The 141,948-nt window shown below is 50.4% G+C and overlaps 3 protein-coding genes and 1 non-coding gene across 15 annotated transcripts in view; 1 reads left to right on the top strand and 3 right to left on the bottom strand.

Moving 5' to 3' along the window:
- The window catches only part of GAS2L1 (growth arrest specific 2 like 1), a 35,823-nt gene extending 5,203 nt beyond the window's left edge, over positions 1-30,620 (top strand). For 3 of the 4 annotated variants that reach the window (XM_073312850.2, XM_073312849.2, XM_073312848.2), the window contains 4 exons: positions 14,625-14,732; positions 20,625-20,721; positions 21,386-21,818; positions 27,483-30,620. In XM_073312850.2, coding sequence (XP_073168951.1) covers positions 14,625-14,732; positions 20,625-20,721; positions 21,386-21,818; positions 27,483-29,130 — 2,286 coding nt within the window. In that variant the 3' untranslated portion in view covers positions 29,131-30,620. The remainder of the gene's footprint in view (positions 1-14,624; positions 14,733-20,624; positions 20,722-21,385; positions 21,819-27,482) is intronic. The other variant, XM_073312851.2, reaches the window with a different exon arrangement.
- Positions 30,621-34,918: 4,298 nt separating this feature from the next.
- On the bottom strand, positions 34,919-42,007 carry RASL10A (RAS like family 10 member A). Its single transcript, XM_078848983.1, has 4 exons — positions 42,002-42,007; positions 41,443-41,588; positions 39,351-39,667; positions 34,919-34,983 (listed from the first exon to the last, which is right to left on the bottom strand). The coding sequence occupies exons 1-4, from the start codon at positions 42,005-42,007 to the stop codon at positions 34,919-34,921; spliced, it is 534 nt and encodes a 177-aa protein (XP_078705109.1).
- Positions 42,008-61,203: 19,196 nt separating this feature from the next.
- AP1B1 (adaptor related protein complex 1 subunit beta 1) lies at positions 61,204-141,101 on the bottom strand. 9 transcript variants are annotated; one of them, XM_078848964.1, is made up of 24 exons: positions 140,994-141,101; positions 139,223-139,286; positions 118,575-118,637; positions 113,845-113,950; positions 103,477-103,612; positions 102,039-102,284; positions 101,622-101,812; positions 97,836-98,057; positions 94,319-94,439; positions 93,109-93,204; positions 88,970-89,085; positions 85,615-85,780; positions 84,099-84,197; positions 81,244-81,503; positions 80,425-80,626; positions 79,291-79,311; positions 78,587-78,616; positions 78,336-78,476; positions 77,296-77,441; positions 75,224-75,353; positions 74,292-74,376; positions 73,100-73,186; positions 66,363-66,517; positions 61,204-63,465 (listed from the first exon to the last, which is right to left on the bottom strand). In XM_078848964.1, exons 3-24 carry the CDS (start codon positions 118,609-118,611, stop codon positions 63,391-63,393), a joined length of 2,868 nt encoding a protein of 955 aa, XP_078705090.1. In that variant the 5' UTR covers positions 118,612-118,637; positions 139,223-139,286; positions 140,994-141,101; the 3' UTR covers positions 61,204-63,390. The 9 variants fall into 9 exon arrangements, with proteins under 9 accessions (XP_078705090.1, XP_073169135.1, XP_073169127.1 ...); XM_073313034.2 differs by lacking the exon at positions 139,223-139,286 and having other exon boundaries at positions 140,994-141,075; XM_073313026.2 differs by lacking the exons at positions 139,223-139,286; positions 140,994-141,101 and adding an exon at positions 139,406-139,586.
- On the bottom strand, positions 76,123-76,222 carry LOC140899028 (small nucleolar RNA SNORD125). The gene has a single exon (XR_012155195.1). It is a non-coding gene; the product is annotated as a small nucleolar RNA SNORD125 (small nucleolar RNA).
- Positions 141,102-141,948: the final 847 nt, after the last annotated feature.

Here is a 141,948-nt window from a genome sequence, read left to right as displayed (position 1 = left end):
GAGAGAGCCCAGAACTGAGCGGCACTGCGACCCGTACGCCAGCTCATAACGCCACTGACTCAGAGTGGCCTAGCCCCTCGTCTGTTGTGGATCAAACCCGAGCAGCACTGGGCCATGTGAGTGCAGGGAGCGATGGGGGTACACACAGTTGCTGGGCGGCTGCATGGGGACCAGCCACTCTAGCCTGGGACAGCAGCTAAGCACTGAGATGGGGGCGGGCGCTTTGCTGGTGAAGGTCCAGGCAGGTCCTGGGGGTTGGGGCTGAGTTGTTGGTGGGCTGTGGGGTGAGTGGACCCTTTGGGGGCATGAGTTAGGGAGGATCAGGGGGCTGGGGAATGTTGAAGGGTGGTGGGGATGGTGGGAGCAGTGGGGTGAGTAATGGGAGATGTTGGGGACTGCGGTGAGTGGGGTGTATGTCAGGGCTGCAGGGATATGTGGGAGTTAGGGGAGGGTTGTAGGGGGATACATGTGGAGTGGGAGGGGCATTTGGGGGCCTGTGTGTGGGGTGGGGAGGGGGGCATTCTGGGGTCTGTGGGCAGGGATATATGTGGTGAGTGCTTTGCTGTCTAGTTTATGAAAGGTGAGGGGCCCCCCAATTTCCGTATTATTCGGCCCCAAAATTCCTTAATCTGGGGCTCCCAAGGCATCTATCCCATAGTGCTTAGCAGTGCTGCTGGGAACAGGGGGCTTTGGGGCTGTTTCTAACCAGAGCGCACTGCATTGTGGGATGGGGCGGGAGGGCCAGCTGATGAGGGTAGCTATGGCAGTTGCAGTTTCCCGGGACTGCTGGCAGTTCTGGGACAGTCGAATCCCAGCCCAAGGTTTCGTCCGCAGCAGTGCAGCCACCTGGCCCGACTGGTGCTTGGAAGGAGCTGGGGCATGGACAGGAAGAGCGGCGAGGTCGGGGCAGGCAGTGGGGTTTTGTGATGCTCTCACCTGGCATGGCCCGGGATGGCGAGTCTCACTCACTGGGGAGTGAATGCTTGCGGCACAACCAGAGCTTGTTAATGCTGCTCTCCAAGTGCCACCCCTGCGCCCTGCTCCGCTAGCCCACTCCTGGGCCTGCGCGGGGCTCGGCCTCGGCACTTGACATCTGCAGAGACAGCAATCAACCCTCCCGACTCAGTGGGGAAACTGAGGCACGGGGCAAGGCCTGAGCATGGTGAAAGGTTGAGTTGGTGTTAGAGCCAGGAGTGGAACACTGATGTCCTCAGCCATCTGGCGGCTCCTGGGCTGGGGGCTAAGAGGAGCTGTCCTTGAATCCAAGCAGTCTCCACTCGAGAATCTAACAGCTGCCAAATGCCACTGCTCCCACGCGAGGCTGGGTACTTCCTGATTCTGGTCAGAAGCAGAAATGCAACAGGGAAGCAGTTTGCCAGGGTTTTCCCAGCCAGGCTGCAAGCAGGAGGGCGTGGTGGGTGCAAGCCTGCTCTCTTGTGAGCTTTCCGCCCTGGATTCTCTGCTGAGAGATTTGCAGAAGCAAGTGAGGGCAGGGGTGGGACCTTAGAGCTCCATCCCTGGGGTTGCGCCATGCACTCCCCTAGAGATGAAGCAGGGATGGAACTGTTCATCTGACCCTAGAGGGGTCAGCCCTTGCTGCTGGGCCTGTACCCAGGGTGTTGGGCATGGAGTCCTGTCCTTATAGTAGCAACTCTGCTGGGCCCCCTTGACTTATCCTACATGACAGCCCCTGCTCGGCAGAGCTTGCAGTCAAAGCCCAGACACAGTGGGTGGATGAGACACCCGTCCTCGCGGCAGGGCCAGCAGCAGCTGTGATAGGATGTGCATACCTCCTAGCCCGTTAGTTGTAGTGATCACCGCTCTCTGCCTGCCCAGCCATAACCCGGGAACCTCCAGCTCCTCTCTTTGTTGGCAGTGACTTTGCTTAGTGTATTCTTGGGCGCTGATAAGGCTTCGGTGGGATGCGGTGCATTCTGGGTGCTAGGGGCTTAAATGGATGCCAGCTGCTGCAGGGCATGTTTGCCGGGTGTGGGGTGTATCTATGGTTCTTCTCTGGCCCCCATCACCACTGTATCAAGCACTTCACAATCTATAATGGATTTATCCCTACACCCCCCTGTAGGACAGGGCTGTTCTCTCCAGAGTACAGAGGGGAAACGTAGGCCCAGAGAGAGAGATGCCCTCCAAGTCACACAGGGAATCTGTGCCAGGTCAGGGAATTGAGCCCTGGTCTCCCAAATCTCAGGATAGCAGCCTAACCACTGGACCATCCTTCCTCTGAGGCCTGGGCTGGGCCATGTAATACTGGGTTTAAGGAAACCATGTCCCAGCTGCTGTTTCCTCCCTCAGCTCTGCTCTCTGCTGGTGTAATGAAGCTGCCTGGAGTTAGGAGAGACACACTGATCCTGTCCGGCCTGTTGCCTGGGAGTGGGGAATCACTGCAGAATTGGGCCTTGCAGCATAGGCCGGCGGGGTTCCTTCCAGTGAGGGTGGGTGCTGGTCATGTGGCTAGTATGAAAGGACGGAGGGATACAGAGCAACATGCTTTCAACCTGAGGACTGGGAGAAAATCTGTCTGGCTGCAGATCGAGCTGCTGGGTCCTGCCTCCTGTTCCCAGCCGAAAGCACCATGGATCCTGTTGATTCCCCACCCGATTTCATTCGCTGCAGGGTTGGGGAGCAGCCAGCCAAGCGACCGGAGTTGCTCCTTGTCAAGTGTTTTATAGTTGTAATGGTGGGTTGTGCGTTTGTGCTGATGTCCCTCTAGCAACTTCCGGCCTTGCGGGGGGATGGCTGGCAGGGCTAATCGCAGCTGGGCTGCGGCAGAGGCTGGTGGCTAGCGGTGTTGGGGGTGTAATGGCATTGTGCGTGCTGCGGCCTCGTGCTGGCCGCCCACAGACGCTGTTGCCACTGGTGTGTGTGTGCCGCTTTTGCCAGGCGTGCAGCGAGTGCAGGAGGGCTGCGCCTCTCTGCCGTGGGGAGCAGAAGTGCAGTGTTTAGGGAACGGGACACTGGCTTCCCATTGCCCAGGCTAGATCTGCTGCCTCTTGGAATCCACCTGGGGGCTGGGTAACGGGACCATGAGGCTCTGCCCCGATGACGAGACAGTCATCAGCCTCCTGGCTCTATGGTGATGCGACGGCCACCCACAGGTGGTGGCAGGCTTTTCTTCTGGCCCTGCAAGCGACCCTGTGGAGCTCAATGCTGGCTGGCAGTCTTCCTCCCCTACTCCCCATGAAGGGCCATCCTGCAGCAGGCAGTAGGCATAGGAACCTGCTGCCAAGGGGGAGCGCCTGGCGTTGCTAAGTGGGGGTGCCCTGAGGCCTGGTGGGAAAGAAGCTTTCTCTAGCAGGAGAGGGCGCTGTGTCTAGTCTGGGCACCATATTTGCAGCTTCCCTGCCAATAGGCATGGAGAGGAACCTCGTGAGGCAGATGAGGCGATCTTGGCCTTCAGGAGCAGGAAAGGGCAGCAAACTCTGGTCGTCTAGTGAGGGCCTCAATTTATTTACTCCACGCCTGGCGGTAGGGCTCTGCTTTCCCATCTATTTCGGTGTTCGCTTCAAGACTTCCCCACTTCTTGTCTCCGCACCAATTTAAGATGTTTTCCTTCTCTAAAGGGCAGGGTGAGATTATAGCCTTTCTACCAGCCAGTGGCTGCTGGCTCAGGACCCGGCAGCTGTGTGCGGTAGGAGCTTGCAGCTGCTCCAACAGCAAGTTCGTACGAGAGTCTTGGTGATGGGGCAACTGGAGATCCAGGAGCATGGTCGGCACAGCCGTGCTAGGCCTGCATGGGGTTCTGAGGCCCTACACAGACTGTCCCGCTGTGCCCACCAGCCAGCCACAGTGGGCCACTGGCGATGCAAGGTCCCTGGGCTGGAGTGTGCTGTTTGGGTCATGCCCATGGGGCCCCGTGTTCCACTGCTCCAAGGGGGCTTCCACTGAGCTAAGGAGGCATCTGGGCTGCTCTTGGCCTGGCTTCTGGAGGACTGACGCACAAGATCCGTTCCGGACTTGGTGGGGTTGGGTCAGCTCCAAGGAGGGCACGGCTAGCGGGGGTACAGGAAAATGGTGAGGGGGCAGCAGCAACACAGGGTATTGCCCCAGGGACACCCAGCAGCCTTGGCTGTCCCCAGGCCCCATGATCGTGGAGTGCACTGCAGCTGGGGAAGTCCAGCTCTGCGCTGCTGCCCCACAAGAGAGATGGGGCAGTTTCCCAAGTGTCAGTGCAAGAGAGCAGACTGGCAGTGCACAGAGAGGGGCGAGGGCACTGAGGTGGCCATGGTGAGAGATCGCTGAGGCCTCTGCTCTCTCCCTTGAGCCCTTTGCGGTGGGCGCTAGGCCGTGAGCACTCCGGAGGCTGGACTGAGCCCCAGCAGCTCGAGCAGGCATCCCAGCTCTGCTTATGAAGGGGATGGCTGTGCTGGGGAGCTCCCCTCGGGCTGGGAGCCCAGAGCCTGGCAGCTGCATTCCAGCACTGGCTTTGGGTCTGATACAGCCTGGAGGGAGGTGAGGGGCAGGGGGCTAGGGAGGGAGAAGTAGAGGAGGGGCTCGGAATGAGGGAAAGGGACGTTGGAGGAGACGGGAGACCCAGGGCTGGCAGCGTGATTGGAGCAGCGGTGCCCCCAGCAGACAGCACGAGCTGAGAGTCTGCTCGTGTGTCCATTTCCATTTGCTGTTGGTGAGCCCTGAAGCCCCGAGGAGGAGGGTGTGTGTGTGTCCGGATTACTGAGACATCATTTAATCAGAGCCTTGGTGAGCAGGAGGGGGAACCTGACCTCCCCTGACTCCCTAATCTCAAAGACCTTTTTAATGTAAACCCTTTCCCTGCCCCCATTCCGCGTTAAGTCTCCAGCTTGCTGGGGTGGGGGGTGACCTTGGAGCACACTGGGGACTTCTGCTGCGGTGGCCACTCATTGGCTGACTTCTTTCACAGGGGCGGGGGGCGGGAGGTCTAAAGGGGTGTTTGCTGTGCGATGATGTGACTGCACCCCCAGCCCAGGGTAGGGGTCTGGGAGGGAGTGATCCACCCCCAGGCTAGCAGGAGCGATCAGAGTACGGCTGGCTGCAGGGTTGTGCCTACGGTGACCGAATGGGGTTTCAATGCATCCCTGCCCGTCTGTGTTCCCAGAGGAGATGTGACCACGCTGTTGTGCTGAGATTTAAAGAAGCCTCCTCCAAGCAGAGCCGGCTAAATACATTTTTCTCTGCTTTGTAATGACCAGCCGTGTGACATGCCCGGGGCTTTTATGGGCATCATGAGAAGTGGGGCGGAGCGTGGAGCAGAGAGCAAGCTTCCTGCAGGAGGCTGCTTCCAGTCCCAGATCTGTGTGTACAGACCTCGCGACAGCCACTGACCCTGTGCGTCTGCTCATGCTCGCTCCTGTTCCAGTCCTGAGAGTCTCAGCAAGCAGCAGCTGGAGACGGTGGCGTTCTCTGGTGGTTACCACAGGCAGTGGGAGTCAGAACTCACTGCACGGACAGGTTGCAGCCCCACAGTGCCTCAGTTTCCCCTGTCAGTAAAATGGGGATAGTACCTACATTGCAGTGGGGGTTACAGAGCCCACGCGATGAAAGGGGAGTATTACTGTGGAAAGGGGCAGTGTGACTGATGGGGCAGAATGCTGCCCCTGGCAGGCTGACCCCGCGTCCTTGTTACTATGGACAGAAAAGCCCCGGGCGCCAGCAGCACCTGGCATCGCTGTTCTGCTCCAGGAAAACCCGATGTCTGACAAGAATGCTCTCTTGCTGCCCAGCCTGCACTGGAGTAGGTGGAGTGCCTCAGGTTCGCAGGAAAGGGTTTGCTTAGTCTCCTGTCCCAGACCCGCTTGGTAATCCAGCGCAATGCTACTGGACTGGAGAGCTGTAGGCTTGCGAGGGATCGGTTGGGGGCTCCAGAGGGGAGTTGGAGAGCATGTGCTGGGCCCCGGGAAATGACACATGATGGAGTGGCAGCCAGTGTCTGCTTGGTGAAACTGTAAATGCAGCATAGGCCATAGGGAGCTCTGCCCTGCAGGGCCACTGGCCACGCACTGTGCCAGGCTCTCTTCAGTGGCCTTCATCGCTCTGACCAGGCAGGGACTCCAGCTCAGGCAAAGCTACAAGGGGAACCAGCTCCGCCACCCGGCCTCAGCTGACTTGCTGGTGATGGTGGGGGGGACTAGAGGACTGAATGGAGAGGTTTGGGGTTGGAGGGACAGAGACAGGTAGAGGGAAAGGAAGAAAGGAAGGGTTGGGGGACTGCAGTGAGGTGCTGTCCGAGTCTGGAGAAGCCTGGATCTGAGTTCGGTGGGTCGGACCCATCTGTCAAATCTTGCCGTGAGAGGCGCACTCCTGGGCGTGTCGGTGGTCCCCGAGTATTGTCCATGCGGTGGGCCAGAGCACCTCAGTGCTGGGCTATAATTGATCTGTATGTGCTTGATTGTCAAACCCTGTGGGCTCAAAGGTGAGCGCCTCACTCTCTCTCTGGGCACCTCACCGAAGTGGCGGGGCTGTGAAAGGTGCTGAGCATTCAGCAGCTCCCACTGGCTTTGGTGGGACGCAGCGGGGATCCGGTTTTGTGAAAATCAGGCTGCATTTGGTTAGGTGCCTGGCTGGAGCTGGGAGAGACGCACTGATCCTGTCCAGCCTGTTGTCTGGGGGGAGGAATCGCTGCAGAATTGGGCCTTGCTGCATAGGCGGGCGGGGTCCTTCCAGCGAGGGTGGGTGCTGCTCATGTGGTTAGTACGGAAGGATGGAGGGTTTAATGTAGAGCAACTTGGTTCCCTGAGGACTGGGAGAAAATCCGCCTGGCTCCAGCTCAAGCTGCCTGTGAGCTGTGTGGTAGCACTCACTGAGTGTCCTGGGTCTGACATCTTCACCTGAGTGTCTGTCTGAAGTGCGGGCGGGGGAGAGTTGGTCCAGACCTTTTGTGGGGCACGTTCTCCAGATGAGCTAAAGCTGCTGCGGTTTGCTCAGCCCCTGTGCGCGCCCACTTTTCAGACCTACATTAGATGTTACGTTCTTCACCGCCTCCAGGTGAGGAATTTGATTCTGATTCGTGCCTCAAGCTCTGGTAATCTGTTACCAAACTCTGCCTACTAAATGCACTGCTCCCAGATCGTCACTTCCATTTACAGCTGGCGATCACGTTCCTCTGTGCTTCCTATTTTCATCTGTCAGCTAGTGTTGCTGTGTGCTGTTAAAAGGCTGCCATGACCTACCCCAGAGGTGGCTGCATTATGGGGATGGGTAAATTCTTCGCTGCATGGTAAAGTGTTTTTTGAGCTGAAAGGCTTTGATTTATAGAGGTGTCCTAGAAAGCCCACCAGGTTGTGGGCAGAGCGAGGCAGGCTGCTACGTAATCTGTGCCATAAACTTTGCTCGCTCTCTCTCTCCATTGAGATTCAGACATGTTTCAAACTGCCTTCCCAAATATAGCCATCAGCTGGCAGCTGCGTGGCTGGGGAAAGCAGAATGGAGAGTCCGTGGGTGGTAGGTGGGGGCAAAGGAAGTGGTGTTAGCGGGATAGCTGGTAGCGTGGCACTGGAAGAAGAATGGTGAGAGAACAGCAGAGCCGTTAACACCCTGCGGATAAACACAGCCCGCTTTAGCAAGCGGCTGTGGAGTGAGGGATCAGGACTGTGACCCAGGGCCTGCAGCTCTACCTGCCTGTGTGCTGACAGGTTGCTGCAGAGCTGGGCGCGCTGTTTGGGGCTGGGGGAAGCCGTGCCCAGCCGTCACAGGAGACTTGTGCCCATTTACTGATGAGGTTAACCGGCTGTCCGCTGACCGTCTGCCCTGGATTCTGTTGGAGGAGGCTACGGTCGTGCTCTCCGCTCCTAGAGCGTCGCTGTGGCTCCAGTGTGTTAATGCATGGCTTGAAATGACGGCATTGCCTGCGTGAGCAGGGGACTGGACGCTCCCCTCTTGGAGGTGCTTTCCAGGCCTGTGTTAGCCCAGCTGGGGGTTCTAGTCCCACCCCTGGACGCTGGCTCCAGTACCGGATGCTGCTGCTGGAGATGTTGAACCCACCTGCTGTTTGCAGGATTGTCCCACCTCTCTCAGGGTGACCATCAAGCAGCACTCACATGTCAGGACATAAGAACAGCCAGACTGGGTCAGACCAAAGGTCCGTCTACCCAGGATCCTGTCTTCGGACAGTGGCCGGTGCCAGGGACCCCAGAGGGAATGAACAGAACAGGTCCTCATCAAGTGATCCGTCCCCTGTCGCCCATTCCCATTCTCAGATGTCTCTGAGCCCGGTGAGGTGAGCCGTCCTGCTTTCCCCTTGCCCCGAAGGACGGCTTTGCGTCAGTTCCTCCGCCTTAACCAGGTGCTTCCTGGGGTAGGGAAGGTGGCAGGAGTTTCCTGTCCCCAGCTGAGCCACAGTCTCTCTTCCTGGGGACTCTCTTCCTCTGGCTGAGTCCTGCAGGTGACTCGGGCTCCTGCTGCTCCTCTCCTACCTGCTTGGCTCCACAGTGCTCCGACGCTGGGCTGATTGGTGCCCTCTAAATACATTAGATGCTTTAGGAAACTGGATCCTCCATAGCTGGGATCTTTGTACTGGGGGTGGGGGAGGGACAGTTCAGAGCCTCCCCCTCAATAACTCCCTTGTTTGACAAGTGCCCTGTCACAACTGCTGTCGTCCCCGTCCCCCCCGCCTTCCCCACTCTGTGCTTCTGGGCTGAGACGTCCAGGACCGGCTCCCCTCTTCCACTGCACTCTTAGTGCCCTTTGCTTTGGCATGGAATTCACAGCACCGTCGGGGGACGTGTGTGTGAGTGCGTGCAAGGCCCCCTTTCCAGTGTGGGGTCTGATCACCCTTGCCTTGGTATATCCAGGTTGCCAGAGCAATCAGTCTGGTGACCTGCATGACCCTTTCCCTTCCCCCTGCTCCAGCAAAGTGGACAATGGAGGCCAGGAGAGCTGTGCTTGTGAAATCAACCCATCCTGACCCTTTAAAATCCTTTGCACCCTGCTGGCTGACTCCCATTGAATAGCGCTGAGTTCCTGTAGAGCGAGCCTCCTTCTCCCTGCAGGGCACATGGCGTTTTACAGGGCCAAGACGATGGTGCCAGACCCTGCCCTCTGGTGCTGGAAACCATCCTTCTTATTGGGTGCATCTTGCTGCTTCCCCACACTAGCAGCTCCTCTCTCCCCTTCTGCTCTGCTGGCCCCAGGGGTCCATTCAGTCTGTGCCACCCTGAGAGTGGCTGGGAGGGAGCTGGGTACCCAGGGCAAAGTGACAGTTCCTGGGCTTCTCTCTTTCCTTCTGTGCTCTCCCTTTGCAGTGAGTCTCAGGCCCTTGTGGGGGAGGAGGCGGGTTTAGTGTCTCTGCCACGTGGAAGTAGCTAAATCACTGCTTCCCGGCAGCCAATTGTACTCTGAGTTTGTCACCATGAAACCTTCATTAAGCTGGAAAAGGTACTCTGGATTTACAGCATGGAAAGTGTGACAGGTCTGGCTCCTTCCCCACCTGGCGAGACACATGCTGCACTACTGAGAAAGCAGCCAGCTCTGGGGTGGAGTGCAGCACACTAGTATGCGTGAGGGTGACCACTCACCAAGGTCACTGGGGCCTGTGTGGGAAGAGCCACGAGCTATTTAACATCCTCCAGAGCAGCTGGTTCCTCTGGCATCAAAGGCTGAGGGTCTCGGCTGAAAGAGTCCCAGACAGGAAACTGCCTATGACTTCATGTGGGAGCCTTGGCTGAAGGGAAGGAGTCCATGCTCCCAGGGGTCTCCAGCCTGGGGGTGGCGGTACTAAGCCAAGCCCTCAGGGGACGAGTATCTCTTAGGCATTCAGGCTCTTGCGCCTGTTTGTCTGGGCACCCAAGTGGTCCTCGCCTTGGCTCATGGCTTGCTCCTCAGACTGTCAACAACCTAATTTAGAAGCATTATGGGCTCCGAAGGGAGCCCCGTCTGGCTATTAGACCTGAGCAAACACGGTAACTGGCTCAGGGCGGAGGGCGGCCCCTAGAATTGGCGTTGAACCGGAAGTTGCAGGTAGAATTCTGCCAGCACGGCTGAGTCTTGCCAGGGTGGGGGCAGTAGGGCCAGACCCCAGTGATGTTCCCATGTACTTCGCACCCCAGATGCTGCCAGGGGGTGGGGGGGGCTGTGAACCTTCTGGCTAAGCAGATCTGCATTTGGGGGTTGTGACACACCCCGCCCCCGCCCCCCCCCCCGAACGTGCTGGGAAATCCAAGTCCAGTTGTCACTGCCGCAGGTCAGTGGGCAAGTGGCTGGGAATGGGAAGCGGGTGGTAGTGGGGAAGAACCCTCTTCTTGGGACTGAAGTGAATGATCCCGAAGAGCTGCAATCTAGAGGGAGGAGGGCCCTGGTCTGAGTGGAGCTCCCCAGAGGAGAGGAGGACCGATCCCACTGTGTTGCATCAGCCCTGCTGCTGAGGTGGTACAGAGGCGCCCCCCACCCGCCATGGGCCCTTCCTCGCTGCTGAACTTCCTGGCTTTGTGGGACACAAGCTGCCCCCTGCGTTAATTCATACATGGTGCTGGGGCTAAGTTGTAGCTGCCTGCGGCCAGGAGGATTTTGGTCCCATTTGATCTGAGTGGTAAGAAATCTGTTTTGTGTTACATGTCACAGGGCTCCATCCCCCCGTGTGGAAGATGACAGCAGACTTCACCCTGGGTTCTGGGATCTGTCTCGAAGGGTCTATAAATACCAGCCTCTCCCTGACGCTCTGGCTCTGGCCCGGAGCCGACAGCTGTTGAGGGCCAGTCCCCATGGCAGTGCTGGGACGCTTGCCTTCCCGGAGGACGCCCAGCCAGCCAGCAGTGCCACATGTGTGGGCTGAGCCGGCTGCAGTGTAATTCCGTTGTGGAGAGGGAGGGCTGGGCTGGGGGTGGCCTGGAGCCCCACAGCTCACCGCCTCCAGCTGTGGCCCTCTGCAGCACGGGGGATTAGATGGCGCTTGACAGGGGATTTTCTCTTAATTTCCTGTGTTCAGCAGTGAAGCTTTGTCTATCTAGGTACTCACACAGCCGCCCAGTGGCCTCCCTGCACCTGCCAAGCCTTTAAAAATAGGACAACAACAGTTTCTCCCTCCCTTCCACCTTGCTTAGTGCACCATGCTGAAACTGACAGGAAAGCTACAGCCTGACCTCTGCTGGGGTTGCCCTGACTTCAGCAAACCGACGGCAACCCGTAGTACAAACCGGCAAGGGTGCTAAGAGCCAGTTTGTAGCAGCACATCCTGCCCTGGTTTCAAGCAGCGGTAACCTTCCCTGGCGCACAGGGTAGCGTTAGCAGGACTCTGCCCTTCTGCCTTGGTGCAACTAGATCCGCTACAGGTCGCTGGCTGGAGGCTCCGGTGTAGACACGGCTGTGGTCCGAGAGCTGAGTTGGTTTCTGAATTCAGCAAAGCTCTCTCCTGTTGCGGGGAGCCCTTTCAGTGGGGGAAGTGCCAGACAAAACTCCCCCTGTTGTTCTAGTGGAATGCAGCTGTCACGGTGGTGATCAATCAGCCCCATGGTGCGCACTTCCATCTGGAGGACAGATGCTCCCCCCCTCCCCATATAGGCCAATCTGGGAATGGTTCCACCAGTGCTCGCAGTAATTCTACACTGGGCTGCAGGAGCGGGGCAGCAGTGCTGGCTGTTCCTCCCCCGCGGGAACTGTCCCTCCCCGGTGCTGAGCTCTGCGAGCTGGGATTCCAGATGGAGGAGAGGTTTGCAAGTCCTGAGGCGAGAGGGACTCCATAGGTCCTGTCATGTCTCACTGGAATGCCACGGGCCCTAGCATGACAGTATGGAGTCAGGCTCAGTGCTTTGCATTGCTAATTAGCAACAAAATCCCTCTGCTCCGTGTGCCACGATCTGCTCCCAAAGGGTCGTCAGTTTCTGGGCAATGATGGTTGCTGTCCCTTACATTTTCCCAGGGGAAGCTGCACCAGGAAGTAGTGGTAGCCAGGGTAAATCAGAGAACCTGCTGCAGACGCTTGATGGCAGGCTGTGTTGATTGAGACAGAGGCCCTTCCTGTGGTGGGATTGCTCAAGTTGCAGTGGGGGAGGTTTAGTTTGGATATTAGGAAAAACTTTTTCACTAAGAGGGTGGTGAAACACTGGAATGCGTTACCTAGGGAGGTGGTGGAATCTCCTTCCTTAAAGGTTTTTAAGGTCAGGCTTGACAAAGCCCTGGCTGGGATGATTTAGTTGGTGTTGGTCCTGCTTTGAGCAGGGGGTTGGACTAGATGACCTCCTGAGGTCCCTTCCAACCCTGATATTCTATGATTCTTATCTGTGTTTTTGTTCGAACTCAGCCCATTTCCTAGCTGAGTGATTTAGGTAAACTGCATCTTCCAGCTCAAAATCCCCAGGTACCGGTGGTTGGGGCACTTTAAAGGTGACTGGGCTCATCTGCCTGAGAACACTGCACTTAAACCAGCGCACTTAAACTGCTGCCAGCCCCTGTGTGGACACACTTACTTTGGTGTGAGTGCCTTATTTCAAGGTAGCGGGAGTCAGTTATGGATATGTTTAAAGCTAACTGAAAGCAGAGTGGCACCAGTTTGCACTAGTCTAGCTAAATTGATTTTACAGGATTGCTGTCCCCATGTGTTCCAAAATCCTGAGCTGGGGTCTCCAAAGCCCCTGAGGTTGTCTTGAAAGTCATACAATTATTTAAATATTGTGGCCTGTGTCTTTGCCTCCTGGTTTGTGGAGCCTTTGGGTCACATCCAGATCACATTTTCAAGCTTTTTCTCCAACATGCTGACATCTGGAAACTTACATTTTTGTTTTATTAACTGGAACCTGAGATTCTCATGTAATCATGGGATTCCAGGAGCTTGAGTGTTAAGTAAATATCAAATACGGTGAGACCTTTGATAACATGGCAAGAGTGGCCAATACTGGATTGAAGCCTGCGTGTAGACAAGGCCTTTGTTAGCAATACAGCACCTGTTGCCCTTTCGGACAGCATCTAAGTGCTCAGACTGTGTATCTTCTGAAATTCTCCCAAAAAGCAAAAGCAGGAGAAACGAGCAATCCTGTCCTGAGATCTCTAACAGCAAATATGAGCTGAACGACCCTATCATTATCCAGCATGAAGAAGCTGGAAAAATCCAACCCAATTAAAAGAATCATTTGCAAGCCACCGTTGAGCGACGGAGCAGTGACCAATGTGGCTGTGGTGAGTAGTAGCATGGAGAGACCAGATTGGTTGGAAATAGATCGATTTGTGGCTGGGGATGATTCCTCAAGACCGTTAAAGCCTGGGGGGAGGGCGGAAAGGGAATGAAATGGAGAGCTGGATCTCCAGGAACCTTGTCCCCACACAAGCCTTCCTGGAACTCACTCCTTTCAGCTTGGCGTAACCAAGGCGTCCAAGGGTCACCAGAGCTAATGCATCATGGGCAGTTTTCATAAAGGAGGCGCTAGACTTTGCACAATGTGTCCATTTCCCATTCCTGGCTGTCCCTGGCTTGCTTGGCTGCCTTCCACCTGTTGTGAGGTTAATATTTTTTGTAACTCTTTGTTCAGGAGCAAAAGAGCTGAAGCTGCAGGATCTCTGCCTTTTTATCTGTTCTAAACTTGTATTTGTGTGCTGGGTTTGGCTGCTGAGCACTTTAACCTTGGCTTCCTCCCTCCCTGCTGGTGCTCGTGAATGGGCCCTGTGTGTGTATGTGAGAGAAAGTGTAAGTGGTGGGAATTAGGGGCACAATGTCTGTGCTGCTGTCCAAAGCAATTTGTATGAGAAGGCATGGAAAGTGCTGAGCATGCTTGCCAGGCTCCCAAACAACAGATGCAGTGTCGTCAACTCTACCATGATTTTTTTTTTTAAGTGCCAGTCTCCCAATATTTGATGCTTTACTTAAAGCCCCAGCTCCTGGAGTCCTGTGATTACTTGAGACTCTCAACTTCCACTTAAAAGAAAATTAATATTAAATAGCCCCTCCCAGCCCAGTTGTGTAGATGTTCTCTGAGTCTCTGCTTGTGTCCTGTCTGTGTAAGGGGGTGATAGCCCTGTCTATGCCACTGGGCTGCTGGGAGGGTGAATCCATTCAAGGTGTTGAGGTAATGGGGGCTCCGATGTGCCCCTTGGGTCACTAGAAGGTAGTAGATTTGTAACCCTCTCACGCACCATGGCTAACATGGGCTCCCTGGTACAGTGACAGCGCTGGGGTGGTTCAGCACGGGATCACCGTGCCCACGCCAGGGTGGTGCAGCACTGCTTTGTTTGCTTAGAAGAACTCTCTGTCCAAAAGAAGGTGGCCTGCCAGCCTGGGTCCTCCTCGCCCGCAGACTGAACCCAGAGTCCTATCCAGGCAAGCTGAGAAACCCGACCTGGCTCCCTTTCCTCCCTGGCACCACATCCGCAATCTGCTCCAGGTCTCCGAAATCAGCCTGGGTTACTCCCGCCCAGGGCCTGTAGCCAGAGTCACTTGCAGGTGGGTGCGGGGCTGTGGCCCTCCTGGGGGTGCTCGTGGCTTGCTCTTGATGGTGGCTCCGGGTGTCACTCAAGAAGACAGACTCTTGCTGTGTATGGCTGGGAGTCCGGTCACCTCCCAACTCCCTTCGGGGGTGGGACTAGATGACCTCCTGAGGTCCCTTCCAACCCTGATAGTCTATGATTCTATGACCTCCTGGTTCTGCTGTGGGCTGGGGGTTCATCTCCTGTATGTGGCACTGACCCTTAATATTTTAATTTCCTCCTTCTCTTAGGTGCGAGAGATTCTGGGCTGCTGTACCTGCCCCTCTCAGTTTCCCATGATCAAAGTCTCAGAGGGTAAATATAAAGTGGGAGACTGCAACGCGCTGATCTTTGTTCGAGTAAGATCCTCCACAGCCCCATTTCCTTTCTAACCCGCCCCATCTTCTCCCCACACCCCTGCCTCTTCTCTGTCGAGGACTAGCTGGTCCCCAGCAATAATAGAATGCCAGTCTCCCTCCTCTCTTCCCTAGACATCGCTATGAGAGGTTGTGGGCATGGGGGGCTCTGTTGTCTAGTGGCCGGAGCAGAGGACGGGAGCCAGGAATTCCTAAATTCTAATTTCGGCTTTGCCATGGGCTCGCTGGGTGACCTTATGGCAAATTGCCAGTCCTATGAGCCCAACAATAGGGATCCTAATACCCAACCCACTTCCTGGGGAGAGGCTGTGAGGGTTGGTTAGTATCTGCACCGCACGTAGCAGCTGTCAAGTGCTCCGTATTACTGTTCTGCTCTGGTAGCTGCTGGACTAAGGGGGATGCCAGATAACGCTTGAAGTTTTGTCTTTGTCATGGGATCTCTTAGCCTGTCATAATTCATGTGGTGGTTCTTTGCTGGCCACGATCCCCTGTCCTGCTAAACACTTGATTTGCAGTAGTTGGAAAGGTGCCATTGGTTCTACATGGCTAACCACATCCAGGTTTATTTCCTCCCCAGTGCTGCCCAGTATTGCCTTTTTGACTGGCATTAGAGCTTGCAGTGATGCTGAGGGTGATGTGGCTTGGGGGCAGCAGGAGAAATGTTAGCACGCTGGGCTTGAGTGGCCTGTTTCAGCAGCTTGGAATAGAGGAGATCACAGGGTATAGGCCTCTAAGGGTTCTGGTGCCATGCTGCCTTCTTGGCATGAGCAGAGCTCTTCACAGCTGATGGCCATCAGAGCTGGCTGGGTTAGGGCTGTACAGACCCAAGCCTCACGATGCCAACCCAGAAGGGGCCTGCACTCTGGCAGTCCATGCCTAACGTGCCAGGAGAAGGCTGGCCGCTTCTCCCATGAGGCCAGTCCCCTTCCTGCCTCCATCTCCGCACTTCATGGGCTGGAGTGGGTAGGTGCGTTGCCCAGCAGGAACATTATCACAGCTCAAGGTCACACACACAGTCTGTAGCAGAGCTGGGAATGGGCCCTAGATGTTCTGAGTCCCAGCTCAGGGCCGGAACCACAAGAACCCAAAAGCTATGCCCGGCCCCTGCACATGGATACAGAGTATCAAAGGCAGGAAGGGCCTCTGGAGGAGTTGGGATTCTGGACGTAGAAATCAGCAAACCCCGTGCCCCCTCCCTGTGCCTCAGTTTACCACCTATAAAATCAGGATAGTGACATTTCCTTTTTCCTGCCCCTTGTTTTGTCTGTTGAGAGAGTATAATCTCTGAGCAAATACCCACCCTGTACTACGTGTGCTAGAGATCCTAACACAATGCACCTGCCATCTCCAAGACAGCCAAGAGCTAATGCAATACAAATAATAAGTACTAATTTAGGGTTCATTAAATAACTTCTCAAACTGGTAATTTTTTAAATAAAACCCTCTTTGCATTATTCACAACACCTGAAATTATTAAACCTGTGAGACTATCCCAAATCTTAAATACTTCTCTCTCCTCCCCTACCCCCACCCCTGGTTTTTTTTGCCCTTCAGTTTGGATGAGAAGAAGAGAGTGGTTAGTGTCTTGTTCGGTCAGTTTCCTCCCATGCATTCGCCTAGGCCAGTGGTTCTCAACCAGGGGTACTTCGAGGTCTTTCAGGGGGTACATCAACTCATCGAGATACTTGCCTCAACAGGCTACATAAAAAGCACTAGCAAAGTCAGTACAAACTAAAATTTCCTACAGTGACTTGTTTATATTGCTCTATAGATTATACACTGAACTGTAAATACATTTTATATTCCAATTAATTTATTTTATAATCCTATAATCAGTAATAGTGGCCATGACACTTTTGTATTTTTATGTCTGATTTTGTAAGCAAGTAGATTTTAAGGGAGGTGAAACTTGGGGCTACACAAGACAAATCTGACTCCTGCAAGAGATACGGTACTCTGGAAAGGTTGAGACCCCCTGGCCTAGGCTGCCACACAGGGCAGGTATATATTTATGTCAAGAGTCTTCATGGAAACTTTTGAACCGCCATGAAAAACTTTTCTGTTAATATGGCAGAAACCCTGATTTTTGAGGCCTAAAGTCCCTAGCTTGGGGTGTTGAGTCACACGGTAGCTTGATCTTCAGATGGCTGCTACCTGTCAGAGTAACTCTTGTCTAGGATTTTAGCCACTGATGTATCTGCTCTGGTCCAAGCCCGCATCTAGCGTAGACCTGATTTGCTTTGATGGCTAAAATCCCACTGTCGACAAGACCGTAGTTATCTCTTTCAAAAAACCCAAAGCACTTGACAGAGAAAAGCTCTTACAGAAGGGGAAACAAAGTTACAGAGGGATTAAATGACTTGTCCAAGGTCACACAGCAGATCAGTGGCAGAGCCAGGGATAAAACACAGGCCTCCTGACTCCCAAGTCCAGTTGTCTGAAGCACACTGCTTCCTATCTTTCTCTTTCTATCTCTCTCTTTATCATAGAGGTCTATAAAATCTTGAGTGGTGTGGAGAAAGTAAATAAGGAAAAGTTATTTACTTGTTCCCATAATATAAGAACTGGGGGCCACCAAATGAAATTAATGGGTAGCAGGTTTAAAACAAATAAAAGGAAGTTCTTCTTCACTCAGCGCACAGTCAACCTGTGGAACTCCTTGCCTGAGGAGGTTGTGAAGGCTAGGACTATAACAGGGTTTAAAAGAGAACTGGATAAATTCAGGGAGGTTAAGTCCATTAATGGCTATTAGCCAGGATGGGTAAGGAATGGTGTCCCTAGCCTCTGTCTGTCAGAGTGTGAAGATGGATGGCAGGAGAGAGATCACTAGATCATTACCTGTTAAGTTCACTCCCTCTGGGGCACCTGGCATTGGCCACTGTCGGTAGACAGGATACTGAACTGGATGGACCTTTGGCCTGACCCAGTATGGCTGTTCTTATGTTCCCCCATCCCTCCTGTCTCAGTGTTTCCTTTCCAGTCTCTTCTGTCTCTTGATACTGGTTCTGACTGTGTATAGGTTTAGATCATCACTACATTATCTTCTCACTCCGTAATACATGGGCTGAGAATGACTAGCCTTTCTTGTAGTTAAGGTACCATGCGGGCTCTCATTTCAAACGGGATTTCCATTTCCTAATCCCTGGGACTAGTTATTCGCAAATCCACCATTGTATCTCTGAGATCACGGCATGCCCCATCCCAGAGGGGGTGCTGAGCTGTTTGGGGAGGAGTTGAAATATCTGGGCACCTGCAGGATACGGGGTTGCAAATTTCCCCTGGCAGTGAAATGCCTCCCACCCCACTGACGCATTTAACGGGGTCTCCTAAGAGTGGACTCTTGGTGTTGCAGCACGTAGTACAGCCAGGGACATCTGGAGTGAGTTTAAGGGAGAGAACTAGGCTTTGAGTGACCCCTGTCTTTTGGGGTTTGGAGAGCAGCTGGCCCTCCCATACTTGTAATGCATCCTGTGTGCTGCAGAAACAAGTCCACTTACGCAGTGCTGGTTCATTGGGGACCCCGTTCTTCAGGGAAACAGGGTTTTTGGCCCTTGAAGCTGAACTGCAAAAGTAACATGGGTAGTTTAAAAACTTCAGCTCTAGCAATTCTGCAGATTTGAGAGCTGCAGCTGCCCTTGCACTCGCACTAAGTATTTGCATCTCAAGTCCAGCAAGTCCCTATATCGGGGTTCATGTTGGCCTCCCTGAGCACCGTGGGGTTTGAAGACTGGAAGGAAGCGAATGGTGTACCAATCTGTAAAACGGAAAATGGGACAACTCTGGTAATTATAGGCCTGTCAGCCTGATGTTGCACCCAGCCAGGTAATGGAGTGGCTGATACAAGACCTGATTAATATAGAATTGAGTTTACAGATGACACAAAAATTTGGGTTAGTCGTAAATAATGATGAGGACAGGTCACTGGTTCAGGGAGATAGGGGCCAGAGAAGAGCCACGAGAGTGATTAAAAATTGGAAAACCTGCCTTACAGTGATAGACTCAAAGAGCTCAATCTATTTAATTTAACAAGGAGAAGGTTAAGGGGTGACTTGATGACAGACTATAAGTACCTACAAGGGGAACAAATATTTAATAATGGGTTCTTCAATCTTGCAGAGAAAGATCTAACACAATCTAATAGCTGGAAGTTGAAGCTAGAAAAATTCAGTTTGAATATAAGGTATAAATTTTTAAGTGAGAGTAACTAGCCATTGGAACAATTTACCAAGAGTTGTGGTGGATTCTCCATCACTGACCAGTTTTTTAAATCAAGACTGGATGTTTTTCTAAAAGCTCTGCTCCAGAAATTATTTTGGGGCAGGTCTCTGACCTGTGTGATACAGGAGGTCAGACTCAATGGTCCCTTCTGGCCTTGGAATCTATGTATATTAGCAAATTTGCAACCTTCCTGAGACGTAGGGAAGTATTATTCCCCTTTTGCAGATTGGACCTGAGACACAGAGAGGGAAGTGACTTGCCTAAGGTCATACAAGAACTCAGCGGTGGAGAGCTGGGAATTGAAGACCGATCTGCCGAGTCCCAGTTCTGTGCCTTAACTACACGACCTCCTTGCTGTAGGTGGCCCTAGGTCCTGTTGCTGCAAAGTACATGTAAACGCAGGTCTCCGTAGCTATGTATGGGGAGGATTAAGAAGTGCAGTCTAGTGGTGAAAGCTCAGGACTGGGAGTGAGAGCCTATGGAGTTTTGTGCCAGAGCTGGGATTTGAAAACCTCTGTGGCTTTGAGCAAGTCACTCGCTCAACTACTCACCTTGTACCTCAGTTTCCCCATCTGTAGAACAAGCCTAATGTTTGGTATAGTGAATGGATGGTGGGGAGTGCCAAGCAGGGTGACCCTGTATAACAGTCAGTCGCAAAGCTGCTGCTGACAGCTCAGCGGGAGTTACGACCAGCCCTCCCCACAGTAACCGACTGTAATAGCCCAAACAGGATGGGGATTTCCAGTGAGGAATGCATGGCAGGAAGCGAAATCTTGAACCAAGCTGTTTCCTCCACACCCTGAAAAAGACCAGGGGAGGATAGGTGTAGTAACACCACCGTGATCAGGGATCTTTTCCTTGAGACTTTAGGCGTTATTTAAACGAGAGCGTTACCATCCAGCGAGGCTAGGTGTTGGTGGGTCTAACAACCTGTGCTGTGATCTCATCCGATTTCACAAGCTAAACAGAGTTGGGCCTGGTCAGCATGTGGATGGGTGACCTGGAAGGGACCCCCAAGTGGTGCTGAGGTGTCAGCATTGAACCAAGGCCCTGTTACGGTGTTAGTGGGTGCTGTGCTGTTCGAGGTGCCAAGAGGCAGTACAGTCTGCAGGACTCAGGAGGTCCTAGGTTCTAGTCCCAACTCTGCTACTCTTTCGCTGCGTGGCCTTTGGCAAGTGAGGGAAACTGAGGCCTCTCTGTAAAGAGGGGACGGTAATAGTGCTGTGACATAGGCAAGTATAATTCAGGGTTAATTAGTTCAATGATTATAAAGTGCTTTGAACATAAAACACTATAGAAATAATCCCTGTAGTGCCCCAGCTAAATTCTAGCTTGAGTCATCACATTCTACCTCCCTAAATTCCTGCTGCAGCTTTAATTGGATACAGCATTCTTTTGCACTTCCTGTTGTGCCGTGTTATGTTTGGTTGCTGTGCGCTGCCAGGTTACACCCCAGAAGTGGCTGCATATTTGCAGTGGATGTAATGGTTCCTCTAAAGTCTGACTGGTAAAACCTGACGTAGTAATCCTGTAAGCAGTGAGTTAGTGCTTGCTTGGAGAGAGAGGGAGCAGTGTGGCTCCGAGGCAGGCATGGGTGTGCCAGCTGGCTGAGCCACAGTGACCCTGACGGGCGTTGTTTCTTTGGTGCCCTGCCAGGTGCTGAGAAGCCACGTGATGGTGCGAGTAGGTGGTGGATGGGATACCCTGGAGCACTATCTGGACAAGCACGATCCCTGCCGATGCGCTTCCCTCTGTGAGTGTGTGGGAAGAGGACTCGTCCCTTCCAGCAAGTTACCAGAGGGGCAGGGGCCAGAGAGACTCCCCCACCCCATGCTCACAGTGCATGCCAGTCACTTTCACTCCTTTCCAAGGGAGCCTCATCTGTGGATGAGTTTTCTTGGGACACTGCAGCAGACCCTTCTACCACCCCGAGTCCCTTTAGTTGGTTACTGCTCCTTGCACCTTGCTCCTCCGAGCCTACAGAGGCGAGCCTGGTTGGCCCATGCTGGCCTGAGAGGAGAGGACCTTGCAGCGCTGCAATAGCGACCCCTCGTGACTGACCATTGGCCTCCATGGCAGAGGCTCTGGTCCCATCAGTAGCACCAGCTCCTTCCCAAGGCTAGTTCCCTTTCATGCTCCCTCTGTTCTCTGGGACCAGGGCTTCGTCTCTGGCCCAATCCTGCTACATGTACAGCTCTCCTCATCCGCTGGGGCAGCGCTGGAGGATCGAGCAGGACGAGGTGATGGGGAGGCAGCAGGAAGGCCCAGCGGGGAAGGGAATGGCTGCCTGTTAGCAGCCGTCCTGAGGGAGGGTCATGGGGAGTGTGAGGAGCCCATTGATCCCGGCCAGGCCCCCGTGAGCTCCGCTGCAGTGTCTTCCCTGAGCCGACATGCTGATGACTGTGTTCCCTCCACAGCGCATCGTCTAATGCAGACACGTGCCCTGGGCGTTTCCCCTCAGAAGATGGCATCTCCTAGCAGCTTCTCTCCCAGCCCCCGAGCTGCCAGCCCCAGCTCCCAGCGCCACTCGGAAGGCATGAACCCCAACCGGCCCATGGAGACCCTCCGCACAGTGGATAAGCGGCTCTCAGCTGGTGGGGACTTGACCCAGGCCAAGATGGACCGGTCTGGCCGTCTGGCCAGGGGAGCAGGAGATCTGTCTGTCCAATCAGACTGCTCGCGGCAGATCCCCAATGTGGCATCGCATGCCAGGCAGGAGAAGCTGGAAGGGCTCCCCCCAAGGGCTGGCACAGTCCCCTCATCTGGCCAGAGCTCCTCCAGTCCCTTGAGGACCTCCACACCACTGGCCCACCGCGACGTATCTGAGCCGAGAGCTTCAACCACTCTCAGGTAGCATGTGCCAGGCGATGCCAAGCAGGCCCTGCGCCCTCCACCCGTCTCTGCATCCTTAGGCCACCTGACTTGGCAAAACTTAGGGGATCTGGGAGAGATGGCTCTTGGTGTGTTCATACCCAGGGAATGGAACAGGGAAATGCTTGGTAGGGAGGTGTCCTTCGATGTCCCCGAGTTGGCAGAGGCTGTGGGTGTGGGCAAGGTGCAGGTTATGTCCCCAGAGTACAGACGTGGCTGGGGATCTTCTCTCCCCCTGTGCAATACAGCCAGAATTCACCCCCTGCCTTGCAGGGCAGTGAGACCCACACATGGCGTGTCTTGGGACAGGGTGCCCCCCAGCTCCTGAAGGTAATAGACTGCCACCCTATTATGCCACGGGCAGACTCGCACTCCCCATCTCTGTGCACTGAGAATCCCCTGCACTGTCCTGGGGCAACTGGCTCTGTCCCTCCCTAACCCTGGGGCATCAGGGGGCCTTGCTCCCAGGGGTGTGTCTGGGCCCCAGCCTGGCACTCTCAGGGGAGGAGCGATGCAGCATCTCCAGTCTTCTGGGCACGTTTTGCTGCCAGCCCTGGAGGAGGGGCTGGGGCAAGGTGGGTGGGGGTGACATGGTGGCTGCCCAGCCACCCCAATATTCTGGGGAAGATAGGGTAGGTAGGGGTGGGGTGGTTACTTGAGGGAGGGGGGACTCCAGGCTCCTTGTAGGCAGGAGGGTCTCTGTGTCAGAGGGGAAAACCAGCCCCGCTCCCGCCCCGGTCCTGGGGGTGGGTGTCACATCCTGCCCCTCCCAGAGGAAGAGTTCCTCCTTCCCCAACCAGCCTGCTCAGCCAGCCGGCCACTGACTCACTCCCTGGGAACCGCTGCAGGATGCGGGAGGCGAGCAGCTGCCAGCCACCGTGGCAACCACTTCCCAAACTATAACAACTTCTTGAGGCCAAGCGCTCCCCCTGGGCACCTTCCAGCCCCGCGCGGGCTGCTGGGGAAGGGAGGGGCTGTTGGTCTCTTGAAAGCAACATGCTCTGACCCTGTGGGTCTGGCTCCTGGGCTCTTGGTGAGGCTCCGCTCGATCCCGAGGCAAGGCAGAGACGTCTAGACCCAGATTCAAACCTTCCCTGGATGTTTGGAACTGGGCGTTGAAGCTCCCCGGGTGCGTTCTCTCTTCTAGCCCCCCACATGGCCAGCAGGAGCTGCCTGCCCCCCTTTGCTGCCCCGACCATCATTCTCTGCTCCCCTTTTGAGCAATGAGACACCCCCTTAACTCAGCTGTGTGCTGAACCAGGATCACCCTCCTGCCCCCTCCATGTCTGGAGCTGGCAACTGCAGGCCAGTTTGCCCCAAAGAGAATCCCATGGGACACTCCCAAGGTGCCTTGCTCTCTAGGCCAGTGGCTTTCAAACTGCGGGTCGCGACCCAGTCCTGGGTCATGGCATGTCTGGCACTGGGTTGTGGCGGCTCCGGTCAGCACCGCCATCTGGGCTGTTAAAAGTCCCGTTGTCAGTGCTGCCCGGCTAAGGCAGGCTAGTCCCTACCTGTGCAGTGCCTGCGGGTGAGAGCCGGGCAGAGCCGCTTGCATGCCTCCGTCTAGGAGCTGGACCTGCTGCTGGCCGCTTCCAGGGTGCAGCGCGGTTCTCACTGCCAGGACAGGCAGGAAGCCCCACCCCTGCTCTCCAACCTCCTGCCCCAGCCCTGAACCCCCTCCAAACCTGGAGCCCCCTCCTATACCCCAAACGCCTCATTCCCCAGCCCCACCCCAGAGCCCTGACCCCCTCCCACACCCTGAACCCTTCATTCCCGGCCCCGCCCTCCCACACCCCAAACCCCTCATCCCTGGCTCCACTGGGTTACGGGCATCAACAGTTTTCTTCAACTGGGTCACCAGAAAAAAAGTTTGAAAAGCACTGTACTAGAGGACCTGCCATCCCGTCAGAGTGGGCACAAAGCCATGGCAGTGTATCTTGGATTCCCAGGGCACAGGGATAGTGGGACCAGGGGCCGGGTCCACCACCTCTGCCCCCTCTCTTATGAGATTTGGGGTTTCTCTCCAAGGCCTAGTTCCGGGAGTCAGCATGTGAGGGGAGAATCTTGGCTTTCGCTTGATCGTAAAACCAAGTTTCTAGTCCCCGTGGTGGCAGAGAAGCTAGAAAACGTGACCCCTAACGGCTTAACACCAGAAGACAAAGGAAGAGCCCAGACATGTTCTCTCTTAGCATTGTGTGACTTCAGAACCAGTTCCTGGTGGTCTGGGGCCTGGCTCATCATTCTGGAGTGCTGGGGTTGGGAGTGCTGTGCTCTGACTGCCCACTGGTGAATCCAGCCCCTGGGGCCAAGGGACACCCATGGCAGGGCTTCCACAATACTGGGCCCACAGGAAGTTTATAGTGTCATGAAACCAAGTGCTCCTCCTCCCCACCAGCCAGGAGCTCACTTGCATTGTAGATCTATTCTTAGTTCTTGTTATCAGCTTTGCTCAGGATCAGCCTGCTGGCTTCCTGTTTTTGTGTGTGTGTGTGTGTGTGTGTGTCTAAGACAGACTCACCCATGCAATCTGGGATGTTAGAGATCACTACTGCCAAGGTATTTGTATTAAATAGCACCTAGCCGAGAGGGGACTCTATCGAAGTAGGCATTCTTGAAATGAGTTTTCCTTTTCCTGTTGCTAGAAACTTTCTCTAACTCAGAATTCCTCTTGGGCTGAATTCCACCCCCTCACCCCCACCCCCCAGCTCAAAGGTGAACGTTTCTGGAAAGCTTGAGCTCACCTATTTTTGAAGGAGTTATTTGAGCGTGGGATAAAAATACTCCATGTGCCATTCAGAACAGTTGCAGAGGTGGGACTCGAAAATAGCTGGAGTGAATGACTTAAAACTTGGCTTGTTTGATAGCCTCCTTCAGGTTTACAAAGCAAGCCAGGTTTGGAGGAGGTGGATTAAGTCGTAGGTGCCAACTCCATGGGTGCTTCGGGGCTCAAGCACCCACAGGCAAAAATAGTGGGTGCTCAACACCCAGGAGCCAGAGCTGGAGCGTGGAATGTGATGAGTTCTGTGCTGCTCACAAGGTCTACCCTTGGGGCAGGGAGTTTGTTTATAAACAGAGGCAGGGTGATTAAGATAACAAAAGGCTTGTCATTAAATTAAATTTAAGCATGCGTAGATGATCCTGAAAGCATTGCCAGGCACTCCAGTTAAAAGAGAGGACACAAAGGGTAGGAATAAATGGTCCATTTTCAGATTGGAGAGAGGTAAATAGCAGTGTTCCCAGTGGCTTTTACAGGGACCAGTCCTATTCAACATATTCATAACTGATCTGCAAAAAGGGGTACACAGCGAGGTGGCAAAGTTTGCAGATGAAACAAAATTACTCGAGGTAGTTAAGTCCGAAACAGACTGCGCAGAGTTACTAAGGGATCTCACAAAGCTGGGTGACTGGGCACTAAAATGGCAGACGAAATTCAGTGTTAAAGTAATGCACATTGGAAGACGTAATCCCAACTATCCATACAACATGATGGTGCCTAAATTAACTGTTACCACTCAGGAAAGAGCTCTTGCTGTCATTTGCACTACTCTGGAAGCACCATGTCTCCAGAGAACTGCAAATTCATAAGAATCCTTCTCACTGTTCCTGTATGATCCTGAACTGCGGAATGCTCATTCAGCAGCTTCAGAAGACTTAAAAATTATCCCCAGTCATCAATGGGACAGACCCAACTGAATATGTAGCTGCCCTGAACATGCATCAGGACAATACCAGGGAACTAGATGTGAATAACATTGCTGACCGTTGCATCCAGAAAGCTAGTGAGATGTAATGTCTTTAAACTGGGACATTAGTGAAGACCGCTTGGGATTGCAATGATTTTAATATGCTGTAATTCATGATAATGTAGTTCATAACAACTGAATCATTATTAAAATAGTAAAGAGACCAATGACAGACCCATTCAATAACTAGAATATGAAAGAAGTGTATAAATATGCTGAAAATAGCCCCCCCCCAATTGGCAGAGTGCCCCCACCCACACCCCCCAACACACACACCTCTTCAAGAGCGCCCGCCGGCAAAACCAAAAATCAGAGCCTGCAGGTTAAGTGTCTGTCTGTAGCTGTGCACATGCTGGTTTTGCACCTTCCTCTGCAGCGTGGGGCCCGGGTCACGTGCAGGTTTAAAGTCACGTAAATGGTGAATTCTCTGTAACTTGAAGTCTTTAAATCAGGATTTGAGGTGTCTGTTACAGCAGAGGGTGGGTGGGGTTCTGTGGCCCTGCAATGTGCAGGGGGTCAGACTACATGATCACAGTGGCCTTAAAGGCTATGAGTCTGTCTGGGGAGCAGTGTGGTCCCATGGACAGGATGCTGGGCTGGGACTGGGTTCTACTCCTGGCTCTACCACTGAGCTGTGGGATGACCTTGGCTGAGTCGCATCCGCTCTCTATGCCTCAGTTTCCCTTCTCACCATTGTCTATTTAGATTGTAAGCTCTTTGGGGCAGGATCTGCCTCACGTAGGTGTTTGTACAGCACCTAGCGCAATGATCCAGATCTTGGTTGGGTGCTGATGTAATAGTAAAATTTTAAAGGCTGCTTAGTTAGAGGCATTTGTTAGTGACAAAAGCCCTAACCTCCCCAAGCTGGGGGCTCTGCAGATGGAGGCTGTACGTGTTGCTAGTTGGATAAATCAGAAAGGTGGGTGGGGGATTCAGTGTAAGATGGAGGAATTGGAAGTCAGGAAAGCACAGTGGCTAAGGCTTTGCCCCAGGAAGATTAGCTGTGTTATGTTGCATCATTTGTATTCCTGTGTTAAATCTGGGTAGGAAAGGAAATGTGCCCCATTTAACATAGCAGGGGAAAACCTCCCCAGGCTGGAATGTGGAGCACTTGATTTCTGCATCCAGGTGAGCTGGGCTGTGTTGGAATGGACAGAGGGCTCTGTGAGATGCGGCTGGCTCCACTTGGGAGGGATCAGCAGAGAAGGGGCTGCTGTTATTCTGGGGCCTGTCTCTCTCTCTCTCTCTCTCTCTCTCTCTCTCTATCCCTTCTGAGAACGAAGCGCTCCGCAGGGCAGGTTGGTAGCCCAGGACGGAGAGGCTGGGCTCTGTGCTGCCGGCTGGGGAACTGGGGAGGGGAAAAGCTCCGGCAGATGTATCTGAGAACCGGATTTTGCTGTGGAGCCTCCTGAGGGCTGGGTGGGGGATGGTGCCGCTATTCGCCCTGGCAACTCTGTGCTAAAGCACTTACGCCTCTTGTTCAGCTTGTGCGAGCTGGGGCTTGACGCAGCACCAGCCTCCAGCCAGCTCTGCGGCCAGGCCCGATTCTGGTCTCAGGCCAACTCTAGCCCGGCTTGCTGCATTGCCCTCGGCAGGGTGAGCCCTAGGAGCCGAGAGTCCAAGGCAGAGCTGGGGCCTGGGTCAGAATGACAGGTCCCAGCACCCCCAGCTTTGGGGAGGGAGCTTTGTATCTCGGCTGAGGTGCCACCAGCCAGGGGGCTGGGGCCTGGACAGCTGCCCCGGCCCTGGCAGCCCACACTGTGCAGCAGGGGCCCCTGACGGGCAGTGAAATGTATTGTCTCCAGCAGGCTCTCTCCCTCCCCTCATGCAGTTCCTTTCCCCAGCCCTGGCCACAGATGGCGCTGACCTCCCTTCCTTCTTGTCCTCCCCTCTGTTTCAGACTTCGTGACCAGCTGCCCCCCAGAGCCAGACGCCTCTCCGGAGACAGTGACTCCTCCACGTCATCCACGCAGAGTGGCACCCTGGGCAGGAGGTGTGGCGAGGACCGTGCCTTGCGAACAGCCCGCAGGAAGGAGGTGGGGAGGCACATGCCAGAGGGGGCCCCCAAGAGTCAGCCTTCGAGCCGCAGCCAGTCACGGGAGCGCGGGGCCTTCTTGGAGCTGAGACCGTTGGTGGGGGCCAGGAGGGCAGAGCCAGAGGAGCGGAGCCGGCCTCGCCTGGTGAACCGGCCTGTCAGGCCCAGCCCCAGACCGCGGAGCCAGGGGAGAGGTGGCGGGGAGCCAGTACTGCTCATCAGCCGAGGGAAGGACGGGCAGCACTCCTGGGCACGGGCCAACAAGGTGAAGGAGAATGGCCAAGACTCTGGCCGAGCCACGAGCCCGACTCGCAGGCACCTCCCTCGGGGGAGCTCCAGGAGCCCTGCGCCCACCAGTCCCAGAGCGTCCCTTCCAGCCAACAAACTGGCAGAGCCCTCAATCCGGGCACCTCAGCAGACGCTGGGGTCTGTGAGGCAGTGGCAGGCGGGTGAGACTGAGCCAAGGGTCCCTGTGGGGGAGCGGCTCTCTGGGGAGACCCTCCAGGCCAGACAGCTGTCTGAGAGCTTCCGCCAGGAGCTGGAGGAACTGGCAGAGAGCTTCCGGACCCCTCTGTGCCTAGACCCCAGCCAGGAGCAGCAGCTGTACCGGTGCCTGGAGGAGGAGTTCCTGGCCAACTCCCGGATGATCGAGCTGGTCGGGGATGATGGGGAGCCCCTGGGCTGCGCCCACGATGCGGGGCAACTCCAGCAGACCACACCAGACCCAGGGGCCGTTGACTCTGCCTACTGCTCCTCCAGCTCCTCCTCCTCATCGCTGAACTTCTTCAGCAAGCACGGCTTCCAGGCAGACTTCGGTGAGCGGCCCAAAGACGACCCCAAGAGGAACCCCGCATCCCAGCGCCCATGGCCCTCCAACTGTAGCCCAGCCCACACTGAGTTCCAGAATGGCTCTGGCTGGAACTCCCACGTCGCCCTGGAGCCGGCCACATGCTGGAGGAAGCCAGCTCTCTCAAGTTCCTCTGATGAAAGTAACTACTACACAGCCTTGAATGACCTCCAGGAGGTGGCCGAGGGAGCAGAGGTCTCCAGTCCAGGCATGGATGCGGCCTGGACCATCTTGGAGCTTGCAGGCTCGGACACAGACTTGGGGCCCTCGGCCCCAGATGAGCTGACGGAGACCGAGGGGGACTCTGCGGTGGGGCCTGTTGGTGAGACAGCCCCAGATGGATTGCCGGATGTACTCCAGACACAGGAGGTGGTGCTGAGACAAAAGAAGTCCCCGAAGAAACCAGGCCGAGTGCCTTCCATCTACAAACTGAAGCTGCGGCCCAAGGCCAAGCCACGTGTAGACACTCAGCCAGATAAGAAGCCCTCCAAAATACCGACGCCGCTCAGCTACAAGACGTCCGGCACCTCACCCAAGGGGAGCCCTCCCAAGCGCCCATCTGAGCACAAGCCCTGGAGAGCTTTTCACAGCGTCTTCTCCTCCTTCATGGAGCCGCCGCAGGGCCAGATGGAGCCAAGAGGGCCAGACGAGGATGCCTGGGCATGATGGGCTGGTAGCACTCGTACAAGATGGAGGGACCAGCCTGTAGCATTCCCCACTGTTGCTCCCAGATCCCCATGTCCCACACCTGCTGCCTTGGATGTGCTGCTGTAGTGGCCCTGGCTTGCTGCTGCTGCTGGGAAGGGGTGGGTGGCCAGATGCCCCAGAGTTTTTTATTTTTGAAGATAGCTCTGGATGGAGCTTCCATTTGCAGGGCCAGACCCAGGGTCAGAGGAGGGCTGGGCAGCTGGGTGGTTTTGATTTTACTTGAGATCTCTTAAGTGAATTGACTTTTAGGGGGACGTTCCGGAGCCCTGGAGAAAGGCTAATGTAGTGCCCATCTTTAAAAAAGGGAAGAAGAAGGATCCTGGGAACTACAGGCCGGTCAGCCTCACCTCAGTCCCTGGAAAAATCATGGAGCAGGTCCTCAAGGAATCAATTCTGAAGCATTTCGAGGAGAGGAAAGTGATCAGGAACAGTCAGCATGGATTCACCAAGGTCAAGTCATGCCTGACTAACCTAATTGCCTTCTATGACAAGATAACTGGCTCTGTGGATGAGGGGAAAGTAGTGGACGTGTTGTTCCTTGACTTTAGCAAAACTTTTCACATGGTCTCCCGCAGTATTCTTGCCAGCAAGTTAAAGTAGTACGGGCTGGCTGAAATGGACTATAAGGTGGATAGAAAGTTGGCTAGATTGTCAGGCTCAACGGGTAGTGATCAATGGCTCCATGTCTAGTTGGCAGCCGGTATCAAGTGGAGTGCCCCAAGGGTCGGTCCTGGGGCCGGTTTTGTTCAATATCTTCATAAATGATCTGGAGGATGGTGTGGATTGCACCCTCAGCAAGTTTGCAGATGACACTAAACTGGGAGGAGTGGTAGATACGCTGGAGGGTACTGTTAGGATACAGAGGGACCTAGACAAATTAGAGGATTGGGCCAAAAGAAATCTGATGAGGTTCAACAAGGACAAGTGCAGAGTCCTGCACTTAGGACGGAAGACTTCCATGCACTGCTACAGACTAGGGACTGAGTGGCTAGGCAGCCGTTATGCAGAAAAGGACCTGGGGTGACAGTGGACGAGAAGCTGGATATGAGTCAACAGTGTGCCCTTGTTGCCAAGAAGGCCAATGGCATTTTGGGATGTATAAGTAGGAGCGTTGCCAGTAGATCGAGGGACGTGATCATTCCCCTCTATCGGGCATTGGTGAGACCTCATCTGGAGTACCGTGTCCAGTTTTGGGCCCCACACTACAAGAAGGATGTGAAAGAGTCCAGCAGAGGGCAACAAAAATTTATTAGGGTGCTGGAGACACATGACACATGACTGATGAGGTGAGGCTGAGGGAACTGGGATTATTTAGTCTGCAGAAGAGAAGAATGAGGGGGGATTTGATAGCTGCTTTCAACTTCCTGAAAGGGGGTTCCAAAGAGAATCTTAGAATATCAGGGTTGGAAGGGACCTCAGGAGGTCATCTAGTCTAACCCCCTGGTCAAAGCAGGACCAATCCCCAACTAAATCATCCCAGCCAGGGCTTTGTCAAGCCTGACCTTAAAAACCTCTAGGGAAGGAGATTCCACCACCTCCCTAGGTAACCCATTCCAGTGCTTCACCACTCTCCTCGTGAAAAAGTTTTTCCTAATATCTAACCTAAAGCTCCCCCACTGCAACTTTAGACCATTACTCCTTGGCCTGTCATCTGCTACTACCGAGAACAGTCTAGAGCCATCCTCTTGGAACCCCCCTAGGTCTAGAGGATGGATCTTTTTCACTAGGAGGGTGGTGAAGCACTGGAATGGGTTACCTAGGGAGGTGGTGGAATCTCCTTCCTTAGAGGTTTTTATGGTCAGGCTTGACAAAGCCCTGGCTGGGATCATTTAGTTGGGGATTGGCCCTGCTTTGAGCAGGGAGTTGGACTAGATGACCTCCTGAAGTCCCTTCCAACCCTGATATTCTATGATGCCTGCGGGTCTTAGACCTTCCTTGGTTTCAGACCAGAATTGTTGTGGGGGTCTGGGATTGAACACCCTCAGATGCCCTCTGGGTCTTCTGACCCCCAAAGTGCTTTGATCTCCAGCTCAGGGCACCCCATCATTCTGCGCTGAAACCCAAGAGGCTCTGTGGCCATTCTTCAGGGTTGTGATCGCTGTGGGGGAGGGCGTAGTGGATGGGGCACACCTCCTCTGAGCAGTAGCAGAGAGGGACTGAGCTGCACAGCAGAGTCTCCGAGGGGAAGGCAGTGCAGTTGGACTTTATTTGAGTTAGGGTTGTTTTCTATTGCCTCTGGGTTTGGGGCGGGCGGGGTGGAGGGAGGGTTAGCGAACTGTATTGCACATCTTTTCGGAAGCACCTACGGGGCCCCCAGCATTAAGTGACCCTGACGTACTGTATGTTTGTTAATAACATCTGTATTTATAGATAATATATTGAGTGTCTGTGTACATATAACTACTCTGCGTAGGCTGCTGCTTCCCTCGGTGTCATCAGCCCTAGGAACGTAGAGCTGGAACTGACCATAGAAGGACTAAGGCCAATAAAAATAATGACCCAACCCCCCCCGTGTCCTGTCTGTCCTGGTTTGTATATTGCCAGGGTGGGGGTGGGGTACTGGAAGAACTGGCCCTAGGACAACCCTAAAGGTGTAATCTAGGCAGGCTTCGGCCATGTCCCAAATCTACCGCCCCTCCCACCCATCAAATTGTTCTACCATCCGTGTTGTGGGGGGAGGGGGCATACTCCAGCCCAAGGGAGCTGGAAGCTTTGGGGATAATCCCCCATGTCATTTCTCCATCCCCTCCAGGTGCTGTTCCAACTTCTCCTCCTTAGCAGGGCTCTTTCCCTGCCAGGGGGAATCAGCACTAGGGCTGGCTGCTTCCAGGGCTCAGAACAGTGGTCTCTGCTGGCCAGAGGCGAGAACTACAGCAAAAAATAAAGTGATGGGGGGGTGGGGGGGGAATTTATTTGCTGGGATAGAGGCCAGCATCTCAGGAGGGTCCTGCCTGATGCAGGCCAATTGCCCAACGTGTCCCATGCTGATCCTCCTCACCCACCCCAGCTTTCTGCCTCCCTGAGTCCTGCCTTGGCAGTCCTAGGTCGAGAGGAGATTTTTAAAACGTAAACTGGCAAGGGGCTGGGGGCAATGGGCGCTGGTCAGGGGGTAGAGGTCCTTCCACCACGCTCCTGGGCTCGGAAAGGCGAGTTGTGGATGCTACTATTAAGCCCGTGATCCAACTGCTGCTCCGAGAGCTGGAGTGTGGAACGAGTCCCCTGGGCGTGGGAGGGAGATGGGGGCCAGCTAAGGTGACCCTTCTTACGTGGCCATGGGAACACAAGTTCCATGGGTCAGGTCCCCTGCTGTGCCCTCCCAGAGAGGGAAGAACAGCTGGGCCTGACTATCAGACTAGCAGCCCTCATCTTCAACAAGGTGAGGGGGAGACCCCAAGAGCCCAGCTGCCTGGCCCCTTTTGTAGCTGACACCCCAGGCTGGAGGGCCGGGTTTGGAACCCCCAGTTCTCCCTCCACACACTGTAAAACAAGCGTTGTTGTGTCCCAGCAGGTATCTCACGGGGGGGGGGCAGTTTGCGCTATTAGGAAAGTTTTCTTGGCGCTGTCCCTTGGGGGCGTGCACACCTAGAGCAGCAAGGGGCAGGGTGAGCAGTGCTTGCTGCCCTGGCTGTTTTGACCATGAGAAGCTCGTTCTGCCCATGCTAATGTTTGAAAGGGCAAGAGGCGCGAGGGAATCCTTGTACCTAACATCCTGACTTTTGTAATGACTCCCAAACACCATGCCTCTTGCCCCTGCCTTTTCTCCCAAGGATGGGGCTTCAGCCTGTGCCCTCCCCTCCCCTGAACCAAGCCATCCCATTTTAGGGGCATTTTCCCTGATAAGCCAACTAAATTTTCCACCAGCTGGTTATGCTATCTCCTCACCCCCTATTTTGAACCAGAGTAATCCTTAAACAGGAGCGATTAACAAACAAAAACTACAGCCACCCCCACTTCCCCCCGCAATCTAATAGGGCTTCCACCTTACTCAAGTCCCAGTCTTGTCTCCTTTGTTAACCAGGGTGCACATGGCCTGTGTCCGGCACACAGCTAGTGGCTGAAGAGTATATTGCAAGCAACATCTCATTACATCCCCCAAAGCAAGGTGGGATGCCCCGGCCCTCATTTCTGGTTTTGGAAGCCAGGCCCTAGAAATTGTGGGGAGTCAATGCCCAAGCCCCAATTGGCTCAGTGCCAGGTATGCTACAGCAGTGAGGGAACCAGCAAGCCCCAGAACAACAGACCTCCCCCCAAAGTATACCACAAGTCAAGGCGGCCAAACACACCCGGCTCCTGTAGCAGTTTTCCTGGGTTTGATGCTCCCCCTCTTCCCCTGAAAGTGCAGCAGTTTGGCTCCCGGGCGAGGAGCAGAGCATGAGAATAGCCCTTAGGAGGAGTGAGGGCCTGACCACAGGGGCTGGATGTCCAGCCTGGTGGAGGGAGGGGCCTGCAATGGGAATATTGGGGAGAGGGGCTGAACTTGCGAGAGTGGAGGATCTGGACCAGTTGCCCAGAATCGGGCTGGGGAGCATGATCAGGCCAAGGCTGGGAGCAGCTACTCCTAGTGAGAATGAGAGATGCTTTCCCCCGCCCCGGTCTCACTATCTCCTGCCTATCTATGACATGCTGCCTAGCCCCAAGGCCCCATGACCCTGTACCCCGCCGGCTCCCCCGGCCAGGGTCCCCCTGGGGACCGTGTTCAGTGCCGTGTGCAGTACATTTGGTTTCACACCCCTCCCCTCCCCAACCCCTTCGGCCCTCAGCACCACCCCAAACTGAGCTGCAGGCAGCTGGAAGGCGAGTCCAGCCCCCGGCCGAAGGGAGGGTCAGTCTGCCCCGCTGTGGAAACCAATCTAGAGGCCTGTCCCCATACCCGCATCTGTCATCGGGGTTGTTGTCAGCCCCTTAAAAACTACCCAGCTAGGCTGTGGGGGTGTAAACAACCAGGGTATTTATTAAAACCACCAACCGTTGGCAGCACGGGGAAGCCGAGGTGAACCAAAGGACTCGGAACCGGTGCTATACGGTGAGTAAAGGCCCGGCAGGGTGCGGTGACAGCGGGTACGTTCCCTCCCCTAGGATGGGGCCCAGGGACGAGGATGGAGGCTCCATGGACCACACCCCCCGCCCTGCAGCTGCGAGGCCCCTCGCAACGCCAGGACAGCTCCGGCCTCGGCCAGGAAGGTGGAACCCCCAGGTGCGGAGGGACCTCGGGGTCAGGCGCTGACGGCTCTGCCCCAGCAATGACTTGGGGGGGGGCGAACGAGTGCAGTGCTCAGCGTACTCCTCTGAGGTGCCCGCTGTGCTCGCCCATGGCTGCAGCAGCCGGCCCGCACCGCCAGACTCTGCCACTCCAAAGGGCAGCCCCTTCCCTCCGCTGTGCTGGCCGTTACTGCGCAGATCACAGCACCATTAGGAACCATGCAGCACCCGCTCCTGTCCCATGGTGCCTCCTGGGCTCCAGCTGCTGTGACCCCACACAAGGGCTCCCCCTGCTGGCTGTGGCAAGCATGACTGCAGCCCGGGGCTGGGGGGGTGCCTGAGGGTTCTGCAGGTGGGTGGGGGCAAGGCAGCCGCAGTGGCCGCAGCGTGCATTCAGTGAGCTAGGCCGTGACATCCACCACGGCCTTGGCCCATCGCATTAACAGCACCGCGGAACCTGCCGCCCAGCCCCACAACTGGCAGCTGCCGTGGCAATGTCCCATGTACAGTCTGCGCCAGCCCCTCCACCGCCCAGCTCCCACCTGCATCACGGCGGAGATTCCTGCCGCCTTCCCTTCAGCACACCCTGCTGCTTGGCCACAAGGACGCTGGCTGCGGGGCACGCCAAAACATTAAAAACAACCCAAATCCCCCAAAGCACTTACCAGGCTGGGCTCCTGTGCGGGGCACATGGCAGGCTTAGTGTGCCACCCCGTGCCATGGCTTCAGCAGCACCCGATTAGCTGTACCTTAGATTGCAGGGGGGGGCACACGGTGGGGTAGTCCTAGCCCCCGGGGGCTCTTTTCACTGAGGGTGGCATGTGAGTTCTGCAGCAGAGTGGTGCTGCTCCCAGCTTGTGCCCCGGGGGCAGGGAGTCAGGGTTTTGTTTACAAACAGCTAAGAAAGGGCTGGTAAGTAAATTAAGGTTTCAGAGGAACAGCCGTGTTAGTCTGTATTCGCAAAAAGAAAAAGAGGACTTGTGGCACCTTAGAGACTAACCAATTTAAGCAAAAGAATGAGTCAGAGGAGAGGAGAGCACGTAACCCCCAAGGGTGGCAGGTGCTACCCCAGGCTGGGTCGTACAGCAATGGCTGCTGTCAGCACATTTAACTGAAAACCATTTTGTTTTGTCATGTTTTTGTTCGGCGTTCTAGAAAAGGAAGGAATTAGAAAGCGCCATGTGAGTATCAGATGTGATTATACATCAAATTCTTCGGGTTTCAGCTGTAATTCAGGCCAATTCCAGAACAAAGCACAGAAATTGCATCCAGAAAGTCCATAGCGTGGACGATTATTGTCATGATTTGTATTATTCACTGGACCCCATCTGTGTGCTCAGCACAGATGCCAGAAAATGTAGTCACTGAGCCAATGTGCATAAAGCGTGGGGGAGCCCTGGCTCAGATATTTACGTATGAAGTGTCCGGTTATTAAGCACATTCATATAAATGAGTAGAGGTGCTGATGGCAACAGTTTTACCTGATTAAGGACTAGAAGAATTAACCCTCCAACTCTTTTTCAAGAGGCAGAGCTGCCCAGAGCTCCCGTGCCTCTTCAGAGCAGCGGCCGGGTTCGTCTGTATCTGCAAAAAGAAAAGGAGGACTTGTGGCACCTTAGAGACCAACAAATTTATTTGAGCATAAGCTTTCGTGGGCTACAGCTCACTGCATCAGATGCAACTTCATCTCTAGGGTGCCACAAATCCTCCTTTTCTTTTTGCGTGCCTGTTTAGTTTCCTTTCCTGCCTGCAGTAGCCCTGATATACCTCAGAAAACGAAATTTTTTCCTTAACTTTAAAATGTGAAATTTTCTTGCTGCTTGGTTTGAAATATTCTCCTGTGAGACCTGCTGGCGGGAGGGGGCCGGTGAAAGTAAAGGCTGGTTTGTGCACCCCCTCAACTCCTCAGGCAGCAGAGACCGTTTACACTACCAACACGTCCAGCGCGGATGAGCAGCGCTGTAGGGCAGCTCTCGCGGGACGGGGGTGAGCAGAAGGCATCCTGGGTCCCTGCTCAGTGCCCCCTGCTGCCCTGCGTCATATCTCAGGAGCCCCATTACTTCCTGGTTCCTTCCTTGACATTATTTTTAAAACCCTCCTGCTGTCCAGCTGCTTTCCCCGGAAAGGGAGCGTCAAACTTCCCAGGGCTTACAGGGGGAGGGGCGGACGTCCACACGTCCAAGCAGCGGAGAGGCTGGCCAGAGTGGTCACTTTTGGAACTGTGTGATATCCTTCGGAGGCCAAAGGGCGTTTACGGTGGTGGACCGTGTCTTCACTTTCACAGCAGTGCAAAAAGAACAACGGTAAGAGCAGAACCCCTCTCGTAAAGGTGGTTTTCTTGTTGCCGTCAAAGTTCTGAGTTTCACCGCAAAAAATCATTAACAAGTGTAGGTTTCAGAGTAACAGCCGTGTTAGTCTGTACTCCTTTTCTATTAACAAGTGTAGACGCTTCCGGGGTTTTAGCACAGAAAAGAGACTTTTTGCGCTTTAAATGGTAAATGTAGACATACCCTAAGGGTCTTCTGGAGAGTCACTAGGCTTTAAACAGAAGTGACAGCAGGTTTGCCAACTCTCATGAGTCTCAGGATAATTATTGTTTTCCTTAAAGCCCCAGCTCCTGGAGTCAAGTGACGTGATGATTTCAGCCTTCATTCTTAAAGGAAAAGGAAGTTTCTAGCCCTTGTGGCTGTGGAGACAGCATCCAAACATGACCCCTGGGCACCCTAAGGGCTCACAAAGTGGAAGGCCAATAACAAGAACCCAAATCTAGTGTAGTTACATGATCTCATGGTTTCAAGCCAATCTCCTGATTTTGGTGACCCTGACTCGTGATTTTTGAACATGTGGGGTTGGCAATACTGTGAAAGTGACTTGAAAGGGTCAAGTTTCACTCCTGTCTAAAGCCAGTTTCTCGTCTGTTATTTGTAGTGGGGTGACACCCCTAGAGCCCCAGGCAGGCGCCGTATACAATCAGGGGCCTTGCCCTAGTAGGATGTTTCCAAAAGTTCAATGATCTGTTCCAAGCTTGCTGAACTGCAAAAAGCGAGTAGCCGAAGGGACAGAAAGTAACCCAGACATCTCTACACCTGTTTCCAGTGCTGCAGTGCGGAGTAAGCTCCTACACTGCAATTTCAAACCTAACCCGGGTCCCTTCAATGACTTGACACAAGACGTCAGTACATGTTAGTATTAGAGCTGAATGGGTCTAATATTTATTGACTGTTTCCTTTATATAGGAACTGGAATCAGTGCTCCTGTCAGCCAATTGCTAAGTTATTATCTGCTAACAATTAGAGTTTTCAGGTGTCTAAGTAGCCTCTGGAATCATGGTTAAAATTGTGCCCTTCCTCCAATCTGAAGTGGTGCCTTTAGATAAGTGCACGTGGGCCTGAACTATTCAGCTTCGGCCAGCAAGTCATGGACTAGGAAGTCATTGCCATGTGTTTTCATAGAATCAGAATATAAGGGTTGGAAGGGACCTCAGGCGGTCATTGAGTCCAATCCCCAATTTTTGCCCCAGATCCCTAAATGGCCCCCTCAAGGATTGAACTCACAACCCTGGGTTTTGCAGGCCAATGCTCAAACCACTGAGCTATTCCTCCCCCACCCCTGCTACAGGGGGCCAGGCCGAGGCTTCATACAGCAGTTACAGTCCACACAGCAGCCCTTAAAACAGCTGCATGAAAGTTCATTTTGTCAGGGGAAGCGAGGAGCTGGAGGAGTTCATACCTTACCATCCACCCAGCACAGCACCAGCAATCCACGCTCCATGCCCTGGCTCCCCATTGATCACCCCATTGTCCCTCCAAAAGAATATTGGCAGACAGTTCCGCAGGAAGAAAGGAAGCTCAGGGTTGGTGCTGTCACTGGGGTGGGGCGAGGTGGAGCGGGAGGGAGCTACGTGGTTCTGTCTGGCTACCACTGACACGGCCAGGCCCGCTGGCCAAAGAGCCGCCCTGAGCGTGCTGCGGCTGCTGGGAACCAGATCTCACCAACGCAGCAGCCAGAGCTGCTCCCCACCAGGCATGTCAATTTCATAAACCTGCTAACAGGAAATGAACCCATTGTTTGGTTCAACTGAAGGTTTTCACGAAATATTTTATTTTGTTGAGAAATTTTCAAACATAATTTTTGAAAATTTCCCCCCAAACTGGTTGGGGTGAAGGGAGAGAAAAGCCATGTCCACGGGCTTCCTGCTCTACCCCTCATTGGTTCCATCAGCAAACAAGAGGGGAAGGTTGGGGGGAGGGGCAGTGGCAGCAACGGGGATTTTTTTTCCCCACCCCCATGAACTAAAACATTAAAAAAAATGTTTAATAAAATAATGAAACATTTTGACCAAAATTCTCACGTTTGGTTTGGTTGAAAAGGCTGCAACATTTTGTAAAAGAAAGTTTTGTTGAAAACATTTTGCCCCTCGCCCCAACATGGGCCTAAAACCAGCTGGCCAAACGGTCACAGCTAAGGAATGTGTTTGGGGGGCTATAGAGCCCTGTTTGCATCTGCTCTGGAGCCAGCAGCATGTGCTCAGTCCCTGCAGACTTTCCCCAGTAGGGATTGCCTCCACACAAACCCTTGTGCACCTGACCTGAGCTCCTTTGGGTGCTACAGCACTCAGCAGTGGACGCTTTAGGGTAGGGGGGTGAGCAGATCACATCTCCCCCCACTCTCTGTCCCCATCACATCTGCAACCGCAGCACCCCCCTGCACTGCCCCGCATCAGCACCATAAGCCAGCTCTGGGATTCACATTTAAATAAGGACCACAACCACGCTCAGGTCATCCCCATTCTCATCTGCTCTGGAGCCAGCAGCATGTGCTCAGTCCCTGAGAAGTTGGGGCACAGGTGCCCAGAACGACGACACAGTGGAACCCCTGGCGCCAGGAGAGGCGAGGTGGTGGTGGGAGGGTCCCCGCTGCACACAGAGCCCATTTCAGGTGGCGCTGGGTAACCAGTTCCCAACCCGCCCCCACTCTACGCCCAGAGCAGAGGGAGCACCCCCTGGAGGTGGCGGGCAGCATGTCTCCCATGAGGCTGCACCTGGTTGTGCACAGCGCCCCCTGGAGGCGCATAGTGGAGTGGTGGTGTTTGCAGCCCCGGGCCAGCACACTGCTCAGCATCTCCTTGAAGAGCAGGACAATGTGCCCATTGTACTTGGCAGAGCACTCCATGGAGCCGCACTTCCAGCTCTTCTTCACCAGCACCGAGAGCGTCCGAGGCGGCATGAAGCGCTGCTTCTGCTGGTCCCGCTTGTTCCCCACCACGATGATGGGGGCCTCCCGGGTGCCACCTACCCTGTGGGAGAAAGGACCCATAGATCAGGGAGTGCTGCAAGGGGCAGGAGCCGTCTGAGAGACGCCTCGTGGGGAGTGACCGACTGCCCCAAGCAAAAGCTGTGGCCAGCCCTGGCGAGGGGGAGGAGAGGACTTCCAGTAGCCAGTGTAAACTGTGCTAGGTGCCTGCCCACTCTCATCCCCAGCTGGCCTCAACACCAGCCGTGATGTGCTGTTATTTACAGGTCTTTACACAACCGCCCTCATCTGACTCTAGCTTGTTGTCCACACAGAGCCACCTCCCCTCCTGGAGCCAGAGTTTCTCTCCTCTTCCCTCCAGCCAGGATGGTGAACTAGGAGTATCTGCACCCCCCATAAATTGCGGGACCCACCTGTGATCCCCCAGCACCCAAAGTGAATGAGTTAATTCTGATGTCTGAGTCTCGGCCCACGGCCAGCCTGACCAAGGAGATGGATCTGCCCTGGAGCTAGATGCAGACAAGGGAGGTTTGGCCAGGTCTCCGGCTGCAGAGATCAGAAGCCTCTGAGTTTAGGGCTGGTGGCATCACCCCAGGAAGAGGATCCCCGGCACTTATTTTGTGCCAGGGCTTCCCAGCACTTTCAAGCTTAGCAGTTCATAGCCATGGCACTGCTGGGCTCCCAGCCAGCAACCGCCGCTCTCCAGCCACCCAGGTCTGAAGGCAGCAGAGCCAGGAGCACTGGGCAGTGGCAAGCGAGTGCCTTGAGGAACTTCTCCTGGCAGCCAGGCTCTACAGGCAGGGACCGGCTCCAGAGGGCATTGCTGGCCAGTACCAGGCTCCTTTGGGAGCACGTTGGGGCAGAGCTCAGAGCTGTGTTGCCACCTGGCCTGGGGTGCACCCACCTGTGCAGCAGCAGCTGGCTTGGGGAGCAGGTGTCGGCTTCCTCTGGGCTGCGGGGGTGCTCAGTACCCTGCTCTGCCCCCGTCCTTCCGGAAGCTCCCCACCCCCCCTCCCCCGCCTCTTCTTGCCCCTTCCCACCCAGTTCCACCCACTCCCCCAGGTGCGCCCCAGCCCTGCTCCTCTCCTCTCCAGCATGCCACAAAACAGCTGATCACAGCAGGTGCTGGGGGGGTGGGGGCTGCCGGTGGGGGAGTTGGGCAGGCAGGGCAGCCAGGCAGCACCCCAGCTCCCGCGGTGCAGAGAACCAGGGGCCAGAGCAGCTCCCACCAGCTTCCCACTGGTTTCTGACAGGAGACGACAGTTTGAAGGGGAGGGGAGGCTTGTGGGGGGGCATGCAGAGTGACATGCCTCCCCCGATTGCTTGGGCGCATGGGGTGGCTGGGCCCCTTCCCTGAGGGGCAGCTGAGCCAGCGAGCTGCGCCAGGCAGGGAGAGGCAGAGGCCGGAGGAACAGCTGGAAGCTGTAGGGAGGGGCCGCTGCTTTCTGGGAGGGAGGGGCTGCCCGCGGGAGGCATGACTTGACCAGTTCCAGGGTTGTGCCCCCCCAGGCAGCATGCACAGGTCATCTCTGGTTTGAAACCTCTGTGCTAAATGGAAGGCAGAAATCTGGGGGGGCGGGTGAGGGGGGGCGACAGATGACACGTGACTCTTCACGTCCCCCCCATTACCTCTAGGGATGCAAATATGCTTGCTCGCCCCGGGCGTTAAAATGAGCCCCGGTATATTTTTCATTTCAAATTAAGCACTGAGGAACTCCTGGGATCTGTGGCCCTTCCCTTTCCCCCACTCCCTTTGGGAGCTCAAATGGAGCCATGGGGGGCACCCAGCTTCCCCCCCCCTTCCCACCCCACACTCACCTGTTCTCCATGATCTGCTGCTGGATCATCTTCATGTATTCGAAGCTCTCGGGGTTGCAGATATCATACACCTGCACGTAGGCATTGGTGTTCCTCAGCCCATGGCACTTCACATCCAACCACTCCTGGGGGAGGGAGAGTGCAGGCTGCTTGGGGGAGGGGGGGCAGGAGAGCCATCCCATCAGCCTCCACCCCACCACTGGAGGTCCTGCCTGCAAGGCAACTGTGGGGCAGGGAGGCTTCAACAAGCAAAGGGGAGGAGACCAAGATCTCCTCAGCTCTCAGAAAGGACGGCTGAGGGTTGTGGGCAGTGTGGGAGCCCAGGATTGCTTAGACCCTCTCACCCATCAGTGTCGGGGGCCGTTGGGAAGGGGGTGGGTGTTGCTTGGAGACTGAATGGCCCAGGGCAGGGGGATGGTCCCAGGCTGCGATTCATGGGGGTGGGGCGGGGGAACCATTAGCCACTCCCTTATTGACTCATGAGAGCATCCCAGCCCCTGCCCTGGGCTCCCCTCCCTACTCTGTCACAGCAGCACGTGCATGCAAACCCCACACCTACCTGCATGTTTGGGACACCTGCCCAACCACTGAGCTGCTCTCAGGAGTTGCTATCAGAGCTGGCTGGAAAGGGGAAGTCCCGTTTTCTGGGAAATTCTGGGGTGTCGATGTTTCATTTCCTATTGGAACAACATGTCAACATCCCAGAAATTCCAGTGGCCACAATGCTCGGGAACTGGGCAGCAGGGCTGGCAACCAGGCCACCCATGGAGCTGGTCAGGCCCCATCAGCCAGCCACCCAGGACACCTGATCAACGGACCTGCCTGCCTGGCTTCCCAACGTTTGGATGGAATCAGCACATTCCCATGGAATGTTTGTCACATGAGCTGTTTCCAGCAAACACTGTTCGGTCTGAAAAACGTCACCCTGCTTTATTGTTAGATAAGAGTTTTCTGCCCTCAGGGATGTGTTCAGCCAATGAAAGTTTGTTCTGATGATGTAATGATTTTGGCTCCAGGCCTCAACTGGTATAAATCAGCATTGAATCACACCAGCTGGGGGCCTGTCCCCACTGACTCCGATGGAGCAGCACTGATTTACAGCCGCTGAGTTTGCCAGAGAGGGTGTGTCAGGGGCGCGTGGCAGGAGTTAGGATGTTCCTTTTCAGTTTGCTCATGTTGTTGGCTTTAGCTGTTAATAAAAACCTCACTTTGTGAATCTAACTCTGCACCCTTGAACAGGGCGGCTCCAAATGCAATCCTGGCCGACATGCCACAGCAGCTGAGTTCAATTGGTTTTTTTCTTGCCCAGAAACACGCCCATGTGCTAAGAGGTGGCCATGTGCAGCCACGCAAACCCCAACCCCAGGAGCAGCAGATGGTCTTAGCTGCTCCAGTAAGAGGCACTACCAACTGTGACGTATCGGGTTCTTCAGAGAGAATATTCTCCCTGATGGTGGCTTAGAAGGTAGGAAATCAACTCAAACTCAATTAGAGGCTCCTTGAAGATCAGGGGAAGAGATGAGAAATGCACATCTACTTTCAAACCAGTGCTTTTAATCAGAAATTTCATTGGATGGATGAAGACTCAGCATGATGTTGCCTTTAATTCTTTCAACGATCATGACCAGGGCTGTCCGTGCTGCCCAGGAAAGTGTGTTATGGGGCAGACTGCTTGGAACTCACTTGGCCTAGCTTGCCTGTCCTTCTTGACTTTGGGAAACAATTCAAAGGGCATTGCAACCATAGAAATGGATTCAGCTGGGCCCTGGAGAACATCTCCCTAAGCATGGCCCAGCCTATCACCACGGAGAAAGGATGGGAAACCAGAATGCAGAACAAAACTCAGCTTCCCAAAAGAGCAGTGGGATGAGCCATGGAAGTAGAAGCTGGGAAGTGTCATATGGGTTATCAAGTCTAACCTTCTGCAATCAGTGATGCTTCTCCTCTCTGCAGGCATTCTCAGCCTGAGGGGCATGACCCACAGAGGGTTGCAAAAGGTTGAGAGCCATTGCCCTGGGGGCATTAACTTGTCTCTTCAAGAGCATTTCTCATGATGGGGTAAGGAGGCGGCTACTAAATGGGTGACCTCATGAGGAAGAGATTGACCCTTTAAATAAACCTAGAGCGAGGAAGGGAGCAAAGGACCAGCATCGAGCCGAGCAGGGTTTAGTCACTGCTGCCAAATGAGCCACATAGGCCTGAAGCCTGTCCCCTCGTGGTGGAAGCCCTTTCCACTCACCTCCAAGGTGAAGGGCCCTGGGACTAGCAGAGAGCAGAAGGCCCAAGTGGGGATCTCAGGCATCACTCCTGTGTAAGGGGCCTTTCACCTCTGGGTCGGTGTGGTGAGGGGTTTTGGGGGCAGCAGAATCATGGGGGGGCTCCTGCCCCTCTCCAATCTCCCTTCATCACAAGGGGCAGCTAGCCACTGCTTATCGACATTGCTGCCCCCATGGCCCCTTGCCAAGCCAAATTAAGCTCGGATGCCTGGACACCCAGTTTCCATCCATTCTTGATGGTTAGGCCAGTCTCTGCCTTCTAAGGAAATACGCAAGAGTGGGGGCATACAGGCCCTATTCTCCTAGCTGCCAAATGGCCCCCAAAGCCTGAAAACAGTGACAATGACTGTGACAATGAAAGGAAATGTGAGTCGTCATTTGAGTTCGGCGTGTGCAATGAAGCCTGCAGGGAGAGGCCCGAGCCCCTTCCGAGTCCGACCCTCCTCTTCCCAGACAGCTCCCCGCAGAAGGCACAGAGCAGATGGCTGATACATACACATCTCTGGTTTGCAGCTAATTCAGGCTTTTGCTTCCCACAGGTGCCTAATGCCAGGGTAACCATCTGTTCCTTGAAACCCAGTAATAACTTTCTCTGGACATAGCTGGAATTGTGAGGCTGCATCTAGAAGTGACCTGAAGTGAAGTGACCCGCCCCAGCTCCCATTTCATCAGCCAGCTCTCTTCTTGCTGCCCCGGCAAGCAGCCCAACCCTGGTCCCTTCAACACCTCCCCTGGCTTCTGTGGAACGACAATGCTGCCTGTTGCATTTTCTTAACCCAAGAGTCTCTGAATACTTTACAGACTAGGCCCAGGAATCACAACAGCCACTACTGAAATGCAGCCGCCTGGTGGGTGGATCATGACAGCTGGTTAATTAACACAGCACTATCACAACCAGTTTAGGACAGGAAGTGTAGAAGAATCCTGTATCCAATGAAACTGCAGGTGGCTTTCAGAGAAGCAGAGTGTAGACAGCCCAGGACGTCAGGATTAACAGGCCAGCTCCTAGAGAAAGAACTAGGGGATCTGTAGTGACCACAAGCAGCCAGGGGCTCAGTTCTACATCTCATCCACCTGTTGCTTCCACAGCAGCCCCTGTGCCCAGCTGGTTCCAGACCAGCTGAGAGGTGAGAGCGCCATCTACTGACATACCAGCACCACTGCGAGGTCTCCGATTCAGGTACTGAAGAGACACAGCTTGGCTTTGGAGTTCAGACAGGTATATGCTGGTCCTTGCACCCAGCGGGGCATAACCCACCTCCCATCCTGCACCCTCAGAAGAAGCTATGCAAGGCAAACTCCAGCTTGCTTTTGTGCATTGACATTCACTGCAGCAAATACCTGGAGAAAACAAGTATATATTTTAATAAACTTTGTGGTAAAGCAAATCCCTCTGCCATATGCCATGGTGTTTCTAGTTGTGGAGAAGCCTTTTTAGTGAAGGATCAGACAAGGACTCAAATTTTGCTGAAAGGAGTTATAATAATAAAGCAGCTACTCAGGGAATGGGGAAAGCCTCCCATTAATCAGAGCCATGAAACATGCTCCAGCCCCGGTGGGAGCAGGAAAATACCCTCCTATGCCCCAGATGCAAAGAAGAGAGTTATTTTCCCTGCATGTCCATAATGAAGCAATAATCCTGCTGAGGGGGGCTAGCAATGAGAATGGAGCTGGAATGGTTTGTTCATCTCACAGGCACCTGGAAGACAGAATGATAGCCCCATGCAGACCATTTTAGTGCATTGTTTTTCCCCACCAGGGCCTGGTAATAAGTAAGGCCTTTATGTCTATTAACGTGGTGGCTCCCCTTCCCCCATTCCTGCTGACCAGCCCTTCATTCCCCCCCAACTCTGCTCTGGTTCTGCAGCTGGTGCCCAGCAGTGGGTTTTTCTAGCCTGCTTACTCACTAGGCATGATGGATTCTCACACTGATTTCCAATTTTAAAAACAAACACCACCACCACTAAAATTAACAGCCAAAGGGGAGGTCCCCTCCCCACACCATTGGTTTGGGAGGGGTCAAAGCAGCTGCAGAGCCAGGGAAGCCTGACTGAGATGTACAGTCAGTCGAGACTCTGAGTCAGTTAAGGGGTTTCTTATGATCATAGAATATCAGGGTTGGAAGGGACCTCAGGAGATCATCTAGTCCAACCCCCTGCTCAAAGCAGGACCAATCCTCAACTAAATCATCCCAGCCAGGGCTTTGTCAAGCTTAATCTTAAAAACCTCTAAGGAAGGAGATTCCACCACCTCCCTAGGTAACATATTACAGTGCTTCACCATCCTCCTAGTGAAAAAGTTTTTCCTAATATGCAACCTAAACCTCCCCTACTACAACTTGAGACCATTACTCCTTGCTCTGTCATCTGCTACCACAGAAAAGTCCAGATCCATCCTCTTTGGAACCCCCCTTTCAGGTTGTCAAATATAAAGGGAAGGGTAAACTCCTTTGAAATCCCTCCTGGCCAGGGGAAAGCTTCTCTCACCTGTAAAGGGTTAAGAAGCTAAAGGTAACCTCGCTGGCACCTGACCAAAATGACCAATGAGGAGACAAGATACTTTCAAAAGCTGGGAAGAGGGAGAGAAACACAGGGTCTGTGTGTCTGTCTATAGTCTGTCTTTGTCGGGGATAGACCAGGAATGGAGTCTTAGAACTTTTAGTAAGTAATCTAGCTAGGTATGTGTTAGATTATGATTTCTTTAAATGGCTGAGAAAAGAATTGTGCTGAATAGAATAATTATTTCTGTCTGTGTATCTTTTTTGTAACTTAAGGTTTTGCCTAGAGGGGTTCTCTATGTTTTTTGAATCTAATTACCCTGTAAGATATTTACCATCCTGATTTTACAAGGGGGATTTCTTTATTTCTATTTACTTCTATTTTTATTAAAAGTCTTCCTGTAAGAAACTGAATGCTTTTTCATTGTTCTCAGATCCAAGGGTTTGGGTCTGTGGTCACCTATGCACATTGGTGAGGCTTTTTATCCAACATTTCCCAGGAAAGGGGGGGTGCAAGTGTTGGGAGGATTGTTCATTGTTCTTAAGATCCAAGGGTCTGGAGTCACCTAGGCAAATTGGTGAGGCTTTTTACCAAACCTTGTCCAGGAAGTGGGGTGCAAGGTTTTGGGAAGTATTTTTTGGGGGGGGAGGATGCGTCCAAACAGCTCTTCCCCAGTAACCAGTATTAGTTTGGTGGTGGTAGTGGCCAGTCCAAGGACAACGGGTGGAATATTTTGTACCTTGGGGAAGTTTTGACCTAAGCTGGTAAAGATAAGCTTAGGAGGTTTTTCATGCAGGTCCCCACATCTGTACCCTAGAGTTCAGAGTGGGGGAGGAACCTTGACATGGTGGCATAGTGGTGGGATTAACCTGAAATCATTTTGAGATCCAGTTGAGATTTTCTGAACTAGAAATACAGATTTTAAAAAGGAAATTTTTTTTTCCTTTGGAAAGGAAGTCCAGAAAGCAGCTGAAACTGAAAGCAGCTTGTTTTTTCTCTGCTTTGTGGCCAAGCAGAGACAAAAGGGGATTATCTTTGTGAATTGCAGGTTTTCTTTGCCTGGAGGCAGGGTACTTAACTCCTGCAGGGAAATTCACAGTCTTCCAACCCAGAGGTTTTTTTTTTCTTCCTAAAAGTAAATAGGGGGGGTGTGTTCTACCCATTTGCTTTTTCTTTGGGCTGGGTAAGCAGGTTTCCAAGTAGTTGGAGGTTTTTTGCTTTAATTTGGGCCCAGAGCAGAGACAAGGGAATTGTCTTTTTCTGTAGGCTGACCATCACTATCAGAGAATAGGTATTCTATTCCAGCACAGCAAAATTTTACAGCCAAGTTTTGTTTGTTTATTTCTAAACCTCAGGTGTAAAGTTAGTTAAAAACAGAGAGGTTAGAATGACAAAATCCGCGGCTCGACTACAGCTCGAATTAGCCAAATTTCAGGCTGAGGAAAGACAAAGGGAACATGAAAGACAGATAGAACTCATGCGGCTGAAGAAGGAAGAAAAAAGGGAGGCAGCGAGAGAAGCAGAACACCACCAAGCGGCTGCTCACAGGAGAGCTATGGAAGCAAGGGACAAAGAACTGGAGGAGAAGGAAAAAGAGAGGAAGTATGTGGAGGAGATAGAGAAGATAAAGGCTCAGCAGAATATCCCAACAAACCCTAGTAATCCTTCTCCAAGTACCACTTCCCATCCCAGAAAGTTCCCCACCTACAAGGCAGGCGATGATACTGAGGTCTTCCTAGAAAACTTCGAAAGGGCCTGCCACTCCTTACCACCATCAAACAAATGGCATGGTGGAGAAGTTTAATGGAACTTTGGGGGCCATGATACGTAAATTCGTAAATGAGCACTCCAATGATTGGGACCTAGTGTTGCAGCAGTTGCTCTTTGCCTACAGAGCTGTACCACATCCCAGTTTAGGGTTTTCCCCATTTGAACTTGTATATGGCCGTGAGGTTAAGGGGCCATTGCAGTTGGTGAAGCAGCAATGGGAGGGATTTACACCTTCTCCAGAAACTAACATTCTGGACTTTGTAACCAACCTACAAAACACCCTCCGAACCTCTTTAGCCCTTGCTAGAGAAAACTTACAGGATGCTCAAAAAGAGCAAAAAGCCTGGTATGATAAACATGCCAGAGAGCGTTCCTTCAAAGTAGGAGACCAGGTCATGGTCTTAAGGGTGCTCCAGGCCCATAAAATGGAAGCATCGTGGGAAGGGCCATTCACGGTCCAGGAGCGCCTGGGAGCTGTTAGTTATCTCATAGCATTCCCCACCTCCAACCGAAAGCCTAAGGTGTACCATATTAATTTTCTAAAGCCCTTTTATTCCAGAGAATTAAAGGTTTGTCAGTTTACAGCCCACGGAGGAGATGACGCTGAGTGGCCCGAAGGTGTCTACTACGAAGGGAAATGTGGTGGTGGTGTGGAAGAGGTGAACCTCTCCATGACCCTTGGGCGTATGCAGCGACAGCAGATCCAGGAGCTGTGCACTAGCTACGCGCCAACGTTCTCAGCCACCCCAGGACTGACTGAATGGGCATACCACTCCATTGACACAGGTAATGCTCACCCAATTAGGGTCCAACCTTACCGGGTGTCTCCTCAAGCTAAAACTGCTATAGAACGGGAGATCCAGGATATGTTACAGATGGGTGTAATCCGCCCCTCTGAAAGTGCATGGGCATCTCCAGTGGTTCTAGTTCCCAAACCAGATGGGGAAATACGTTTTTGCGTGGACTACCGTAAGCTAAATGCTGTAACTCGCCCAGACAACTATCCAATGCCACGCACAGATGAACTATTAGAGAAACTGGGACGGGCCCAGTTCATCTCTACCTTGGACTTAACCAAGGGGTACTGGCAGGTACCGCTAGATGAATCTGCCAAGAAAGGTCAGCCTTCATCACACATCTCGGGCTGTATGAATTTAATGTACTCCCTTTCGGGCTGCGAAATGCACCCGCCACTTTCCAAAGACTTGTAGATGGTCTCCTAGCGGGATTAGGAGAATATGCAGTCGCCTACCTTGACGATGTGGCCATATTTTCGGATTCCTGGGCAGACCACCTGGAACATCTACAAAAAGTCCTTGAGCGCATAAGGGAGGCAGGACTAACTGTTAAGGCTAAGAAGTGTCAAATAGGCCTAAACAGAGTGACTTACCTTGGACACCAGGTGGGTCAAGGAACTATCAGCCCCCTACAGGCCAAAGTGGATGCTATCCAAAAGTGGCCTGTCCCAAAGTCAAAGAAACAGGTTCAATCCTTCTTAGGCTTGGCCGGTTATTACAGACGATTTGTACCGCACTACAGCCAAATCGCCGCCCCACTGACAGACCTAACCAAAAAGAAACAGCCAAATGCTGTTCAGTGGACCGAAAAGTGTCAGAAGGCCTTTAACAAGCTTAAAGCGACACTCATGTCTGACCCTGTACTAAGGGCCCCACACTTTGACAAACCGTTCCTAGTAACCACAGATGCGTCTGAGCGTGGTGTGGGAGCAGTTTTAATGTAGAAAGGACCTGATCAAGAATTCCACCCTGTAGTGTTTCTCAGCAAAAAAAACTGTCTGAGAGGGAAAGCAACTGGTCAGTCACTGAAAAAGAATGTTACGCCATTGTCTACGCTCTGGAAAAGCTACGCCCATATGTTTGGGGACGGCGTTTCCACCTGCAAACCGACGATGCTGCACTGAAGTGGCTTCACACCGTCAAGGAAACTAACAAAAAACTTCTTCGGTGGAGTTTAGCTCTCCAAGATTTTGATTTTGACATCCAACACATCTCAGGAGCTTCTAACAAAGTGGCTGATGCACTCTCCCATGAAAGTTTCCCAGAATCAACTGGTTAAAATCGTCCTTGAGATGTGGAAAATATTGTTAGTCTTTATGTACTTGGTAGTATATTTAGAGATGCATGTGTCTTATTAACTCTGTTTTTCCTAGAGCTCCAGGAAGAAATCCCAGCCAGCGTTTCACCCTAGCTGAGATTTGGGGGGCGTGTCATAAATATAAAGGGAAGGGTAAACCCCTTTGAAATCCCTCCTGGCCAGGGGAAAGCTTCTCTCACCTGTAAAGGGTTAAGAAGCTAAAGGTAACCTCGCTGGCACCTGACCAAAATGACCAATGAGGAGACAAGATACTTTCAAAAGCTGGGAAGAGGGAGAGAAACAAAGGGTCTGTGTGTCTGTCTATAGTCTGTCTTTGTCGGGGATAGACCAGGAATGGAGTCTTAGAACTTTTAGTAAGTAATCTAGCTAGGTATGTGTTAGATTATGATTTCTTTAAATGGCTGAGAAAAGAATTGTGCTGAATAGAATAACTATTTCTGTCTGTATCTTTTTTGTAACTTAAGGTTTTGCCTAGAGGGGTTCTCTATGTTTTTTGAATCTAATTACCCTGTAAGATATCTACCATCCTGATTTTACAGGGGGGATTTCTTCATTTCTATTTACTTCTATTTTTATTAAAAGTCTTCCTGTAAGAAACTGAATGCTTTTTCATTGTTCTCAGATCCAAGGGTTTGGGTCTATGGTCACCTATGCAAATTGGTGAGGCTTTTTATCCAACATTTCCCAGGAAAGGGGGGGTGCAAGTGTTGGGAGGATTGTTCATTGTTCTTAAGATCCAAGGGTCTGGGTCTGTAGTCACCTAGGCAAATTGGTGAGGCTTTTTACCAAACCTTGTCCAGGAAGTGGGGTGCAAGGTTTTGGGAAGTATTTTGGGGGGAAGGACGCGTCCAAACAGCTCTTCCCCAGTAACCAGTATTAGTTTGGTGGTGGTAGCGGCCAGTCCAAGGACAACGGGTGGAATATTTTGTACCTTGGGGAAGTTTTGACCTAAGCTGGTAAAGATAAGCTTAGGAGGTTTTTCATGCAGGTCCCCACATCTGTACCCTAGAGTTCAGAGTGGGGGAGGAACCTTGACACAGGTAGTTGAAAGCAGCTATCAAATCCCCCCTCATTCTTCTCTTCTGCAGACTAAACAATCCCACTTCCCTCAGCCTGTCCTCATAAGTCACGTGTTCCAGTCCCCTAATCATTTTTGTTGCCCTCCGCTGGATGCTTTCCAATTTTTCCACATCCTTCTTGTAGTGTGGGGCCCAAAACTGGACACAGTACTCCAGATGAGGCCTCACCAATGTCGAATAGAGGGGAACGATCATGTCCCTCGATCTGCTGGCAATGCCCCTACTTATACATCCCAAAATGCCATTGGCCTTCTTGGCAACAAGGGCACACTGTTGACTATATTTAATTAATATTTCATTATTCTCCCCCCCTCCCCCCAATCTGTTATCACCCGGGAATGCAGGTGGCAATTATCACACGGGAATGCAAGTGGCTTTATTCCTGAATAGCAAGTGCTTTCTTACAGCCTGCTCTTGGAGTTAGGACAGGACTCTGAAAGCGAAGAGCTTCCATCAAGAACAGAGAGGGATGTAAATGAAACCCCTTCATTAAAATGCACTTCTCAGGAATAATCAACTGTGCTTGTTTCATGCACAGAGGCTCTCCAAGCAGCACTGCACGAGACTGTTCCATACAAAGGAAGCCCCTGCCCTGGTTGTCTGTCAGACATCAGGTCTGTGTTGTTGCAAAGCTGTATGGCTGGGAACAGCAGCCCGAAGAGAAACGCCTCACCTGCAGAAAGTAAGGAGGCTGGAGAACTAGCTTGTGGTTATTTGGGGGCCTGAGTGAAATGAGTGTACAGGGGGTGCCAGGTTAGCTCCTGCTGGACAGGTGTCCACAGAATGATCGACACTAAAGGCCCAGTTCTGCAAATCCTTCACATGAGGGTCTTGAAGGATCACAGGGCTAGGGGAAAGCAGGCTCCAGCCAACTCCCTTGCTCTTGGGATCAAATGAGGACATTGTCTGCATGTCCCCAATTCCAGACACGGATGCAGCTGCCCCAATGCAAACCCATAGTGCAGTGAGGGGAAGACATGAATGGCAGCAGTGCATCTTAATTGGGTTTCAAGCAGGAAACACACCCACTACTTTCTGCATTGGCTTTGCCTATTTCCATGAGGCGTTTGTACTGATGCAGCTATGAGCAGTAACATGATTAGATCCTCAGTGTAGCCAATGTCTAACTGGGACCTGAGAGCTTTACATTAATCTACTGTGTCTGAGTAAGGCCAATATGATGCTGCATTCTCCTGTCTGCCACCTTGAGAAATCCAAGAAGCAGGATCATCACTGAGCTGGAGAACTTGCCTGAGGAATGCATCCGTCATGCCACGTGCCACTTCCCTCCTCTTGCCACAGGTCTGAGCGGCTCGATCCCAGCCTAAACTGTATGTTTCAGTTCTGCATACAAGGAAGGCGCCATGGCTGGGAGGCCATAAGCTCAATAACAAAAGCCATTCATGTTTGACAACTAGAGGCCTGTGAGTATTCTCAAGAGCAGGAGGGGGGAAGGGATAAATAGGAGGAGAGCCATAGGGTGACAGTAGAGGGAGCTGGATGAAGCTCAGATATCATGAGGATAAGCTTGATATGAAAACCTGGACAGAGATAGATCAGGCCAGATCTTGAGATGGAGTGTAAATTGGTATCACTCCACTGAAGTCAATGGAGCTCTACTGCTTTTAGCAACGAGAGATCTGGCACAGTGTTTGCAATAACTGAGGAAGAGGGTAGGTTTTACTGCTTATAACCAAGGCCTGTGGACTCCACCATTTCATAACCCGGGAACCTGCCATGAAATCCACCCTTTCCTGCAGAGCTGCGCTCCAGAATCTAAATGTTTATTTCAAAATAACTTTCTAGCCCTTATGATTGCAGAGGAAACATTCTGAAACTGAACAGAGTGGTTTGATGCAGCGACAGCTGTCAGAGGCTGCAGAGAGCCTGAAACAACAGCTCTGCAAGGGATGTGAATGGCTCCATTCAAGTCAATGAGTCATTGACTCAAACAAAATGATGCAAGTTCCAGCATCAAATTTTTAAAAGTATTTTACTACTGATCATGAGCTTATGAGCTTAGTCCAGTTCCAAACCGTCTCCCACATCTTCCTGGATTTTAAGGGCTCCAGTTGTCCTCCAGCCAATGGCCAAAACCTCCTGGCTTTTCCCTGGCAACATCTCCAATACAGCTCTACCTTTTCAATGCCCAACGGATTTAGGGGCAAATTAATTGTATTTAATATCAACCTGAATGAGAAGAGCCGCTGTCAGGACCATGTCATTCATTTTTATACTTAATTTAACAGGAACTATTCAAAAAATGACCAGAAGCTGCTGCAAATATTTCTTGTCTGTCACACCAGAGTCACAAAATGTAGGTCAGGTTGGCTTCAGAATACATGGTGGGCCCTTGGCTAGAACAGATGTAGCAGAATTCTTCCAGCGCAATACCACCTACCCTCTTATCTAGCACTTTCACCAGGAGATCTCAAAACTCTTTACAATGGAAGTCAGTGTCATTATCTCCCCTTTACAGATGGAGAAACTGAGGCACAGAGACGTGAAGGGACTTGCCCAAGGTGAGTGGCCAAACTGGGACTAGATCCTGGAGCGCGAGGCCCAGTCCAGTTGTTTATTTACTAGATCACACTATTGCCATTAACAAAAACGGACACTGTCCTATGGAATTGTATAGGCTAGTTCAAAACCCAGTAGTGGAAGGCTAGTGGTAAGGTGATCGAGCCAAAGGGAAGTCTTTTTATGGACTTCACGGAGTTTTGGGAATCATGTCCAAATGCTGTGCGTGGTTTTGGTTTTTACAGTCATTTCTATCTATAGGTAGTTTTTTCCATGTTAAATTCTACAGCATTTCTCCATAAGGAGATGCAGACACGTTCAAGAAGGATTGGTAGATTTGCAGAGTACTGGAACAGATGGTGGAAATCTATAGCATATGACAGCAGAAAGTGGAGGAGGAAGCATGCTATAAACGAGTTGGTCAGTGGAGTGTATTTCTGGAATAAAGCATCAGAAAATAAACTGAAGGGGGAAAAAAAAGCTGGGGGGGAGGAATTAAAAGTTTGAATCATAGAATATCGGGGTGGGAAGGAACCTCAGGAGGTCATCTAGTCCAACCCCCTGCTCAAAGCAGGACCAACCACAACTAAATCATCCCAGACAGGACTTTGTCAAGCCTGACCTTGAAAACCTTTAAGGAAGGAGATTCCACCACTTCCCTAGATAACGCATTCCAGTGTTTCACCACCCTCCTAGTGAAAAAGTTTTTCCTAATATCCAACTTAAATCTCCCCCACTGCAACTTGAGACCATTATTCCTTGTCCTGTCATCTGCTACCACTGAGAATAGTCTAGATCCATCCTCTTTGGATCCACCTTTCAGGTAATTAAAAGCAGCTATCAAATCCCCCCTCATTCTTCTCTTCCGTAGACTAAACAATCCCAATTCCCTCAGCCTCTGCTCATAACTCATGTGTTCCAGTCCCCTAATCATTTTTGTTGCCCTTCGCTGGACTCCCTCCAATTTCTCCACATCCTTCTTGTAGTGTGGGGCCCAAAACTGGACACAGTACTCCAGATGAGGCCTCACCAATGTCTAATAGAAGGGAACGATCACGTCCCTCGATCTGCTGGCAATGCCCCTACTTATACACCCTCCAAAATGCCATTGGCCTTCTTGGCAACAAGGGCACACTGTTGACTCATATCCAGCTTCTCGTCCACTGTCATCCCTAGGTCCTTCTCTGCAGAACTGCTGCCAAGCCATTCGGTCCCTTGTCTGTAGCGGTGCATTGGATTCTTCTGTCCTAAGTGCAGGACTCTGCACTTGTCCTTTTTGAACCTCATCAGATTTCTTTTGGCCCAATCCCTAATTTGTCTAGGTCCCTCTGTATCCTATCCCTACCCTCCAGCATATCTACCACTCCTCCCAGTTTAGTGTCATCTGCGAACTTGCTGAGGGTGCAATCCACACCATCCTCCAGATCATTTGTGAAGATATTGAACAAAACCGGCCCCAGGACCGACCCTTGGGGCACTCCGCTAGATATCGGCTGCCAACTAGACATGGAGCCATTGATCACTACCCGTTGAGCCCGACAATCTAGCCAACTTTCTACCCACCTTGTAGTGCATCCATCCAGCCCATACTACTTTAACTTGCTGACAAGAATACTGTGGGAGACCGTGTCAAAAGCTTTGGACATATACACTGGGTAGAACAGCCCGAGATAGAGTAAAATGTAAGAGGTTTTAGAATATTAACCTTGTTGCTTAGTGGCTTAACCTGATTTCTAACTGCACTGGCAGGCAGATTTCCCCACACCTTTCTCCATAGCGTCTAGTGCCAGCCATTGTCAGAGACAGGATATTGGACCAGATGGGCCATGAATCTGATCCAGTACAGCACTTCCTGCATTCCTAAGGGAAGTTACAGTCAGGTGAACCGTCCTCTGGGTGCGAAAGGAGAGCAGTGCTGCCATCCAGCCCCACAGTGCACCCGGAGATGCAATCACAGCCAGTGGAATTTAATTAGAGTTTTTCATAAGCAGGATGGAAAGCAGCCAGCTGGTGTTTGACAAACAAAATTAGAGATTTCCATCTCACAGTCCAGTTAGCATCCCACACCACCACCACCGGTGAGTCACGCCTTGAAGTAGAGCATGACCGGGGCAGCCTCACCCCCTTCAGGGCACATCGTGAAGCAATCAGCTAACCTGGGGATGCTGACTCTCGAGAATATCTGCAGCAGCCCTGGCTTCTGAGCATCCCCCAAGGGAAGGGGAATTCTCAGAATACGCTTCCTGTGCTCTAGCCACTGCTCCCCCCACAGCATTTTAAAAGGGCACAAATACCATTTTCAATGTAGCCAACTTCAAATCTGGTTTGATCTATTTCTAGTCGCATGCTAAAAAATAAAATCAATTGGGCAGTAACAGAAAGGAGTCTTTTTAACCCCCAAATCCCAAGAGATCTGGGTTCTATTCCTAGCTCTGCCACTGACTCATTGGCTGACCTCCTTTGTGCCTCAGTTTCCCCATCTATGATCTATAAAATTAGAGGGCAATGCAAGCCCTGCTTAGTGAGGAGAGGGGTTTCCAACATATGACTGACATAACTCTGCATCAAGAGGGTGTCTCTCCGCCATGAGCTAAGAAGCCAGCATCACCAAGACGAACACCTCTTATAAGTTTCAGAGTAACAGCCGTGTTAGTCTGTATTCGTAAAAAGAAAAGGAGTACTTGTGGCCACAAGTACTCCTTTTCTTTTCACCACTTATAAGTTACTTCAATTACTCAGCAGAAGGGATCAACAGACAAGAGCCATAGCACACTGAAACAGAGGACAGTGGTAGGTAGCACTTTGCTTTAGTACTAAAAGCCTTTGATGGGCTTAATGGGGAGGATACTGCTCCTCTTCTGCAACAGATGGAGGGTTAGGATGGCTGTGAATAGAAAGAGAAGGTGTCATCTGGGACTGCTGGGACCTTCATGCCTTTGGATGAAGGGGACAGGGCTTCCAGCACAGAAAAAGTTGCCTGCAGGATAAAAGGCTCAGCAAGAGTGATTTACAAGTCAGCCTAGGGACAAGTCACGCCTCATGCTCCAGGCCAGGATCAATTATTTGTATTCTAGGAGCATCTGGAGGTCCCAGCTGAGATAAGGTGCTGCGTAGACAATCCCTGCCCTGAGGGCTTTATATTCTAAACAGACATGACAAAGGGAAAACCACCACCCCCCTTTTACAGATGAGGAACTGAGGGACAGAGATTCAGGCCCCAGGCCAGCGCCTTACACACCAGACCAATCTTTCCTCTCCAAGCAGCCAACAGCAGCAGGTCACGCTGAAATGTGTGCAGTGCTCCACAGACAGCTGCCACAGCAAGTCCTAAATCACAGAACTCGAAGCACAGAACTGGCTAGTCCCCTCCGCCTCCCTTCCCTCTACAGAGTTGCCTCTTACAGCCTGCCCCCATCCCCCCTGCTTTGATTCAGACATATTTAGGCTCTAATCCGATGGAACACAAGTTAGCTCATGCAGAGACTTGGAACTCTATACGGCCTTTCAGAGTAACAGCCGTGTTAGTCTGTATTTGCAAAAAGAAAAGGAGTACTTGTGGCACCTTAGAGACTAACCAATTTATTTGAGCATAAGCTTTCGTGAGCTACAGCTCACTTCATCGGATGCATACTGTGGAAAATACAGAAGATGTTTTTATACACACAAAGCATGAAAAAATGGGTGTTTATCACTACAAAAGGTTTTCTCTCCCCCCACCCCACTCTCCTGCTGGTACTAGTTTATCTAAAAGTGATCACTCTCCTTACAATGTGTATGATAATCAAGGTGGGCCATTTCCAGCACAAATCCAGGGTTTAACAAGAACGTCCTGGGGGGGGGGGGGGTAGGAAAAAACAAGGGGAAATAGGTTACCTTGCATAATAACTTAGCCACTCCCAGCCTCTATTCAAGCCTAAGTTAATTGTATCCAATTTGCAAATGAATTCCAATTCAACAGTCTCTCGCTGGAGTCTGGATTTGAAGTTTTTTTGTTGTAATATCGCAACTTTCATGTCTGTAATCACGTGACCAGAGAGATTGAAGTGTTCTCCGACTGGTTTATGAATGTTATAATTCTTGACATCTGATTTGTGTCCATTTATTCTTTTACGTAGAGACTGTCCAGTTTGACCAATGTACATGGCAGAGGGGCATTGCTGGCACATGATGGCATATATCACATTGGTGGATGTGCAGGTGAACGAGCCTCTGAAAAGCAAAACAGCTCCTGGTTCTCATCCTGCCCATGACACTGGGCCTGCTACAGCGATGGCAGGGAGCACTTGCAGCCACCTTCCTAGTCCCCTCTTCCTCCCCAGCAGCCAGTTACAAGGGCAGGGGCATTTTGAATCCCTCTGGGCACAAACTACCTCACAGCTGATCGGAGCCGGGGGAAGGACGCTCCTGAGCAGTTTTTTTACATACCTGTTGCCTGGATTGAATTATACAGCGATCCAATACCAAGGAGTTATTAGGCTAAGATACAGCTGTCACCGGGATAAATGATCACCGAGTGCTCAGCCACAAGCAGCTGTGCTGGCTTAAATTCAATCTGTTTAGTTAAACCAGTGCAACTTTTTGTGCAGGCCCTTTCTCACAGCCGTCTAGAACGGCTTCTCTCCGCTTCACTAGTACCTGTGCATTTACTGATACTAGCTAAGCTGATATAAACTAGGTATAAGCCATACAAAAACCCCATTACCCTGTTAGTTTAACCGGGCCAACCATGTGTTCAGACTGGGTCTGAGTAAACTAAGCTTGTGCCGATTGGATAGGAGATAGAAGGTCAGCAGGCAAACACCCACAACAAACACCGTGGCATACTTTCTGCCCCCTGACCCCCCCCCCCCCAGTTCTTCCGTCTCCCTGGCAAAAGGGCTAATGCCTCCTTTTAATTTAATTGGTGTTATCAATGGATTACATGGGGTGAAGGCAGCTCGGTCAGACTGGGCATGGGAGGAGCTGTGAAAGCAGCAGGCCAGGGAGAAGGGATTTGTCCAACTCCATTATGGTTAAGAAGAAATAGGCAGTCATTGCACAGATTGGAGAGCAGTGACCTGTGTGACAGACAGTGCCAGGTCCAGCCCAAGTGCAGAGACCAGCAGAATGCATTCATCTTTGCCGCTGGCAAAGGAAGGGACTGATGAGCCATTAAGCCTCAGCGAGTGCAGCAAACAGGTGTTTTGATAGTTTTACCCTGATAGGAGGCAGTAGCAGGTCTAACAGAGCAGAGGACTAGGAAGGGACTTGGTGTGATCACTGCACGTCACTTCACCTCGGTGTCTCTATTCCAGGGTTGGATGTGCTATGTTCGAGAAGGCAGAGAAAGGGAAAGCAGCACTAACCACCTTTGGGAAGCTCTTGTGTTATTAGGATGAAGGGTGCCGTAAGAGCCAGCTATTACAGAAGGCCTGTCCTTCGGCTCTCCACACAGGCTAGGTGATCAGAGGGCCAGGAGCAGGTTGAACTTTCACACTGGGATCTGAGCAGCACACTTTTGAACTCCGCGTACTTCAAATGATTGCTCCAACGCCCACAAAACTAGTGTACTAAATCAAATCCCCTCTTGCCCTGCTTGTGTGGACAAAGGGGAAGCCAAAGTGCTACGACACAGCGGAAGAGACGTGTCCCACGGCCAGCGACAAACTCCTCTGCTTGGCAGATTCCGTACAGAATGAAATCTTCAGCAACAATCTTGTTGTAACATCTGAGACAGAGGCCACTGGCCCATTAACACACAGTCCTGACCTAAGAGTCTACGCCACTCAACCGTTTTACAGCTTCTTGTTCCTTCCAGGGATGTAAACAGAGCTGGCTTCCATAGGAGCAAGGAAGTTCAAGAGACCTCAGCAATACCCAGCTAATAGCTCAGCGAAGCAGCACATTCCTGCTGCACTGCAGGGCTCTCTTACAAGGCATTACAGCCTTGGCTCTTTCTATTCCACAGGGTTCATCGGCAGCTGATGCTCAGTCTACCAATGCCGAGAGTAAATGACTGTTGCAGACCTTTCCTTACCCACTCTTAAAATACACTGGGACAGGAGACTGCTTATCTGTTGGTAGTCCCATATTAAAATATTGAAGGTAAAATCCTGGCCCCACTGAGGTGAATGGGAAAACTCCCAATTGATTTCAATGAGGCATGGATTTTACCCTTAGCATTTACATATTCTACACGCAGCAGTGAGGGATAGGGAGAGAAAGTGGGCAGGACTATGGGAGTCCAGACCTTCTCCCCATTACCTCCAACCCAACCACTTTGGACCACCTGGAGCGATAAAGTCCGTATCTGTATACAAGCTTTTACTCCCCTGAAGACACAGCAGAGACTGGGAAAGGGATTCCACTTCAACTTGAGTTGAGAACAGGAGTAAATGCAGTACATACCTGAGACTAGGACAGGAGGAATGGAACAGCTTTCCCCAGCTTACTCTCTCCTCTACTCCCACTTCTGAGCTCCCTCTTGTGTTCAGAAGGGTGTGTTGCGTCAGCTCCTGCTCTATTCCGTGAAGGGGAGATTATTGCTGTCTATACTCCTCCACAGGCTTTCAAGCAGAAGGAAGCTCAAAGACAGACTGAAAAGCAATAGTAGCAGGTGTCCAAGGCTGCAGTAATGGAAAGGGGGTTGGATTTTCAGGTCAGTGGCTGACACAGAGAGAGAGGGAGGATGGCATGGATACCAATGACCACCTGAGCTGACGGCCATATGGGCGACACCAGTTGTGGCTAGCCCGTGCGGAGCGATGTGATCAGCTAGTCTTCACACGATTCAGATACATAAAACACCCTGTGGTCTCCGCTCTGAGCGGAAAGTGCTGATCAAGTTTTAATAGCTCCTGCTGGCCAACATCTTAGGCTGGCCCAGACGCCACACTGAGGCTACGTCTACACTACTGCAGTAAGTCAACCTAAGTTTCGCTATTCCAGATACATGAACAACATAGCTGGAGTTGATGTAACTTAGGTCGACTTACTGCGGTGTCTACACCACGCTGGGTCAATGGGAGACACTCTCCAGTCGACTTACCTTGCTCTTCTCGTTCGGGGTGGAGTACCGGAGTTGACCGGAGAGTGATCTGGGGTCGATTTGGCGGGTCTTTAGTAGACCCGCTAAATCGACCCCCGGTGCATCGATCCAGCGGTAGTGTAGACATAGCCTGAGGACGCTCAAGCTGCTGGAATCCTTGGCTGCTACTTCGTAACAAACAACCCTTTTGGGGTCCTGCTGGGGGGAAATGCACCTGTATAAAGCTCTTCTGGAAGGGACAGAACCCTGCTCTGATTTCTCAATAGGACAGTTCCTCCCCTGCAGGCTACATGGCTGATCAGCAGCAATAAACTCAGGGGAAAGGGCTGAACTGATGCCAGAGGTGGAAGAAGTGTGTGTGAGTAGCAAGGCAATTTAGCAACCAAGCAATCAGAGACAGCAGAGACCAGCATAGAAGGAGCATCTCTCACTCGGAGCCGTCTATTTCCCTGACCCTGTCCTCTACACAGAGCAGATTGATGGGAAGGTGTCACCTTTATTCAATGTTACTTCTTTTAAAACACAAGTAAAACATACTATACACACACACACACACACACTATATTTACTGTAGGGATCTGAAAACTCGCACCAAACACTTCTATTTAAGGGCGGTCAATTGCTTTTATTATTTCTGGAGGGGGAAAAACATTAGTGTCACTGATTTCCAAAGGCAGTATCCCCTTCCCCTCCCTCCCCACTACAGCAGCAACAAATAGGAAAAGCCTTAAATGCTCAGCAGAGAAACAGCCGGGCCCCAGGTCTGCTGGGATTGCTGTAGCTGATGAGCACAGGAGAGTTACACGAGCCCTAAGGGCACAAAAATGCAGATGCCACCCACTCCCAACCCACCAAAACCTATACTGAGAACAGTGATGGGGAGTGACTTTGTTCGGATGGCTGATCGCATCTGCTGTTGTGTTTAAGGAATCGGAACGGCACACAGACAGGAGGGGAGCCTCACAGAGACAGCAACAGAAGCCTGATGTGTCCCAGGGCGGTTAGCGAACCAGTCATAAAAATGACGAAACTCCTTCCTGGAAAGCTCAATTCAAGAACCAGCATTCCATGGTGATGGGAGGATTATAATGAATATTAGCATATGGTTTGGTACATCCCTTATTAGTCTTCAGAGCCATCTCCTATGGACTCACTGTGGCCCTAATACTAACAGTGTGTATTTTGTCCTTCCTTGTGTTAATTCTGAGCGTGCATTATGTCCCCCAGAAATGGTAACAGCCCTCTTCACAGCAGTTGTGGGTACAGATTGTGACTTCCAGTGGTACCTAGCCCCCTAGGTTTTTTGACTACCCCAACCAGACTGAGGAAATACATGCTGAATGGGGGGTTGCAGTGCAAGAAAAGGGGCTATTCTGTTCCAAGACAGATTACTCCTGTTAAACCCCTACAGCCTAGGAAGCGATCAAGCCCTCTGCTTAAGGGAACCTCAGTGTTTGGGGGTAAACTCAAACTAGCCTTTTAAAGGAGCAGATGAAATCTACCAAGCTCTCACTGTTTCAGGGTATAAGAGCACCAGGTCTGGAACAGCACCATCCCTTATGGAACCTGAGGGCTTGCAGAGGGAAAGGAATGAAGCTTGTATCCGCAGAACAAAGAAAAGCAAGTTCCTTGGTCAGTTAAATTTCAAAGGGGGAAGGAGAGGTCTAAATGAAGATTTGCTGCCTTGAAAAAATACTCAAGGCAACGATTCATCATTAGCAAGCTGCCTTTGAAGCGGTCCACTCTGCAGACACAAAGCTTTTGGCAAGTTACAAAAAACTCGATCTGCGGAGGCAGAGCCCCAAATCATTTCCTACTCCTGTTACACCACCCCCTGCCCCCAAATTCCCACAATCCCCCCCAGGCTGAGAACTTGTGCCAAGCTTCAGCAAAGAGTCTCTTTTTATTGTCCACTCCTAGAAATAAGGGAGGCTCAGAGGCACATTAAGCACAGATCAGCACAAGTGATGCTTCTGGATTTTTCCCAAGCAGGACTGGAAGCAAATCCACCCCAAACAACAAGTCACCATGGAAGGAGGAGGAAGAAGCAGTGCTTCAGCATAGCTATCCCATCAGAAGAGGGGTTATTAGCAATGAATTCTTCACCAGACAATACATGCGTTCAAATGCAAGAGACTCATCACCACTGACTTCCCAGGGCTGGGCTTGGCGATGTAGCACAAGCCATATTTAAGCACCAAAGTGTCAATTCATTTATTTGTCTGGGAAGGTCAGGGGAGATGGATTTGAAGATAGTAATGAGACTCAGTGGGCACTGCCTTCCCACCCAGAGTCTCACGCACGCTCTTAATTTCAGTAAGAGTACAAGGGCAAAAAACAGGGCTCTTAAAGGGGAAACGTCAGCAAAGAGGACACTGCATTACTTCACATGAAAAAATTCTCCACTGATGCATTGAATTGCAACAAGATCCCTCCCCCTGCCCCCCCTCTTCCCACCCCATCCCCAGAGAGCTGAAGATGGAATGCTAGGCACTGCCGCTCACACCATTTTCAGCGTCGGGGGACGCCAGTTTGAAGTTTCCAGAGTATCTTGATCTTGCATTTGTTCCTTCCAAGGTCAAGAAGAAACATGCCCACAGGTTCTGGTCCCCATTTCCTCATCTGGGATGCGGGGGGAGAGAGAGGAGGAGGAGGTGGGTGCCTCAGTTCTTCAGAATGGTTTCATATGCTTGGTAAACATACTGGGATACCTCGGGCGCTCGGCACTTCAGAGACAGCTGCACGGAAAGAGGGAAACACAACTCAATGGCAGCTTACTCAGCACTGCAAGGGAGCCACTCACCTTCGACTCGCCAGCAGTTAGTAACTGGGGCACTGGATCGGAACCTCTAGCAAAAGGTTTTGGGGTGGGTGAAGAGAAGCATGACCTAGTGGAATGGTCATCCAAAGCCTTTGAAGAAAGCCTCGAAAGCTTTCGGTGCTATGGATGTGCAGCAAAGCCAAGCCTCCGATGCCCTGCCACTCAACCGGGCCTTGGGTTCCATGGGCCAAAATTCACCTCCATCCCACACAGACCAGCCATCTCCCCTCGTTGTTGTAAAACTGACTTCAGAGATACCGAGTCATGAGACTAAGGTTAGAGACAAAGTTATTTAGGCTAAAGAAGTTGATTCCCACATTTTTTATCACCACCCGCTTGCTTCCCTTTCCGATCTGGGTCCCGTCCATCCATTCCCTCACCCAGCATCATTCCCCAGGGCAGGTTGAGAGGCAGAGTCCCTTGCAAGCCATATGCATGTGATCTATAGGCACAAAAGCTGTAGGGAGCACAAATGAGCTAGAGACAGTCACTCGTGCATGCACGCACTCTCCCTACCTCTGCCTGTTCGGGGCTTTGAATTGTTGTCTGTTAATACATTATTCACCTGGGCAGGAACCTGAAGTGTTATGTCTCATCTTTAATTGAAACTAATGCCTTGAAGTTACTTACCAGATAAGATTTAAATGTACACAGTTCTCTTTGGTTTGAGCTCAATTAGTCCCTAACACCAGAAATGAACTGGAAAGGAGAAATCCAGAACACGACTGGCAAGGTCCACTTGGGGGCTGGACACACGGTGCAGTCATCAGGGCAAAGTTTTTCAGAAGTCACTAGTGATTTTGGGTACATCCATTTTGGGGTATTTGTCTGGAGACACTGTAAAATGGGCCTGATATTCAGAGGGTGGGTGCTTGGCACTTAAGATGCAGGCCCCTTTAAGGCTACTCAAGTTAAGCATCCAAAATGGCTAGTCACTTTTGAAAGTCTGGGCCAAGCCATGCTTTGCTAGCATTTTCCAGAAGGGTGTGAGGGTGTGTGTGGGGGGCATTTCACGTTCTCAGAGCTGTGGTTCTCGCTTCCCCCAGCCCCCTTCCCAAACTCTCCTTCTGTGGTTGGATCTACCATGCCTCAGCGGCCCCAGGCCATCCCATGCTACTCAGCATGTGCCAGAGGCAGCAACAAGGGAAAGAAACGAAATGAGGCGGACGGGGGAGGGAACAGCAGGGGTGAAATGATGAGGGCAGCGGTATACAGCGAAAAAAGGGGGGGAAAAAATACTCTGCTAACCTCCAAATCCTGCAACATCGGGGCAGGCCAGCGGTGGGCATGCAGCAACAAAACATACAGAGAAATGTGAGCCCAGATGCAAACTGAGAGCTCATCAGAATACAACAGAACAAAAAAACTGCCAGGGGAACCTCTGCAGCCAGTTTCAGCTGGGGCTGGCTGAAAGAACTCAGGAAATCACATTCTGATGACTGAGCACTCATGTCTCAGACAAGGTACATGCAGGGCTAATTGCAATCATCAGCGTTCGGGTTTATTCTTTGCAGCTGCTGTTGTCTGGCTCTCTCTATTGTCCAGGATGCATGCTCAAGGGAATATTTTTTTTTTTTTAAAGGAATCAGTCTGAATTTAAAGGAACACTATGAAAATAAGCATTTTCTTTACTTGTGTTAGGTTTCAGAGTAACAGCCGTGTTAGTCTGTATTCGCAAAAAGAAAAGGAGTACTTGTGGCACCTTAGAGACTAACCAATTTATTTGAGCATAAGCTTTCGTGACCTACATCCGATGAAGTGAGCTGTAGCTCACGAAAGCTTATGCTCAAATAAATAAGTCCTCCTTTTCTTTTTACTTGTGTTACTAACACAGTAAAAATGATTTAGTCTAATCTAATACGTTTCCCCAGCGTTTATCCTGTGTCCCTATAAACTGTCAAACAACTCAGCTGGTGCAGTCAGTGAAGGGTTCCGCTGTATATACTTATAGCCGGAAATCAAAGAGTTAACACAATAAAAAGGGGAACAGAAAACTTCCAAGCCTGCAGCTCACTCCAGTCCTATGGGCCCAAGTAGGAGTCCTGTCTTCCTGAAGACTTTCTCCCACCAGCCAGCTCACAGCCCATTCCAAAGAGGCACCTGTACAAGGGCCAGGGAAAGCTGAGCTCAAGTTAACTCCTTGCTTATCAGGAGGTGGCTCATGAGGAGCTATAGCTCAGTGGTTTGAGCATTGGCCTGCTAAACCCAGGGTTGTGAGTTCAATCCTTGAGGGGGCCATTCAGGGATCTGGGGCAAAAACTGGGGATTGGCCCTGCTTTGAGCAGGGGGTTGGACGAGATGACCTCCTGAGGTCCTTTCCAGCCCTGAGATTCTATGATTCAATGAAGTGCCACTTCAGATCACCCATCTGAACAACGAGACAGACTGGCCAAGGACACCACCCACACTAACACCAGGCTGCTGTGTCTGGGGCTCCCACCACCACAGAGGAACGTTTACTGAAAGAGAAAGTTTGCCCTGATTCAGATTTCCAAGCAGAGGAGGTGGGGGGACAAGCCTGGTGTCTTGAGGGGTACTAGTAGGGCTGCCAACAGTCCCTAATTACAAGGCACATCCCTTATTTCTTCACCTCTGACCAACAAGATGGGGAGTTGCTGAGTGATGCATAAAGTAGTATGAAATAACACAGGCCAGCGGAGGTGAGTCCTGCTTAGTGTTGTTATTAATACTAATAATACTGGGAGGTGGGGCGGGGCAGGAGTGCTAAGAGAACAGTCCCTTATTTTTGAAATACAATGTTGGCAACCCCACTTGCTAGCCTATTTTGGAACAGGAGGGAGGAGCTGGTCTTACAGCGAAACTGGGACTGCCGGGTTGGATTCGTAGCTCTGCCAGGACCCAGATCCCATTGGTCAGTTTGAGAGATTGGTACAGCATGTCTTGGCCCTCTACGTTCCTCTTGGCAACGGTGAAGATGTTGCTGCCTTGAAGCTTGCTGCTAACAGCATCTGTGTGGACAGACAGACAGACACAGCTGAGTGGATATGGACAGGAGCACTGGAAATACTATGTCAACTGGATATCACCATGCAGTGTGCTGCAGGAATCAGCTGTTTCTGGTTAGGAGGCCTGGAACATACACACCTTGCTTAAAAGAGGTTTGAGATCCCAGATCAGTAAGAGTCTGTGTGAAGTTTTTGAATTTAAAGCCAAGTATGTGACAAGCTGTTCCTCTCGTTTACTCGCCAAAACCCAAATTCAGGGTTCTGTTTCTCTTAGCACATGGCACTAAGCTGCAAAAACAGCTGCTCCGCTCCCCCCGGCTTGTAAGCCAGCCTTCTCCCCCCCACATGTTTGTGGCTCATAGGCAAATATACTGTCCAAGCAAATCCACAGCACTACTACATACATAAAAATATCCTCTGTATCATTCACTGCAGACTTATGGTGGAAGAAGCAGAGACTTTAGCAGGGGTCTGTTAAGGAACTGCTGGTGAAGATGAGCTCCCCTTGAAGCCAGCATCCTTATGCCATATACTGACTCTTAAAGGGAGGAGCTGGGCCTAGCTTAGCTGGGCCTCCCACAGACAGGGTCAATTCACTATTTCCTAGCACCCTGACAAGGGCTCCATTTAAACGCCACCTGGGGTTCGTGGCTTTTGTGACAGAGGCATGAGCCCCTAGGCAAATGCAAGGGCAGCTCATTTCAGGTAACTATTACTGAGCAGCAGTAGCATTTGCTCACTTCTGTCCCAAGCTGGATTGCAATAAACAGCTCAGAGGTGAAATAAAACGGTTACTCACTTCCTCCTAACTGCTGTTCTTGGAGATGTGCTGTTCACGTCCAGCCCACATTAGGTGTGCGCACGCTGTGTGCACGAGTGTCGGAAACTTTTCCCTTAGGGGCTCCCGTTGGGCCGGCGGGGCCCCCCGAGTGGCACCACTGCACCGTGCATACATACCCCCGCCGGCCCGACCCCCTTCAGTTCCTTCTTGCCGGCGACTCCGACAGAAGGGAAGGAGGGTGGGTGGTGGAACGGACGTGAACCCCACATCTCGAAGAACAGTTACGAGAAAGTAAGTAACCGTTTTTAATTCTTCCAGTGCTTGTTCACGGCCCCATTCCACATTAGGTGGAACACAAGCTTACCTCTAGAGGAGGGGAGGAGTCACAGAACAACTGCTCGGAGGACCGCTCTGCCAACTGCTGCGTCCTCTCTGGCCTGCTGGTTGACCGTGTAGTGGGTCGTGAAGGTGTGTACCGAGGACCAGGTGGCTGCTCTGCAGATCTCCTGGATCAGGACCTGTGCCAGGAATGCCGTGGAAGTTGCCTGCGCCCTGGTCGGGTGGGCTGTGACTGCCGGGGCCGGAACACCTGCGAGCTCATAGCACGCCCGGATGCAGCTTGTAATCCAAGACGAAGACTGCTGTGCCAACACTGGGAGGCCTTTTAATGTCTCGGCCACAGCCACAAACAGCTGCGCGGATTTGCGAAAAGGCTCGGTGCGCTCACATCCAGGGTGTACAAGCTGCAGTGACTCGTGTCCTTATGGGGTTTTGGGAAGAACACCGGCAGACAAATGTCCTGGCCCAAATGGAATTGGAAGACCACCTTAGGGAGGAACTTGGGGTGCGGCCGGAGCTGCACCTTGTCCTTGTGAATACCATATACGGTGGCTCAGAGGTGAGGGCCCTCAGTTCGGACACCCTTCTGGCCGAGGTAACAGCAACCAGAAATGCCGCTTTCCAGGAAAGATCCAGGAGGGAACAGGAAGCGAGGGGCTTGAAAGGGGGTCCCATGAGTTTAGAGAGGACCAGGTTAAGATTCCATGGAGGGACTGGTGGGTGGGAGTACGGGAACACCCTCTCCAACCCTTTAAGGAACCGTCCCACCATTGGGTGGCAAAACACCAAGTCCCCCGAGAACCCCGGATGGAAGGCGGAGATGGCCGCCAGGTGCACTCTGAGTGAGGACGGGGCTAGCCCTTGCTGCTTGAGGTGCAGGAGGTACTCCCGGATGGCCTGCACCGGGACCTGGCACGGCCGCACCTGTCGGGGTTCACACCAAGACGAGAACGTTCTTCACTTGGCCACATAGGCCGTCCTGGTAGAGGGCTTTCTACTGCCAAGCAGAATCTGCTGCACGGGAAGGGAGCGCTGGCTCTCCAGGGTGTTCAGCCACAGAGCCTCCACGTAGCCAGGTGCAGTGACTGTAGGTTGGGATGGAGAAGCCGCCCGCCGTCCTGTGTAACGAGGTCCCGGTATAGGAGTAGGACTACTGGGGCCTCCGCCGACAGCTCTAAGAACGACGTGTACCAGTGCTGGCGGGCCCAGGCTGGGGTGATGAGGATCACCGCCGCCCTATCCCTGTGCACCTCAAGTAGGACCTTGTGCACTTAGGGGAGTAGGGGGAAGGCATACATCAAGCCCCCTCTCCACGAGATCGCAAATGCGTCTGGGAGCGAGCCTGGGCTGTGACCCTGGAATGAGCAGAACCACGGGCACTGGGTGTTGGCCCTGATGGCAAACAGGTCTACCCGGGTTTCAGAGTAACAGCCGTGTTAGTCTGTATTCGCAAAAAGAAAAGGAGTACTTGTGGCACCTTAGAGACTAACCAGAGAGTGAATTTGTGTGGGGGGGTGGAGGGTGAGAAAACCTGGATTTGTGCTGGAAATGGCCCACCTGATGATCACTTTAGATAAGCTATTACCAGCAGGACAGTGGGGTGGGAGGAGGTATTGGTTCATATTCTCTCTGTATATATAAAGTCTGCTGCAGTTTCCACGATATGCATCTGATGAAGTGAGCTGTAGCTCACGAAAGCTTATGCTCTAATAAATTGGTTAGTCTCTAAGGTGCCACAAGTACTCCTTTTCTAGGTCTACCCGGGGAAACCCCCACCTGCAGAAGAGCAAAAGCATAACGTCCACCCTGAGCATCCACTCATGCATGCGGTACGACCTGCTGAGGGAGTCCGCCAGCTCGTTTCGTACCCCTGGGCGATAGGACGCCTCTAGGTGAATTGCATGGGCTATGCAAAGCTCCCAGAGGAGGAGAGCCTCGTGACAGAGTGGCGAGGAATGAGCCCCGCCCTGTTTGTTTATATAAAACATGGCAGGAGTGTTGTCTGTCAGAACTGTCACGCTGTGACCACTCAGAGTGGTGTGAAAGGTCTGGCAGGCGAGACGAACCGCCCTGAGCTCCTTCACATTGATATGGAGCAACCGCTCTGCTCCAGACCACAACCCCTGTGTCATGAGGTCCCCCAGGTGAGCCCCCAATCCGTGGTCTGACGTGTCCATCACCAGCATCAGGTCTGGTTGTGGGGTGGCAAAGGGGATGCCTTCACAAACCACAGGCTTGGACTGCCACCACAGCAGGGAGTCCAGCACGTCCCTTGGGGCTGTCACTACCAAGTCCAGGGGGGCCCTGCCTGGGCGGTACACCCGAGCGAGCCACACCTGCAGAGTCCTGAGTCTCAGTCTGGCCTGCCTGACCACGTGCGTGCATGCTGCCATGTGGCCCAGCAGCCACAGGCAGCACCTGGCCATTGTCTTTGGAAACTGGCGCAGGGAGGTGACCGCTTGCTGGATAGCCCAGAATCGGGACACCGGAAGGCTTGCCCTGGCCTGCACCGCATCCAGGACCGCCCCTCTGAATTCCACTCTCTGCGTGGGGACGAGCATGGACTTAGGGACATTGACCAGGAGCCCCAGCTCGTGGAACAACCTCAGGGCCATCTTCACATGGCCCCGCACTTCCGCCTCAGATCGGCCCACCAGGAGCCAGTCGTCAAGGTACAGGTACACCTGGATTCTTTGCCTCCGTAAGAAGGCTGAAACCACCGCCATGCACTTCGTGAACACCCTTGGGGCCACAGCTAGACCGAACGGGAGAACTGCAAAGTGGTAATGTTCTCGGCCCATGGTGAAGCGTAGGAACCGCCAACGTGCTGCGTGGACGGCGATATGAAAGTATGAGTCCTTCATGTCGAGGGCAGCATACCAGTCTCCCGGATCCAGGGAAGGGATGATGGTGCCCAGAGAGACCATGCAGAACTGGGCCTTGACAAGGAAATTGTTGAGCCCGCGCAGGTCTAGGATGGGGCGAAGGCCCCCTTTGGCCTTGGGGATGAGAAAGTACCGGGAGTAGAACCCCTTCCCCCTTAGGCTGTGTGGCACCGCCTCTACCGGCGAGTGGACTTCCTTCTCTAGAGAGAGGGGGTCCCTGAAGAGGGACAGGGAAGGGGGGTGGGAGGGAGGCGAGTACCCGTTCCGCACCATACATAAGACCCAACGGTCTGATGTAATGGTGGACCACACACGGGAGACGGACAGGCGGTTCAGGAAACAAAGGGATGGATCCAGTGACTGGTCTGGTACGCTGTCCTCAAGCGCACCTTTGAAAGCCTGGCTTAGTGCCCGGCTGGGGTTTGTGCTGGCCTTGGTTCTGGCCTGGCACATTGTTGCGCCGTCGCCTCTTATCCCTGCCTCGCCTACAGTAAGGCTCATGCCTACGGCAAGGCTGGTACTGGCATTGAGTGGGATGCTGCAGCTTAAAGGGCTTCCTCTGGGTCGCCGGGGTGTGCATACCCAGCAACTTAAGCGTAGCTCACGAGTCCTTTAGGCTGTGCAGCCTCGCGTCTATCTGGTCCGAGAAGAGTCCGGACCCTTTGAAGGGGAGGTCCTGGAGTGTATTCTGGACCTTGGGCGGCAGGCCTGACTCCTGGAGCCATGCCGAGCGCCTCATGACCATCCCGATTGTCCTAGCCGCTGCGTCTGCCGAATCCAGGGAGGCCTGGAGAGAGGTCTTGGCTACTGCCTTGCCCTTGTCCACCAGGGCCGTGAACTCCTGTTGGGAACCTTGTGGGAGGCTGTCCTTAAACTTCCCCACCGCCACCCTGGATTTGAAATTGTGCCTGTTGAGGATGGCCGGTTCGCAATCCTCAACTGAAGGCCCCCCAAAGAGTACACCTTTCTACCAAAAAGGTCCAGGCGTTTCGCCTCCTTCGCCTCAGGGGCCGGGGCCTGCTGTCCATGGCGCTCCCTTTCGTTCACCGCCGAGACCAGCAGGGAGCATGGACTAGGGTGACAGAACAGGAACTCATAGCCCTTAGATGGGGCAAAGTATTTACGCTCCACATCTTTGGCTGTTGGAGGCCGGGGTCTGCCATATAATCTTATAGTTAGACTGAATGGTCTTAATGAGCAGGAGCGCTATTCTGGATGGACCTTTGGGGCTCAAAATGTCCACCATGGGGTTCTCCTGCTCAACCGTCTCCTCGGCCTGCAACCCCAAGTTTTGGGCGACCCTGCGCAGCAATTCCTGGTGGGCTCGATGGTCTGTCGGCGGAGGAACAGACACCTCTGTACCCACCACCGCCTCATCGGGGGAAGATGAGGAGGTTAGCTGCTGCTCGACCCGCTCTGGTTGGTCCTCCTGCTCCCCTTCTTCTACGGGAGGGGCCTCTGGCTCAGGCCAGGGAGGGAGTCCCTTTCCCTGGGCTCGGTGCCTCTCTCTGGTTTATGCTGGGGGGATGCTGGAGGCCTGGATACTACCGTCTCTGGCACTGTCTGGCATCGATGCGGGGACCGGGAACGCTGCACCGAGTGACTTGCCCTGGATGGGGCCCCTTGGCACTCCTGATAGGCCCAGGGGGTCCAGAAGGGCCAATGGCCTAGTGGCCCCCATTGGGGTTGCCAGCTCCCCTGAGGGTCCCTGCTGTCCGGGGCCCGGTGCAGGGAGCTACAGTGGCGCACGCCCACCTATGGACGTGAACAAGCAATCGAAGCAGGAGCTCTGTATCTTGTTACCGAGTCTCTCGGCCACTCAGTCTCCTCTACCTTGTTTCTTAAAGGTCAGAACATTGTGCTGCACTGGGACAAGCAGCTGGGACAAACGGATTTGGTCTGCATTGGTTTTCCACCCTCTTGATTCCTACGGTCTCAAACCTGACATCTGACCCCAGGCAGAAAACAAGGACTAACAATCCCAGCCAGTCAAGGCAGCCACAGTTGCTTGGAAACAAGGGGAGAAGGAGGTGTGGGAGGAACTGAAATGAGAGGAGACTTGCTCTCTGATTACACAGCAGGAGTTTATCTGATCCAGAACTCTTCGACAGCACTACGGAGCAATTAATGGGCTCTGCTTTGGCAAGGGAAGGCCATTCAGGCACTAATGGGTCGCTAAGAAAGAGAACCTCTGCGGGCAGCAGGGAGGAACTAAGACGGCAGGGACGTGTTTGCCCACAACCTCTCTGCAGGAAGGGGCGGCACTGAAGCATTCAATGAGCACCCTGGTTGGACAGGGCTCCATAGGCGCATTACAAAGCAGCGATCTACTCCACTGACTCTTAATCAAGTCAAGCCACCTCTGCTTGGCAGGACCTGCTGTCACTCCAGAGGAAATCAGAGCCAGAGGGTCGGGGTATTGGTGCTGCCTTTGAAAAGTGTTGCTTTTGGCGCTGCAGAGGTGGATTATTCCAGCCGAGAGGTTTCTACAGCCTGCAGACACTAGGCACAGCCCAAACCAACTCAACACTAAAATGAGTTCGGGCCCCGTTTTGAAAGAGCTGAACTACAGGAACTCACCTGCACTGAGAGGACAATCTTTGATGTGGAACTGGGCTTCATTCTCATTTGGAATGTCCTTCCAGGTGGCCAGGAACATCTGCCGCTCTGGAGGAGGAGACACAAGTAGGTAACCGGCGTGAACCCTGGGGGATTAGCCACCTCACTTGCACATCAACTCTGGACAAACAACTCTGCCCAAGCCCGTTAAAGACGGGCTCCCCTCCTTCCCACAGACACCCACAGGGAGCAGCCTCCAGCAATCTGTGGAAGGAGGTCAGCATCAGTACTTTATTCCCTTAGGACTTGTCTACATGGGGACACTTGGAAAATTAATCCAGATTAACTAACGGTTGGAATTGAAAGTGGTTTAGCTAAACTGCGTTAAACCCCCGTGTGGGCACCCATTCAGAATAAAGTGGCTTTAATTAAACTAAACCAAATGAACTACCAAAGCATAGTCCAGCCCTGTTTAAAGTATTTAATGAGAAGAAAAATAGCAATGGATACAAGAAAAGCATGACTGTATGATCAAGGCTTTGAACAATGGGGGCAGAACTGTACTGGAAAACAGCTAAATTTTGCACTGTTCTACTACAGACTTGCTGCAACATTAAGCCTGGTGATAGTGTCCTGTGTAGACAGGTGTTCGTGTGCACACGTGTATATTTTTCATATGTACGCACGCTAGCAAAAGTCGCATTCTAGAGGACTCCTAGAAGGGTCAGAATCAGATGAAAGTGGGGCTTGGCTCTAGTTATGCTCAGTAACGGTCTCCAGTCCTTTCCCAAGCCCTGCTGTGGAAAGCGGTGGAAGAGAAAAGCCGTGAGGACTAACAGCTTGATAAGGAGCAATTCAGCCCCCACTCCAGGCTTACTAAGGCAGAGGTTAACCCGGCTTTGATGTCTCCCATCCTGTTCATCAGAGCTCAGCCCTGCGGTGCGACATTCCCAGATTCATTCTCATTTCTCTTAAAAGGAGGTCCAAGAGTCATGAACTACAGGGCTAGAAATACCACACTGTAAGGATTCCATCTGAATAGGACACAGCATCATCCAAGGACCAACGGTGGAATTGCATCTATACATGCAACATTTCTGAACTGCCTATGGGAGTTCTTATACTACCTCCCCTCTTCCATTTACTCACTCACCCACACCCTGTCTGGCTATCTCTGCCACCAACTCCAGGATAGAGAATCCCATCAACTCACCCATCTTCCCATCTTCCACAAAGAGGATGTGCAGTGGGTACAAGGTGCTGAAGTAGAACACATCAATGTTGTTCTTCACTGCAACCTGGTACCAAGGGGACAGAGGGTGTTAGCTTTTCTTCCTGATCTAGCCCAGGAAGGCAGTTCACAGGTGAAATCCGACATGACATGTACTGATGTATCTGATGCAAGGCACAGCGTCTAGTGGTGGAATCAGCACAGGGCTGGGAACCAAGAACTCCTGAGTTCCAATCCCAGCCTTTAATCTCCTAGGCAAAGAGTTAAACTGGTCGCAATGTGCTCACAGTGGCTAAGTACTGCCAGCATTATTTAACTGAAGAGCAGAACAGTGATAAAACGAGAACAGCAGCCAGTCCCGAACCTACAATCTTACGCTCCACTGTAATTATCCTCCTCTTAGACCCCATTCCCACTCACTAGCTGGAGCAGAAAGATCAGTTGCATCTCCTTCCACAAGCCAAGCATGGGTACTGAGCTAGCACGCTGTGAAGCTGGGAGAGTGTATTCAGTGGCATCTCTTGGCCTAGCCATATGCTGAAAAGGGCTCCCTGTTCTGTAAGCAGAGAAACCAGGCCTGCGTCAGAGCTCGACACTGGACCAGAACGAGGTTTCCCTTTTCCCGGAGAAAGAGAGAAGGCATCAAGGAAATATTGCATCTCTCCATGTCCCATCTCAATATTCTGGCATTATCCATTTCACCTCAGCTTCCCTTCCTGCTCCCCCAACTAAACTCCATCTGTAGAGTCCAGCTCCCTCAGAGGACTGGCCAGTCCCTACATGCACAGCTGCTGGTACGAGTTTCAGATTCTCCACTGTGGCTCTCCTTGCCCTTCCCATCCTCACTGTGCCATTTAGACTGGTCCATTAATGACACTTGTGTGCTTTCAGCTGCCTCCTCCATACAGCCTCACCTGGAGGTTGTTGAGAGGATCCATCTTCATGACAGAGCCAACTGTGTTCAGAGGGAGGGAGATCTCCACAGTCTGGTTGGGAGCAAGAGGGGCGTGGATCTGAAGAGGAGCAGCTGGCGCCAGGCCGAAGCTGTGGGGACACCCAAAGAGAGTAGGTGGGTTAGTGGAAAGAGAGAGGGAGCTGCTAGGATTTCTGTTGCTTGTTGTAAGTTTCCTGCCAGGTGGTGGGAGGATGCTAATGGCAGCACGTGTCAAATCTCCTTCCCTGGATGGTGGATACACCAACTTGTAAGTATTTCCACCTTGCTGATCTGGCAGTGTGGCAGATTGGCCTGCGCAATTCCAGCCTGTGATGTGCTCAGGGACACTAAACCACACCGATAGTCTGTCTGCTCCCACTCCGCAACTCCTTCCTTCCTCTCTCTGCCTATGCTGGGCACTCACGTGGCATCACTACCTCTCACACACGCTTCATTCAAATCCTCCTCCCAAACTATGGAGCAGCACGTTCAACAGCCACACACCAGATCATCCACAGTCAAAGCAGAGCATGGCATGTCTGACCATCACAGGTTGTTGATTCAAACCTGTTACATCTCAACCATGGTGGGTATGGGGCATTGGCAAGTATCCAAGCCTGGAGACCCTGCATCTTTATTTCTAAGCAACCTCATGCTGGGTCTCAAATGGCCTGAGAATCTTACGTTTTAGGCCTTTATGATGCTAGTAGGGACAACTCCACAGCCCTCAGCCACCCCTGTGAGCTGGGGCTGGAGTGCCTTTCGCTCCTTTGAACACACAGGGAGCGCTATTCAGCTTAGCAGGAAGACACACGGTTAACAAGGAGGACCCGTTACCAGCAACGGGGGTGGAGGCCTCATTCAATCTCTGTTCTTAACTGAGGATCAGCCTCTTCAGTCAACTTCTTAGAGGCTCAGGTTTACTCATCACCATGGGCACTCAGGGAGAGAAGGATCATCACGGGAGGCTGTTCCTACCTTGATAGGACTACAGGACGCCCTATCTGCCCTGGCTTTATGTGGCCACCCCTGCCCTCTGGCTCCACAGCCACGTCCTTCTACTGCTTGTCCAGCCTGACCTTCTGCTGAGCACCAAGATGCCTCTGAGGGTTAGCTTCCCTCGAGGGTTGGACTCCCCCAGGCTGTAAGGCAAGAGGAGCAGGGATAGCCCTAGAATGACTGAAGGGAAAACTCAGGCTCTGCTTCCCAGAGGTTGGTGGACACGTGGTCACTGGTTTTCCTTCCTGTCTAAAGGAACACTTCGTTCGTAACAAGCTGGGGCGTAGATCTACTCTGCCCTAGCCTACCGTGCTCTAAGTGTCCACATGGACCCTGTTGCAGCACACTAAAAGTCCCATTTTTCGTTTTGATCTGCTCCCACTTCAAAGTGGGGTAGATCAGAGCTCACCACAGACCTACTCCACTTTGAAACGTGAGTACACACCAAAGTGAACAACGGAGCCGTTAGTGCGCAGCAGCAGGCTAGTGCAGGGTAGATTTACACCCCCCACTCGCAGCGAATTATGTGTGTGTCTAGACAGGCCCACAGTAATTTTAGCGCTATCACTGCCCGTTGCCCGTTCCCTACACACATCCACCATTGCCTCCTACCCCAAGAGGACAGGCTGTAAAGTCACAGGTGCTGGTCAGCAGGAGATATGCCGTGTGCAGTGCATACAGGACAGCATCCAGGGCACATACCAGCATCCGACAGCATCCAGGGCACATACCAGCACTTCTCTTGCCAGAGCTTGCCTAAGGTCTTTTCTGAGCCTAGATCTCATGAGCATATGGTTGGTTCAGCAACACCGATCTTCCAGAACTAGCAACAGACCCACCTGCCAGGCCAGGGGCTTATAGGTTATGCCACTGCCAAGTTCAGCCAACTGTGCTCCCAAATGAATGCGCCAACAGGAGCTCTGGAGACAGCTCACCCCTTGCTTCCAACCATATCCCACACTGCCAAAGACAGCATCCCTCCCCAAGCTGAGCAGACCCCTGAGATCACCTGATGCATAGCATGCTGCACTAGCAGCCCAGCAGGTATTTTACCTGTTACGGTTGAACTGGATGGCAAAGTCAGACATGACCTGCAAGGCCTTGTTAGTTAGTAAGAGATCCATGGAGATGGCGCCCACCTGGCGGCTGAATGTGCCAGAAATCTCCAGGCCCTTGGCCTTCATGGCTGGGAGCCAGACCTACATTATGTGAAGACAGAAGATGATGATTTTGACCTTATCTGAAACACAAGGTGAACTGGCTATCATAGAGGAGCCAAACTGGACTTAGGAGTCCAGGTCTCAAGAGCAGGAGCTCCTGACAGCACAGAGTCAGACAGTCTACCTGTAAGTCTAACATTTTACTGCTACAGGTAGGAAGTTAAGGATTTTAAAATCAAGATTCCCTGGCTTTCCTCCAGCTCACAAAGGCAGGGAACATACCAGACATGCACGTGACCTCACTGTGAAGGAACAGGCGCTTTCTAGCCCATGGGGATGCAGGCCCTTTTCGTCACATCTTCCCAGTACACTGACTGGCTCTTGGAAGGAGTCATTAATGTGGGCCGGGGTGTGAATCCCTGCAAGGGACTGCAGGTGAGAACACAGGCAAGCTCACTAGTGCTGCCTCTATGCACAGATAGGCTCAGGTTTCTAGGGACGAAGGTCTCTCTGGGATCAGCCCTCATTCTCTCCTTCACTCTGAGGCCTAACAAGTGGCAGCCCGTCCTCAAAGGGGGACCATCCCACCACCAGCAGTCCTAGGGCGGGGAGGCGCCCTGTTAATAGACTTACCCACCTGGACACAGAGAGGATATCTAAGACACATTAAACGTATGTGTCACCCTTGAAAATCCTCCATGTGTCACTAGGCAGGACACGACGCTCCAAAATTTCACCTGAGGATTTACACTTCACCACCTTCCTGGGGCATCCCCAAATTCTACCAGCTTGGGGCAGCTTAAAGCTTGCCCATGGATCCCCACCCCATGTTGATCTTTAACAGCAGCAGTCCATACGGCCTGGCAATGTTAGAGCCCAGATAGCTAGAGCCAAAGCCTTGGGTGGGAGGTCAGTACAGGCAGGGCCACTCACAGTTTTGGGTGCCACATGGGATCCTGACAGTGTGCCCACGCCACCGGCCAGATCAAAGAGGTCTCCCAAGCCACTGCTGGGGGGCGGCCCGAGGTTTGCAGGCATCACCGTGCTGGGAGCTGTAAAGGTAGTACCACTCATCTGTATGAAGCAAGGAAGCCAGTTACTCTGGGTGGCATGAAAGAAACGAGAGAACAAAAAGGAAGGTGCAAAATGCGACAGACTGGTAAACATGGAAGATGCACACTCACTGCAGGACTGCCTCCTACATCGCTTCTCAGCTGCAAAGAGACAAGAAACAGGAACATCACTGAGAGCAGTGGCAGGTGAATAAAAAGCAGGCCAGATGGGGGATCTCCAGCACACGCAGCCATGACCCATTTTACCAACGGCTCTTTAAAAAGCACTGGACAAAGGGTGGGGTCAGGAACTGTTCCAAGACCGCTTAGCAGGCCCTGTGGCTTCGAGGCACTGGGACACATCTGTTATTTCACTGTGCTTCAGATCTGCTCTTTTTCCCCAGCATCTAACAAGCTAAGCATCATACACATCAACCAAGAGCAGACAAGGACGGAGACAGCCTGAGAGACTGATAGTTCTATAAGTAGCGTCGGTGAACTCCCCATCTCTTCTAAAGTAAGTTCCTCTCTCCTCTGCTGTCTTGGAGGTGGGGTACTGGGGGCCGGCGCAGGTGGGAGCCCAGTGGGAGCCCCAAAGGGTCTAAGATGGTTGGATACAATTTGAGTGGGACAGCACTATATGAAACATGGGTCTGATGGCCTTGCACCAAACTGATGGCATTTCTTCACACCCCACTGTAGGCACGATAGTAGGTTCACAATCTCCAGCTGTTCCTTCTATGCTAGAGTGACAGGGAGCAGGGATGGGTGAGGGGAGGACACGGGAGGTTGGCTAGCTATATTCCAGAGAGCTAGTAAAAAGGGCTGATCCATACCCCTTCAGACTCGTCCCCCATCTCCAAGCAGAAGCAGGCAAGGTGAAGAGAAGAGCCAGCCACATGCACAGAGACACAAGCCAGGAGAGAAGAGAGACAGACAAACAGGGAGACAAGAGAAGGGGAGGGAGGGAAGGAACAGAAATTAGTCCAACTTCATTGCCACTCAGTACGTCCGACTGGCATTAGTATTCAGAGGGCCACAAACACTGGAGTCAACAGGTGCCCAGAGAGCCCCTACCCCAGGACACGAACAGAGGCAGGGAGGTGCCATGTTGGCTGGTGCTTTTTAGCTTTGGAACCAGCATCTTGGACGACACCACAGGTTCCTGCCAGCTTAGAGCACCTACGAGCAGAGCCCTCCTCTGGTGTGTCTACACAGATACCCTACTTTGCTGACACCAGCCCAGGAACCTGAGCAAACAGTTCTGACTTGTTACTTGGGCCACATCTATACCCCTTTCCAGGACCCCTAGCAGACCACCAGTTATTTCTCTGGTTACTGATTTTTTCAGCTCACAAACAGGCTACTACAAACCTTCTGGGACCTTCCTCCCACGTCAGGGAGGGACTACCATGGCACCTGATTGCTAGTGACAGAACCAAGAGGTGAGCAGCCCCTATGCCAGACCAGTAACAGGCCTACAGTTCAGAGGAAACTCTGGAATCCAGCCGCTTTTCATGACAAGGCAGCATTCCATTTTGACATCAGCCTGGCTCTCCAACAACTCCCAAGCATCTCGTGCTGGGTGCCCTGCCAACATACTGACTGCCTAGATCAGCGATTTCCAGCCTTGCTGGGAAAGTGTGCCCGTAATGGGAAGCCAGACCATGCTGTGTCCACTGCTTCCCATTAAGCTGTGTGTGCTCGAAGTCCAAATCCCAGCCTCAAGATGGTAAGAACCTAGGCTAGAGCACATACAACTGGAATGGAAGGTATGCACTACGTGGGCCTGGATTCACCATTAAGGTTATGATGGGAGCCTAGTGCACCATTAGCAGGATGCTCCATAGCGGTCTAGGTTATTAACACAGCCAGACAACAGATGAGCACAGCTGTCAGCGAGGGACATACCTGGATTCACAACCAACGCACTGTCTATTAGAAATCAAGCATGCAGACCCATGACCTACCAAGCTGTCCAAGCCACCTCCAAGAAGATCCACAGCCCCCATCTGCACAGAGGATGTAGCAACAGGAGGTCCGCTCACTGGAGGGCCCAGGTCAAGGTTCAGAAGGTCACCAAGGAGGTCACCCTGAGTTGGGATGACGGCTGGTTGTTCTGAAGGTGGGGCTCCTGATGGGGCTGCATCAGGGCTCTCTGCACTTTCACTCCTGCAGAGGGAGTTAGAGAAGGTGAAACATGTGACACCATAGGGAGATCTGGGTGACCTAACAGACATCGTGCCTCACTGTAGAAGGAATATATTTCATTCCAACGGGCCAGGGCAAGGAATATTGAGAGACATTCTCTCCTAGCCAGAGTCAACCCAAGCCAGAGGGCCAATATTTCAGCATTATTACACCGATCAGAGAGAGACTTGTCTTCCACTCGCAAGTGTACCCTGAACACTGGATCTAAAGGGGGCCACTTACTTCAATCTATGCTGACTTACTACTGCAAGGGGAATCTCTCCCCAGTGGAGAGACATAAGCCATGCACCAGAAGCCAACACCAGACGGCACCTCAAAGATCTTCAGTTCAATGCTGAGATCATCAGTGGCCTCTGCAGACCCTGCAAGGGGCTCATGTACTGCTGAGAACATGGAGGGGTAACTTGGCCCCATGGCAAAGCCCACCATTGGGAGGAGGGGGACTGAGTGTGGCTCAGCACTGCTCAGCCTAATTGAACAAGTGCTGGCAGTTTCCAGGCAGAGCCTGCAGGGGTCAGATACAGTCAGACGGAACAGAAAGAGGGGGCTAGCTGCAGCTAGAGATGGCAGGTACTCACGACCCTGTCCGCGGAGGCAAGCTCTTGTGCACAATGCCTCTGCTCCCCTCCACGAAGGCACTGGGAGGCTTATGATAGACAGAGGCCAGCGTGCCAATGTAACAGATCAGCTCATCCAGCAGGGTCGGCTCAATCAGATCCGTCTCCTCGGAGATGAGGGGCTTCTCTGCCAGCACCACTTCCTTGGCAGCTACAGGATCAGTGGAGAGCAGACGCCAGTAGATGTAGCCACGGTCCCGCAGGTCCGGATTATCAGAGTCCTTTGGGAAATGCAGCAATTAAAACAATTCATGGGCTGGCCGAATCTAGCCGGGGAAGAGGATACAGACTACTACTCGCTGGCCTAGGAAGCAGCATTAATAATGTCCCTCCAGGGCAGAGGCCAACTGCCCCGACATAAATCCTGCTGCAGGCATTTGGTCAGGGAATGGGGGCAGAATAGAAAATACAATCAACTCTGCTGTGCCTGCCAGTTGTACACATGCTGCAGGGTGTAAGCGTTTTGGTGCGTGTTCTTTAGTGGGGAAACACACGGGATAGAGAAAGACAGGCAGTTCTCCTCCCTGTTCTTAAGTCTGGTCGCAAGCAGTTTTGTGGTAAGGCTGCAGCAGAGAGCAAAATGGGCTCAAGAGGAGATCAAAACTGACAATTACTGGAAAGCTTTGAAAGGTTTAATTAGTGACGTATTTAGCACAAATTATAATCTCCAAAGAATTTAATTGCATGTAGAGAGGTTTCTAAGCTATCCCCATCATACATGTAAGACTAGCCATAAAAACCCTGCGTCTGCTTCCATAAAGCCCTTCCAACTAACATGATTAGGGCCCTACCAAATTCACAGCCATGAAGAACACGGCACAGACCGTGAAATCTGGTCTTTTGTGTGCTTTTACCTTGTACTATACAGATTTCATGGGGGAGACCAGCATTTCGCAAATTGGAGGTCCTGACCCAAAAGGGAGTTGCAGGGGGTCACCAGGTTATTTTAGGGGGAGTCACGGTATTGCCACCCTTACTTCTGCACTGCCGTCAGGACTGGCTGGCCAGAGAGCAGAGGCTGTTGGCCGGGCACCCTCCTCTGGAAGCAATGCACTGCCAGTAGCTGCACAGAAGGAAGGGTGGCAATCCCAGACCAGGCCACGCTTCCTTCTGCCCTGCTGCCTGCAGGGCTGGGCGGCCGGAGAGCGGTGGCTGCTGACTGAGGGCCCAGCTCTGCAGGCAGCAGCGCAGAAGGAAGGGTGGCAATCCCAGACCAGGCCACGCTTCCTTCTGCCCTGCTGCCTGCAGGGCTGGGCGGCCGGAGAGCGGCGGCTGCTGACTGAGGGCCCAGCTCTGCAGGCAGCAGTGCAGAAGGCAGGGTGGCAATCCCAGACCAGGCCACGCTTCCTTCTGCCCTGCTGCTGGCGGCGGCTGTGTCTTCCGAGCGGGGCTCCTGGCCAGCAGCCGCTGCTCCCCGGCTCCGAAGGCAGCGCTGCCGCCTGCAGCAGTAAGGGTAGCAGTACCGCACACACCCCCTTACAATAACCTCGTGACCCCCCCAACTCCTTTTTGGGTCCAGACCTCCGCAATTACAACACCATGAAATTTCAGATTCAAATAACTGAAATCGTGAAATTTATGGTTTTTAAAATCATATGACTGTGAAATTGACCAAAATGGACCCTGAATTTGGTAAGGCCCTAAACATGGATCCATGTTTAAACATTTCTACTGCAGTAGCACCTAAAGGCAACAATCAGACTCTATAACATCTAGCACAGTGGGGTCCAAGCACACAGTAAGTGACAGTCTACGCTGGCAAGCATGCGGCGAGGGACTGAGTGAGCGTCCCGCTCTGGGAGTCAGTGCACTTTACTGCTGCCCCTGGATAGTTGCTGAACATTTCATAGCAGTTATCACACCAGTCTTCCCTTTAATTCCACTGATTCCCTGTGAAGGACAAGCCCTGGCTCTGCCTCTCCTGCTGGAAGGAGCACTTCATCCTCTGAAAAATGGAGAGACTCAACGAGGTGAAAAGGCAAATGTGTGCTGCTCACACTAGCTCTCCTCCAGTAATCCTACCATGATTCAGAACAATGCTCTAGTCTGTGTCTCTCAGAAGGTCATTGAGCATGAAGCTCCTATTGGGGCAGTCTGATCAAAGGGTTTACAGCGTCAGAGCCGACATCAATAGGCTCAACTCGGTGAGAAAATAAGGGATTGATGTTTTCTTTGTGGGGGTATAGAACAGAAGAGGGGTCCTCGGAGGGTAAAAACAACAAATACTGAGGTGCGATTAAGATTATTATTATTATTATTATTATTAATAAGGTGCAATATTAAGATTCATTATGCTAGCACCACCCCATGTAAATTCATTACCACTACCTCACAGCCATGCCCAGTGGTTCTTCAGTACCGTCCAATCATCCACCCCCCTCAAAGGCCAAGGCCTACTGCTGGAGGGATTTTATAGTCCAGACAGCCCTGGGAAGTAGGACTGTAATTGGCAGCCTAGAGATCTCCCACTATATTGGCACCAGGACAAGTTTGATCAAATGTAGCTGTGTGGTAATCACATGGTTGTTCCATTGCTTTCAAGAGTCCAGAGACCGGTCAGCAGACCTGCTCTCTAGAATAATCTGTACTATCATCATCTGGTTCTGGAGCATAGGTAAATGGCTGGGGATTCCCTCTATCTAGTCATCCCACTATTTGCCCCTCTCTATTCTGTAACAGGATAGCCCAGGCTGTTCCCCATTCTGACACAGCAAGCCCCACAATCTCCATAAACGTGGGTCCAAAAGCATTGCTGGCTTTAGCAAACCCCAGAAAGCGAAGTGCCCCTGTCTCATGGTCAAGAGCTTGTTACACACCTGAGTAGCCAGGCTCAGCACCTGCTGCACCAGCTCCTGGGTCTCAGTGGGCTTCTTTAGGAAGAGCTTCACAATGGCAGTCAGCAGCTGCAGCTGGACCTGCACAGTGCAGGCAAGAGAGAGTTAGGAAGCAGGCAGACCATGGGTGGCACCATGGTTTAGCCCATCTAAATGTCAGCCCATTTAGCCCATCTAAATGTCAAGTACGTGCACCCCACCAGCAAATGCAGCTCCCATCGTGCACGGATACAAGCCTGCACCAGTTGAAAATTCTAACGCAGGGTCATCAGCCAACAGACCAACAAGACCGTCATAGGCCAGACAGGCAGCCTCCTTAAACCACTCACTCCTATTTAAACCTGCTAAGGCTCACAATATCAGAGGGTTCAATCACAGGTTATTAGGTTCAATGGGAGAACGACTGGGGTGAAATTCTAGAATCAGCGTATGCAGGAGGTCAAGTTGGATGAGCTGAACTGTCTCTCCCGGCTTTAAAAAAGAAAACCTATGAGTCACACCCACATGAGGATGGTCAATTTCCCTCTTCCCCTTGATCTAAATGTTATGGAATATAAAGTTTATTTGGATATTTTATGTTTCTTTATAAGCTTTTCTCCAGGCCCCTTCCCCCATGTCAGTTCCAGAACATTTTATAAACATGAACAGGCTTATCCCACCTTTTGAGAGTGTTGTGGTGAAGTATTACCCCCATTTTACAAACGGGAAACTGAGACACGGGGGAACTAAGTGATTTACCCAAGGTCACACAGGAAGTCAGTGGCAGGAATAGAATCCACATCTCCCAGGCCCAGCTCATTGTCTTAATCCCAAAACAATCCTAGGGCTAGGGCAGCCTCACAAGCTCACTCCCTGCCTCCTCTAGGCTAGGGGCAGAACCTAGAGCTACACCCAGTGGTTTTGCCTTGACCTTAGTTTACCACAGCAGAAGTGACTGTGGGCATGTCCTGATCTGAGAACTGACTGAGATCCCATTGCCTGGGGACAAGGTGCAGAAGCAGTGCTCTCAAGAGCATCCCATGGGGTGAAAGTGTTTAGGGAAATGAAAAAGTAATTACACTGCTCAGCTCAACCGCCCAGCACAGCACACAAGCTAAAAATACATCTTTGCTTATTGGGTAAGTCTCCTGTAAATGAGCAGCACAGACATTCACACAGGGACCCTGCACAGAACTCTGGAGGCAGTTTACAAGTTAATGGATAACTGAAACACCGCACAGTCTCAGGTGACACAGGCATAGCTCTGGAGATCAGAGTCCTCAGTTCATCCAGAGAACAGGAACAGCATGAGCGGCAGCAAGGAAAGCTTCCCCCATGCTGGCCCTGCAAACCTCAACTTGGGGGCATAGATCTTTGGGGAAAGGATAGCTCAAGATCCAGGTCCCTTTGTAAAGTTTAAGCAGTGACCTAGAGAGAAGCTCTGTGACCGATGATCAGTACTTCGAGCCATCCTTCCCCCCAGCCCTGTCCATCTGACTTTCCAGCTCCATCCCATCACCTGGGTGCTCTCGTCATGGAAGCCCTCCAGAAAGCTCTCCAGTAGCTCATCTGCGTTGTCAATTCGCTCAGCATATTCTCCCACAATCCAAATCATGGCAGCCCGGGCCTCGGGCTCATCGAGGGAGTCCAGATTCTCACACAGGGTGGCAATCACGCTCTCGTACCTTCACAACAGTGTAGACAGAGTTAAGCAGCTCATGGGGAACCAGACAAATCCAACCATCCCTGGAGGAGTTTCTTTGTGGTGCGTGAACTGGCATGTTGTGCACAATGGTGGTAAGTAGTGAGGTGATGTCATATACCCCCCACCCCCTGAAAGGCTACTCTCAAGTTCAGGGCGGTTTTCCAGTAGAGATGAGATTACGGGAAGTCTGAGCTACAGTGAACGAATGCCCCATAGCATGATCTTATCTTGATAAGAGTTAAGATTGTTCCTTCTAGCATGACTGTAACACACCCTGCAACTACACACAGTGTCTCAGAGCATGCAGTCCGAGTCTTCCCACTAGGTTCAGCGCAACTGAGACTCAGTCAGGTCTATTCCATTGGGTCACGGCCAGCGGGGGCCTAGGGATTTATTTGGGGGTGGGGGAAGAGGAGAGTTACTACAGGCCCTTGCTGCTGGGTTTTAGATCCTTGAAGCTACTGGTGAGTGAGTGAATGAAAAAGAAAGGAAGGGAGGTTGGGACCATGGAGAAGGGGATGGTGGAGTGTGAACAGGAGAGGTTGTGAGGAGAGTCAGATATTGCGAAAGCAACATTTTTGCTTTAGATCAACTGAAACCAAAGAATCCAGGAAGCCCTTTGTAGGACTCACGTTAGCCCATCAGAAGGGAGGTTCCCTTAGCTCAGCTCCCCTTGTCTCCCTTTGTTTGACTGTACTCGGAGACGGTACAGTCAAACAAAAGCCAGGAGATTCCAAGGGCTCCAACACATGCATTCTCCTGCAAATGCTTCTCCAGCTCTTGGCTCTTACCGCTGCCTTTGGGGAGTCTCTGCTATGCTCTGTTCAGAGACAGCATCTAGGGACAGATCCTTCATTATTAGCAGCAGTCTGTGCCCATTGCTCTTGCCTTTGACAAAATCAGAAATTGTATAGTGCGAGTCTGCAGCGTGCACAAGGGCTGGCTCTACTTCAGCCATGTCATCGCTTTTTCAGAGAGTATAGGCCTGGATCCTCTAGCCTCTCTATATAATTAAGTCATAAGCAACTCATCCTGATCACCCTCTGCTATCTTCTCCAGCTCAGTGGCAGCTGTGACATTATGTCCCAAATTCTTCACAGAAATATTATGATATGAATATGGCATAACTAAGATATGTTTTGTGCAAGATGGGCTGGAAACCTATCATTAGAAAGGTTATGATTTACTGAATGTGATTAACTGAATGTGATTATCCAATTTGTACGCATGTATCATTTCTGTATCTGGAATTAGAAATATTGACTAAGTAGTAATTACAACTGTGTTTTCACCTGGGAAGTGCCCAGACAGTATGCAAACAGCCTAGATGGATATTAGGAAGGACAATAAGGCTTTGAAGATACTAATCTCCCTCCTTTCTGAGAAGTTTCCTGGGATGCTGCTTTGATACTGCAGGGTCATGTGATCATATCACCTGGTACAGGATATAATCTTAAATTGCTGATATTTTTCCACAGGATGGGAAACAAAGGATTCCTGCCATATGCAAATCCTATTTAAGGCTGGGGAGTGAGTTAATCTGGACTCTTCTCCACTGTCTCCCCGCCCAAGAAGGAAGACTGCTGAAAACACCTGAAGAAACAAAGGAACTAAGCTGGGGGAGGCAGGGGCTGAGCCCAGGTGAGAAAGGGCAGCCTGTGAAAGGAATCCCTGGAGAGTTAAGCTGCACGCGGTGCAGTTTACCGTCAAGAAACTCTGCAACCTGCTTGAAACAACATTTAGGATGAGAAATTATTCTTTGTAGCCAGTATTCCTTAGTCTATTAAGCTTAGCTTGCATGTTTTGTTTTATTTGCTCAGTAATCTGCTTTGATCTGTTTGCTATCCCTTATAATCACTTTAAATTTACCTTTTGTAGTTAAACTTGTTTGTCTATTCCAAAATCCAGTTTGTATAATTCATGACTGGGGGAGGAGGGGCAAAGAGCTGTGCACATCTTCCTCCACATTGAGGGAGGGGGAGAATTTTATGAGCTTATGTTGTATAAATCTCTGTACCATACAATATAATTTTGGGTTTACAATCCAGAGGGGGTGTGCACCAAAGTGTCCCCTGTCCTCCCACACAGAGCTGATTGCAGACTGTGTGTGAGTCTACAGCTGGGCGTGTCCCTACCTGTGTGTGTGCTGGAAGGGGGCTTCCGAGCCGGTCACAGCAGCACAGAATAAGGGTAACCCAGGCTGGTGGGACAGGCGGGCTCAGTGGGACCCCAGCACATCAGGTGGCACCCCAAACGGGGGGGAGGGGGAGTGTCCAACCCATCACAGCAGCCTTTAGCTGACAATTACTGCCAGAGATGTCATTATTTCCTGTTTGTGACAGTCCCCTCCCTGCTATGCCGAGATACAAGAAGGAAGAGGACTTCAGCACATTACAATGCAACAAGGAGCCTAGCTCTCCCTCCTGCCAAGGGCCCTTCACTAAAGACGCTGCTCATTCGAGAATCCCGTCTCATTCAGCCCTACTGTTCTCTCCATCTATGGATGTTGTCACATACTAGTATACTAGAGAAGCTGAGTCATGAGGAGAGAGGTTAGAGCCAGTTGAATATGCTAATGCATGGATCCAAAAAAATCACTTTAAACTTCTTGCCTGGTTATCTGATCTCTCTTCTGGGGCTTCATCCCATCTTTGGATCTTGAGGCTCAGAGCCGTGGCTGGCCTTCCTGTACCCCAACTTTATTCTCACAAAAGACACCACCCCTGTTTCATGTACAGTCCAGCTCAGACCAGGGATTCAGGCACAAAGACTGTCAGCCTCACAGATAACTGACAGCCTTCCATGTCTTAGTGTGTTGCAAATCCCAGACTTCATGCGGCCTCCCTCACGTCACTGGGAATAACTGTATGGCTGGCACACAAGGGGTTTGCATTGGCTCCAATTTCACAAAGGACTTAAGCACATGCTTAAGTCACATGGAAGTCAATGGAACTTAAGCATCCGCTTAGCTGCTTTCCTAAATAGGGTCTTAAAAAAGGGGGCGGGTGCAGAAAGATTTCCCCAGAACATGACCTCCCTTCAATCAAGCCCTTGAAAGGCTTGCTAGACTGAGCAGCAAAGCAAGCTAGCAAGCCTGGCCCAGTGAGCAGTTGCTCAGGCTCACTGGAGCAGCACGCAGAGGAGCGGTCAGCAGGTGGTGCTCACGTACTTGTTCGGGTACTTGCGGAAGATGTCCTTGATAACCACAATGGCTTCTTGCACCACATAGTTGACTTTGGTCTGGATTAGGTCGAGCAGCGTGCTGACGCAGCGCTCCGCTGATTGCTGTTCAGAGAAGAGAGGGACATGGTCAATCAGCAGCAGCGGAGAACAGAGAGAACTGACAGCCCCACCAGGGAGTCCCACTGCATTTGGTGCATCCCTGGAGATGGAGTGAGAGTGGTACCAGCAGCAAGGCAGAATTTCTGGGCACTGAAAGCAGAGGCACCTGTAGCCCCTCCAACAGCTCCTGTACACACTAGAGGGATGCACACCTCAGCTTGTTTCCACGGAGCTCTTCACACATACCAGGAGCTCCTTGTTGCCTCCAGCCACTCTACAAGCTCCCTGGAGGTCACCCCCCCATCCCCCTCTCTCGCAAAAACTCCCTGCAACTCCCCCCACCACGCTCCCGACAGCCAGGGGCTCTTATGCTCCCCATTTCCTCCTCCTTCCCCAAGAGAAGCTGTGTGCTCTCTTAATTACCCTTTTCCCCCATACCATTGCCCCCCATTCACTCCCTCGGCAGGGATTCTGTGTGCCCCCATTTCTCCCCTACACTCATACCAGGGGTCAGCACTGTTCCTCCCATGCCAGAGTCTCCGCTCCCCGCATTTCTCCTCACTTCCAAGTTTCCACTTTTCCCCTCCCACACGGTCCTCATTTCTCCCTCCCCAATTCTCCACTCCAGGTCTCTGCTTCCCTCCCCATACTTCTGTGACACTCAGTACTCCCATATTCACCAGAATGATATAATTATGAGGCAACTGTGATATAATTGTGATGTATCTTATACAAAATATGTCATGTGAGGCATCAGTGGAAAAAGTTATGGTTTGCTCAATAGGATTATCCCATTTGTATGCACATATCATTTTTGTATCTGGAGTAATGAATACTATGCATCTGTATTTCAAAGGTGCTTGCTCCTGGATAACTCCCACAAGTTACTTTACATCTAGTTTAACCAGCACATTGTAAACAGACTATTCAAGGTAATGGCCTATCAACAAAAACAATGGGCCATGCAAAAATGCTGGAATTAAGGGTGTTGGGAGTACTACCACACCCCTTGGCTTGAAGTGGTTTCCATTATATAAAGGGTTTACAGTTTGGTTCAATAGCTCTCAGCACCCTCACTATAAGAAAAGGAGGACTTGTGGCACCTTGGAGACTAACCAATTTGAGCATTAGTCTCTAAGGTGCCACAAGTCCTCCTTCTCTTTTTGCGAATACAGACTAACACGGCTGTTACTCTGAAACCACCCTCACTATAAACACCATGGCCCCTTTGATCAACAAACAACTATAAAAATTGTTCCAGCACCCCCTGAGGGGATCGGGAAAGCTTATCCTCATCTGATGGGTGTTCCTGTGGACACTTCAATGAGTATAGGAGTAATGGCTGCTATGACTAATCGAAGTATACAAGGGCACGTGACTAGATCATGTGATATTGGACTCCATCTTGTGTCTGTACTTTTCCATTAACTGTGCTGGGGATTTTGCTTGGAACAAAGAAGGTCCCTCCACATGGAAGAAGCTATAAAAGGGAGAAGTGACACCACCACTGGGACTTACTCCCTCTACAACTCAACACCTGGAAACACCTTAGAAACAAAAACTGAACTGGGGAAGGTGGTCCCAGGCGGAAAAGTAGGAATCCCAGCCTGTGTATGAAAGATCTGTAAACTGCCTGTGCCATCAGGGTAAGACACTGCTTGATTCAAATACTGTCTAGTGTATAGAACTTAGATTGTGATTTTGTTTATTTCTTAGGTAACCAACTTTGATCTGTATGCTATTACTTATAATCACTTAAAATCTTTCTGTAGTTAATAAATCTGTTTTATACTTTTTACCTAAAACAGTGTGTTGTTTGAAGTGCAAAAGAAAATCTGCTCACTAACAGGAGCTGGTGCATTGTCCTCTCCACACTGAGGGAGGGAGGGGGGACTGGGTAATAAACTTACTCTGGTCAGGGCAAGATGGTACAGCTCTGGGGTCATAGGCTGGAGGCTGAAGCCTCTCTATTGTTGAGTGACTGGCAAAGGCATTAATGTAACTGCAGCTGGGTGTATCCCTGCCTGTGTAAATGCTTGTGTGAGTGTCCGAGTGGGAGAGGTCTGCAACTTGTCACAGTATCACAGTGAATAAGGGAGCCCAGTCTGGTGTGACAGAAGACTCAGCGCTACCCAAGTTCCAGGTTGCACTCCAGGGAAGTCTGTCAACTTCCCAGACTCCCTTGCCACTATTTTCTTGCAGATCCTTGCTCCCCATGCCCCCATCATTAAGTCCATACCCACCCCTCTAAGTCCCTGTTCTGTTAAAAATCCAAAATTTCAAGGAGCATTCTAGGGAAATTGATCAGATACAGGGTTCCAAAGTTATCACACGACAGATACATGCCTACAAGTTAAGTGTAGGGCCTTGCTTTGCTACGGCAGTGACTCCAGCCACATTAGGTAGAGCACTACGCTAATGACACAAACAAGCAGAGCGTGTCCCGAGACTCAAACTCAGTTTAACAGTTGCCCTATCTATGGGGAAAGAACCCACTTGGGTTCTAGCCCACGAAAGCTTATGCCCAAATAAATGTGTTCATCTTTAAGGTGCCACAAGGACTCCTCGTTTTTGCTGATACAGACTAATGCGGCTGCCCCTCTGAAACCTATGGGGAAAGAGAATATTAATCTTTTCTTCATCTCACTTTTAATACAAAATTTAAGCCTGAGCCACATGACATGTTGCCTATATGTGGCACTTCTTAATAAATGATGTAAACTGTTCATTTCTCACATTTCTGTGCCAGCAGAGGCTTCCTGTCCTGACTACCACAATGGCCATGGAAGACTCTAAAGCCTGCCAGATGTCTATGTTAAAGGCAAAGGCTGGGAGTCTATAATTTTATTAACATTGTTCATCTGAGATCACTGAGAGAAGAGTCAACCACAAGGGGAAAAAGTTCAACAGCCAAGCCAAATACTGCACATGGTAAGAAGCCCAGTTCAGAAGAGGATCTCGCAGCTGCAGAATGATTGGATTTGTGTAACAAGAGCTCCAGCCTGGGCTAACTAGGTTCTCACTCAGATTCACACACTCACGGTGGATTTGAGTGAAGGAAGGCCAAGCTAGCTCCAGTTATGCCTTGTTTAACAGTTTATTTCCAACATGGCTGGGTTGCTATCGCCAAGCTATTTCTCTAATTTGCTTTAGAGTATTTGGCATTAATACACATAATTTAACATCTGTCAAATCAAATTCATCCTGAATTTGTCTATAAATAGGTGGCTTGGAGACAACACAAAGCCATGGGGAAGCATCCGGAATTTCAGGAAGGTTCAATAGTCCTTTCCTCCAAATTACTCCTGAGTGGGAACAAAGCCTTCGACACACCCAAGCGAAGGCTTAACTTAATCCCAAGTCTCCTACAGTCTCTCAACAAGTCAAACTGTTAATCACTTGCTTCACTGACGAAGCTTATCAATACGTATTTCCCTGTCCAGTCTGTCACAAGCAATAGCCATCTTAGCTCTGGGTCAAAAGGCCCAAGGATGCAGCAGTACCAGAGCACAAGCCTTAACAATTGAGACCACTGCATGGATGGATTAAATAAATTCCATGCCCCTCTCTAGAGGTAGTGATGGAAATATACCTCCTGGAACAACTGCAGCCCCACCTCTCTCGAGCTCGCAAAAACAAAAAGATTCTTTTAGATCTTGTTCCTCGAGGCTGTAAGTGCTTAGCACTTTGAGCAGAGGAGAGAAGAAGAGAGGACGTATGGAATCAAGCATGGGACGATTAATTCAATCCAAATGTGAAGTTACACCTTTTTGCACCCTACTTCTGAATCTAGCCTCCTGCAGTTAGGACACAATTAAACACAGCACATGAGGAACAGCTGATGCACGAGGGCACATCTAGAGGAACTATGTATGAAGATCACCCTTCCCCTCTCCCCCAGATGGTGTAGCTTTGGTTTGTTACACAGCTCAGGCTTGAATTTCTTTAAGCTAACCCCAGCCCCAGCTTTCCCCACAAGAGAGAGGCTTCTCCTTGTCATGCTGGCCAATACATCCTGCCACTCACCTCAACCTTGATGGCACAGCGGCCGATGGCTCGGACTGCCTTCCTCACAAAGTCCACATCCACTTCTGTTGCATACTCCTTCAGCTCAGCAAGCACCTGCCAGGGAGGGCAGAAAGGTGAACCCTGTCCCACCAGGGAGGAGTCACTGGAGCAGATGCCCCTGCCCTTTGACAGTAGGGGGCCAGGATCCCTCAAAAGGGATGTGACAATGGGCTGCTAAACAGCCAGAGGCTCAGGCTGACAAAACATTCTTGACAGCATCGTGGTCTGCTGGCTTCATGGAGGCACAGTTTACCAATGTTCTGAAGAGCTACACACCCTTAGTATCTCATTAGCCACAATATTCATAGGCTGAGGCTAAGTAAAACCTTCGCAGAATGCTAACCAGATATGGCTGCTTGACAAGGCTCTCCCTTGGTATTTAATGCTGGCTGAAAGCAAGGAAGCTTGCAGTGCTACGCTTAGGTAATGAGGAGGCACTGAGGTAAGGAAGCACATGCTCCTGAGGTGTGCGTGTGCATAGGCAGGGCACAGGCGTGAAGCAGAAATTTCCAGCTCTCCCACTGTAATAGTGAAGGTACAGTGCTGATGCTGGTATGGGAGGGGATGCGAGAGCGAAAGGGGATCAGGATCCTGGATCCTTCTAGAACTTGCTTAGCTCTCTCAGCAGGCATCGGTCTGCAGAGAATGCTGAAGGGCAGCAATGCTAGAGAACTCAGCCCCCGCCCCTGAAACTGGGGCTGGAAAAAACGGACTTTTACCAGGCGGACAGTCCAGCCCTCCTTGGGACGAAGACAGGGTTCTGCCCTTAGTCCAGGCCACTTTAAATATCGCCAGCCCTGGGGTTTCTATCACTGCCCTTGGGAGAAGAGTCCCCAGTCTAAGGCCAAGAGCCAAAGGCTGAACTCAGAAGGGGAGTTGTTCCATAGGCTTCAGTGGGCTTTGGTTCAGACCCTAACAGAGCTCTCCATTATGAAATTCCCATTCCCACTAGTAACATTGTCAACTCCTTGGTTTAGTTTCACACAATCATCACCCCCTTCCCCCATTTCACCAGCCAGAATAGGTTTTCTAGTCACAGTTTACACCTTTCAGGAACTTGCAGATAGTTACATCAGGCCGAAGGGTGACAGTGGGGAACAACCTTCCCACAGCCTGCTCCATCCAGCAGGCACAAAGTGGGCTGGATCACCTGGGGAGGAGGGCTGACCTGAGCAATGTTGGCCTGGGAAGCCAGACGGATCATGATGTCCAGTTTCTCCAGTTTTACGTAGATGGGGTCATTGTACTTCACAAAAAACACTTTCATCTCATGCTTCAGGATTTCAGGCCTGGAGGGGGAGACAGGCAGTGTTAAACGGTACTCTAACTCTTTACATTTTATCATGTGAACCAGCAAAGAGCCATTTTAAAATCCAGTGCTGATCCCCCCAGCCCCATGTGCTGAGGATGTCCAACATGCACCCGTGTCAACACAACTGCTTCCCAAACCTCAGAGCCTCGTGGCAAGGTTGGGAGTGACTCGATGGTTTTAGCCGCATGCTGCTCCTCTTCACCATTCCCTCAACTTTCCAAGTCTGAAGGAGCACACCCAGCTTGGATGGGAACATGGGATTTGCTAGATCAGGTCATTCATCTTTCAGGTCCAATATCCTGCTTCTGGCAGTGGCAGTACCTGAATCTTTTGAGATCAGTGATCCCCCCAATTCTCCCTTCTAATGCAGCTACCTGCATTGTACAATGCTGTACATGTGGGAGGGAGGCAGAAAGAGAGAAATATGCCCTGACCCCTGCAATCATCTGATATCCTGAAACATAAAACTGATTCCCTTGTGAGTTAGCTAGAATCGTTGGTTACATGCTGTAGCTGGTGCGTAGAGAGGGCTGAAGAACTTACCAAGACCTTGTGATAGAGGATCTTAACCACAGATGGCAGCACAATAAAGCTTCCTGAAAGCCTTGAGTAGCACAGTGCCCACCACAAGGAGAGTCCGATCTAGCTGGCCACTAGGCTCCATCTCAATATCAGTGCTCAAGAACAGTACTGAGCAGGGCTGGGAAGAGTATTGCAATTGGGGGGAAAAACAGCTACAAGTTTGGAGATAATTTATACAGTCCTCCTCTCCTTCCCCAACACACACTTTTCTTGAGGACAACAGGGTTATTTCTGCAGCAGCAACTGCTTCTGGGGTTTGCACAAGGCAACATGGAAGGGCTGAGGATAGAAAACTCTTGGGGACTTGTATGGCCACCATTACCATAGCATCTGAGCTCAATCAATCTTTAGGCCTTGTCTACATTAGAGTTTTGTAGACAAAAGTTAAGCCAACATACAGCAACCGCTTTAATTAAACCGCTGTTGCATGTCCACATTATACTCCTTGTGTTGGCAGAGCACATCCACACTAGCAGCTCTTGCATTGACAGAGCAGTGCACTGTGGGTAGCTGTCCCACTAACTAGCTGCACAGTGCTTTGGGAAGGGTTTGCAATGCCTCATGGAGTAGGTACAGCATCACATGATGCAGATTTCTGAACCCATCATTCCATGGACATCCTACTAGATTGCCTTGCCAGCTGCTTTTCAACGGACGTGTGTGGTGGGGAAGTGTGTGTGACAGGAAGCGTGTGTGTATGTGGGGGGAGAGAGAGTACATGTGTGTTGTGGGAGTGTGAGTGTGTCAGCATGCTGTCTCTAAGTTCAGACAGCAGCGGGAACCAACCAATCCTGAGGCAGGGGGAGGGGGACACCCACCCTCACTTCAGCCCCCGCCTCCTTCCCTGGCTCAACACAGCTCTACAGTCTCTCTCTTATCCCTGAGCTGCAGCAGCCTCCTCTGCCTGCCGCTGTGTTCCTAGTGCTGGGGAGAGGAGGATGGTTCTGAGATTCCCTCCCAGTTCTCCTACATCCTCCTCAGCCCACAGACCAAGGTAGCAAAGGCTCTCTGGCCTGGACTGTTTTGCTGCTGGAAGCTGCATGCTCAGCATATGGGCTCTCCATGCTGAGGAATGTCAAAGCTTCCTGGACCTTTGAAAGGGGAGGGGTGCATGCCTGCAGGGCAGCAGAGTTCAGAACAGTGAGCAGGACAGTCACGGTGGGCATTGTGGGATACTGGGGGAGACCAGTTACTGCGACATAACGAACAGCAGCATCTACATTGATGCTTTCTCGCTTTAACTTTGCTGCAAAAAGCTCTATGCCTCTTACGGACGTGGTTTTATTTTGTTGGCACCGCCCCCCGGCAGCTCCCATTGCCCCGGAACGGGGAACCGCAGCCAAAGGGAGCTTCAGGGGATGTACCCACAAGGAAGGGCAGCACACAGAGCCCTCTGCCCCGCCGTCCCCCAGGGGCCGCAGGGACGTGGTGCCGGCTGCTTCTGGGAGTGGCGCAGGGTCAGGACAGGCAGGGAGCCTGCCTTGGCAGCAGTGTGCGCCGCTGTCACCCCGGAGCGGCTCCAGGTAAGCAGCACTGGGCCAGAGTCCGAAGCCCTTCTGCACCCCAACTCCCTACCCTGAGCTCCCTGCTCACTCCGCACCCCTGCCCTGAGCCCCCTCCCACACCCAACCCCCTGCCCTGCATGCAATTTCCCCATCCAGATGTGGCCCTCGGGCCAAAAAGTTTGCGCTCCCCTGCACTAGACCATCAGTCCTCTCCAAACTGAGAATGGGACTGGCTTTTAGATTAACAACCTATTAGCTGACCCACCTTTCTCAGTTCTATTTGCTCTCCACTTCCAGAAGAAGCTTCTAATTTCAACATGCAATAATGGCTAGGAAAGAAATGTAAACATCTGATCTGGACTCTCCCTTAACCACTGGTGGACAGAACTCACCATCTAGTTATGGTTTACAGTGGCTGGTTAGTCTTGTAGAACTTGTAAGGAAGACCTGTAGCCTGTAATGCCCCATTGGACATAGGCAGATTTTAGAAGTTGCATGAAGCAGGAAAGGGCGCTTTCAGATATTCCTTTCTTTGAAAAGGAACAGCTACGTTTTAAAGAGCGACACAAAAATGATTTTTCCCTAAGTCATTAGACATTTGATAACTGAAAAAGAATTTGACAGTTGTATCATGTACAGCATAAAGCATGAGAAGGCAACCAACAGTACACACTTCACTGGGAGAGTGACGCTTGTATCTAAAGATATATCTACACTGCAATCACAGGGTGTCAGAGCTGGTTCAGACCTAGCTTTGATCTGGCTAGTTCAGATACCACCGCAGTGAAGCCATGACAGCCTGTGCTTTAGTGGCTTCCCTGCTCCAGGCCCTGAAATAGCTCAGTCAGAGCTTGGCTCTGCCCCGTGAGCTGCAATGGCATCCTGTGATGGCAGCGTAGACAAACCCTTAGTTTCTAGCCCATTTCATTTCTTGATTCAGAGCGTCTCTGGGATTCCAACACTGCCGAGGAAAGAGGCAGGATTCTACTGGGATTTAAAGCAAGCCCATGCCAGCGATTGTCAGCCCTGACGGCTCTGAAAGCTCAAGCAGTACATCTGTAACTGAACGATCACAACAGGGGCTGGGCCACATATATTGTGTTCTGCTGTGTAGCTTACAAAGTAATTTATATTCAGGGCATTCGATTCCTGGGTAGTTAAGGCCCCACTGCTGAGGTCTGAGCAGGGAGAAGGGTTTGCCTGAGGCCAGCCAGGCCTGGCATAGAGGAGGAGCCGACTATGCCTCCCTACCCTGCTCCCTGCAGCATTAGACGGCTGCATCTCACCTCTTCTGCACAATGAGGTTGATGTTGCGGAGAGCCACATACTGCAGCTCAGGCTCCGCTGAGAGCAGCGTGACCAGAGGAGGAGCCAACTTCTTCAGCAGGGTGCCATAATAATCCAGGTCCTTTGACAGCATCTCCATGAACTTCATCAGCACTTTCACTGCTGACAGGACCACAGCAGAGTTGGCATGGGACAGCCGGGGCGTCACCCGTTCACAGATGCTGGGAGGGGTGCGGGGAGAAGGGAGAACAAGAAAGGCAAATACAAAGCCACTGGATAGAAAAGAGTTTTAACCCTTAAGACAAAACTTTGCAAGTACCACCAAGGTTACAAGCCTGTGCCAGTATTTGGTTCACATTAGGGACTACTTTCAACCATTTCTTTCATGCTTTGCTGCCCTGAAAGTAATCTGGGCTCACAGTACTGCTGGAGGGGCAAACCCAACAATGGATCAGAGATAGGGTCCCAAACTTGAGCCCTCACTGCCAGTGCTGGTGAACTAACTCAGCCAGCAAAGAAAAGTATCTCATGCCACTTCTGAGCCATCGCCTCGAGGTGACCTAGAAGCCAAAACACACTCAGGAAGAAGCAGAGTCTAGGTCTCCTTGACAGAACAGAACAGCATAACAGTGGATTCTCAGATAAAGAACAGGAAGAGATATGCCCCAGGGAACTAGTGATACTTACTCCTTGCACTGGCCAGGGTATAAAAACCAGGGTTCTGCAGGGAGACCTGGCACTGGAGCGATGTGGTCTATATGGTCTACTCATTTAAAGAAGCGTGTAGGTCCCATATAGCTCAAGAAACTAAGAACATAAGAATGGCCAGACTGGGTCAGACCAAAGGTCCATCCAGTACAGTATCCTGTCTGCCGACAGTGGCCAATGCCAGGTGCCCCAGAGGGAGTGAACTTAACAGGTAATGATCTAGTGATCTCTCTCCTGCCATCCATCTCCACCCTCTGACAGACAGAGGCTAGGGACACCATTCCTTACCCATCCTGGCTAATAGCCATTAATGGACTTAACCTCCCTGAATTTATCCAGTTCTCTTATAAACTCTGTTATAGTCCTAGCCTTCACAACCTCCTCAGGCAAGGAGTTCCACAGGTTGACTGTGCGCTGAGTAAAGAAGAACTTCCTTTTATTTGTTTTAAACCTGCTACCCATTAATTTCATTTGGTGGCCCCCAGTTCTTATATTATGGGAACAAGTAAATAACTTTTCCTTATTCACTTTCTCCACACCACTCATGATTTTATAGACCTCTATCATATCCCCTCTTTTCCAAGCTGAAAAGTCCTAGCCTCTTTAATCTCTCCTCATATGGGATCAGTTCCAAACCCCTCATCATTTTAGTTGCCCTTTTCTGAACCTTTTCTAATGCCAGTGTATCTTTTTTGAGATGAGGGGACCACATCTGTACGGAGTATTCAAGATGTGGGCATACCATGGATTTATAGAAGGGCAATAAGATATTCTCTGTCTTATTCTCTATCCCTTTTTTTAATGATTCCTAACATCCAGTTTGCTTTTTTGACTGCCGTTGCACACTGCGTGGATGTCTTCAGAGAACTATCCATGATGACTCCAAGATCTTTCTCCTGATTACTTGTAGCTAAATTAGCCCCCATCATATTGTACGTGTAAGTGGGGTTATTTTTTCCCCAACATGCATTACTTTACATTTATCCACATTAAATTTCATTTGCCATTTTGTTGCCCAATCACTTAGTTTTGTGATATCTTCTTGCAGTTCCTCACAGTCTGTTTTGGTCTTAACTATTTTGAGCAGTTTAATATCGTCTACAAACTTTACCACCTCACTGTTTACCCCTTTCTCCAGATCATTTATGAATAAGTTGAATAGGACTGGTCCTAGGACTAGCCCTTGGGGAACACCACTAGTTACCCCTCTCCATTCTGAAAATTGACCATTTATTCCTACCCTTTGTTCCCTGTCTTTTAACCAGTTCTCAATCCATGAAAGGATCTTCCCTCTTATTCCGTGACAACTTAATTTACGTAAGAGCCTTTGGTGAGGGACCTTGTCAAAGGCTTTCTGGAAATCTAAGTACACTATGTCCACTGGATCCCCCTTGTCCACATGTTTGTTGACCCCCTCAAAGAACTCTAAGAGATTAGTAAGACATGATCTCCCTTTTCAGAAACCATGTTGACTTTTGTGCAACAATTTATGTTCTTCTATGTGTCTGACAATTTTATTCTTTACTATTGTTTCAACTAATTTGCCTGGTACTGACACGTTAGACTTACTGGTCTGTAATTGCCAGGATCCCCTCTAGAGCCTTTCTTAAATATTGGCATTAGCTATCATTACATTAGCTATCTTCCAGTCACTGGGTACAGTAGCTGATTTAAAGGACAGGTTACAAACCAACCATAGTTAATAGTTCCGCAATTTCACATTTGAGTTCTTTCAGAGCTCTTGGGTGAATGCCATCTGGTCCCGGTGACTTGTTACTGTTAAGTTCCTCAATTAATTCCAAAACCACCTCTCGTGACACTTCAATCTGTGACAATTCCTCAGGATTTGTCACCTACAACATTTTGTTATTCCCTTTTGAGTTTTTGGCTACCTGTTCTTCAAACTCCTTTTTGGCTTTTCTTATTACATTTTTACATTTGAATTTGGCAGTGTTTATACTCCTTTCTATTTACCTCACTAGGATCTGACTTCCACTTTTTAAAAAATACCTTTTTATTTCTCACTGCTTCTTCTACATGGTTGTAGAGCCACGGTGGCTCTTTTTTAGTTCTTTTACTGTGTTTTTAAATTTGGGGTATACATTTAAGTTAAGCCTCTATTATGGTGTCTTTGAAAGTGACCATGCAGCTTGCAGGGATTTTACTCTAGTCACTAAAAAGAAAAGGAGTACTTGTGGCACCTTAGAGACTAACAAATTTATTTGAGCATAAGCTTTTGTGAGCTACAGCTCACTTCATCGGATGCATTCAGTGGAAAATACAGTGGGGAGATTTATATACATAGAGAACATGAAACAATGGGTGTTACCATACACACTGTAACCAGAGTGATCATTTAAAGTGAGCTATTACCAGCAGGAGAGCGGGGTGGGGGTGGGGGACACCTTTTGTAGTGATAATCTAGGTGGACCATTTCCAGCAGTTGACAAGAACATTTGAGGAACCGGGGGGGGGTGGGGGGGATAAACATGGGGAAATAGTTTTACTTTGTGTAATGATCCATCCACTCCCAGTCTCTATTCAAGCCTAAGTTAATTTTATCCAGTTTGCAAATTAATTCCAATTCAGCAGTCTCTCGCTGGAGTCTGTTTTTGAAGTTTTTTTGAAGAATTGCCACTTTTAGGTCTGTAATTAAGTGACCAGAGAGATTGAAGTGTTCTCCGACTGGTTTTTGAATGTTATAATTCTTGACATCTGATTTGTGTCCATTTATTCTTTTAAGCAGAGACTGTCCAGTTTGGCCAATGTACATGGCAGAGGGGCATATTCTTTTACGTAGAGACTCTAGTCACTGTACCTTTTAAATTTCTGTTTAACCTCCTCATTTTTGCATCGTTCCCCTTTCTGAAATTAAATGCCCCAGTGTTGGGCTGTGTGGCGTTCTTCCCACCACAGGGATGTTAAATATGCTAAGTCATTAGCCAATCAGCCTGATTTCTGGATCCCTAATGTCCAGATGCCCCAGCAACTCAACAGCAGGATCCACAGACCTTCCACCCGGTCCCACCTCCGGGCCTCCCAACAGCGGGATCCATAGCTTCCCCCGACCTCCTCACCTCTGTGCCTCCCGGTCATCCTTGGGCATGTAGTTAGCCAGACAGTCCAGGATAAAGATCTGGCCCCACTCAGTGCACTCATTCAGGGCCGTCAGCAGCTTGTTAATAGATTGAGGGTTCAGGTCCAGCAGGTTACTGCTTGGGTGAGACTCTGCTATTTCCGAAAGGGCTGCTACTGCATTAGCCACCACCTGAGAGAGGACAGGCAGGCCATTAACATCCATTTTGCATGTCTAACACCTTCCCATTCATAGTCACATACATGCAAGGAGGCAGTATTGCCCGGGAGATAGCGGATGGGGACCTGGGTGTCAGGAAATCTAGGTTCTATTTCTGGCTCTATCTAGGTTCTATTTCTGGAGAAGAAGAGAGGAAGACAGCATAGAGCAGTGAATGAAAGCCGAAAAGATCAATCACCATAGGGTTGGAATCCGAGATGAGGTCCTTCAGCGTGTCCAGGAAACCTTGGTCCTCCACAAGCTGAGCATTGATGTCATGAAGCTTTGCAACACAGACTGCGGCTGTCTTGCGCACATAGGGGTCCTCATCCTTCAGACACTTCCTCAGGGGCTCACAGAGATACTCCGTTATCTTATCCACCCGGATGCAGCCCATTGTCCGCACAGCCAGAGCCCGGATCAGAGGGTTGGGATCCTCACAGTCCTACAGGGTTAAAAAGGGAAGTTAGATTCCAGTCACTTCTTTGGGCCACAATTTTCAGGCTTGGGGGGCTGACACTCTTAGTACATATTTAGGAACCAAATGAAAGTGATCTGAATTCCAGTGGTGCCATGCATTGAGTGTTAAGATCAAGTCACCCTTAGGTGCTTCAATATGGATTTAGGACTTCAGGAACATGAGTTTGACAGCCTGGGCCACATTGCAGATATTAACCCCTTAATGCTAGCTGTCTGGATGTTGACATTTCTCATTTAGATACCTATTAGGTGTCACTTGAATGCCAACTCTGCCAAGTGCTTACATCCCTTCTGCAAAAGCCATCCAGTGTAACCCTTTTCTTCACCTGTAAGTCACCCCTACACAAAGGGTATTCGGCTTCCAGCATGAACTAGAACTAGCAAATCCAAAACCATTTAAAATTCTGCTTTGGCAGCATCTTTGCTCCCAACACATTCTCATTCTGCAGCTGCAGACTCCTACAGCAAGAACATGAAGACCTTCTCAGCTGCAGCCATCCTTACTGGTGAACTCTGCTGATGGTCCAGGACAGACATTAGCCATGGGAGGCTCGTGGAGGGGACAGAACTTCCTCCATTTAGGAGAGGATAACAGAAGTACAACTGCCATGGAAGTATTTCTTCTGAGCTAAAATAAAGGCCAAGTTTAGTTTCTTCATCCAGTGCTCAAGCCCCAGGGAATCACAGCTGATTTACCCAAGACCAGAGGGGTAAGGCTGAGAAACCCAACCTGCGCCCACTTCTTTGGAGCTGGTTAAGTGGCAATTTAGTCTGCAGGCTTTCCATGCCCCATACTGGTTTCCCATCAAATGCAGTGTGTAGGAATGATGTGAGGGGAACACTCAATGAACATGGAGACTGAACTCCCACTCATAGGGAGATCCTGCCAGGTCAGGATTAAGTTCTTAGGTGGAGTAGTGAAAAGGGAAGCCCAGGACTGAAGGAATACGGTGCACAAGTAAGGGTGGACTGGGCGATGGGTGTCCCGTTTCCTCCTCCCCTAGAAGAGCAATACTAAGCTCATTGAGGAGGAGGAGTGGAAGTTCAGTCAGGGTCTTTGCTAAATGATTTAGGTTCTGGATACACATGGCAAACCAAGCTTGAGCCCTCCACAACACGGGTATACATTGCCACCGTAAGCAGCACTCCCATCTCACCTTTACGAAGGTGTTGACAGCCATAATGGCCATGTCTGGCTGGCTCTTGGCATAATTCATCAGGTACAGGTAGACCAGCTTCTTCAGCTCTAGGTTATCGGTCTGCATACAGTTCACCACATCTGGGAAGAGTGCACTGAAACACAGAGTGTCAGCATAAACTATCCCACTGCGACTCAGACAAGGGAAGGCGAGAGTTAGCTGAGGCATGTTCAACTTTTATTTCTATAATCAGAGGCATGCATGTACCCAGTCACATATCACCTTCTCTGGCCTTCCCAGCTGCCACAGTATTTCCAAAACCTTTTCTGTACCTAAGTGTGAGACTCCATTGATTTCTCTGAAGGAGCTATTCCAACATCTGGATTTCTTCATGGATCTCCACAAACATAAGTTCAACAAAGCAGTCCCTAACGGATAAAGCGTGGGGTCATCTTCCGCACCCCAGAATGCTCTACCCTGGAATTTTGGTTGCAAAGTTGGTTTTCCAATTACTTGAAAGCTGATCCAGTCTTAATAGACCTTCACTAAATTAAAAAGAAAAGGAGTACCTGTGGCACCTTAGAGACTAACCAATTTATTTGAGCATGAGCTTTCGTGAGCTACAGCTCACCTCATCGGATGCATAAAGTGGAAAGTGTAGAAGATCTTTTTATACACACAAAGCATGAAAAAATACCTCCCCCGCCCCACTCACCTGCTGGTAATAGCTTATCTAAAGTGACCACTCTCCTTACAATGTGTATGATAATCAAGGTGGGCCATTTCCAGCACAAATCCAGGGTTTAACAAGAACGTCTGGGGGGTAGGAAAAAACAAGGGGAAATAGGTTACCAGCAGGAGAGTGGGGTGGGGAGAGGTATTTTTTCATGCTCTGTGTGTATAAAAAGATCTTCTACACTTTCCACTTTATGCATCCGATGAAGTGAGCTGTAGCTCACGAAAGCTTATGCTGAAATAAATTGGTTAGTCTCTAAGGTGCCACAAGTACTCCTTTTCTTTTTGCGAATACAGACTAACACGGCTGTTACTCTGAACACTAAATTAAAGAAACCTACATCAATTTTACGTAAGATAGCCAAGGAAACTCTTTATTAGTGGCTTTTGGAATCTCCCTCAGATCATCTTCAGACAGCTACACAGCTCTGTAGCACATACAGAAGAGAGTAGATATCAAATACATACTTTGTCCTCTATTTAAAGCCAAACTCCTTGTTCGACCTCTGTGCTTTCTCTACTAGGCTCCAGGCTAACTGCTTAGCAGCTATTCCCTTTAGAGACTTGTTCATTGGCAGTCTCCCTTTTTAAAGTATTTGTTGTTTCATTCTGGGACTTTGTCCTCACTTTTATATTCAGTAGCCATTTCCCCTTCTTTTACCCCCCTTCCCCTAAAAATTTGTTTGATGTTCTGAAATAAAAGAAATCCAGAAAACCATTTATCAGTAACTCCAGCAATTAGAATAAGTCTACACTATGAAACTGACCAGGTTAAAGCTGCGTTGTGGACTATGGCCTGGTCTACAGTAAACAGTTATTTTGGAATTAGCAGAGTTAATTCAAAATAAAACGGATTCTGTCCACACGACCAAACTGTTTTTTTCAATGTAAAGGGCTCTTTAATCCGATTTTTGTACTCCACCTCGGCAAGTGGAGTAGTGCTAAAATCAAGATCGCAGTTTCGGGTTAAAGGTACTGGGGACGCAATTCGACATTATTGGTCTCCGGGAGCTATCCCAGAATGCTCCCTTGTGACCGCTCTGGACAACACTCAACTCCGATGCACTAGCCAGGTAGGCAGTAAAAGCCCCGGGAATTTAAATTTCCTGTTTGGTCACCATCAGCACAGTCCACCATCACAGGTGACCGTGCAGAGTCCACCATCGCAGGCGACCACGCAGTCCCGGATTTGCAGACTAGCTCCAGCATGGTCCGAACGGGAGGTACTGGATCTCATCGCACGCTGGGGAGATGAATCTGTTATGGCAGAACTATGTTCCAAAAAAAGAAACGCGAATACGTACGCTAAAGTCTCCAGGGCCATGATGGAAAGAGCCTACTCCAGGGACACAGAACGGTGTTGTACAAAAATCAAGGAGCTCAGGCAAGCGTACCAAAAAGCCAGGGAGGCGAACGGGCGCTCTGGGTTACAGCCCCATACATGCCGCTTCTACCATGAGCTGCATGCAATTATGGGGGGTGACGCCACTACTACCCCACCACTGTCCGTGGACACCTGCAAGGGGGGAGTTGCACGGAGCGAGGAGGATGAGTTATTGGAGGACACGGAGGAGGAGGAGGACGACGATGACAGTGCACAGGCGGCAAGTGGGGAATCTGTTTTCCCCCCTAGCCAGGAACTATTCTTAACGCTGGAGCCAACAGCCTCCCCCACTCCCAAGGCGGGCTCCCGGACCATGAGCCTGGAGAAGGCACTTCTGGTGAGTGAGAGCCTGATCGGAGCCACACAGTGGGGAGTGGGGGAAAACCCAGCCACGCTGGGCTGTTAGTGTTTAGTTTAAAGAGCTCCATCCCTGTTCAGAGCCTCATCACAGCCATGTGGTGGGTGCGGGGGCAGGGGGTGTTGTATGAAGCGATCATCCCAGAGAGCCTGCATGCCCTCCTTTTATATGGCAAATCCACCAGGCTTTGCTTGCTATGGGAAATGGGGCTTGGCAGTTTGAAATCATTGAAATGAATGCGGAAGAAGCAGAACCCCGCATGCCCCTAGGGCTTAGCATGGCTGCCTGCAAGCTGAATTCTGTTGCCCGGCCGCGTGTGGTGGCTTACTCACACCAAAGTGGCAGGCACTTCAGTATAAGAGGCAAGATGCGACCTTGTACAGAAAGAACATGTGCTGCGTACTGTGAATTGCCTGTTTCACTGAGAAAGAGTGTCCCCTTTGCTCTCTAAAATGTATCTTTTAAAATACGACCCTCCCTCTTTCTCCTCCCACAGGTGCAGATGTTTCAACGCGGCCCCATCTACTCCTTCCCAGAGGCTGGTCCAGATTAGAAGGCGGAAAAAATGAACTCGGGACGACATGTTCCTCGAGCTCATGAAGTCCTCCCGCACTGATAGGGCCCAGCTGAATGCATGGAGACAAACAATTGCGGAGTCCCGTAAAGCGTTACATGAACACGAAGAGAGGAGGGACGCGTGCGATGAGAGCAGGCAGGATGCTGTGGTCAAGCTCATGGGGGAGCAAACTGACATGCTCCACTGTATGGTGGATCTAATGCGGGAAAGGCAGCAAGACCACAGACCACCACTGCAGCCCCTGTATGACCGCCCTCCCTCCTCCCCAAGTTCCCTAGCCTCCTCACCCAGGTGCCCAAGAACACGGGCGGGGAGGTTACGGGGACCCTCACACTCAACCCCAGAGGGCTGCACAAGCAGCAGAAATCTGGAATATCCGAAATTTTGATTTGGTTTCTGGACTTGTTCTTCCCTCCTCCTCCATTTCCCTAACCCAATACCCCCGCTCCTCCCCTGATCTACCTTCTGATTTCTCTCAATGTGTTGTGCAACAAATAATAAAGAATGGTTTTAAGCAATTGTGACTTTAGTTCCTTTCATACATACATATAGAGAGTGGGTAACTTCAAGAGAAAAACTGTCACACCGTACCCTGGCCAGTCATGAAACCAGCTTTCAAAGCTTCTCTGAGGCGCAGCACGCCCTGCTGCGCTCTTCTAATAGCCCTGTTGTCTGGCTGTGTGAAATTGGTTGCCAAGTGAGTTGTTTCAACCTCCCACCCCGCCGTAAACGTCTCCCCCTTACTCTCACAGATATTGTGGAGCACACAACAAGCAGCAATTATAATTGGAATATTGGTTATGCTGAGATATAACCTAGTCAGTAAACTGCGCCAGTGTGCTTTCAAATGTCCAAAAGCGCATTCTACCACCATTCTGCACTTGCTCAGCCTATAGTTGAACTGCTCCTTACTACTGTCCAGGGGGCCTGTGTATGGCTTCATGAGCCATGGCATTAAGGGGTAGGCTGGGTCCCCAAGGATAACTATAGGCATTTCAACATCCCCAACAGTAATTTTCTGGTCTGGGAAGTAAGTCCCTTCCTGCAGCTGTTCAAACAGACCAGAGTTCCGGAAGATGCGATCATGCGCCTTTCCCGGCCATCCCACGTTGAGGTCGGTGAAACATCCCTTGTGATCCACCAGTGCTTGCAGCACCACTGAAAAGTACCCCTTTCAGTTTATGTGCTGGCCGCCCCGCTGTTCCGGGGCCAAGATAGGGATATGCGTTCCGTCTATTGCCCCGCTGCAGTTAGGGAACCCCAGCGCATTAAAACCATTCACAATGATCTGCACATTTCCCAAAGTCACTACCCTTGATAGCAGCTGGTCAATGACTGCATTGGCTACTTGCATCACAGCAGCCCCCACAGTAGATTTGCCCACTCCAAACTGATTCCTGACTGACTGGGCGTTGCAAGTTTCCACAGAGCTATGGCCACTTACTTCTCAACTGTGAGAGCTGCTCTCGTTTTGGTGTCTTTGCGCTTCAGGCCAGGGGACAGCAAGTCAAAGTTCCATGAAAGTGGCCCTACGTATACAAGAGTTTCGCAGCCACTGGAAATCATCCCATACCTGCAACACTATGCTGTCCCACCAGTCTGTGCTTGTTTCCCAGGCCCAGAATCGGCGTTCCACAGCATGAACCTGGCCCAATGCCACCATGATCTCCCAATCGCCACATGCCGTGCTTCTAGGAACGTCTGTGTCCATGTCCTCATCAGTATAGTAATCGCGCTGTCGTCGCTTCCTCGCCCGGTTTTGCAGGTACTGCACACACTGCTGGATAATGTGTGAGGTATTTACAATGGTCAAAACTGCAGCAGAGATCTGAGCGGGCTCCTTGCTTGCCACGCTATGGCGCCTGCATGGGTAATCCTGGAAAATGGACGCGAAACGTAGAAGAGCAGAGTGGCAGCGGAAGAGGTGCTGTTCAGTTCACGATAGCCGAAAAAAGGCAGGAAATGGTTGTCTTCTGTGGCTTTCACGGCGGCGGGAGCCCAGGACAGACAACATGGAGAAGCTCGGTAGCGCGGCAAGAGCAGGAGAGCAGAGCTGGCAGCAGAAGCTGTGCTGCTCAGTTCACGATGACCGAGCAGAGTTGGCAGTGGAAGCAGTCAATGAGGAAGAGAAAGAGTAGATACTTATAGGAATTACATAGAAAGACGAGAGGAAATGCGAGGTGGATTCATATTATCAGGAGAGAAGCAGTGCACCGTACTGCACCATCTGCTGAAAGCAGCATGGCGTCTGCATGCCAAAAAGGCACGAAACGATTGTCTGCCGTAGCTTTCATGGAGGGAGGAGCGACTGACGACACACACCCAGGAACACCCGCGAGAATGTTTCTGCCCCATCATGCACTGGGAGCTTAACCCACAATTCCACTGGGCGGCAGGGACTGTGGGATAGCTACCCACAGTGCACCGCTCTGACATTCAATGCTAGCCTCAGTACTGAGGACACACACCGCCGAATTCACGCGCTTTAGTGGGGACACACAAGACCCAATGTATAAAATCACTTCCAAAAATTCAAATAGAATAATTTTGAAATAATTTTGTACTGTAGACATAACCATGGTTCTTTTAAAAACTGTATGCGACTCCGGGTAAGTGCGGAGACTTGCTTTTCCTCCACCTGCAGCCATGTTGAGCAACCATGCTTCAACACAGCCAATTTCATAGTGAAGAGTAAATTCTTTTAAGAGCTAAACTCTATGAGCTGAACAAAGTACCTGCACCACAAGTAATCATCCAATGGCTGTTCAGACATGACAGGACGCTCAGTCAAAAAGATTGTATAGTCACAGCTTTCCACAGTGTTGAAGGGAAACTTCATTGCATCAAAGACAGAACAGAAAAAGCGAGACAGCAGACACTTCCCTTTACACAGTACCCTTCTTATCAGGAACACAGTTTCACAAGGACAGCACTGAATTCCAGAGCTGTAACAGTTTCCTAGCAGAGTGCAGCCAGAAAAGAAGTCTATTTTTCTAAATCACAGGGCTGATCCTAGTGAATGAGTTAAAATATTCTAGAGCTGCAGTATGCAAGGTAAGTTGTATGGAGTAATAGCCCTGTGTAAGAGCCCATTGACAGCATCAGAGCTGGATGAATGGACACAAACTCAGCTTTTGCTATTGCTGCAGCAGAGCCCAGATCCACTTGATTGTTAGTGAGTCTTCCCTTGCAACGATGTTACATCTAAAAAAGCTTGTTAGGCCACCAAGTCTATAGCAGAATGAGGCTAGAACAATTCAGGATTGAATCTGGGCAGAGTTTAGAAAAAAAAAAGACTCAGACACCTAACTCTCTCAAAAACCTGTCTACTTGGCCAGTTCTCTCATTGTTTTAAGCTAACATGCATACCCCAGCAAATCCATTGAATGCATTGTCCTGGGGATGGGGGTTCCATGCCCACCACTCCCAAGAGGAGGAGACGGGTGGTGGTGGCCGGGGACTCCCTCCTAAGGGAGACGTCTATCTGCCGACCAGACCGGGAGACTCGAGAAGTGTGCTGCTTGCCTGGAGTTAGAATCCAGGATGTAATGGACTGTTTGCTGAGACTGATCAAGACCTCGGACCTCTACCCCTTCCTCCTTCTCCACGTGGGCACCAATGATACTGCCAAGAATGACCTTGAGTGTATCACTGCAGACTATGTGGCTCTGGGAAGAAGGATAAAGGAGTTTGAGGCACAAGTCATGTTCTCGTCCATACTCCCTGTTGACGGTCCCTACCTGGGCCTTTTCCTTCAAATTGTGGAGGTGAAGGCGTGGTTACATAGGTGGTGTTGGAGAGAGTGCTTTGGATTTTTCGACCATGAGAGGTTGTTCCGGGAAGAAGGATTGCTAGGAATAGATGTAAGAGCATCTTCAAAGTGGATAGAAAGCTGGCTAGATTGTTGGGCTCAATGGGTAGTGATCAATGGCTCCACGTCTAGTTGGCAGCTGCTATCAAGCAGAGTGCTCCAGGGGTCGGTCCTGGGGCTGGTTTTGTTCAACATCTTTATTAATGATCTGGATGATGGGGTTAATTGCACCCTCAGTAAGTTCGCTGATGACACTAAGCTGGGGGGAGAGGTAGATAAGCTAGAGGGTAGGGATAGGGTCCAGAGTGACCTAGACACATTGGAGGATTGGGACAAAAGAAATCTGATGAGATTCAAGAAGTACAAGTGCAGAGTTCTGCACTTAGGAAGGAAGAATCCCATGCACCGCTACAAGCTGGGAATCGACTGGCTAAGCAGCAGTTCTTCAGAAAAGGACCTGGGGATTACAGTGGACAAGAAGCTGAATATGAGTCAGCAGTGTGCCCTTGTTGCCAAGAAGGCCAATGGCACATTGGGCTGTATTAGCAGCATTGCCAGCAGATCGAGGGAAGTGATTATTTCCCTCTATTCGGCACTGGTGAGGCCACATCTGGAGTACTACGTCCAGTTTTGGTCCCCCCCACTACTGAAGGGATGTGGACAAATTGGAAAGAGTCCGGCAGAGGGCAACGAAAATGATTAGGGGGCTGGGGCACATGACTTATGAGGAGAGGCTGAGGGAACTGGGCTTGTTTAGTCTGCAGAAGAGAAGAGTGAGGGGGGATTTGATAGCAGCCTTCAGTTACCTGAAGGGGGGTTCCAAAGAGGCTGGAGCTCGGCTGTTCCCAGTGGTGGCAGATGACAAAACAAGCAGCAAAATGGTCTCAAGTTGCAGTGGGGGAGGTCTAGGTTGGATATTAGGAAACACTATTTCACTAGGAGGGTGGTGAAGCACTGCAATGGGTTACCTAGGGAGGTGGTGGCATCTTCATCCTTAGAGATTTTTAAGGCCCGGCTTGACAAAGCCCTGGCTGGGATGGTTTATTTGGGGTTGGTCCTGTTTTGAGCGGGGGATGGACTAGATGACCTCCTGAGGTCTCTTCCAACCCTATGCTTCTATGATTCTAATAACAATACGATGCAATATGCGGGGGTGGGTGCAGGGGTGAAAGTAAGTTAGAGGACTTATCGGTACGCAGGAGTCCTGAGCAGAGGGCGTGGCCGTAACCAGAAGCAGCAGGGCCTTAAATCCCTGGGCCCTTTAAATCTTGATTTAAAGGGCCAGGGCTCCAGTTGCAGTAGTGGTGGCTAGGAGCCCGGGGCCCTTCAAATCACCCCCGAGCTGCCAGCTGCAGAGGAGGCTGGGAGCCGTGGGGCTCGGGGGCAATTTAAAGGGCCCAGGCTCCAGCTGCCGCTACCACAGTGGAGCCCCGGCGCCACTACTCCAGGGCTTTAAATTGCCGTCTGGGAAAGCTGGGCCTGGTATGTCGCACCAGCCCTTACTGGTACGCCGTACCAGGGCATACCGGCTTACGTTCACCTCTGGGTGGGTGTTACATCAAGGATCAGTCAAGGGGGAACACATACATATGGAATATAGCAGTGATTAATTATCTGCCAGACAGTAAATATTTACTGTGTTTAAAGCCTCTCTTAAATCGCGGTCATGCTGTCCATTGATGGGAATGGACCCTGAAGCTACCATTGTCCTGATACTTCCCAGCCATTTGATGAGGCGCAACAGAGCTGTTAGAAAGCAGAACCCTTCACGAGCATGGGAAAAGGATCTTCAAAGTGCTCAAACATTAAATATTTTTCTTCAGTTGACTTAATCTCTAACACTTGACGAAGTTCCAGAATCTATGACTTTGAGGCTCCCAGCCTTCCCCTGAACTCAAATGGATTCTGCTTGAAACCCTACTCTGCATGTGTGTGTCAAGGTTGCTTCCCTTCTGAGGGATCAGTCATTACTTATCTCATACCTCACAGAAACTTCACTCTGGTTAGATGTACGGATCAGACTCTGGCTACAGACACCTGCTCCCTATGCGCCTCACCTTACTTCACACAGACACATCCTTTGCCCCCCTTTCTGTATTTTGTGCCTTCTATCATTGTGCTCCCCCATGCCAGGAACCCTCCATCCTATCCGTACATCCTGCTCCTCCAGATCCACCCTCCTCACTCTCCTAGACTGTCCTCCTGGGTCTTGCACTGACCTATCTTGTTTTACTTTGGGAGCTCTTCATGGCACAGAACAGGTCTATGGGAAGTGCCATGTAAACTAATGGTGCTTGGAGCCCTGACCTGTGTCCTGACCCTTGGGTTCTAGTCACAGCTCTGCTACTGACTCAGTGTGCAAGACTAGACAAGTCACTTAAACATTCTGTGCCTGTTTCCCACATCTGTAGAATGGGAACAGAATTTTAGCCACCTTCGTAAAGCACAGATTTAATAATGAAGGCTGTTAGGCAGTTGTACAGTTACTAGCTAAACCTAGAAGTTGATCTCTCTCAATCTTGAATGCATCCTTTTTAAAAGGTGCATATGGATGTGCGAGAGACTAGGGTCACCACTCTGAATAGAGGAAGGGGCAGAAGCACCATTTGGGGTAAGCACCATAGGGAGGCAGGCCATATTTCTTTAACACAACTACCTGATGGGGTAAAAGGGAGAGGAAAACGGAAGAGCTCAGCTTAATATTTTATTCTTGGATCATCATAACAAGATCTATGAAACAAAGATATCTGTCCTCTGCCAAAAGAGGCTTGTTTGCTTCCCCCCCCCCCCCCCAACAGGTGGAATTTAAGAAAGCAGCAATAATTTCTATAAACTTATCTGGAAACCAGCCCAGTCCTCCGTTAGCTAGACTACTACTAAAAACAAGTTTCAGAATAGCAGCCGTGTTAGTCTGTATCTGCAAAGAGAAAAGGAGGACTTGTGGCACCTTAGAGACTAACATTTATTTGAGCATAAGCTTTCGTGAGCTACAGCTCAGAATGCATCCGATGAAGTGAGCTGTAGCTCACGAAAGCTCATGCTCAAATAAATTGGTTAGTCTCTAAGGTGCCACAAGTCCTCCTTTTCTCTTTACTAAAAAGAAGTCAAGCTTGCCGGCTGATAGGCTACTTGACCTGAATATAACATTCATCTTTCAGAGCAGAGGCTGCAGTGACAGGCAAACTCTCACCCAGCTCTCACACAAGACAAAAGGGTAGCTGACATACAGACCAACCCACAGAGCCAAAAGGAGCCTTCTGTCATGGAAATGGAGGCAGATCTCAAGAAGCCATAGGCTCCATTATGCAACATTTGGTCTCGATCCAAGGAGCTTTGTTGTTGGGACCTGTAGTTTACATGGGCTGCTATAATCTACTAGTTTAACACGCATTAGGTGCAGCTCTCTGGTTCTGGGCACACTGCCAGTGCATCCCTGCAGCTGGGTATAGTTTGGGCACTCCCAATCCTACAGCAATAGATGGCATCCCAAAAGCATCTCCACCCTGTGCATGGCAGCGCACCTGACATCTTTGCCAACGGTCATGGATGCGATCACCTTCTTCACTGCCTCTTTCTTCTTCTCCTTCTTGTCGCTGTTCAACTCTGCCTTCAACTCAAAGATCTCCCCTGGAGAAGAGGGCGAAAGAAATTGAGGAGTTAACATTCCCTGCCCTGGACAGATTGGGGCAAGCAGCAGGTTTTGGTAGAAAGGTACAGTCAGCTACTTAGATGAATGCTCCATTTCAATTACCCACAGGAATTAAAAGCAATTGCTTGCCTGTTTCTATTAAATGAAGGCAAATAGCTCTCTTCGACCCAGGCTGGCAAGGGAGCCCAGTCAGTAGAGTAACATCTCAAGATGCCACATTAGGTAATGGTCTTAGCCAGGAACACATCCATAGCCAAGCTACTCTCTCCCATCAGGTACTCTACACCGCCTGGGCCAACAAGAGTTTACAATAACTTGGCAGAAAGCAGACGGGCCCACTGGAGTGGGAACACAATGCACTAACCAGCTCATGGGATGAGAGTTTAAGGTTTGGGCTCGATAGCTGCCCAGTCTGGGACTGCCTCAGAATCTGTGCGCTCAGAGAGAGCACAGCTTGCATTTGCCAGTTCCCTACTGGCTAGCTCAGAATCAATGTCAATGGGATCCAAAAGGAGAGGCACCTAGCTGGAAGCAAAATCAACACAAAGGAGGAAGGAGTAGAGGGGGGAATATAACAAGATCCTGTTGCAGTTGAAGCGAGACAAATTCAGACTGGAAACAAGGTACACATTTTTAACAGAGAGGGTAATCAACCTGTTGGGAACACTGGGGCATGGCCACTAGGTAACTCGAGGGGATGGAAGACCACAAGTGTCGATGAAGCCCCCTCACACTAGGCCCCGGTGTCCTTGCCCCCCCCCCCCCCCCCCCCTGCCTGGAGGCACTCGCAGCAGCTCTGCGTGCTAGGCCCAAGTGTCCTTGGCCCCCCCGCCTGGAGGCACACACAGCAGTTATGCTGAGAATCTGCAACAGTATGTTGCAGAGTCAGACTGCCTGAAACTAAGCAAGGCCAAACAGGGGAGATATGGAAGAACAATGCTGAATAAAGCAGCTTTATGTATAGTTTAACAAATGATACAGAGAATCAGGGAACTAGCTGGGAACTGGATTGGCTGGCTATATGGATACTTGGAGCAGCTTGCTATTGGATAAGTATGCTGGGAAAAAGGATGTATAAAAGCCTGTGTAACTTCCTGCTCTGTTGTGCAGGATTTGAGATTTTATTCTCCCTGTACCTTTTTGCAGCTGCAAATAAACTTTTCTGCTTCTCCACCCCGTTGTGATTATTGGGTGTAGCACACCGGGTAACGAACCACTCAAGCTGTTGTTCAGCCTCTCGGCACTGGGTGCCGGCAACAGCTTTTGGCGTCCCTGGGTGGGCTCGAGGCTGCAATTTAGCCTTGCCCGGACCCCTCCTGGAGGTCGAGGATTGCGGCGAGAACCGACGCCCAGCGCGCACCGGTGAGTTCATCGGGGGCCTCGGAGGAGACGCAATTTGATCGACCCCAGAGGGCACAACGGTGCAACGCACTCATATAGTGGAGAAGCTGTTGTGGACAGCGGTGAAGAACCGGTCCCTTAGACGTGAGGGAGGAGCAGCTACAGGACGGCGGTGAAGAACCGGTCCCTTGGATATCCGGATTATATGCTCTGTTGGAACCTGGGGACGCCCAGAGTTACCCTGTAGGTATGGGACAGGGACAGAGCTCAGAGGTTAGGGCACGGTGTACGCCCCTAGAGTGCATTCTAGCAAACTGGAAGGTATTTGGTGCGGATCCGATGACTAAGAGCCAATTAAAACGATTCTGTACAGTTGACTGGCCTCAATATCAACTAGAGGACCAGGAGTGGTGGCCACCAGGAGGGTCATGGGTGCCGGCAACAAACCCTTGGAACAATTTACCAAAGGTTGTGGTGGATTCTCTATCACTGTCAATTTTTAAATCAAGTTTAGACTTTTGTTTTTAAAGATCTGCTAAACCAGGAATTATTGTGGCGCTGTTCTCTGGCCTGCATTATACAGGAGGTGAGACTAGATTATCACAATGATCCTTTCTGGCCCTCCAATCTATGAATCAGGCCTGGCACTTCTTCTACAAAGAGAGGATCTGCAAGGGGGAACTTGGCAATAGCCAATGGGTAGCTCTTCACTGACCTTCCCCTTCAGCTCACTGAAATACACAACACACAGTAACTCTTTGATCGGTGTTGTTTTGTGTATCCAGAAATGGGAACTGCCAGCACTTTCAGAAGGGAATTGAAAAGGTGTTGAAATTTCACTGTGGCTTCTACAAATCTGTGTGTTTCTTTAGCACCAACTATCTAGGGATCTCAAAGCACATTAGGGAATTAAGCATCAACATCTTTGTGCAAGAGATATTATCCCAGTTATTCAGAAATGGAAACAGAGGTGAGCAGATAAAAATCTAACTGCACGATGGCTACAAACCAGGCAAGGCATGAAAAATCCATTCACCAGTCGAAAGAATCTATGAACAGATGAGGGCTGGTAGGGGAAAGCACTATGCCATCAATTATTGCAGAATTCAAGTTCTCATTATAATAAAAACATTTCTAGGGATCATGTTAAGAACACCTTCTGAACCTGACCTGTCACAGCACTGGCTGCCCGAGTCTGTCTGGCAGACAGCACTGTGGTGTGTATCCCAGAATCTCTCATATCCCAGCAACTATAGGAGGCTGGACTTTCTAACAAGGTGTTATCCCTGAGTGTCAATGCCCATCCAACCTATCCTCAGCTGAATTAGGTCATAGAATCGTAGAATATCAGGGTTGGAAGGGACCTCAAGAGGTCATCTAGTCCAACCCCCTGCTCAAAGCAGGCCTAATCCCCAATTTTTGCCCCAGATCCCTAAATGGCCCCCTCAAGGATTGAACTCACAACCCTGGGTTTAGCAGGCCAATGCTCAAACCACTGAGCTATCCCTCCCCCACAATTACTACTTGTCTGGTAAATTCTGCAAAGCTTGAACCCACTCTTCCTGAGTCAGCCCTAAGTCATAATTATGGCTAAGGCTTTTCTCCAGTAGCAGAAACACCCCCCACATGATCAGAGCACGCCAGTCCTACACAGACACCAAGCGTATTCTGAGAACACAGTCCCCAGACTAAGGCAGGAGATGGTTGCCAATGGTTTGCTGGGTGCCAGCTCACACTCTCCTCCACAGTTTTGAAGGAGTGGAGTTTCCAAGGCAACATGCTCGGTTCTTACATGGATAAGTGCAGTGGTCTGGCTAAGGTTGCTAGACCATTCATTTCTGATTAGCTGTCCATCTCTCATAGAGCCACACACTGGTACTAGCTGACAGGTGGCAAAAGTAGCAAGGATACAAGTCTATATTTTCCCACGCATCCAACCCAGCCTGACAGCACCATGTGCTCTTGGTCCTGTGGTATCTCTGCCAGCTCATTCTTCAGCAAAGAGTGACACGTTTTGCCAAACTCTATAGGATGGAAAGTGGGGACAGGGATTGGATTAGGCGTGTGGAAGAGGGCTCCAGTGGGGTGTGATCTAGAAAATTCATTGTGGCCCCACAGTCCATTGACTCAAAATTCAGAGTCAGAGGACACGGACACACCATTGTCCCCACACCTCCACCGTCACCAAACGGTGCAGTCATATGCACTAGATACGAACATATGCACAGCAACAGAAAGAATATGCTGTTGTCACAGCAATGATGTGACAGGGTAGAGGGCTGTTTTGTTGCCATCAATGTTTTGCTGGGATCACAGCTAACCTCCCAAGCCCTCTTTTTAACTCAACCTTCCCCCCTTTCACTGACAAGGGGTAACTACAGCCTCTGGTGGAGGGGACTGAACAGCAAGACACTATGACTCCACTCATTTACATTATTTCCTTGGTTTGGCAGATACTTAAATTTAGCACCCCGAGAGCCACCTGCACTGCTGCTTCAGTGGTTAGCGAAGGTTTCAGGCCTATTGGGATTTTCCGCCAAACCATTTTAACAAGTGCATTAAAGAAACAGGCCACCTGCAAGGGCCAGTCTGACAGCTGCACTGATGGGTGTCACTAAGCTGCAAAAGCTGATAAAACAGTTAAAAGGCTTGTCTTGGTTCACTGCCAGGCCAATGAGTCTGAGTGACAAACTGTTTTTGCCACCCAGCAGCCTGGGAGCTAGAATATTATCTGGAATCCATCAGGGGTTTGGAAGCCTGAATGATGGGTAATTTTGTCTGCAACTAATGAGCAAGTTACCAACCCCACCTGCATGCACAGTGCTCCTTCGCCTGTTCACAAAATGGAGATCCTGCAGCTCTCGCTCAAAGGATGGGAGAGAACTGCACATATGCTAGTCATCTAGCTTAGCACACTGCATGCAAGCAGGAACAGAGTTATTAAAAGCTTTTAACCATTAACTAGTTTCTTTCCCCCATTTCATACTACACAGTTCCTGTTACTAAAAATTCCTTCTGTGTCAATCTTCAGCTGTCTTTAGGATGGCAAAGAATGCTAAAGTGGGGTGTGGGCAATTGCTAATTATCAGGATTTTGGAGGTTCCCCAATTTGGGCACAGAGTCAGACCCACCCCTCATTGTGGAAGTGATCAGGACTTGTGCTAACAAGCCCATGCAGAGGCATCCTCCTCGGGAACAGCTGAGAGGGCAAGGAGAGATGTTCAGAAGCATGGGTAAAGCAGCCCGCGCATTCACCGTTACCTTTCTTTGTGGTGGTGAAGTACTTGGAGTCTGTCATTTTGGTCCCTGGTTTGTAGTGCGTCTCTGAGGAGAGAGAGAGAGAGAGACACATACACACAAAATGCTGACACTTGGATAACCCCCTTCCTTTTCTGCTGAACCAGCAACAGCAGAGGAAGCACTGGGAGGGAAAAAACAAGGGGAAAGAAACTCTGCTCTCCCTCAGGAAAAGCAATGAGGACTTGCACACGCAGGGACAGGGAGACACACACACGGCAGGGTGCCTAGGTACTCCTAACCCCCAGAGGAGGGTCAGTGAGGTAGGTCGCAGTGTATTCCCCCCACCAGCCAAAAGGGCAGTGAAGGAAAGCTAATGTGTCATTATCCCAGCTGGCTCATTTTGGTGGCTCTCCAGCTGGACTGGATGGTAATCACTGCTGCCTCCCTGGTTCAAATCCAATGTACCTCAATAGTGACCAAGCCTCAATACCAGCTTGCAGTTCTGCAGTGACTGGGCAGTGGTGATGGGGAGATGTCCACCACACAGTCCATCCCAACTGGTATTAACTGGCTCTTATCAAAAGCCTCAGAGGTCTGGACTGAAGAGATTCAACTCCCCCTCTCATCTCTAACATGATGATCCCCTCCCCCCAGTTGAGCGTGCGGGCACATCAGCGGGGCATTGTGGAGGGAAGTTTGTACTGCCTTTGCTTTGTTTATTCTGTGAACAAATAAGCATTTCTGCATCCAGTGCTGCCATGTCAGCACTTTTCATGAACAAAACACAACCTGGGGCTCTTAGACAAACTGCTGCATTGCAAAGCTTTATGGGGCACATTAGCCAAACCAGTCTCGGAGCAGAACGTGAAGGGGGGGGAGCAACAGTTTTGCTGGGGACTAACCAAAAGTAGCTTGAGTAGAGCAATACTAACTTCATTCCAGGAAGAAAGTTTTATTCCAGTGAAGACGCACACTGAGCCCTTCTCCTACCCCACATAGGAAGTGGTTCTCAGAAGAGAGGAGGAACAAGGCAAAACTGATGATGAAACTAGTCCCAAGAAACTAGTCCCTCTAGGGTAAATGTAAGGGAATAATTGCAGCTCAGAACATAGTGCAAGTCTTCACCTCCATACTCTATGTATTCACAAGACATGGTCCTTTTCCATGTCACCAACACTAGGCACCAATTCTCAAGCGCTGTTCCTTTAAGTTCAAACATATAGTACTTGTTTGAACCAAGTGCTTTAGTCCATATTATATAATCCCTAGCAGCTGAGGTAAGCTTTACAGTCTGGCACTCCGCAGGAGTCCAATATCTATGCAGTGGATGGCCTTTTTAGAAGGTTGGTTGGGAAGTTCCAGATTTGTGTCTTTTTCTGAGGTATTTTACTAACCCTTCAATTGAGAGTTAACCATGTACCCTCTGATCCCACTGAGGGTTACCAAAAGAAACTACAGCATTTGCTCAAGAAACTCCCGGAAAAAGCACAAGATCAAATCCGCACAGACACACCCCGAGCAGGGGTATTCTATCTGCTACCCAAGATCCATAAACCTGGAAATCCTGGACGCCCCATCATCTCAGGCAGTGGCACCCTGACAGCAGGATTGTCTGGCTATGTAGACTCCCTCCTCAGGCCCTATGCTACCAGCACTCCCAGCTATCTTCGAGACACCACTGACTTCCTGAGGAAATTACAATCTATCGGTGATCTTCCTGAAAACACCATCCTGGCCACTGTGGATGTAGAAGCCCTCTACACCAACATTCCACACAAAGATGGACTACAAACCGTCAAGAACACTATCCCCGATAATGTCACGGCAAACCTGGTGGCTGAACTTTGTGACTTTGTCCCCAAATGTGAAGTAGTTATGGGTGAGGACAATGTATACCTTCAAATCAGCGACACTGCTATGGGTACCCGCATGGCCCCACAGCATGCCAACATTTTTATGGCTGACTTAGAACGCTTCCTTAGCTCTCTTCCCCTAATGCCCCTACTCTACCTTGTGCTACATTGATGACATCATCTGGACCCATGGAAAAGAAGCCCTTGAGTAATTCAACCATGATTTCAACAATTTCCATCCCATCAACCTCAGGCTGGACCAGTCCACACAAGAGATCTACTTCCTGGACACAACAGTGCTAATAAGCGACGGTCACGTAAACACCACCCTACACTGGAAGCCTACTGACCACTGTGCCTGCCTACATACCTCCAGCTTTCATCCAGATCACACTACACGATCCATTGTCCACAGCCAAGCTCTACGATACAATCACATTTGCTCCAACCCCTCAGACAGAGACAAACACCTACAAGATCTCTATCAAGTGTTCTTAAGACTGCAATACCCACCTGCTGAAGTGAAGAAACAGACTGACAGAGCCAGAAGAGTACCGAGAAGTCACCTACTACAGGACAGGCCCAACAAAGACAATAACAAGAACGCCACTAGCCATCACCTTCAGCCCCCAACTAAAACCTCTCCAACACATCATCAAGGATCTACAACGTATCCTGAAGGATGACCCATCACTCTCACAGATCTTGGGAGACAGGCCAGTCCTTGCTTACAGACAGCCTCCCAACCTGAAGCAAATACTCACCAGCAACCATACACCACACAACAGAACCACTAACCCAGGAACCTATCCTTGCAACAAAGCCCGTTGCCAACTCTGTCCACATATCTATTCAGGGACACCATCATAGGGCCTAATAACATCAGCCACACTATCAGAGGCTCGTTCACCTGCACATCTACCAATGTGATCTATGCCATCATGTGCCAGCAATGCCCCTCTGCCATGTACATTGGCCAAACTGGACAGTCTCAACGTAAAAGAATAAATGGACACAAATCAGATGTCAAGAATTATAACATTCAAAAACCAGTCGGAGAACACTTCAAGCTCTTTGGTCACTCGACTATAGACCTAAAAGTTGCAATTCTTCAACAAAAAACTTCAAAAACAGACTCCAACGAGAGACTGCTGAATTGGAATTAATTTGCAAACTGGATACAATTAACTTAGGCTTGAATAAAGACTGGGAGTGGATGGGTCATTACACAAAGTATAACTATTTCCTCATGTTTATTCCCCCGCTCCCCCCCATTCCTCACACGTTCTTGTCAACTGCTGGAAATGGCCCACCTTGATCATCACTACAAAAGGGTTTTGGTTTTTTTTCTCCTCTCCTGCTGGTAATAGCTCACCTTACCTGATCACTCTCGTTACAGTGTGTATGGTAACACCCATTGTTTCATGTTCGCTGTGTATATAAATCTCCCCACTGTATTTTCCACTGCATGCATCTGATGAAGTGAGCTGTAGCTCACAAAAGCTTATGCTCAAATAAATTTCAGAGTAGCAGCCATGTTAGTCTGTATCTACAAAAAGAAAAGGAGTACTTGTGGCACCTTAGAGACTAACAAGATTAAGAATGAGCTCTTTGTTAGTCTCGAAGGTGCCACAAGTCCTCCTTATCTTTTTGCGGATACAGACTAACACGGCTGCTACTCTGAAACCATGTAACATGGACATTCAGGAGTCCCTCAATATACTAGATAAGCAGAACTTCAGAAGGCACTGTCAAATTAGGTTGGTTACACACACACACACCCCCAAAAAAAAAGTTTTTATTAATACATTTTCCCCCAGGATTTTCCTTTTTCAAATTTAAACATGACTTCTAAGTGTAACTTCTATTCCTGGGGGAATTCTGCACCAAAAAATTTAAAAAATTCTGCACGCATTTTAAAATTCTGCAATATTTATGCATATTTTATCAAAACACCACAATATAATCACACTGGTCTCATAAGAATGGTAGTATTGGGTCAGACCAAAGGTTCATCTAGCCCAGTATCCTGTCTTCCAACAGCAGCCAATGCCAAGTGCCCTAGAGGGAATGAACAGAACAGGGAATCATCAAGTGATCCATCCCGTCGCCCATTCCCAGAAAGGTCAGTAGCGAACAGTTCATGGAGCACATTTTGATGTCTAAATTTTTGGACTGAAAAAATTTCCTCAGTTCTAATCACTAAAGCACCATAAGCATTTATAAGGCCATACTGTCCTTTACACCACTCTGGCAATGTAAAGGAGCCTTGATTTATGCCTCTACCAGCTGCTATAGGCACCCGAACCGACCTGCCTGCACTACCAGGAAGGGGCACATGACTGCTCTTGCAGCTTCCCTTTGCTTTCCTGCCAGAAGTCATTTTTCTGCAGGGAAGCAAAGAAATCTGTGGGGGGCATGAATTCTGCGCACGCGCAATGACACAAAATTCCCCAAGTAGTAAACTTCAGTGTTGGAAACCCAAGCATCACCAACAGGGAAGAACTGACCGGGTTAGTTTCACTGTCCAAGCTAAGAGGGGAACAAGGAAGAAACAAAGCCAGATGTGACGTATTAGGGGCCTGTTTCTTTTTAAACACAATAAGGGGCTTTACAATAAGAAAGAATCAGGCTCTACATCCCCCCCTCCCCCTGCCCACTTTTAAGAGGCTAATAATCTCTTGAATTTAGACAGCAGCATCCATCTGGAAAAGTGTAAAGAGCTTTACAGACATTAATGAATTAAGGCCCATCCTCCCTGTGAAGTAGGTAAGAAATCACCTGTTTTATAAGTGAGGGGAAAAAAAGGCACACAGCAGGGAAGTGGCAGTGCAAAGTAGCAAAACTGGGAAGAGAACCTAGGTGTCCCAACACACAGTCTTGTATTTCAGCCACAAAAACAACACAGGAAGAGGGGTTTTTTATTATTGTTGTTAGTTATGTCTTTTTAAACTAGTAGGGGGCAAAGCTGTTACAAAGAATATTCAGAGAAGGCTGCCACAATGTAATCCTAATTCATTTGCTTGTACCTGGATGGTGAAGCTCACATGGCCGGCTGCTCAATCCCTTAGACATCCGTACACTGCAGTTAGACAGCCACGGCTGACAAGTGCCAGCTGACTCAGGCTCAAGGGGCTTGAGCTAAGGGGCTATTCACCTGTGGTGCAGATGTTCAGGCTAGGCTCTAGGACTCTGAGGTGGGAAGGTCCCAGAGCTCAGGCTGCAGCCCAAGCACGAACACCTAGCCCCAGTTAAATAGCCCCTTATCTGAAGTTTTAGGAGCCCGAGTCAGCTGGCACAGGCCAGCCATGGGTGTCTAACTGCAGCACAGACATACCTGAATACACCACACAAAGCTATTACTCTGTCTCTTGAAGGGTAAGACTGGACATTTACCTTTCCAGATGTCCTTGCTTTTATGAGTTTAAAGGAAGGAAAAGATTATTTGTACTCCAACTTCTCTTGGATTTAATCAGTGTCTTCTTCTGCAGAAAGAAAAGGAGTACTTGTGGCACCTTAGAGACTAACATGAAGTGAGTTGTAGCTCACGAAAGCTTATGCTCAAATAAATTGGTGCGTCTCTAAGGTGTCAAAGTCCTCCTTTTCTTTTTGCAGATACAGACTAACCCAGCTGCTACTCTGAGACCTGTTCTTCCGCAGAGTTACTCAGTAACTGAGGACAGAATGTCAACCTCACCAATGAATTGCACTTAGCTTCCAGATTATGCTGCAGCATCTTATTGCAGATACCCTATTCTTTGCAGTATGACAATAGGGAGGATTTGCTGCAATGCCTCTGTCAGCATAAGACTACACTGCTCTTATCACACGAGAGCTATATAGTCTTACATTATCATCCTTGCTTCAAAATAAGCTGCAGAGCAACATAACTGCCTTCTCGAGAACTTTTTGTCCCTTCCTGTGAAACAGCTGGTACAATCCCATGTTGGAGACGAGATGGACCACTGATCTGACCCTGTAAGAAACACAGGAAGTGCCAGACACTCCATTAAAGAGCCATAGGCATAGGGACTGTGTGTAATACAAGGGATCAGACACACAAAAGGAGGAGGAATTTTGCCACAACTATGGCTAAGTGGTCCAGGTCAGAGGAATCATGCACTAACAGCCAGTATACCGAAACAGAACAGAGTCGCCAAGAATGATTCCTAGTGTCTCGGGCAAGAACTATTTGGCTAGTAGAGGGGTGGCCAACCTGACCCTGAAGAGGAGCGAGAATTTACCAATGTACATTACCAAAGAGCCACAGTAATATGTCAGCAGCCCCACATCAGCTTCTCCCACCCGCCCCGCTTCCAGTGCCTCCTGCCCACAGGCAGCCCTGCCAATCAGCACCTCCCCCTCCCTCCCCACACCTGCTGATCAGCTGTTTCGAGGAGTGTAGGAGGCTGGGGCAGGGAGGAACGAGGGCATGGCAGGTTCAGGGGAGGGGGCAGAAAGGGGTGGGGTGGGGGCAGGGCCTGTGGCAAAGCACCCCCCGGCACATGGGAAAGTTGGCGCCTGTAGCTTCAGCCCCAGAATCGGTGCCTATACAAGGAGCCGCATAGTAACTTCTGACGAGCCGCATGTGGCTCTGGAGCCAAAGGTTGGCCACCCCTGGGCTAGTACCTGGGGCTGTCATGTCACTAACTAAAGCAGCTAGCTCCCTCCTGCTTCCTGGTCTCCCAGCTCTCAGATATTGCAGTGCATGCTTTCATATCCAACCTTTAATCTGATCTCAAATGGAGAGCAAACCACCATTTTAAGATCCATTGCATCCTTATGGACCCCTTGAACTCCAAGGTGCCAACACTGGGATTTTATCAATAGTTTATTCAATAAGGTTCAAGTGTGAAGAGGAGTTAGCTGGATGGGGGAGTCTCAAACCATATCTCCTAATGTTTTCTTTTTCACTTGAACCTTGGCAGAGGCAAAGAGGGGCAGAAATACTGAAAGGGAAGGAGAGTGCAAGATCCTGAAACAGGCCGTTTTCAGAGCAAGCATGAACAGATTGGAATCAGATGCTGTGATCTTGCTTTTGGCTTCCCAGCTGCAGGCTGGAGAATAGATTGGTTTTACTGCAGCGTGGGATACCAGACCCCTTCCACAGACTCCAAACTCCGTAAGTAGTGGATAGAAATATAAAGCCATTAGCTCAGCATCTGGCAGCGGCTGGGAAAACAAACGGGATGCGGGTCCATATCAAAGGATTCTGTGGCTGTACCTCCAGTCCTGTAAACTCTATCATGGGAAGAGGGGAGGGACCCTGGTAACAAGGCATTCGGTGGAACAATCAGGAAAGATGTTTATATAACCCTAATGAAAGTAAACTCCACAAGACTCTCACTGGGCATGGCCCAAAACTAGGAGCAGGCAATGAGTGTGGGGAAATTTCTTAGTGCAGACGGCAGTGTGTAGAATGTGTTCGCCAAGGCAGTGGAGAAGATTCACTATGTTAACTGAAAAAAGAACAGGAGTACTTGTGGCACCTTAGAGACTAACCAATTTATTTGAGCATAAGCTCTCGTGAGCTACAGCTCACTTCATCAGATGCATGGAATAGGATGTTATATAGAAATCCTATATATAGAAATATGTTATATAGGATGTTTTCATCAGTAGATCTCAAAGTGTTTTACAATCTAATGTATTTATCCTCACACACCCCTGTGAGATAGGGAAGTATCATCTCCATTCTACAAAACTGAGGCACATAGAGGCTAACGGATTTGCCCAAGATCACACAGGAAGTCTGGGTGGAGCAGGGAATTGAACCTGGGTCTTCAAAGCCCTAGTGCTCTAACTGCTGGCCATTCTTCCTAAGATTGCTGTGTTCCCCCATCACTCCTACCCAGATTGAGGAAACCAGCAAGCCAAGGGAGAGATTTTTTTGGTAAAGGAATTCCAATCTACCAAAACCACTGAAGAAGCCTTGGCAATTGGCAGATGTCTTTAGAAAATTCAGGTGTTGATCAAATATTGAGTGAGCGAGAGCGCGAGCTGAGGAAACAGATAGCATTGATACCAGAATCCTGACCATTCTATGTGTGCAACCTCTTTTGCTTGGCTTTGTTCTATCTACATATCATGACCCATTCTTCCTCCTCTTCTGCCACTTCCAAAAGAGGAAGTCACGTCGGGTCTATTCTGATTTTGGCCATTTCTCCGGACGCATGCTCTGGGTTCTGCAGTTACACTTCTTTTCTTAGACCCACTACACACAGGGCCTTCAGATGGCAACAAAGTGACCCCGAACCCTAAAGCAACTAATTTTTGTGGACCTACAGTCTTTTCTTTCCCAGAAACCTTTAGAAGGTTTTAAGACTCTCAACTCAGCGAGGGAAAAGTGTTTGAAGCGAAGCAGCCAAGCATCAAAACTGACAGCACAACTTTGACCTAAGAATCGGTACAGACTATTTGAACTCGCTAAAATATGAAGTCAGGAATCCCGGGAGTCAATGCACCACACCAAGTTTAACGATGCAGGTAAGCCAGTCCCGAGAAGCCAGAGGTTCCTTCTACCCATTACTGGCTGCCCAGATGCAAATTAGAAGTCCTTTCCTATGACAGCAATTGATAAGTCCAGCGCCCTGTTAAAACAGTTTCTTTAATAAACAGGCTGTAATGTCACAAGCTGCAAGAACTCCTGCTGAACCGGATCCCCAGTGGTGGCAACAGCCGCAGTAGGTAACTCAATGCTCTGTTAAATGCTCTGGGACACCCAGAGTATGAGCAATGCTAAACAGAAGCCACAAGTGGGGGGTGGGAACCACGTGATGGTTGCAGCACAAACCACAAGCTCTGGTTTCACTCTATACACTCTGCTGAATAAATGGCTCTAACCTAAATAGCTAGTCCTTTAACAGAGCTTATGGTGGACCATGTCGAGATTTTAATGATTATAGTGCTGACCTTCCAGAGAAGGAGTGGAAAGGAGTTGGAGAAAAGTGAGCATCTGAGGACAATCAAGACGGTGTTTAGTCTCCATCCAAATACAATTATCAGACTGCTTGTAAAGAGGCTTTCCTAGCACACTAGACACAGCAAAAAATTGAAAGTGGAATCCTGGTTCTGCCACTGACCTGCGGCAAGTCACATTAAAGTTCTGTGCCTCAGTTTCCCTTGCAATCCTTTGACTTATCTACATAGACCATAAACATTTTGGGGAAGGAACTGTCTAGTACTATGTGCGTGCGACATCCAAGCTGCTACCACAATACAGATAATATGGCCTACTAGGCCTCACTGACATCTGTGCCTTTAAAGACAAGTTAAAGGGCAGGCACCAAAGGAAAAGCCAACACCCCACAAATATGTAGCGTCTATCTAAGTGTATCTAAAGCACTGCAGTACCAATCAGCCAGAGGCCAAGCCAGGCAAACCCTCAGATCAAGGAACAGCTGCACTAGATCCTGCAGTTATGGAAGTCTTTGGATGGGAGGGAAATAAATTACACTCGCTTGGCCACATCTGACAAGCATCTGACAAGCCATCTGAATCCTAGAAGGTAACCAGGGTAAGAACCCAGCTTCAGCAGAAAGCAAGCTTCTAGTACTCAAATTCCACTAGCAGACAGTGGGATTGTGCCAATTTTCTGCCATCACTAATTCTTTAGTACTGTTATCTGTCACAGAGTAAACACACAGGGTATTTAATCTTCCAAACTAGTGCTCTGCTGTTGGATCCAATCGGCAATTTTCCAGCTCATGTCTCCGCTGCTGGACTGAAGGCAGTCACTGAGTGCAATGTTCCAGTGGCACGTGGAGAAGACCACAACAGCACTCAGAAAGCTGACAATAAGCCAAATTTATGCCTGGAGAAGCTCAGCTGAGGTCAATGGGTCTATACAAGGGACAAGTCCAACTCTGTTTTCCACACGATCATGAGAAGTCTCATTCCTTGCCCAGACACTAATTTTTCCATTGAGTGGTGGAGGTAGAGATGACAAAGTCCTTTCAGTAAGTATCAAGCTCCCCAAATCAACCACCTACTATACCCCCACCTCCGGGAAGCTGTTGAGAAGTAGGTGGCCTGACCCTTCAGAAAAGCAGCACTGGGAGTGGGGAAAGAAGTCCTTGACCTCCTGAGCTCTGCTAAGAGCAACTCTCAGCAGTAGCCTCTTCTCCCACCACCTGGAGACACCTGCAGCGAGGTGAGAACGTGTGTGAAGGTAGGTTTCAGAGTAGCAGCCGTGTTAGTCTGTATTTGCAAAAAGAAAAAGGAGTACTTGTGGCACCTTAGAGACTAACCAATTTATTTGAGCATAAGCTTTCGTGAGCTACAGCTCACTTCATCGGATGCATAAAGTGGACTGTATGAAGTGAGCTGTAACTCACGAAAGCTTATGCTCAAATAAATTGGTTAGTCTCTAAGGTGCCACAAGTACTCCTTTTCTTTTTGTGTGAAGGTAGTATGCTAATACAGCAAGAGAAAGGAGGCAAGGGCAGCTGCCAGCTCCAGGGAAAGAGCTTGAGTCCCTCTGGTCTTAGAATGGTCCATTCTGGCCTTAGAATCTCTGACTCTCAGAGCGGCTGGAAACAGCTGATCACTTATTACTCTCTGAAAGGAAAGCAAATAGCTCTCAAGTATCTCGTTCCTCAGGGATAAAGAGCACAGACTTACATTTGCTGCATAACATATGTGCCTCTAAATGAGCAACATGTGGAGGACTTAATAAATGCTCTCACCCACGATAAGCATGAAGCTTACCCAGACAAGAGTCATCAATTTTCTGCAGAACCTAAGCTTCCTTCTTTAAAAAAATTCTAGCCCATGTGGTCATAAAGAAAGCCTTCAAAACGTCAACTACAGTCACGAATTCAACACTGTCCTTAGGTCTGCCAAACATACAATACCAGTGTCCTCGAGGCTGCTCAGAGCTTTGCCCAGCTGCAGCAAAGTACCTAGACTCTGGTCAGTTTTCACTTGGGCTACCTGGGAACCCTAGAGAGAGCAAGGAAACTGACTAGGCCTCAGCTGGAGTATTGTGTCCAGTTCTGGGCACCACATTTCAGGAAAGATGTGGACAAATTGGACAAAGTCCAGAGAAGAGCAACAAAAATGATTAAAGGTCTAATTAATTGGGTTTGTTTAGTCTGGAAAAGAGAAGACTGAGAGGGGACATGGTAACAGTTATCAAGTACATAAAAGGCCATTGCAAGGAGGAGGGAGAAAAATTATTGGTCTTCATCTGAGGACAGGACAAGACGCAATGAGCTTAAATTGCAGCAAGGGAAGTTAAGGTTGGACATTAGGAAAAACTTCCTGTCAGGGTGGTTAAGCACTAAAATAAATTGCCAAGGGAGGTTGTGGAATCTCCATCCTTGGAGACTTTTAAGAGCAGGTTAGACAAACACATAAGAACGGCCATTCTGGGTCAGACCAAAGGTCCATCTAGCCCAATATCTTGTCTTTCAACAGTGGCCAATGCCAGGTGCCCCACAGGGAAAGAACAGAACAGGTAATCATCAAGTGATCCATTCCCAGCTTCTGGCAAACAGGGGTTAGGGACACCATCCCTGCCCATCCTGGCTAATAGCCATTGATGGACCTACCTTCCATGAATTTATCTAGTTCCTTTTTGAACCCTGTTATAGCCTTGGCCTTCACAACCTCCTCTGGCAAAGAGTTCCAGGTTGATTATGTGTTATGTGAAAAAAAGACTTCATTTGTTTTAAACCTGCTGCCTACTAATTTCATTTGGTGACCCCTAGATCATGAGTTATGAGTAGTAAATAACACTTCCTTATTTACTTTCTCCACACCACTCATGATTTTATAGACCTCAATCATATCCCCCTCCCCCCTTTTCCAACCTGAAAAGTCCCAGTCTTATTAATCTCGCCTCATACAGAAGCCATTCCATACCCCTAATAATTTTTGTTGCCCTTTTCTGAAACTTTTCCAATTCCAGTAAATCTTTTTTGAGATGGGGCAACCACATCTGCACACAGTATTCAAGATATGGGCGTACAATGGATTTATATAGAGGCAGTATGATATTTTCTGTCTTATTATCTATCCCTTTCTTAATGATTCCCAACATTCTGTTCCCTTTTTTGACTGCAGCCGTGCATTGAGTGGATGTTTTCAGAGAACTATCCACGACTTCAAGATCTCTTTCTTGAGTGGTAACAGCTAATTTAGACCCCATCATTTTATATGTATAGTTGGGATTATGTTTTCCAATGTGCATTACTTTGCATTTATCAACATTGAATTTCATCCGCCGTTTTGTTGCCCAGTCACCCAGTTTTGAGAGATCCTTTTTTAGCTCTTCAATGTCTGCCTGGGATTTAACTACCTTGAGTAGTTTTGTATCATCTGCAAATTTTGCCACCTCACTGTTTACGCCTTTTTCCAGATAGTTTATGAATATATTGAATAGGACTGGGCCCAGTACAGACATCTGTCAGGGATGGTCTAGATCAGTGGTTCTTAACCTTTACTGCAGCTTGCACCCCTTTGGTTTTCAAAATATGTTCTCGAACCCCTTATCAAAAATAATATTGAGGTAGGTCAGTTCTTTAAACCTAGATATTTTTTGTTTATAAATTTTTTAACAATTACTGTAATATACAATGTTAGTAAACACATAGGTTTGATGAAACAAAGTAGTTGTGCTTACATGCCTGTGCTTAATGTGTGTTTTCCATGATTTACCTTCTAAAAAAATCTGGCATGTCTTGCACCCCCAGAAAGGGTGTCTCGCACCCCCAGGTGGGGCGTGCACCTCAGGTTAAGAACCACTGGTCTAGATGATACTTAGTCCTGCCATGAGTGCAGAGGACTGGACTAGATGACCTCTCGAGGTCCCTTCCAGTCCTACGATTCTATGAAAAATAAAGTCAATTCCACCCTGTGGCTGCTTGTGAAAGCAAGGAGCAGGAGCAGCAATGGCATCTCAAAAATAGATGGGGTAGGGAGAACAAAGCCTAGTAAAGCCCCCGTCCCTCTGGAGTGCCCAAGAAGCCAGAGATGCTAATTTTCTTTTCCAGCTGCCAGCCCAGATTGGGGTGACACTATCAATTTTTCAGATACCTGCTAATCGCAGACCACCACAAGAGACCACTCCTGTAATGAGAGTCAAGGGACAGGACAGGCACCTTCCCCAACAGCTGGGGGCAAAGAGACGGCAGGCTTCTACTTTGGGAATTTCTCTGAACAGTGGAGTTTCCACATTTTCCTTATCAGTCTTGGGCTCACAGACTAAGTTCTTTGGCTACTAACATTTTGAAACCTTTTAAGCGGTTGTGTGTGTGGAGATGTATGAGAGTGGGTGGAACAGAGATTGTTGGATGCATTTAGAAAAGAAGCGGGAAACAAAAAATGGAGGAAAAATACAGGAGGAGAGGTAAAGAGCAGACTGCAGGAGGAAGAAGGAAATGGACACTGAAGACAACCCAGAAGAGAGACACAAGTATCTGTTCTAGGAAAAGAAAAACTAAGAAAAAGTGGAGGGAAGCCAGGAATGAGAAGAGGGATCCAGAGCTGTAATATGTTATGTTTTTAAACCAGAAAGTTGTTGCACTGCACCCCATATTCTTCATTGTGATACTATTATGCTATGATTATGACATAGTTAGGATGTATTTTATGCAAGATAAGTCATGTGAGATGTCCTTGGAAAGGTTATGATTTGCTGAATATGATTATCCTATTTATATGCACGTATCATTTTTGTATCTGAAGTAATGAATATTGACTATGTACCTGTATTTCAAAATGTAGTTACACCTAGGTAACACCCACTAGACAAGATGCTTTCTGTCTAGATAGCTGGGTGGGGAAGGGCCTATTCAGGGAAATGAGCCATTAGGAACAAGCAATAGGCCTTAGGAGAAGCTTATCTCCTACCTGGAAGGCTTCCTGAGAAGGCTACAGACAGCCTCCGAGTAATGGCTGCTATAACTCTACAAAGACATGTAATGTGACCACAAGTCTCTAGATTCCATCCTGGGATGCCAGTGTTTTTCCACAGACCAGTCTGGGAACCAAGCTTTGAAACAAAGGGTTCCCGCCATATGCAAAAGCTATACAAGGCAGGGAGTAATACCATCTGGTGTTCTTCGCTCCCCACACAAAAAGACTCCTGGAAACACCTGAGGAAGGAAGACTGAACTGGGGGATGTGCTGGACCCAGGCTAAAGGGATTTTTAGCCTGTGAGTGGAACACCTGGCGATTCCAAGCTGTAAGCAACTGCAACTTGCCTTTTAAGAATCTGCAGCCTGCTTGTATTACCTCTTTGGGTATGAATAGCAAATTCTCACCCTATCTATTTAGTATAGTAAGCTTAGTTTGCATTTTTTATTTGCTTTGATTTGTTTGCTATCACTTCTACTCACTTAAAATCTCTCTTTTGTAGTTAATAAACTTGCTTTATCTTTATCTAAATTAGTGTGTGGGAATCATAACCCAGGGGCAAAAGGCTGTTGCATATTCCACATTGAGGGAGGGGGGCGAATTTTATGCTGTTCAGTTCCCTATGCAGCAGAAGAGGGTATATAACTTTGGGTTTATACTCCAGAGGGGGTGTGCACCTGAGGAACTGGGAGTAGCTTTCCCATGCAGGGACTGGTCACAGAGCCTGCTTTTGACTGCAGCTGGTGGAAGTGCAGGCTGGAGGGCTCTGCAGCTTGTCACAGCGGTACAGTGTGAGTGGGAGCCCAGGCTGGTGGGACAGGAGGCTCAGGGGTACCTCAGTTCTAGGCGGCACCCTGGGAATACCTGGTCACACTGACAAATTACAGTTACATTCAATGCACAACTCCCAAGTTCAAGGGAGTGAGGAGACATGGCAGGACAGGTTTCATACTATTCGTATTACTCCTCTAAAAAGTGTCTAAAAATCAGTTAAATCCTTCAAGTCCTGGACACAGGAGCACGTAATGCTGCTTGGAAAAGAGAGCAGCACTGCAGTGATTTCAGGGCGCACTGCCCCATTAAGTATTGTAACCTGTTTGCATTAGGCACAGGGTCACAGCGATGATGAACAACCTAGCTGGTTACAACGTTACGAGAGCGAACCTCACTGTGTTTATTAATATTTTAGTAATTCTTAAGAGTTTAGTTTTGAAATATACTTAGGGAATGTGACTCCCAGCGAGCTTGGAATGCAAGTTTATTGGCTTACCATAACAGTGTATTGAAATCTGGCAGTACTGGGCCATGCTTTGGAACTGATCTCATGAGAGACTACATGCCTTGACATGGAAGGGGAGAGAAGCAAATGCATGGGGATATACCGTTTCCTCTGACAACTAGGAATCTGGGTGCTGGGCACCAATTATCAGTGTCTAAAGCAAAGGGGAATGCTGAGCATGAGCCTGTAGGAAAGCAGGATAGGGAGATGCACAGCAATGAGGGCCTCATTTAACAAATTCAATAACGAGTCCAAAATGAAGGAAGCTGACAGTACAGGGTCATTACAAGGAAAGGTGAGACAAGCATCACCTCTCTCCTCCCCTTCAGTCTGCACACAAGGGGCTGTGAGCCAGGACCAGCAGCGCTGCTTCATGAGCACAAAGGATGATTACGTAGTGAACCCCTTTGCCTTGTGGAAAACGTACAAAGCTTAAGAGCCATAATTACAGAATACAAAGCCAGAGTCTAAGAAAATCCACACACTAATTAAAAGTTGAGAAGGAATCTCAAAGCCTTCACAGCTTCAGTTTTAACTCAAGGGACCCCCAAAACACTAATCAATATCAATCCAGCAAAAAAGCTAGATCTTGGACTACAGGAAAAAAGTCAACTGTTTTAGGAGGGACGAAAGAGTTCGTGGACATGTGTACACTACACCATATTTCTATTATACTATCCCAAGAAATCCCAGATCCTTCCCAGGACAGGCAAAGAGTAGCTATGCAAAAGCTTTTAGGGGAGATCAGGGCAGCTAAGCAGAGAAACAGAAGGGCTGGGGGGAGGGGGGGCGAGAGGAGATTATCTTATGGTTAGAGAGAGTCACAGTGCACAGCCAGCAGCCTCACCCACACACATGGGAATGGAAGAGAGAGGATACACCAGATAACCCAAACTAGGCCTAGCACATTGTATTAGAGCAACGGTTCCCAAACTTGTTCCGCAACAACCACTGGGAACCACTGTATTAGAGAACAGCATGCACCCTCAGCAGAGCTACATCTAACCCATCAGCCAGCTAGAGAACTTAACGCTCCACATCACCTTCAGCAACCAGCAAAAAGTCAAAGCCATTGGGCACAAGCTCTAAAATAACTACAACATCTCTGTATAGAAGGGCTGGCATAATTCCAGGCAGGGCTTGAAGACTATCATAAGCCTGTCTTTCACATGAGCTGTGAACCTGAAGTCCTGATCACCTGTGGCCATTTCAGATCCTATGGCACTTTCCACAAAGCCAGCTTGTTCATCCCGTTATTTTGGTCAAATTTCAATTTTAGGTAGTTGGCTTCTGCCTTTCTGGTGTTCCTCTGTACTTCAGTTGGATACAGAATTTTCCTCTTCCTATCCCATGCTGCTGTGTAGTGCTGAAGGGTACTGTTGCATGGCCGTCCACCACAGACATGGCTGCATTTCCATGGCAGTAGAAGCAATTCCTCTGTATGTACAGTCTGATCTGAGACGTGCTGTGCCTCTGTAGCTTCCAGCAAAGTTAATGGAGGTTGCTGGAGCTCAACACCTTTCAGAATTGGGCTTATTGTTTGTAAAGCACTTTAAGGTAAGAGGCACTGTAAGATATTATAATGAAGTAAAACAAAATTAAAAAACCCTTTCATATCAGGGCTTAACTATGGACCTGACTGAGAACAGTGGAGCACTCCTTAACTTCACTAGTTCTAGAACTGAACAGACTGTTTCACGTAGGATGCTGAAGAGACTTTCAGCATAAGGAAATGCCCATAACTGTGGCTGCATATTGTTTCGCTACTACTGCTACAACATCTAAGAGGACTGCAATGGCAAGAGAAAAGCCATTTTTTAAAAGAAATAAGAGGGGGTTGTAAAACCACAGAAAGTAGCAAGTGCAGCAGCTGAAAGTATTGTTAACTCAGGGCATGTCTACACTACACACTTAAGTCAATCAGTGTTAGGTCAACCTACAGCCAACCGCAGTAATTACTTTGCCTCCCTGCTCACAGCTGGGAGCAAGGGGCAGCCACCTGGACTTCCTGGGCAGCAGCCAGGCTCCAGCTGCCCAGCTCTCTTGTCAATTTCATGGCTCCAGTATGGAGGCTGAAATTGACGAGACAGCCAATAGGGAAAGTAAGTACAGTAAAACCACAGAGTTACGAACCCAGAATGGAGGCTGTTCGTAACTCTGAACAAAATATTATGGTTGGTCTTTCAAAAGTTTACAACTGAACAGTGACTTAATACTGCTTTGTAACTTTACTACGCAGAAGAAAAATGCTGCCTTCCCTTAATTTTTTTTAGTAGGTTACGTTTAACAGTACTGTAGTTGATTGTTCCCCCCATCTCTGCTGCTGCCCGATTGCATACTTACAGTTCCAAATGAGGTGTGTGGATGACCAGTCATTTTATAATTCTGGGGTTCTACTGTAATGCAGTGTCTGCACAGACACTGTGTCACCCTAACTAAACCAGCGAGAGCTATGCCCCTCGTGGAGGTGGAGTTATTATGTCGGTGCAGTACTGCACTTACACTGGCGGGACAAAGCTGTAGTGTGTACCCTGACATAATCAGGTTGACATAAGCTGCCTTTAGGTTGACCTACTGTTTAGTGTAGACCAGGCCTCAGTTTCAAAAACTAACTAAATTTTGCGTTGGCAGTGTTCCTTTAGTGTTGGCTCTGAAATATTTAGGATACAGAATTTCTTGGATTGACTAGGTTTTGACCAATAGATTTTATTAATAAAGAACACAATATCCCTTGCACCTAATGCTTGGATCTGTCAATAAAGGCACATTTGATTCCATGTTAAACGGACAGGACACCCACACTGAAAAACAAAAATCCTTTTTCATAGCCAACTTCTTGAATATACCATTTGAAAACAAAAGGAAAACAGATTAGCTATAAGAAATGGAGGGGGGAAATGGAGTGGAAATTCTAGCGCAATGAGGCAATAAGCCATGAAAACAACATAAATGTGTACATGGATATAAATTAATTTATGGACTATAATATCCACCAGCAATTGCATAAATGAAGCCAGAAATACTTGCCCAAATGCTTCGCTATATCCAGATCTAGGGGATTGCCTAGAAATTCCATAACTCTGAACCCAGATCCCTAAGCTCTAATGATGTGCTGAGATCGCTCATGCTCTCTTAGGGCGTGGCTACACTAGCCGCTTTTATACACTCACACTCTTTCACCAGTGAGGAAACCTTGAGTGAGTATAGTTAGTACATGGAAGGCTTCTGGCACTTTTAATCACTGTGGTCTGGAACTGCTCTGATCAAGGTTAGATGATACAGTGGTCAAAACACCAGCCAGTCTACACTAGAGCTAACATTGCTCCCACCAGAGGGGCTGCACTGGTAGAAGCAACTGGAAGAATTTTAAAGAGTAAATGTAGAGACAGCCTCAGAGGGAGATAGACACTCACAGCACCCTTTGTTAGTGCCATCACTAGAACACTCATCTTCAACCTCTGGATAACAGACAGACTTTTCAGCCTAGCTGAAAACCCACATCACAACAGAATGTTTTGGTCACACTAAGGCAGCATTTCCAATAGTTTATGCAACCTCCTTTTTAACTACAAAGCCATACTCCAGATGGACAGTTGACAGCCAGCAACACACAAAGCTCGTACTCACTGGGGATGGATAGATAGGCTTGGAAGGATTAGATTATTAGTAAGTGCTGACTTCACCCTGTACACACTCACAAACCAACATCAAAATATTTCTATCAATAAACTTACATATAGGAAAAGAAAGAAAAATACTGCCTGAGAACTCAGTCTCAAACCAGTGATTTAGACTTTTAAATTAGGCTTCTTGCAAATGAAAAGTAAAAACAGGTATGATTTGTTGATTTTAGAATATTTACAATGTCCACAATGTGCTTTAACTGTTTACGAACTTCAACTTTTTGAATCTTAACATGTCATTAAATAATTGCCTGACCCCCTGCCATAATTTCCCACAACTGTGAGAATTTAAATGCTTAAAAATAAACACTGCTATAATCTGTTGAAATGATAAATAAAAAAAATCAAATTCTGCCAATCCTACTGACAGAAATGAGCAGATGCACACATCAGCACCTCCAAAACAAGATGTTTTATATGTTGAGAAGATGAGAAGAAGGAAGAACACCAGTTTCCTTAAATTTCACCCATATAGGATTACTTTTCCCTGAGAAAATTAAGCATGGGAATAAGGTTTGGAAGAGAATGGCTCCTGCAGTATTAACTGTGGAGTTACGGTTATCTACTGCACAATGACAACGACGGTTCCACAAAGCCTGAAGTCTAGGTCTATAACCCGGAGTCAAGAAGGGGGGAAAAAATCCACATTATATATAAAATAATTCAATATGTAACTTACTGCTGAGTCAAGTTGCATCTGTTTTATTTTGGATTGAAAAATAAAGTTCATATTGCACAAAATATTGTCCTACTCTAACTGCTTGAGGCTGCACTGTAATACTTTGGTGTTGATGGGACAAAGAGCATGAGGCCTCTTCAAGAGCCACTTTGTAATACACTTACCCACACTACTCCAGAGCATATTCAACCACTTACAACAATTAATCCAATTTAAAATTAAGGTATTTGGAAGGCACTGCCTTCCAACGTTATTATGTTTTTAGTTTAGATAGTTACAATTGGGTTAAAAATGCTGGCATCTGATAGATCACTAACCTCCACGTTGAGTGGAAAAAGATTTAAATTGACTGTCAGTCTACACTGACAAGTTATATCAGCAAAGCTACATTGTGTGTAAAGCTACAGGAGTGTGAAAAAACCCACAGCCGACCACCAAAGCTATACCAATCAGTGTAGACAAAGCTATGAAGAGGTTCCATTGACGATGCCAGCTTCATTCAGGGGGGTGTGTGTGTGTTCCTATACCTACAGAAAAACCCCTTTGGTTAGTACGGCCGTGTCTACACTACAGGGCTATGCCAGCATTGTCTCCACGATGTGGACATACCCATAGCCACTCCAACACAGCAACCAGTCAGAAAAAATGCATTCCCACAGCACCTGCTCCTAGCCTAACTAAGCGCCGTGCGGAATGGAAGCATGAATATTAATGCCAACATAAAATGAACAATTCATGTCATAGGCTTCATTCAATGGTGGAGAAGTGACACACCTCTGTTGCTGCAATAGAGACTCAGCTCCTATGCAGGAAGCAAAGGTGTCAGCTGATTCTAAACACCCACATAAAGCTGGATCCTTACAAAAACCTCAAGGATTTGTTCGTTATCAGAGGAAAAGAGTCAGTACAAAAGGAGTGTCTGAACGCTAAGAGTAGACCCAAGTGTCCATCCAGGCCTTTTTACTGTGCCCATATCAGAGCACCTATGCAAATGTGAATTTAAATAATTTTGTGAAAATACCAAGTGCCGACTTATTTACTTAAAAGATTAGCTTCTGCATCTTCAAAATGTCACTTTCTACAAAATGGAAGCCTCAAGATATTTAGGAGATCAGTTTGCAAAAATCAACTTCTAGCTTGAAGTTTCACATGCAAGTGCCATGTCAATTTGGGCTTGTGGAGAGAAGAGGTGGAAGTAACAGAACAAGACTGTCCCACTGCTTACACACACACAAGAGCAGAATGGGAGGTGGCACATGCATTCTACAGTGTAAGTGAAGAGAGGCCATTTATTACATGGAAATATCCCTACCCTTTTGAAGGATTTCCTTCACAGGCCACAGATGTGTATTAAATATGCAGCAGGCCTTGATTACCTGTCAGTGAGAAACTGCTTTGTGTTTCTTATTTAAGGGAAAAGACAAGTCTTAAACAGAAGCTACTTTGCTGGTTAACTGAACCATATTTATAAACAAGGCACCTAAACCCAACTCACCCCTCTGGCAAGATCCCCTGTGGTCAGTTTTCCCAGGGCAGGGACCATTCACAAACAACATAGGACACCAGAAAAAAAATCAACAGGTGTTTAAAACCACAGATGAGAGCCCTGGCTCCAGTGCCTCTTTGGGGCTGGGGACCCCAGCCGACAAGCCCGCCGGACATGGGAACCCTGGATCCCAGTCACCTAGCCCAGCAGGAGCAGGCGTGAGCCCGCACAGAGCTCCTGGGCTCAGCAGGGCTCTCCTAAAGCAAATCCACCTGGGCCAGGACAGTGGGTAGGAGCAGGGCGGGGCGGCTGTGAGGCCCAGGACGGTTGCAGCACTCAGGCTGGGGGGCTGAGGGGGCAGAGCAGGGCAGGGGCCAGGCCCAAGGCGGTGGCAGCGCTGGGGGGAGAGGGACTGGGGCAGGAGGGGGAGGCACAGAGCCAAGGAGCAGAGCAGGGCAATGCGGGTGCCAGGCCGGGAGGGGGGGGCCACAGCGCTGGGGGAAGTGGGGGTCGCAGGGCTGAGGGGGTCACAGCGCTGGGGGGAACCCAGCAGGCCAGCGGGGGGGGCAATACAGAAGCCAAGCCGGGGGGGGGTGTCACAGCGCTCAGCAGGAGACCCAGCGTGGGGGGCAGTACGGAAGCCAGGCTCGGGGGGGCCACAGCGCTGGGAAGGGGGGCGGGGGACGAAGCAGGCCGGTGGGGGGGGGCAGTACGGAAGCCGGGCCGGGGGGGGTCACAGCGCTGGGGGGGAGCGGGGGACGCAGCAGGCCGGCGGGGGGGGGGGGGCAGTACGGAAGCCGGGCCGGGTCACAGCGCTGGGAAGGGGGGAGGGGGACGAAGCAGGCCGGCGGGGGGGGGGCAGTACGGAAGCCGGGCCGGGGGGGGTCACAGCGCTGGGGGGGAGCGGGGGACGCAGCAGGCCGGCGGGGGGGGGGGCAGTACGGAAGCCGGGCCGGGTCACAGCGCTGGGAAGGGGGGCGGGGGACGAAGCAGGCCGGCGGGGGGGGGCAGTACGGAAGCCGGGCCGGGGGGGGGTCACAGCGCTGGGAAGGGGGGCGGGGGACGAAGCAGGCCGGCGGGGGGGGGGGCAGTACGGAAGCCGGGCCGGGGGGGGGTCACAGCGCTGGGGGGGGAGCGGGGGACGCAGCAGGCCGGCGGGGGGGGGCAGTACGGAAGCCGGGCCGGGGGGGGTCACAGCGCTGGGGGGGGAGCGGGGGACGCAGCAGGCCGGCGGGGGGGGGCAGTACGGAAGCCGGGCCGGGGGGGGTCACAGCGCTGGGGGGGAGCGGGGGACGCAGCAGGCCGGCGGGGGGGGGCAGTACGGAAGCCGGGCCGGGGGGGGTCACAGCGCTGGGGGGGAGCGGGGGACGCAGCAGGCCGGCGGGGGGGGGCAGTACGGAAGCCGGGCCGGGGGGGGTCACAGCGCTGGGAAGGGGGGGCGGGGGACGAAGCAGGCCGGCGGGGGGGGGCAGTACGGAAGCCGGGCCGGGGGGGGTCACAGCGCTGGGAAGGGGAGCGGGGGACGCAGCAGGCCGGTGGGGGGGGGCAGTACGGAAGCCGGGCCGGGGGGGCTCTGGGACCCCAGCTCGCTCCCTACCAGTCGCGGGTCTGCTCTCGGGCTCCCTGCGCGCGGCCCGGGCCTCGGTCTCTGCAGCTGCCGCCGGCCCAGCGGAAGTGAGCTGGGGGGGGAGCGCTTCCGGGGCGCGGGGGCGGGGCCGCGGGAGGGGGCCGCGGGGGGGTTGGGGCGGGGGAGAGGCGCAGCAGGAGGGGGCCAGAGGAATCGGAGGCGATCGGGGTTGGCGGGGCCCTCAGGAGCTTCCAGTCCCCCCCCGGCAGCACCAACCCCCACTACGTCATCCCAGCCAGGGCTTGTCAAGCCTCAAACACCTCCGGGGGAGCAGGTTCCACCCCCCAGGGACCCCCTGCCAGGGCTTCTCCCCCCCCCGATACCCAGCCTCACCCCCCCCCGTACCCAGCCTCACCCCCCCCCCGATACCCAGCCTCACCCCCCCCCCGTACCCAGCCTCAGCCCCCCCCCGATACCCAGCCTCACCCCCCCCCGTACCCAGCCTCAGCCCCCCCCCCCGCAACCTGAGCCCCTTGCTCCTCCTTCCTTCGTCACCCACCACTGAGAACAGCCCAGATCCACCCTCTCTGGAACCCCTCGCAGGTAGTTGAAAGCAGCTATCAAATCCCCCCTCATTCTTCTCTTCTGCAGGCTAAACAATCCCAGCTCCCTCAGCCTCTCCTCATAACTCATGTGTTCCAGTCCCCTCATCATTTTTGTTGCCCTTCGCTGGACTCTCTCCAATTTATCCACATCCTTCTTGTAGTGTGGGGCCCAAAACTGGATACAGTACTCCAAATGAGGCCTCACCAATATCGAATAGAGGGGAACTATCACATCCCTCGATCTGCTGGCTATGCCCCTACTTATACATCCCAAAATGCCATTGGCCTTCTTGGCAACAAGGGCACACTGCTGACTCATATCCAGCTTCTCGTCCACTGTCACCCCTAGGTCCTTTTCCACAGAACTGCTGCCTAGCCAT

Source organism: Lepidochelys kempii, chromosome 15, assembly GCF_965140285.1.
Source record: "Lepidochelys kempii isolate rLepKem1 chromosome 15, rLepKem1.hap1, whole genome shotgun sequence".
Classification (NCBI taxonomy): Eukaryota; Metazoa; Chordata; order Testudines; family Cheloniidae; genus Lepidochelys; species Lepidochelys kempii.
The sequence above is the reverse complement of the archived record's forward strand: the minus strand, read 5'-3'. Positions and strand labels throughout refer to the sequence as shown.

What these genes read in the sequence shown, in the direction of transcription:
- RASL10A (XM_078848983.1), bottom strand. An exon ending in CAGCAGATCATGGAGAACAG is followed by an intron (nt 39,668 to 41,442) that starts GTGAGTGTGGGG and finishes TTTCTCCCACAG; the next exon opens with GGTAGGTGGCACCCGGGAGG. An exon ending in GTGCTCCCTCTGCTCTGGGC is followed by an intron (nt 34,984 to 39,350) that starts GTAGAGTGGGGG and finishes CGTGCCCCGCAG; the next exon opens with CCAGCGTCCTTGTGGCCAAG.
- AP1B1 (XM_073313026.2), bottom strand. Translation starts at nt 139,466, where the DNA reads ATGTTGTTTGTGAATGGTCCCTGCCCTGGGAAAACTGACCACAGGGGA. An exon ending in ACCGTTGGCAAAGATGTCAG is followed by an intron (nt 103,613 to 113,844) that starts GTGCGCTGCCAT and finishes TCTGTGTTTCAG; the next exon opens with TGCACTCTTCCCAGATGTGG. An exon ending in CCGGCAGTCCCAGTTTCGCT is followed by an intron (nt 63,466 to 66,362) that starts GTAAGACCAGCT and finishes CTTTCCGTGCAG; the next exon opens with CTGTCTCTGAAGTGCCGAGC.